The sequence below is a fragment of the Clytia hemisphaerica genome, unplaced genomic scaffold (assembly GCF_902728285.1).
Source record: "Clytia hemisphaerica strain Z4C2 unplaced genomic scaffold, Clytia hemisphaerica genome assembly, whole genome shotgun sequence".
NCBI classification, from domain to species: Eukaryota; Metazoa; Cnidaria; class Hydrozoa; order Leptothecata; family Clytiidae; genus Clytia; species Clytia hemisphaerica.
In genome coordinates this window covers 3,628-147,806 of record NW_027103794.1, presented here as the reverse complement: position 1 = coordinate 147,806, position 144,179 = coordinate 3,628, and the positions used below count along the sequence as shown (strand labels likewise).

Below are 144,179 nucleotides of genomic sequence, written 5' to 3'. Positions count from 1 at the left end.
CGCTAGACCACCTACGGTAAAGAATAACCGAAAAAATACTTCAAAAACTTCCAGGAATCTTTACAAAAAATATTAATGCTATCAGCATAAAATTCATCAATATTCTCCTTGATTCGAACTCCTATTATTCGAATCTTTCAGTAATTCAAACTTGTTTTCAGTCCTCATTAAGGTTAAACCCTCTTAAAAACACTTTCTATAGTTAGGGCGATCTCTCTGTAATTCGAGCAAATTAGACTCATCGTTTGAGCTCGAATTAGAGAGGGTCAACAGTATATTCGTCAGCTCAAAAACACGTTTTTTACTCTTTCCCAAAGCTTTTGAAGTGAAAACAGCTACCTTCTAGAGACAGTAACTTTTAATAACTTAACATAAGCATCAAATCAGAATATCTTTTTAGTGTCAGTGACTTTCTAGTTTTTAAACAATGATTTTCGTTCGTGAAATTAAATTTACCAGTAACACGTGTCTACGTAGAAAAGACAATACATTATCACCATTCTTACCATATTTGGTCATATTCTTTTGATCAACAAACATGTTTTCACTTGACCCAGCCGGCGCTTCTTCTCGATAATCGTAAACTTTCATAATTTTCTTCTGGGCGTCATGAATCACCATGAATCCCCCGCCCCCGATGCCAAGGCTCATCAAATTGACCACACCCAAACAAAACACAGTAGCAACGGCGCTGTCCACTGCATTGCCACCCTGATCTTTGAGAATACGTTTTCCTATAAAGAAAAAGTTTCTATAAAACACAGTACACCCAAACTGATAAGCGAATGTGGGAAAAAACAACTGATGCATAATCTATTAAAAATAAACAAATAATAGCTCCGTGTAGAATTTGAATAATAAAAAAATGAAAGTCCCGTGCAGAAATTGAAGCCAGGGGACGGTAAAACCTTTAATCTTTTTAGGAGCTACGTCAGGAACTTTTAGAAGCTCAGTCTAAATCATATTGAACTATAAATTTGATACTATCAAACCCAAGAATACGAAATCTCATCACTTAAAAGGCTACCCCGGTTATTTTTGAATCAATGTAACAATGTTATTTTTACTGTTTCGGTCATTTTTAGGCCTCTGCTCATCCTCTAGCAAAAAAAGTTTTTCATAGGGAGTACATCTATAGAGGTCTGCGATTCAGACTAAGTCATTTTTGGCCGTTTTAGGCAATGACGTATGAACCCGAAGCGCTAGAAGCGAATCTCCTAGGTAGGATTTGAAGCCGGTAAACATTTTCCAACGGTGTATAACTTTTTAAGATAGCATGAATGGGTGCTGATAAAATGTTCAAAAACTAAAGTGTCCACATACTTTTGAGATAGACTTTAAATCGTATCAAATTAATTTCATTTTATTTAAGGTTTTGTTTTTAAATAAGAGTGATATCGTTTGCTTACTCATCGCAGTTTTGATTCAAAAGCTTTTTTATATTGGATTGACACATATGTGGAGCAAGATTGGTCAGAAAGCGGAAAAGAAAAACACTCTTTTGCTTATATCAACATAATGTAATAATAGGCAGACACTGCCCTGATATGAAATATGTGTCTGATAAGAAACGGGAACACTTATGTAAGAATAAAACTTTAGCCCATAAAAATGGTAGACGAATGTGGAAAGAATGACTTACCAACATGGTTGCACAGCGTTGAATCAGAGGCTACAGCACCAGCTTTGAAATCACCCTTATTTGCATCATTTGATTTATCTTCATCCTTATCCAACACGACCACCAAAGCTGTTATAATACCAACAAGAACCAATGCTGCCAACACACAAATAATAATAAACTTTGTACGACTCACCATGGTTTTTCTAAAAAAAATTCGTACATGGGTGTCTGGAAAAAAAGTATCGAGTCGTACCACTTCTACAGGGTGTCCGGAAAAAAAGTATCGAGTCGTATCAACTCTACAGTGTGTCCGGAAAAAAAGTATCGAGTCGTGCCACTTTTTCAGGGTGTCCGTAAAAAAAGTATCGAGTCGTACCACTTCTACAAGGTGTCCGGAAAAAAAGTATCGAGTCGGACCACTTCTTCAGGGTGTCCGTAAAAAAAGTATCGAGTCGTACCAATTCTACAGGGTGTCCGGAAAAAAAGTATCGAGTCGTACCACTTCTTCAGGGTGTCCGTAAAAAAAGTATCGAGTCGTACCAATTCTACAGGGTGTCCGGAAAAAAAGTATCGAGTCGTACCACTTCTTCGGGTTTCTTCCGGGTGTGTCCGTAAAAAAAAGTATCGAGTCGTCGTACCAATTCTACAGGGTGTCCGGAAAAAAAGTATCGAGTCGTACCACTTCTTCAGGGTGTCCGTAAAAAAAGTATCGAGTCGTACCACTTCTACAGGGTGTCCGGAAAAAAAGTAACGAGTCGTACCACTTCTAGAGGGTGTCCGTAAAAAAAAGTATCGAGTCATACCACTTCTTCAGGGTGTCCGTAAAAAAAGTATCGAGTCGTACCACTTCTTCAGGGTGTCCGTAAAAAAAATAACGAGTCGTACCACTTCTACAGGGTGTCCGTAAAAAAAGTAACGAGTCGTACCACTTCTTCAGGGTGTCCGTAAAAAAAGTATCGAGTTGTACCACTTCTTCAGGGTGTCCGTAAAAAAAGTAACGAGTCGTACCACTTCTACAGGGTGTCCGTAAAAAAAGTAACGAGTCGTACCACTTCTTCAGGGTGTCCGTAAAAAAAGTAACGAGTCGTACCACTTCTTCAGGGTGTCCGTAAAAAAAGTAACGAGTCGTACCAATTCTTCAGGGTTTCCGTAAAAAAGTATCGAGTCGTACCACTTCTATAAAAATCTGAAAAAAAGGGAATTTTCTACGCAAAATTTTAATAAAAGCCGCAAATGATTGTAAATGCTTTTATTCATTTCTGGGACGTACAGCTTTACTCTGATTACTCTGATGAGTTTTGAAATCAGACTTAAGACTAGAAAACATACCACTTACGAAAAAGGAATGTTTGCAAGACCTGGAGAAAAAAGTTGAATCTGCCGTCACAAACGAATTTCAGATTGACAGAAACGAATTCAAAGCAGACTTTGATAAAACACATCGGATAGGACCCGTGAGGAACAACGAACAACGCGTGATCGTCCGTTTCAAGCGCCATTTGATGGTCGTCTTAAAAAATCTTCGTCATAAAAAGATATCCGCAATTCCAAAAAACCGTACGCCCCCACTAATCCTACCTAAATTGCGCGGCGTGTTGAGCGTCGCGGATTGAAAGTAAAATCTTCCACTAGATTCCAAAAAATACACCACTCGAAAACAAGGAAACCGCTAAATTCAAGCCGTCGTCACAAATATGGCGTTCATTATAGAATGAGACTTCACCTTTTCTTACCTTAGAAAGGTTAAAGATTCGCCTCTAGCCCTTCGGGCTTTTGCTTGGAAGCCACTAAACCCTCCAAGTAAAAATATCCATTAAAAACTTAAAATAGAGTGGAAGTGCTGAAAATCGCGATTTTCACCCTAAATTTTGAAAAATATTCAACTACGTAAAATTATCAATATATTTTGATGTTGATGGCAGACTAGATAATATTGTATCTTCCACGTCTATCAAACTTGATTTCCACTATGAAACACTAACAGCAAATCAAATCTAACTTGTCAATATCTTCATAACGACTGCAGGAATTAACGGTATATCAAACTCTGAACACCTCTGTCTCCTATTTTATTGCAAATAATCTATTTTCGGTGTATCTTTGGTTTAATTGGTCACTAAGCCAAGAGAGCTCTACCGAGGGATAGAACAAAAGGTTTAATGACCAATTTTCGACGTTAAATCTGGAAAGTTAATATGAAGCGATCAAAATCTGATGTTCGGCACGAATCTTCATCGTATATTTTTTACAGCCCTTAGAAATTTATGAAAAGGACCGTTGACGAGAACCACTTATCTATCTAGCGTAGTGAAAAAGCACCCATTGACTCTTTTTAAAAAGCATTGATGACATTTTCGAGTTGTGTTTTCAACAACGGGAATGAAAATATCAAATTTGAACTTCATCCAATATCTTGGATTGTCGTCATGGTTACTTTTCTCTGCGTTGATTGCGCGCTGAATAGAATCTCGATTGGTCGGCACAGGTCGATATATGATATCGGCCTGTGATTTTCACGGTATTAAACTTGAACTTACCCATATTTACAAAAAGGGGCCATATAGTACGTACGCAAAGATTTTCCAAAAATTTGATACTCCCTACCCTTGACCTTGTACGCAGAGAACAATAGAAATGATGTCATTTAAACAATAGATGTACGCTTTTGCTAAACCCCCTCTCCCCCCTTCACTGCGTACATACTATATAGATGGCCCCAAACCTAAATAAAAAGATAATAAAATATCGCTGAAACGACATTCAATGTGTCAAAAAGAAAATATTTACAGAAGCTATACTGATTCTGAAACTACATACTAAGTTGATCCTATCTTAGTAGCTCAGTAAATAAGGAACTCGATAAGGAACTCTAGGCTTGGAGAAAAGTCAAGGTTCGTTATAAAAAAAATCCATGTGGTTTTTCCTCTAACATTAACATACAATAACCTGATCTTATTATTCACTCTTTATTGTATGAATTGTGCAATAATCGCTGATCAAAAGAAGTGTCAAAGTACTACACGTTTTTTTTTTATAAGGAACACGTTTATAAGGAACTTGAGGCTGAAAATAGTCTGAGAAATAAGGAATTGTTAAGGAACTGCTCAGGCTGAGAATAAAAAATCAAGTTAAGAAACAGCGAGAGTTCAATTTGAAGTTGCACACATTTACAACAAACTAAATAAAAAGACGGAAAATATTGCTGAAACACCTTTCAATATGTCAAAAAGACAATAAATGCTGATAAAGAAGCTACACACTTAGCAAATCCAAACTTAACAGTTAAGTAACTAAGGAACTCGATAAGGAACTTTGAAGCTGAAACTCTCTGGCAAAATAAGGAACTCCAGGCTCGGAGCCAAGTTAAGGTTCCTTATAAAAAAAAAAAGCGTGTATGGAGTGTCAATAATTCGAACACACACGGGGTACACAAAACTGTTCGAGTTAAGGAAATTTCGAGTTATAGAGTAAGGTTTATAAAGCATTGTTTAACTGAAGGGACTAAGTTTCGAGATCCTTAGGTCTTTCTGAACATCTCCTGAAAATTTCAGAGCGATATCTTTATCATTTATTTATATAAAACTTTTTCGAATTAAGGAGGCATTCGAGTTGCTGAGGTTCGAGTTAAAGAGACTCTCCTTTATTAATACCGGATAGTTTAGAAATTTCATTAGACAGAAGAAAAGAAGCAAAATTTTATACTATCGAAGTGCGAAATAAAAATTAGAAAATATATGGTTGATAGAACAAAGAGAGAATGGTCCGACCCGGAGAAAGCGTCAATTTTGAAATTATTTAAAAAAAATAGTTACATTCATACTTATTGTATCTTCCCAGAGAAAAATGCAAGCGACCTGCGGTTTTTTGATTTCGTTAAAAATAGTAAGGTAAACGAGGAAAAAAAACACAGAATAATTAAAAAATTATTAGTGAACAAACCAAAATATACTGATTACTTTTACAATTTCGAAAGAAATTTGAAAACTTCAAAATATCGAAGAGAAAAAAATAATTTAACACCACTGTCTTCAACTGTATCACAACCTCTCTCAATCATGAGTCAGTTAATACCGGTAAACATTTCAAATGCCTGTATCAATAACGCGAATTTGATATGGTTTAGACATTATTTACCGAGAAAATATTAACCCTATTGACTAGTTATTATTTGAGGCTGAAACAGTTAGGTACACGTTTTTATAAGAAAATTATAAGAACATAAGGCTTCGATGGTCAAAATTGTTAAGAACAACTTTAAGAATATTTTAAGGCTTTGCGGACTCTAGAACATAGAATTTCATAGGAAAATGGACAAAAATACTCAAAAAATGGCGAAAAACATTGATCATAAAGCATTGTGAGCCAGGGATAACCAGATAAAAAATGAAATTCAGCCAAAAGATTCTTTGTGTAGTCCTTAGCAGAGCCTCCAAATTTTATTGGATACTTGCTTTCAAAGTATCAAGATATTAAGGTTTTGTAATATCTAGTTTGACGCGATAGAGACTTTTTTGCAGCGTGATTTACATGATTTGGAAATTTTTTCTTCGTGATTGCGTTATGAGAAGTCAAAACGTGATCGTGATTTGAAAGATTTTTGAGCCGTGATACGTGTTTTGGACTTTTTGAGCCGGGATGCGTCATTGTCCAATTTCTTTGCTGAATTTGCGTGATCGTGATTGAAGACAAAAAATGCGTGATATTGATCAGACATACTGCTGGGGGAGGGGGGCTCTTTTAAAATTTAAGCGTAATATAAGAAAAAGGGTTGGTATTTAAAATGTTTTCTCATTTTTATTCAGTAAATCAATATATAACAATTTTCTATAAAAAACAAGGAATCTAAATCTAAATAATTTGACTGTGCAGTAAAGAGGGTTAAACGTGCATGGATGTGGCGTGTGCAATATTTAAAATTAAATACAGTACTGGTCAATAGGTGGGATTTTTTTTACTTTTTTTACGAGTGAATGAATGAATTTCCTAACCCATAATCAACACTTTTATGGTCAATATGGAATGTTGGAGATATTCTTAATTCACATCAAAGAAGACTCGAGTAAGGATGATAATAGTCCAAGATTTTACAATAAAATTTCACATTATATATTATCGATTGAAATCAAAATTTTAGTTCTTTAGAGTCAAACAGTGAAAGATGGAGGCGGACATAAATCGTTGTAAAGATTTCTTTTTTAATAAGGTAACAATTTGGCGATCGTGTTGAGTTGAATGTTGCTTGTGCCCTCGTAAATACAACCTGAAGTAAAAAAAAAAGGAAAGAAGAATAATGATTAAACGCTTATAATCTTTAAATACACGGGTTACAAAATTATATCAATCCAATCAAAATATGTGATTACTCGAAAAAGTTCACGTGATTTTATTCCCATGTTACTTGGTTTAAAACTCAAATTTAATTACTTTATTAGCATCGATAAATTCAAACCCATCAGAAATAAAGGTCATGTAATAAGCAAATAAAAAATTCGAGTAAAAGCATAATTTTACTTCAAAACTTTATTTTTGCAACCTTTGTCTTTTGTCAACCTATATCCCTGTATCATGTTAGTCGAGTGGCTTGTCATTCCGCAAATTCCGTATAATGTCAACACTACCGTAGTACGAAGGTAGAGCATACAGCTACGGTGCGCAAGGTCGTGGGTTCGATCCCAGCAGGGCTATACCAAGGCCTTCGGTGCTCAGTATGAAATGATACTTACTTGTCTACTTGATGCTCAGCAAGTAAGGGGAGGATCACGTTTAAGTGGAGTAATCCACGGAGACAGAGTGGCACCCTTCCCTACCATTAGGTAGACAGCTATCCAAAGAGGAGCCGGGTTGCCTCCGTCTGCGGTCATTGACTTTCTTATTCCCGATGATATTTAGACTAGAGTCTAACTTTAGCTGAACTTTGCTTTCTAATAATATTTGATGACGCTGAGTCCAGTGAAGCAGACTAGGAGCATTTGACGAGGATACCATTTAAAAAAAAAAGCAATGCTTCATTCTTTCTTACCTGGCAAAAACAACAGAAATATGAAGAAAAAGCAAATAACCATAATACTATTGGGTCACTTAATCACTCCATCCAACCTATAAAGTGGACCCCGGGCTAGGTTATGTTTCATAGTATTTTTCACTTACCGATTTTGACATCACGGTAGAACTTTTCGACTGGATAATCTTTGGTGAATCCAACTCCACCCATCCATTCCATGCATTTACTTGTCGCCAATGTCGCAATCTGAAGAAAAATAAATGTAAGCTATTAACTCAAGAAAAAAGATAACTCAGCCCTGTGAATTTAGGTCGGTATTCGGCAGTGCCGACCTTATAAAGTCGAAGACAACCTATACAACATTTATTGAAGCTCTGAATTTATTTGGATTTACAGTACACTAGAGTCAACTTCTGAGTCAACTTCTAAATAAACTTTGCTTTCTGATGATTTTGATGTCCAGTGAAGTAGACTAGTAGATTTTGCCAAATTTTTTCGGTTTCGTTATCAAAAGTCATCAACACCAAAAACGAAATATATTCTAAAGCCCCATCAAAGTTTACGAAACTATAATAAAAGCACAAAAATATCTCTAAAATTGGAAAAAAAATTGATCTATTGTTTTCTTTTTCTTTTTATCCAAAAAGGGAATGGATCTAGTGGTCTGGATTTCTACTACCTCGAGCAAAGCCAAAAAATCGAGTCAGCCAAATTACACCGGGCAACTTATCAGCGCCATCCAGTCTATTAAAAAGCGGCTCCCGGGCTAGATGTAAAGGAGCAAAACATCATAAACTGTATCAAGTGGACGTCTGTTGTAATCCCAGAACTCTTGTCAGGACCCTTCATCTAGCCCGAAAACTGAAAGCGGTATGCTGAATGAATGTTATTTTTATTACAAATCTATTAGATTGATCACCAGGCCCAAGATAGCGTCAGATTACCGTTGGTTTAGAAATCTCGAAAAAGTAATACTTTAAACAAAAAACAAATTTTGTGAATTCTTATTTCAAAAGTGTCAAAGACAAAGAAAAATTTACAGGTTGAATGTGACGAGGCTCTACCACTGACCTTTATATATCCCTGGACCAACCTATATCCGCCATCTTTGATTGAAGTTTTTTTTGAATTGGTACTCGTAAAGAAGCCATTGCAGTGTTGAAAATTAACGTCTTACAGCGCTTCATCATCAAAAGTTTTCGAGGGAAAGTAGAGCTAGCGCTCTCGATGCATTTACACCACTATATTGAGTAGTGCCACCATTAGGGTACCACTTTCAAAAAACTCCGATCAAAGATTTTGCTTGGTCGGGATTGAGAAACTTGGTCCAGGGTATATAAAGGTCAGTGGTCTCCACTCGCGCTCTATTAGATGATGAAAAAGTAAGTAAGTCAGGTCCTTGTTAACCAGTGATCATCCAGTGTTACCAGGCAAAGCCTTAAAAAGACAAATACCTCGGAAGAATAGTATTTAGCCATAGCTGCTTCCATGACCATCGGTTTGCCTGCTTCTTTCAATCTTGCAGCATTGTACACCAACAATCTGGCAGCTTCTAATTTTGTGGAAACGTCGGCAATTTGATGTTGCATACCCTAATACAGATGAAAAATGTAATTACATGAACAGTGCAGAACAGTTGTTTGATAATCCTTCGTAACTTGAAAAGTCATACACACCTTTTGAAAATCTCGAGACGTGCCTGTAGTCAGAGCGTATCTCGTGTTGTCTTGCACTGTCTATTTGATAAAAAGATTCCCGTACGGACACCTCTGCGATGAAGCATGATTTATAAATAGCATTTCTCTCATCGTCTTCCCTCTCTCACAAACACTCCATCACAGTGGTCGGTTTGAAAATTTTCAAACGAGAAAAGACAATGACAACTGACTCTCAGCAATGAATTTTAAAATTAGCAGTAGATAATGGGTCTGTGACTGAGGGCTCCTAGGGAGGAATGAGGGGGGATATAGGACAGAATTTGGACACATTGATTCTAGTCTTAATCGTTTCATTTCTCATTTCAGGGCAATGGGTCATTCCATTTAATCTCCATACAAGGTTGTTGACGAACATTTCAAGGGGCTAATCTGAGAAGAATTTTCCAGGGGGTCTAAAGGAGTGTTTTTTCATTCCTCTAGGGGATACAAAGTTATTCAAAAAACTTCAGGAGGTGAAAGACTGATATTAGTTCGTCCACCCTCACTTTAAGGTATGAAAATAATTTTTCAAAGGGTCTTTTTGCAATTTTTACCAGGAAGTGTCCACACAATTCCAAGAATATTTTTCTGACTTGAAACGGTTCGGTTTCAAATCTTCAAAAATATAACTGAATTTTGAAAGATCAGATTCATTCATGAAAGACGGAGATCAATCAACCGGTTTAAACGTTGTTTACCAGCTTGGTTGGGCTCGTTAGTCTACACCCCATTCTCACAGTCCCGGTGGAACCTTTTTCCTCAGTGGGGATAAAAATTCCTATTAAAATCCTAATGGGGACAGAAATTCTATTGTTTCAAGGTTAAAAAATCCATTGGGGATGGCTTTGGAGTGCAATTTCTAGACATCGAATTTTCGAGTGGGGATGAAATCAAAGTCAATTTCCCAGTGAGGCTGAAATTCCAGGGCATTTTCCCACCGGGGACGAAATTTTTGTCAAATTTTCCAGTGGGAAACTAAGCCAAGGTTCCAATGGGTCTATGACACAGGGGTGTAAGTCTATATCTCAATCTTCGTTGACACTGGCTGCTCACTTTCCCAAATTTTTGGAAGATTTTCCTTATTTCCTTATCATCGTCTGCAAATTAAACAACACCTGGAAGTCGTAGACGGCTGTTCCGAACTGCTTTCGTTCTTTTGTGTATGGTATAGTAACGTCCATCACGCCTTGTGCAAGACCTACCATCTAAATAAAGAAAACACATAACAATATGGTTATTGTTAGAAGCATTACTTCGATTTTTTTCATAATTGCTTTATGGGAATAACTAGCAGAGAAAGTGAAAATTAACGTAAACAGTTTACTGGACAGTAGGTTCGTCTTACAATTCATGCATTAATAACACGCGTGTGAAATTTGTCGTTCTTTTTGTCTATTTTTAGTAATGCAGGATTTGTTAAATGGACCCCCTCGAAAGTGTGCAACAAGAACTCGGGATTAAAAAATATACCTGTTGTTGTGATACAAAAAGTTTCAGAAACTATTAAAAGTACTTCAAAGTTTGTTTTTTTCAATTAGTCGCAAACTTAGATTTCATACCTGTGCACCGATACCGATACGTCCTTCGTTCAAACATTCGATAGCGTATTTATATCCTTTACCAAATTCTCCTAAAATGCTACTTGCTGGTACCTAAGGAAATGATGAAAACATTGTAATTTCTCAAAACTCTCAAAAGTACACAAACAAAAAATCTAAAATAAGCCGTTTTCAGCCGTGAAAACACAAAATTAAACATACAGAAACATAACTGAGGACAATTTTCGTATTACTAAATGTGAAACACGGAAAAAGTTGAATTTTAAGCTGTCATTTTGAACTAAGTTAGAAGATATATACAGACTTTTTCGTTCTTCATCTGCAATTTGAGCTTTACTAAGCTCATTAGACGTGAATCGAGACTTCGATTATCAGCCGGATTGAAAGATAATGACATGAGTGAAATTAGAGAGTTTATCACCATATTTCCCTAACAACCTGCCTGGCAGTGCTTGGGATTCAAACACAGTCCATTGCGGTGCAAGTCTGTGATCGAAACTTTCACATTACCAATCGGCAGAATGTTAGTGAGACACAGTGATAGCCTTATCCAGATGGTGAGTGAATGTATATCGAGTTTATAGTTCTACATTTGCGATTTGAGCTTTACTAAGCAACATACAAAATACTCTCAAACTATCTATGAGAAACCTTATGAAATTGATTATAGTTCTGAAAAGAATTGACCGGCAATCGACAGGATTTAGTGCATCTCCCGTATTTTACAATCGAAGGAATAGACAGATTTAAAAGTATTTTGAACATGCAACGGCAAGAAAATGTGTTTAGTCATCAAAACTTCAAAACAGTTTTCTCCTTATAAAAATAGGCCTTAGCAATTCTTCTAACTTAGTTCAAAACCCCTTGAATTGATATCATCTATCGAACGAAAACTAATTAAAGTGCAAATCAACAACAGAGGAAAGACCTTTAATTTGAACGCAATTGTTACGTAATGTTTCTTACTCTGACGTCATCTAAGTTGACTGGACACGTCGATGAAGCACGGATACCAATCTGTCAACAGAAGAAACTGAATCTTTAAAATATGTTGTCTAGGATTTGTATGTATGTAGTTTGTAATCACGATTTTCAAAATGTAAGGAAAGAAGGAGTGTGCCAGCATTCTTTGGGATAGCAGGCTTGACACTAACATGATTAACTATAGATCCACAAGAGGGATTGCTCATTAGGGTGGGATGTGTGTATATTGTCTGATATGTGAAAGAGTCAATTCTTAAGACACTTTTTGACTCCGGTCAACTCTAGTCACATCACTCTAAGTTAATAACTGTCGGCTGCTTGTGGGTATAAGATCATCGGATCAAGATGAAAAATTGTAAGTAAGTCGAGTTTTCACCTTATCTTCGGCTTTTCCGAGACTTAGTCCAGGTGTATCTTTGGGTACAACAAACAAGGTAATTCCTTTGTATGCCTGTAAAAGAAATATTGAAAGTAAATTGAAACGTGAATCGAGAAAGGATTGTGGATTGATATGCAGCTGGACCTTCGAACTCTGGGGCTCTCTATTTTATATATTTTAGTAACAAGTGAACCTTTAGATTTGAGTAAAATATACATTTATTTACAAAAACAAACTTCCTTTTCTTCACTAACTTTTCATAGTGCCCTGATAGGTTGGTCACCCCTTGAAAATTGGAAAGGAAAAAGTCTCTGCCCACATATTACACCCCTAAGAGTTAAAAAGAAATCCTCCTCCCCTGAAAAAGAAATTGCTTCAACAGGAAATAAATTATCCGTACATCTTTATCACCCATTTTTTCTGGAATAGCATTTGCGAAAACTAAGAACACGCCAGCATGTTCTGAATTTGTGATCCACAGTTTGTTCCCATTGATGACGTAATCATCACCATCTTTACGAGCAACTGTTTTCATACCAAAAGCATCACTGCCCGAGGAGGACTCGGATAGACAGAAAGATCCAACCTGTCAAAGATGAAAAGATCGGCAAATTATTAATCAGTCTGTTCCTGTAAAGAATCCTGCATTGCGTAGTTAATTCCCGTGATAAACGAAGAAATTTTTCATTCTTTGTGTCTATTTTTAGTAATGCAGGATTCTTTAAATTTAAACCCCCTCAATATTTCCTTTTATGCAATTCGTTTCTCATGCAGCTGACACAACATAAGGGTGACAAAAAATTAGGATTGTTAAATTTAGGATTTTGCTCTGAGAGAAAAGCCGCTGGAATGTCCCCTCTGGAAAATTGCTTCCATGTCAAAATTCATGTAGAATGTTGTAGAAGCAAATTCGCAGTTAAATACACTCTTTTTTATAAACATAACGTTTATAAGCATACTTAGGCTTAAATTCTCAAAAGGATAACCATAATGCTATAAGAATACCTCCAACCTGAAATGCAAATGTTTTTTTCTAAAACGTTAAGCTTTTTAAAGTTACTTTTAAAGCTGTTTCAGCAGCTTTCTCAGACCACATATTTTAGCCTGCAGCGCCAAATAACAAGGAAACTTTTTATTCGTTGAGTGGAATCAATGTTTTGACTTCACAATTTTCATGCAATCAAAGAAAATCAGCAGGTCAAGTTTAAACATAAATAAGCATACATTTAAGCTGAAAATGAAATTTTGCTAAGCCTATTGAGCCACGACCCGATTTTCCTGTATGCTTATAAAAAAGAGAGTGTATATTATTTAATCAGCGGAACTATTGTGCATGTAATCACTGTCTTTTGCCATTAAAAAATTACAAGTTTACACTATAGAATAAAGTTTTGCCAAGTTTTTACGGAATTTCATTTTAATCAAAATGTAATGATACAAATGTAACATACACAAAATGACTTTGGTAGTCCAGCTAAAAAAACAGAGACACAGATGATTTATCATCGAAATCGAAGACCTTACCATGTTAGTAGCCAACTGTGGTAGATAATGGTTTTTCTGTTCCTCTGTTCCCAGTTTCATGAACAATGTGTTGACCAGTGTGTTTTGGACATCACAGAACGTACTGACAGATGTATCGATTCTTGCCAACTCTTCAATAACACTGATCATTGAGGTGAATGATGCTTCGGCACCACCATATTCCTCTGGAATCTCGATTGCCATGAACTAGAAAAATCAATCAGAAGCTTCAGAAGAGTGTTGATGAAATGATATCATCTGATCTTCCCTTCTCAAAACTTTCCAGCCTTGCTTTCTTCGAAAATAAAATAGAATAATTTTCCAGCTGACTGACCAGATTCAAGAATCAAATTTAACTGGAAAATATTTTCCAATAGTAAATTTTAAATGAAATCTACCTTGAAAATAGTGAAGACAGCACTACAGGAGAAGTGATGAAATGATGTTTGTTTATGGTTTTTGGAGAAACTGATTTTGATATTTTAAATTCAGCCCCTTGTTTCTCATCAGCTAAGGGTGCAGTCATAAAGTATCTACTAGAGGGTGGTGGAGGATTTTAGGAGGGAGGGGGGCGCGAAATTTGTTCCCAATTTTTGGAAAAATTTTCCACCCCCCTCTAGTAGATACTTTATGACCACTCCCTAAGCTCCCCTAATGATTTGAGGCCCCAAGACAAATGGAAAGGGGGTTCAAACAATGTGATAAGTAGGATGACAATCAGAAAGTAAATCCTTACCCCTTGTTCAAAAAGGCCTTCTCTGATTGATGGGTCCAACAATGAAGCATCGTCCATTTGTTTGACCAAAGGTGCAACTCTTTCCACAGCAAATTTCCTAGCTATAAAAAAATATGAGTATAAGAGGTTGTAGATTTTAGCTGACGATTGTCGTCCAAACGAACGGCATGAAACTTAAAGTTCCAAATAATAAATCAACAAAGTCTCTTTCTTTTAATTTGGAAAATCTCTGATGTCATTGACCACTCTCGGCAGATAGCAGAAATAGACTTGTAAGAGGTTATAGTGTGTATTCCGTGTTCCTAGTATGATACAGTTAAACCTTACTGAATTATAATAAATAAGAGGTTGTACTCCATGCTCCTAGTAAGCTACAGTTAAACCCCAACTGAGTTATAATAAGATGTATTATAAGAGGTTGCAGTATAATGTGTGCTCCTAGTAGCTAGTATGCTACAATTAAACCTGACTGTGGGGTGTGTATATACCGTTTGAAATAAAAACAATATTTGTAAATTCTCAGAGCGATGGTATTTAAAGGGTTGAAAGTAGAAGAAACCTTAAGATTGTCTGCAAGGTTTCAAAGTCAAATAAACCTATCAAAAACTAGAAATCTTTCAGTCAATTAACAAATGATATTCTATGTGCCTCTTGTGTATTGTCAAATCTAAATTGCAAGCATGTGAAATGTGTGACATAGGGAAACCAATATGGGGCCAATACAATTACTTGATCACATCAAATAACACTTCCCTTGGGAACGACGTTTTTTATATGATGTAGCGAAATGAAAAGCTTGAAATATGATAAAGGATATGATAAAGTAAAAATAAAATTTACTTGACTCTTGAAACATTCGTTCTTCATCTGAAAGCAAGGTGAGTGGCGCATGATGATTGCTTCTTTTCACAACTGATGCATGGCGCATACATTTAGGAAGATTGCAAAGCTGTGAAAAAGATGTATGTTTTCAAAGAAAGTTATCATCTTAAACCAATATGCAAGTAAGTTTTGGCCTGGATATAAGGTTTAGATTTATTTCAACATAGATGCCAATTTTTACAATTCTTATTACTATTATGTGTACTTTCCTATTTAAATACTTTGACTCTGTTAAACTTCAGACTACCTGCTTATGTATAGAGCTATTAACAATCATCCACATAGCAGTATTGAAATCCTAATTTTTTTTGTATGGAATCCAAAACTAAGTTCAGTTGCCACTTTAGGATCTTTTGTCACAGTATGTAAAAAGGATAAAATTCTTGGTTGTGGAGGTTTATTCGTGGCAAAGAAATTTCTGTCTTTAATACAGTCAACTGCTCTAACTTGGGACTATCTGACAAAACATGGGACGGCAATTTGGCCACCATTTCACCGAACCTCCAAAATCATTTGATTTGAGTTAATGAACGGCATTATAAAAAATACAGAATTTCTCTTTTGCATCGAGTAGGCTTTTAAATCGAAATATGAAAAAAATCCGTAGTGGAACACGTGTCAAGGTGTCTACGGATTTTTTTCCGAGTTTTTCAAGGTTTTTTTGGTCATTTTACAGTGGTTTTTCAAGGTTTTTTGGCAAAAATTTTGGCATTTTTCAAGGTTTTTTGATACCCAGTTGACAGATAATCAGAAAAGTTTTGTATCTTACTACTAGCAGACATCGTGAACAACAAATATTCCAAGGCAAATAGATATAAGAAATAATTTTTAAATCTTTTAGACATTTGAGATATACAGGGTAGGCAGAAAAACTGGTCAGGCAAAAAATTAGTGCAAAATTAGTGCTTTAGAAATTCCATCTGTCTTTGGTTAGTTGTGCTGGAAATCTTGTAATACATTGAGAACACCCCTACTCTTAGGTGCCAAATAAACGGGGGGGGGGGGGGGGGTTCGAATAAACAGGGGGGAGAGTTGAAAAATTTTCGAAATTTTAATAAACGAGGGGGATCTAATTGCCGGGGGGGGGGTCGGAAATTGTACTTCTGAAAACCCAAAAAAAAGGTAAATATAGGCTAAAATAAGGCTTTTTGGAGCAAAATAAGGGGAATTCTAATCTTTTTGCTAACTGAAAATGATCTTAAAAATTAATAAACGGGGGGGGGGTCCTAATAAGGTCCGGGGGGTTGGAAAATTTTTGAAAAATTAACAAGCGGGGGGCGTTTATTTGGCACCTTAGAGTACGTCGTAACCCCCTTAATACATTTGAAAATTCAGATCCCCCCTTAGGAAATCCTATAGAAATTTCAGTCTGGCCTCCTTTATGCAATGGCTTCGACCCATCAATCACAAATGGCAATTTTATATAGACGCAGGATACTTTTGCTAAAAAGAAACAATTTTAAAATTTGTACAGCTTATTACTTAGCGAGTCAAAAAAAAGTGATCTTAACAAAAACCTTGAAAGTTATTAAGTAAACAAGTCAAAGAAAGTGAGTTGATAAAAGTTAACTTAGACATATTCTCGAAAGTTATGAAGAAAGTGAGTTAATAAAAGTTAGCTTATCAACATCCGTTAATAAAATTACCAAGAACGCAGTCAGCAATTAAAGTAGACTATAGAAACACTCTTGAAAGGAAAGGGAGTGAGCATTAAAATAATTGGCTAATAAGAGGCAGGGGTACGTAAGAGATTTATTTTCAACTCTCAAGTTAATGCCGTGAGTGGTCCTAAATAGACCTTTCCGTCTTTCCATCTGCCATCTTGAATTGTATGCAAAAAATACAGGAACAAAAAAGCTGTTGTTGGATTTAGTTGGAAAATGCAAAACATATATGCAAGTTTACATAAAGATTAAAAAGACAACAAAGCATTTTATAAAGAAATATTATAATCATTAGAACAATAAAAGATGGAATTTCTTGATCCAAAAAAAAATATTTACAGAACAACAAAAGCCTTTTGGAAATTTGTTGTTAAAGACAAGGCATATTCTGTTTTCATGCCTTAAAAAAATTCCACTAAGACGGAGTACACACATCAACTTCCAAAACACGCAAACTGAAAGCAGTAAATTATGACGTCACACATTCTTTTCTTTATTAAAACCCCCGTTTTGATATTATAAGGTCCAGCCCAATATGTCAGTAAAAGCCGCTGTAAATCAGGGGGTTCAGTGAATCGATCATTTGGCGGTTCTATTCCCAGGAGAATAAATTTACCGTCAGCCGAATAAGAATTATTTTTTAGCTTCGCTGGTGATTTTTCAGCTTGAGTGTCTAATTTTATGGTTTTTTGAAGTGTTTGTTCTAAGAGATGAGCAAATTTAATTATCTTTAGTTTTCAAGCGAAGCAAATTTAATATTTCATCTACAAGATTTCACTTTAATATATTGCCAATTATGCATGTAAGTTTTATATTAATACTTTCTTTTTGCATAGGTTTTGCATATTTTGTGGTGAAATCTCACCACGGCAATTCTGCCACCATAATTTTTGCATACAATTCAATATGGCGAATGGAAAGGCAAAAAGGTCTATCCAATGGGTCTTTCAAAGATACAATGATAGTCATATAAAAACCTTTATTACATGTTGAACTATAAAACAATCCTCTTTTCATTTGGACATCATGACCAACACAAAAGATTTTAGGACCCTCCCACGTCACTGGAGTTGAAAACATCGTTGATTACATTATATTCGAAAGCATCACTGGTCGAAATATCGAAAAATTAAAAAACGTGAGGTTTTGCCTTTCACTACCCATGAATCGGCTGATTTTTTAAAATACACGCATGCACAGTTAGTTTTCACATGATTAGCACAGCGAGCGCTATCGTAATTATATCGCAGATATCTTGCAGGACCCTCCCGGCGCTCTGGAAACTTCCGGAGTTTTCCAGAGCAGCTAAAAATCACTTTGTTTCTCTCCGGAAAGTTCCAGATCTCTTCCGGTTATCACGTGTGTCACTTGATTTGAAAACACTGTTGATTACATTATACCGTAAGTTGGTCTAATATCGACATCCCTCATCTAATTCAGACACCCTTCTTTAGAGACAGGAATCATATGAAAGCTTAAATCACTGATTGAAAAAGAATTATCCCTCTCTGACCACTAAGCAAAGAAAAATAGTTTCAACCTTTCTATCAATTTCAGCTGATAAGGGTGTCGGAATTAGAGGAGGGGTGTCGACATTAGACCAAGTTACGGTATTGATCACATTATATTCAAAAGCATCACTGGTCGAAATATCTAAATAAAAAAAATAAAAAAAACGTGAAGTTTCACTACCATGAGTTGGCTGATTTTTTTTAAATACGCCCATGCACAGTCAGTTTTCTATATTGTGGATATCTTGTTCCGGAACACCAATAGGCTCCGGAATCTTCTGGTGTTCCGGAGCACAAAAAAACAGCACTAGAGTCCCCTGCCCAGTTGGCAACCGAACGTCTTTGAGCCCAGAAAAGTCATACAATAACAAACCTCTGGAGAATTTCTTTTGGTAGTTATCTGCCTTGACCTATTTCCCGTACTGCGTATAAAAAAAATTCTAGAAAAGAACGAGTAGAATCCGAAAGATCTAACTTTGCACGGAAACACACAAAAAAAACGGAAAATTTTGGTCGCCAACTGGGCAGGGGACTCTATAGTCCGGAGTGCCGGGAGGGTCCTTATATTATCTTGCTCTGGAACACCGGAAGTGCTTGGGAATCTTCTGGTGTTCCTGAGCACGTGCGTTTGGTTTGGGAGCGCGAAACACGAACGCGAACTACCCATGTCTAAACTTTTCAATATATCTCCATAACTAACAGATTTTTTGAAATTCTGTAAAAAGGTCTAAGTTCCTGAATAGTTTTACTATGTTCTGTAAAAAAACCATAACCTTCAGTCAAATACTCGTTCATCTATTTAAGATTGAAGACAAAAATTTGCGAAGAAAAATAAACCTTAAGCACAAAAAATGCTTTTTTAAACACTTTTTTCCACCGAAAAACAAATAACTTTTACAGACTTACCTTCCCCAAACATTGAAGAAGCCTCTACTAATTAAAGTCAATGAGATAAGATAAGATAAAACCTTAAAATCAACCAGAATTTACAACCTTTCGTCCAAAGCAAAAGACGTGCTTTTCTCGCCGCCATCTTGTTTTAGAATGAGAATTCTAGAGAATTCCATTCGGTTCCAGCTCCCGCGGTCTTTTTTTCATCCAATCAGATTTCACTTTCACTTTCTCTAGTCCAATAAGACTGCGGGATTTGAGTCATGTGACATCTCTATTAAAAAACCCGCGTGAATTAAAATAAAAATACAGGGGGTCACACTAATGGCTACAGGAACTGAAAGCAAGCAATTAAGGCCAATATTTTTGGTTTTTCTGAAGGACAAAAGGTATATAGGAAGCTTTACTGAAAGAGGGATAAGGCTGGGACAATCTATTTAAAAGATATAATAGTGGGCACCCCCCCAGGATTCTGGGGGGGGGGTTGACGATTTTCAAATTTTTTGAATCAGGTGGGGGTTGAGTTCATGAAAAAATTCAGGTGGGGGTAACCCTATACAGGTGGGGGTGGAAATTTTCAGGTGGGGGTTGTGTAGTTTTGAGTGTACCTTTCAGTTGAACAAAAAAAGAAAAACTTTGAAAAAACTATATATACAGGCTTGCAAGAAAAAAAAAGTTTATTTCTTATCCTCCAATCTCCTCCTCACTTTTTTTAGCACAGCTGCCTCACACTTACTAATAGGATCATGAAATGGCTAAATGATCAGGCAAACAAAAAAGAGTCCAAACCTAAAAGAAAAACATCCCAATTTGTAGTATAATGTATACAAATTTAATATAACACTGGTGAGGGTGTTTCAATCAAATCTATTAATGAAAACTTTTAAAATTTGAGAAACAGATGAAATTGGATTTTTCAGGTGGGGGTTGGAAGATTTTTTAAAATCAGGTGGGGGTTGCCCAAGAAGGTGGGGGTTAAGAGTAGTCTTCAATTTTCGGGTGGGGGTAAGCCTATGCAGGTGGGGGTGACTTTTTTTAGGTGGGGGTTGGAGGGGTGTTGCCTACTATGGATATGGACAAGAAAAGGCACTTTTTTGGGTGATAATTAAGATTTTACTTAGAAACTTTAAATTCTCTTACCCCCGTCTTGGCCCCCCTGATATGAGCAAGGGAACCATGTTGGCCACCCCTACTGAAAATTTCAGATCAAAACATACAAGGAATTTTAAATTCCTTTAACTCTAAGAACAATGGAAAAAGCTGGTTTTTGACTGTTTCTGATCCTAAAGTGCTATTTTTGGTAAAAGCTATGCATTTTATGTTTGGATTTCTAGAAAGCTTACCCATTCATTGTCAATACATTTTTTATTTGAAAGTAATCTCTTCATGGAATAAAAAGATACAGTCGAATCTTGGGCAATTTGCACTAAATCTGTACCGTCCCGTCCGAAATCATTTTTTGCATATATCTCATTAAGGTTAAGTGTTAATGATTTTTTTCTTTTTTCATCAGATACAGCTTGGTAATGGTACACTTTCTGCAAAATTTTATGTTTTAACTGTCTATCTTTAGTCTGCAAACATAAATTTTGTGTCAATTTTTCCTCGTTTTGGCAATTTTTAGCAAAAAAGTGCTTCAGTTTTATGGTAGCACTTTCTTTCCAGGAAGGTATTTGACCTGGAATTTTGATTTTTCATATAGGCAATTTATTCATGTGTTTTTCTACAAAAAAAGTGTTTTGAAACCTTTTTTCCATCTTGCTCTAGCAGTGATTTTCTGTTTACGTCCAAGAAATCATTGCACATTGCCCCTATTTTGAGTGTTTATTGAAGGTTTTTTAAGTTTGAGAGTAAGCTCAATCTGTATGTGTTTGAAAACCTGTCAAAAAGTATGATTTTACCATTAGGTCCATTATAGGTCCCAGTGCATNAGCGCCATCCAATTTATCAAAAACGAATTGAGTGGCCCCCCGGGCTGGTTGAGGCTCGACTGTTCTCATTTTTTCCGCATTTTACGTGTAATGTTTTGTACTATTCTTTATATCAAGGCAAATTTTATGGTTGCTTTGTTTTTATACCAAACAAACACCTTTACAAACCCTGGACTAAGCAATGTCCACCATCTTTGATCGTAGTTTTTTTGAAAAAGGTGCCCGCAAAGAGGCCATTGCATTATGAAAAAATAACGCCAAACGGTGCTACTACTGAGCTTTATACATGCTACCAGTAGAACTATTTTCAAAAAAGACTCCGATCAAAGATGTGTCTATATAATTCAAGTTCGACGTTTTTGGCGCTTTTGAGCCTTATTGTTCTTCATTTTGAAGACACTGGCATGAGGATTTTTCATCATAAAAATTTGTTTCCGTTTTTTTTCCGGACAAATATACAATTGGAGAACACACGAGTTCAAGTAATAAAGTTTGCCATTTGGCGTACAGAAATTCGAGTTTAACTTCAAATCTGAAAGTGAGTGGTATTATGTCTGGTATTATGTGTTATAATTCGGTCAACTTTCTTTCCGTGATAAGGAAAAAGTGAAGAAAGGAAAAGCGAAATTATTAATTGAGAATACAATGGACTTTCGTTAATTTGAACTTCTATTGTTCGAATCTTTCTATAGTTCGAACATATTCCTAGTCCCCGTCAAGGAGAAACCCACTTGAAATAATTCTTATAATTAGAATCACTCTGTAATTCGAACAAAAAAGATTCCCCGTTCGAGTTCGAATTAGCGAGAGTCAACTGTAGACATAGTTCTTCAGAGAGCTAGGGAAAAAAAAAGAATGATATCGAATAATGACGAAATAAGACGAGATTGGCCGGTATTAGACTAATAGAGAAAGGTTCGAGTTATGGAAAGTAAAAGAATTGAGTCTTCTCACATTTTCGTATTCATCTTCTTCTTCATCATGCTCGTGTTTTTCATCATTCGATTGACGGATTATACTCGCTGTTGTTGTACTCGACGCCTATCAGAATGAGAGGAAAAGTAAAGTGAACAGAAAAAACATTAAAAACGACGTCAGTGAAAGCACAGGAGGAGGTAGACTAGAGTCGTCTATAGTCCGTGTAATACAGTAATATGGGTGTTATATGAAAATATAATAATTGTAGCGGGATAACATCAGTTTGCCGCTTCCATTATTTTTTACTTAAATGTCTGAATTAGTCGTCTAGACTGGGGAAGTCAAAATTGATGACGAAAGTGGAGGATGCTACCATCCCTTAAAGGATGGTAAGCATTTGCGCCGGCAATAGTCGAGTGCCGACGCGAATTATTTAGGTTTTTCATGTAACTTCGATCATTATGAAATCAAATAATAATAACAATAACAAGCAACATGCTGAATGGACCTACCTGATGATGAAAGTTAGTTAGCAATGCGAAAAGAAAAATGAAAATATAGAAAATATAGCGTTTAGCGAAAATACACAACACAATAAATTCATCATTGATTGTTGATGGGGGGAGAGAAGGGTTGTATGGAAAAAATAAATAGAGTTCTGGTCGCAAAAAATCAGTTTATTGACAATGAATCATGCTTGATGGTGAGCATTTTATCAATAATGTTTTTGTGTGAAAAACATAGAAATAAGGAAAAAATCCAATGAAAATCTGCAAAACCGGCCATTTCCGCACCGGAAAATTTTTTCCAAAATCAAACGGCCATTTTTGAGCTTGCTACGCATCTTTTCCAGATTTCCGGCATTTTCGCCGGAAATGATTTTTTCGAAAAGCGGGCTCCCTCACATTTAGTATTGACATTTGCATCAGTGGCAAAATTCATGAAAATATAAAGTACAGCTCAAAATTCAAGAAATACCGTTTTCCGGCGAAAATCGGCTGTTCCGCGATTTTAGAACGTCCGGCTTCAAAAATCAATTTTATGAAATTGAAACATGCGGATGGTGGGCATTGCTATTGATAATGTTTTGAATGAAAAACAACCAATTATGGAAAAGTCCAATGAAATCCAGAAAAACGGCGATTTCCGGCATATTCCGGTATTTCCGCCGGAAAAAATTTTTTCAAAAATAAGACTAGGCCATTTTTGGGCATTGTTATACGCCACTTTTGACAAAAATCAGAAAAATATGATAAATCTCGAGAAAATGTAGCTCGCCAGCTAGACAAAACTGAATCTCACCGTGCAAATTCTTGAAATTAATTTATCTTTTTAAATTTGTTACGAAATTTTCGAATTTTTGACAAAAAAACATTCGATTTTATTTCTAATGACGTCATTCCCTTTCAAATGTTGGATGTAAGCTGAGTAAACGAATCCAACATGATCCAACACAAAAAAAGGAGTAAATGTTGGGAAAACTCCCATTCGACACTTTTTTTCTTCTTCCAACATAATTTTTTTTTTTCTTTCCGATTTTTACATTCGAGTAAACGATTCCAACATTCCGTCCAACAGAGATAAAATGGCATGTTGGAATCGTTTACGTCGGCCTTAATGAAAATAAGACGAACAAATGACGTCATCGAAAAATAAAAAATCGTCCAAATTTAAAATTTTTTTCAGGCGGCCGCCTATCTTTTCGGGCGGCCGCCTAACTTAGCGATGGATTAACTCGGGCGGCCGCCTATCTTAACTTAGGCGGCCGCCTAATTAGTCAATCTTGCTGATCTATTCTGGTCTGTATTTTTATCATCTCAATTCAGGCGGCGGCCAGTTTTATCATTTCAAATTTCAAAACAAACAACAAACATGGTAGTCATTTTCCTTTTGCTTGCTTTTGAAATTCCTCTGCAACTTGATACACCATTTTGGTATTTTTGTTTACTTTATTAACACGTGCAACAGAAGATAAGCGGCCAACTCAGGCGGCCGCCTAAGATTTAACAAGTTAGGCGGCCACCAGAATTAGAATAGGCGGCCGCCTATCCCAACTCAGGCGGCCGCCTAAGATTTAACAAGTTAGGCGGCCGTCTGAGTTAGAGTAGGCGGCCGCCTAAGATTCAAATATAAAATGCAGACCAGAAAGCTAATTTGATGACCATCCATCGATAAGTTAGGCGGCCGCCCGAAAAGATAGGCGGCCGCCTGAAAAGTTAGGCGGCCGCCTAAGATGACAGGCGGCCGCCTGACTTAAACCGCCGCGGCAAGATAGGCGCAGGGATGCCCATATCAGCCACGGTAAACAACACATGCCAAGCGAAATTAACAACAGGAGTCTTCAATCTTGACCCGCAAAACAATGCTGTCATTGTTATAAGGAACCAGACTCCACACAACCACATGCCCAATCAATACATAGTAGATAGACAAGTATTTATCAATGACATAAGACAAGCCATCGTAGCAGATCCAACAATCCCGATAAGAAGAGTGTACGATCAGCAGCTGGTACAGCAGGGAAATGCCCAAGTCATGCCCACTTATGCGGAAGTACGTTCAACATTAAGCCGTGAAAGACATGCACAGCTACCACCTATTCCTCACAACATTAACAATGTCAATATTCAAGGTGATTGGGCACGAACGTTCAATAATGATTTGTTTTTGCTGCATCATGATGCAGTCATTGAAATAACAGTTTTCGCCACAGATTCTGATCTGAGAGTCCTAGGCCCATAACTTTTGATTGATTCGCGTTTTGACTTCGTACGAAGTGGGCGTAAGAAATTGAACTTTTACAAACTTGAATTTGAACTTTTACAAAATGGAGAATCATGACAACTCACTGAGGGATGCTGAAGCATATATTGATGATATGGCTGAGTATATCAAATCTAAAGAAGCCAAGGAGAACTTTAAAGAAAGCATCATTGACGAAATTGCATCAACTATCAAAAAGGACATTCATGAATTTGTTATGGAAAGTATTGCACCACTTAAAAAATCATCTTTTGGAAGGGAGTCCTTTTCTTTAGAAAGTTATGATCACAAAGACCTGATCCATCACATGGCAAAAGAAATAGATTTTCTTAGAGAAGAGTTGATCTCAAAAAATAAACTAATCGAAATGCTGTTATCTCGTAATGAGGGAAACACTAATGGTAATAAAAAATCAGAAAGTCAGAACACTGTTACAGAGGAAAGTAATAAAAAAGACAATACAATGACAGAAAAGATAAAAAAGAGAAAGCCCTTTCTAAAAAACGCAAAAACGAGAAACCAGATGAAAGAAGAGAGAATACAGAAGAGAACACAGAAGAGAATTTGAGAGAAAGGAAAAAGGTATATATTATTGGAGACTCTATGCTGAACGGACAGAAAGAAGTTGGATTTAGAAAACTTCGACATGATGTAAAGATCAGACCACACCCCGGTGCTAACACGGAGGATTTGATCGACCACATAAAGCCCATTTTGAGAAGGAAAAAGGCTGATGTCATGATCATCCATGGTGGAACAAATGACCTTACGAGTGATGGTGAAACAACAAAAAACTTGGAAGCTATAAATCGCATTGCGAAGAAGATCTCACCAAGAACGAAATTGGTAATTTCAAACTGTGTTGTTCGTACTGATACTCCAGATGGTCCTGATAAAGTTACAAATTTGAATACAGGTTTGAAGAAAATGTGTGAAAATATGAAATTTGATCTTATAGACAACGGTAACATTACAGAAAACCAGCTTTCAAGAGGTAAACTTCATCTTCAATCATGGGAATTCTCGCCTTGCCCAAAATTTTATCAAATATATTAGGGACTTGGAATGACGCACGAAAGACACAACTTAGACAAATTAATTTCTCTAAGAAAGAAGTCAAAAAACCCGACTATTGGATATCTAAACATAAATTCTTTTCGTAACAAATCTGATAACCTGTTTGCCCTTACTGGCCATCTTCTTGATATCTTAGTTATTGCAGAAACAAAATTAGATGCTGCCTCAACCAACGCCTCCTTGAAAAAACCCAATTTTAAGCTTCCTTATCGAGTTGATGTAAATAAAAATCAGAGGGAATGTTGGGGTATATAAGAGAGGGTCTTGCATCTCGAAAACTGAAGATATACAGTAGCAAAGGCATACAGATTATTATATTTGAATTACGGCTTAAGAAAAACAGTTGGCTCATTCTAGCCATATACAAAAATCCAAAAATTAAGATTAAGCAATTCATTGAAAAAACTGTCGGACCTCATGAATGAATTCTTAGGAAGATTTGATCGTTTATTAGTATTAGGTGATTTCAACACTGAACCGTCTCAAACTGACTTAAAACAATTCATGGATAGATATAACTTATCAAATTTGATCCAACAAAAAACTTGCTTCAAAAAACCAGAGGGAACTTGCATTGACCTTATTTTAACAAACTGCAAGTCTAGCCTTCAACATTCCCATGCTGTTGAGACTGATTTAAGTGATTTTCATCTAATGCCAATAACTATGTTTAGAGAAGGCTACGAAAGTCTACCTCCACAAACCATTCAATATCGAGATTTTTCTAAATTTAAAGGCTTTGATTTTAATTTAGAACTTTCTCATACCTTAAGAATATTCCAACCGATAGATTATAGTCAATTTGAGCTAATATTTACTAATATTTTGGATAAATATGCCCCATTAAAGAAAAAGACTATCAGAGGCAATGACAAATCTCACATGACAAAGGAACTTAGGAAGCAAATCATGAAGCGCTCTCGCTTAAAAATATTTCAAGAAAAACAAAACTTCCTGAGGATATCCAAGCCTATCATAAACAGAGGAATTTGGTAGTAAAATTAAATAAAAAACAAAAAAAATCTTATTTTGAGAGTATAGATACTACCAAAGAAAAATCCCTCTGGAATATGTGCAAGCCTTATTTTACCAACAAAGGCTGTTACCAAGGCAAAATTGTCCTAGCTGAGAAAAATGACATTGTTTCTGACGATCAAAAGATTGTTAACATATTTAATAAATACTTTAGAGACATTACAAGAACTCTGCCCATTAAACATACTGGAAAAAATTTTGATAAATTCTCTGAGCCAGTTCTCGAAGCCCTTAATCACTTTTCAGATCACCCCAGTATCATTAAGATTAAAGCAGAGACTTGTAATGATAATCTCCAAGATATATTTCAATTTCGATGTGTAGATAATAATGAGGTTCGTAAAATCATCCTCTCGCTAAATCCAAGAAAATCTGTCAGTGGTGATTTACCGATTAATATCTTAAAATTATCAGTCGATATTTATTTAGATTTTATAACAAATTTTATTAATTCATCAATCCAAAGCAACGTTTTTCCAAACGAACTAAAATTTGCTGACATCAGTCCCGTCTTTAAGAAAGAAGACGAGATGGATAAAGTGAATTACAGACCCATAAGCATACTGCCAGCAATCTCAAAAGTTTTTGAACGTGTGCTTTTCAATCAACTTAACACATTTATCGAACCTAAATTTAGCAAACTTCTCTGTGGATTTCGGAGAGGTCACAGCACACAACATGCTATGTTACGCCTTCTCAAAAGATGGCAAGCATGTTTAGATAAAAATGAGATTGTAGGCACTGTCCTTATGGATCTGTCAAAAGCTTATGATTGTCTGAACCATGAGTTACTTATTGCAAAGTTACAAGCCTATGGAATCGGGGGTCCAGCTTTGCTTCTTATCTATAATTACCTAAAAAAACGAAAGCAAAGGGTTAAAATTGGATCAATTTTCAGCGAATGGCTTGAGATACTTTCAGGAGTACCACAGGGTTCAATCTTAGGTCCTTTACTATTCAATATTTTTATCAATGATATAATTAAATTTGTAGAGCAATGCGACATTTGCAATTTTGCTGATGACAACACTATCGATAGTTGTGGAACCACTGAAAATATCGTCTTGAAAAAATTGCAAAACGATTTAACTATTTTAATATCTTGGTTCGAATCCAACTATCTTGTTGCAAACCCAGGAAAATTCCAAATGATGCTATTAGGAAAAAATATTGATAACTCTAATATTTCAATCAAGTATAAGAATGTTACTATAAAAGCAAAAAATTCAGTTTTGCTACTAGGAATTATTTTTGATGAGAAACTGAATTTTAACCAACATGTAGACAAAATATGTTCTACTGTAAGTAGGAATACTACAGCTCTTCAGAGGATACGGAAATATTTGAATCCCGAAAAAGCCCTCACACTCTGTAACTCATACATCCTTTGTCACCTTAAATATTGTCCCCTCATTTGGATGTTTTCCTCAAGAGCATCCAACGATGAAATAAACAGAGTGCATAAACGGGCTTTACGTGTGGTACATTCAAACTTTTCTTTAGACTATGGAGTTTTATTAAACCGTACAAATACTGTAAAAATCCACATTCAAAATTTACAATATTTGATGGTGGAAATTTTCAAATCAATCAAAGGTTTGAGTCCAAGCTTCATGGCAGAAATTTTTCAAATAAAAACAGTGGTATACAAACTAAGATCCACAAAACTCTTAACTCTCCCTGAAGCTACTCGCTATACCTTCGGTATTTACGGTTTATCCTTTAGAGCATCTTTATTGTGGAACCAATTACCTAAGAAGTTGAAATTACATGACATTCAAACTCTAGCCAAATTTAAAACAGAGATAAAACGTTGGAAAGGCTCTAAATGCTCATGTAACATCTGTAGGTAATTGGCCCTAAGGATCTCGTCGTTTTTACTTATTATTTTGATATTGTTGGATTTTATTAGTTATAAATTTACTTGATTTGTAATTACGGTACCCCAACATTAAAGAAAGATATTATTATTATTATTATTATGAGAATGTTGGGAAGATGCAATTGGGTCTACATGGATGGAACTTTCAAGACAGCACCACATCCGTATGTGCAGTACTTTACGATTCATGGTATGGTGAACAACCATGTGATCAAATTTGCAGCCGTCTTCATTGCAAACAAAATCCTGAATTCCTATCAAAGAATGCTTTAGGTGTTGAAAATCAAAATCTTTAACCTTACTGGACAAAATTTCGATCCACAGGCAATCGTTATTGATTTTGAGGGTGCATTGGTTGGAGCCATCGAAATAGAATTCCCAAATTCTGAACTTTTTGGCTGTTATTTCCACCTCAATAAAGCATTATGGAAGCATGTCACTCAACTTGGGTTATCTCGTGGTTTTCTGGTTGATAATGATCTGAAAAGGTTAATTAAAAAACTTATGTCAATTGGTTTTCTCCCTATAAATCAAGTATTACCATCATGCACTCGTTTAAGGGCTAGAAGAGGCATAATACGACTCATTGGCAGATTCCCTAACTTACAAAATTTTCTAACTGACTTTGAGAACACATGGGTCAATGACAATGCCCTATTTCCGCGAAGAATGTGGAATGTCAACCTGCGACCGATGGAATTTTGCACAAATAACCATGTTGAGTCATTCCACAGTCGGTGGAACACTGATGTTGGCGTGGTTCATCCAAATCTTTGGGTTTTCATCCGTCACGGAATACACAATTGCGGCTGTGCAGCTTGGGAGGCAAGCACTACCAAGGGCAAGAAAATGGCGAGTCTTGGAAGCCCGGATCGATGTATTGAAGATCAGGCTGAGAAATCATAACGTAATACTTGATGAGTACTGGAGATCGATTCGCCATGTGATTGCACAATTTTCTGTTCTATTTCTTTTTATTTTTTTACACTTTTGATATTTTGTCACATTTTTAGCAAGTTACTCTTTAGATATTTTGTCATGTTTTCACCATAAGTAGGTTGATATACTTACAGGCACGCAATTTGATATGTTTGCTGAATTTTTAACAACAATTTATTTTATTGAGACACATCTTTAAAGGGATAACCAACCAGATGAAAATTTAAATCCAGCCTTAAGATTCCTTCCATGGTCTATAGCAAAACCTCGGTTTTTCAGTAAAATATTTTGAGGTCTTACTAAGGACAATGGAAGGAATCTTTTAGCCAAGTTTCACTTTTTTATCTGGTTATTATCCCTTAAATGTCCAGGAGATGACTAATCACTGACATCAAACTAATAAAATGCTGGTTTTCAAAACCTAAAAAATAACTCAGTTTCCAGATGAAATAAAAATCAATCACAACACTGCCATTAAATAAAAGAAATTTTCTTAAGAGCTTTTGGACGTCCAGCATTCGTTTGAACATCATTTGGTTTAAATCGATATGCACGGCTACGCTACCATTTTTGAATTCAGTGCCCTGAGAAAGACCTCTGAGATATCAGCCTCTAGGCTCTCGGTCCAGTCGTAAACCACCCTCTTATTCGCCCGTGAACGCCCGCGAACGCCCGCGGGTGAAGAAATTCTTCTTCCGAATTAGCTTCCGTCTCAGAACGCGGTCAGGAAATTTTGCGGATTCACAGCGAAAATGCATCCAGTGAAATGTGAGTAATGTATCATGATCCAAGTCGACAGACATAATTATACACATAATGCATGTTACAAGTTCTGCCTACGGATTCTCAAGCTCGGCTATAATAAAACTATTACATGTTAGTAGCAGACCCGACTGACCAATGTTATGTAGCAGGTTGAAACATGAGTTTCTGCTGGAAAGATGCAGTTTGTTTTCAAGTTAAATCTTCAAAATAAAACAAACTGTGTGGGTTTCTTTACTTCCAAACAACCTACCAATAGTTTTGGAACAATCCATAATCAATTGTAAAAGGGGTTACGCACGATACGAAAATCTCGTGTTCGCAAGCGAAAGGTTTTTTACACTACATACCGTAGGATCGCTAAACTTACTTATTCCCAGCGAAACTTTCCGATTGCTAGTGTACAACGGAAAAGGACCAAACGCCACAAAAGTAGATTTAAGACCGATTTTTGCCGGAGACGCCTAGAAGCGAAAAGATCCCGGAGATGGGACAGGTATGTTTTCCCGGGAATGAGAAAGTTAGCCATTTTAGGATACAATTTTAAAAACTTATACCCAGCCGTTTGCGTGATGCGTGATCGGGAAATAATTCGAGGCATGATTTGGGCTATTTTCGCGATACTTGCATGGTGAACAATCCATGTTATTTTCATGATCGTCACGAGAGCAAGGAAAATTTCTATCAATGCATTTAAAACATGTACAAACTCTGGTGAACCAAAAGAAAGTTGATATTCTATTTTCAAAACAAACTGCTTTTTCGAAGTTTTTTAAACTCAAATATCTTAAAATTTCGACCTAAAATAAGAACATAATAAGGATTTTTTGGTATATAAAATGTCTTATGATACTTTGCACAAAGTAACGGAATTTCGTTCCGTCTATTTCTCTTTTATCGTTTTGTTGAATCAGGGGGTAAATTGATCTTGTTCATCAAAAATTGAGAATATTTTACAATAAGAAAACCAAAGGAAAATTTATATTTTCAAAATAGATGAAATATTTTGCATACAGTATACTTTCATATATAAAATATTGGAAAAAAGGTTTAATATATAAAATATTGGAGAAAAGGTAAAATATATAAAATATTGAAAAGAAGGTAAAAAATTATAGCATCCATAAGTTATATTTTTTGAAATGCATGTCAAATCAAAACAGGGAAACAATTTCATAATTTCAAACATGCACTTTTTTTAATATAAGAACAATTTTATAAGAACAACGAGGCTCAAAATCGCCAAAAAATAGGAACAATGTAAGAACAATGCTGAGCCTGAAACTACTCAATTTCAAGCAATTTAGGGGTCAAAGTATTAAAATTGGGTATAATACCTAAAATACCTCACTTACATCCTATTAATAAGAACATGATAGAAGCTCAAAGTGCAAAAAAAAAAAAAAAAAAGAACAGTCGAGGCTCAGAAAAATTTTACTGGTTGTTATATAAAAAAAAGTGTAATGCTAAAAAAGAAGAACAAAAAATTTCATATATACTGGGAAGCATTTTCATAATCTGAAAGAACGTCGAAAGGAAAAAATTCCCCTAGCAGAAGGCATTTTATAATTTTCAAAAGTATGCTGCAAAAGCAAAAAATGTCACATATTTGGCAATCAGAATTTCCAAAATTTCCAAAAAGAAAAAAAGTCTTCATGCCTGGATATTGCTTGAAAAAATTTTCAATTGAGGTGAAAATAAAAAAATGTAGCGTTTCTGGAAACCAACCGGGTGAAAAATAATAATTTTCTGATCTGGACTATGGGTTCATCTTTATATATATCAAGTTGGAGCATTTAAGCTATCAAAGTTTGGTTAGATATAGACCTTTTTTTAAAGAGGCAGCCATGTTGAATAGTGTTGTACTCCAGCATAAAAACAATGATACTTACTTACTTTTTTATACTTTTTGAAGGCTTCTTTGTTCGTCTCAACAATCATCCAATTTGAGAAATCCGATGATGGACCATGACTTTGATACAGCCATGCATAATTACTGTATCATGCTTATTTAAAAAATTATGCATGGCTGTATCATTGTTTTTATGCTGGAGTACATAATTATTCAACATGGCTGCCTCTTTAAAAAATGGTCTATTCCCACTTGTAAATCAAGATTTGTTTGTTAGTTAGTAGTTGATACATTAAGTATATTCAGGGCTTACTTCATACTGTTTGTACATAAAAGTTATCTTTAAAGTTCTATTTCAATGATCTTATTATATACTTAAGTCATCAAAAAAATCAAATAAAAATCAAATTAAAAAACCACATTAAAAAAAACACCAATCACTCCTGATTTTGACTACAAGGCCTTGGAGAGCTGAGGCCATTGTTCTTTCAGAAAAATAAAAAAAGAACAAGAAGAAAAACAATAACAAAACTACAAAACAAATTCACTATCGTTGATTGTCACTTGGAACTTGATGTCAACTGTAAATGCAAATCAATGGTGAAAATTTGTGGAAACCAAGCTAAAGAAAGGAAAACACTGAGGATATTACACCTGGCTGCACTCGTCCCAATGTGCAGCCCTGCAGATAAGTGAAATTACATTAATGTTCACAATGTTCCTGAAATACTTGCTTCCCTTTTTCTTATCGTTGACATTGTTCTCTTCTAAAGCCCGAGCATCACCATCCCAGCCAAAAAATATCATCCTATTCAACAGAGAGATCACAACTAACGAATACGTCATTTTCTCATTGAGTCACTATACAAAACATCACACTTACCCTCACTATAAGAACTCAGCTAACATGATTCAGATTCTGCTTATTCTTAGCGGATCAGTTGAAGTGAATCCAGGGCCGAGAAGAACCAGAGTAAAATTCCCATGTGGTGAATGCAAAAAGGCCATAACAACCAACAATGCGATTGCCTGTGACGAATGCAACAAATGGTACCATGTCAATTGTCTCTCCATGAATGCTAGTGTCTTCAATGCGTATACAAAAGACGAACTACTCGAATGGATCTGTCCTAACTGTGCCTTGGCCAACATAAGCAACTCATTATTTGATAGTTTCTCTGCTTCTAGCACTGCAGAAAGTGATAATGATGATGATGAAAATCAAAATAACCCTCCGAAAACAAAAAGACAATCGCTCAGGATCATGATCGTCAACTTCCAAAGTATCTGGGGAAAGAAAGAAAACCTTCAAAAACTCCTTTACGATCACAATATTGATGTGGTTCTTGGTTCAGAAACCCATATTGATTTGATCCTTCAATTGGAGATAGCGATATTCTTCCCAATGGCTACCGCGCTTTTCGAAATGACCGTCTACATAAATCTGGTGGTGGTGTTATTATCATTGTGAAAAATTCACTCTTTGCTGTCGAAGCTTCAAAATCGAAAGACAGTGAAAGTATATCTGTCAAGATTGAAACTTTTCAGAAACCCATCATTTTAACATCAGTATACCGCCCGACTGACAAAAACCAGAAATATCTAGACTCTTTAATTAAAGACATAAAGAGCACTCTGTCCAAATTCAAATCAAATCCTCATTGGATAGGTGGAGATCTGAACTTAACAGACATTGATTGGTCTACTAATAGTATCACAAGCTCTCAATACCCTAAATCGCTAAATGAATCGTTCTTGGATATGCTAGGAGACAACAACTTAGAGCAACTTGTCGACTTTCCGACCCGTAGAAATAACACCCTTGAACTTCTACTAACGAACAATCCATCTTTCATTCAAACTATCAGTGACATACCTGGAATCAGCGATCACGACCGGATTGTAATTGCTGATATTATATGCCACCCTCGTCGTAGTAGACCTGTCAAAAGAACAATCCATCAATGGCATCGCGCAAACATCCCAGAAATCAAAGATTCCATTAAACAAGACTTTACCAACTTCTGTCGGTCACATAATCACAATACACCAATTAACATATTATGGGATGAGTTCATAAAAATCTCAGAGTCAGCCATGTCTAAGGTACCAACCAAGGAGTCCTCGCAACGCTACCATGTACCGTGGATTAATAGAGAGTGTAAGCGTACATCCCAAAGACAAAGGCGTGCTTATAAAAAAGCAAAGAGAACAAATGTAGACTCCGATTGGGAAAGATTCCGTTCACTTCGCAAGAAAAATAAGACGTCACGCCAAAAGGCATATGACTCTTATATCAATGACTCAATAATGAATGACAACCCCAAAAAGTTTTACAAATTCATTAAAAGTAAACGCCAAGACAGTGTTGGTGTACCAACTTTGAAAGTAAACAATAAAGTGATTATTGACGACCAAATGAAGGCTGAAGTATTAAACAGCCAGTATTGTAGTGTTTTCTCCAACCCAGATGGTAAAACTCCACCCATACCTAACAGAGTTGTCAATCAAATGAGTGACTTTACAGTATCATCTGATGGGATTAAGAAACTCATCAAATCCCTCAGGCCACATAAAGCAACCGGCCCAGATACCATTAAAGCCAGATTCCTCATCGAGTTTGCAGATGAAATATCTCCTGCCCTGAAACTTATCTTTGAAGCTTCTCTAAAACAATCTGAACTCCCCACAGCTTGGAAACATGCCATCATTGTCCCAGCATACAAAGGGAATGGGAAATGTCGAAGTAATCCTGAAAGCTACAGACCAATATCACTTACTTCCATCGTTTGTAAATTGCTAGAACACATACTTTACAGTAAAGTAATGTCGCACCTAACCGAAAACAAAGTATTGTCAGAGTTGCAACATGGTTTCAGAGAAAAAAGATCCTGTGAATCTCAACTTTTGTTAACAGTAAATGACTTTGCGAAAGCTTTGAACAATGGTGATCAAGTTGATTCCATCCTACTCGATTTCAGCAAAGCTTTTGACAAGGTTGACCATTCAAAGCTTTGCCACAAACTTGAGCACTATGGAGTCAGAGGTAGTCACCTATCTTGGATAAAATCATTCCTTAGGAATCGAACGCAACAAGTTGTGGTCAATGGTAAAACATCAAAGTATGCTGAAGTCAAGTCAGGAGTCCCGCAAGGAACAGTATTGGGTCCTTTATTATTCCTCGTATACATCAATGACCTTCCGTTATGTGTTGATTCCAAGATACGTTTATTTGCGGATGATGCCTATCTGTACCGAACGATATCTTCTCTTGAAGACAAAAATAACGTTACAAAATGACCTAAATAACCTCCAAATATGGGAAGACTTATGGAGCATGGAGTTTCACCCGGGTAAATGTAAACTATTGCGCATAACTAATAAAACAAAACCGTTTCTCGCTAACTACACCATTCACAATGAGATTCTTGAATGTGTTGACAATGCCAAATATCTTGGTGTCATTATAAACAAACGCTTGAAATGGAATACACGCATTGATATGGTTTCCAAAAAAGGTACACAAACACGAAATTTTCTACAGCGAAATCTGAGAGGATGCACCAAAGCCACCAAAGCAAAAGCCTACAAGACGTACATAAACCCAATCCTCAACTACGCATCTACTGTCTGGAACCCTACCGGGGAGAGCAATCAAGGACTGCGAGACCGAATTGAAATGATACAAAGGAAATCTGCTCGCTTTGTTTATGCTGACTGGAACCGTCACTCCAGTCTAACGAGAATGATGAACGATCTTGAATGGAAAACCTTAGAAACTCAAAGGAAAATTCGCAACCTTACAATGATGCACAACATCATTCACGGAGCAGTTGCAATTCCTGAGACTATATTTTCAAACAGGGCTAGGTTTTCTACATGTATTCGATTCAAGCAAATGCATGGGCGAGTGCTTGCCTACAAAAACTCATTTGCTCCATCAACAGCTAAACTCTGGAATGATCTCCCTGGTGGTCTTACGACAATTAAAGAACATTCATTCTTCTTTTAAAAACAAACTTGAAGACCACTTTGGATAGGTCATTATTATTTTATATTTAATTTTCATCCCATTTTAATTGTATATCTTAATCGTAAAAATAATTATTTAATTTTATATTATTTATTTAAATATTTGTAATATTTAGTAGTCTACTACCACATTATGCCTGCTCCTATGCTAACCCAGCGCTGAGGCTACTTCAAGTTACATTCTGTCTGCTAGCTTTAATACATCTTAGTACTTCTCTATATTGAATCTAGTCTCAAGCACGATCTATCACAGCACACAGGGCTGCATGCTTGGTTTTCCAATTATACTATTCATTCTTTTCTCGTTATCTCAAGCATTAATTAAAATTCTAAAATATTTTATTGCTCTTTAACATTTCATTTATTTATTTATTCATTTTTCATTTTTTTAACAAACAAATGTACGGATAATGGGTCCTAGGACCTTTTAGTATGAAATATATAGATAGATAGATAGATAGAAATAAAAATGTTTTTTCTGGCCGGCCGCATGAAAGCTTTTTTCTTTCAACCGCATTCCGGAAACACTACATTTTTTCATTTTTGCCTGACAGCAAAACTTTTCTACATTTTTTTAAATGCATGTGGAAGAAAATGTCCAAATTCACAGCAAAAAATTTCAACGTTTTAAAAGCATGTGGAAAAAAATATCCAAATTCACAGCAAAAATTTCGACGTTTTAGACGCATGTGGAAGAAAATATCCAAATTCACAGCAAAAATTTCGACGTTTTAGACGCATGGTGAAGAAAATGTCCAAATTCACAGCAAAAATTTCAACGTTTTAAAAGCCTGTGGAAAAAAATATCCAAATTCACAGCAAAAATTTCGACGTTTTAGACGCATGTGGAAGAAAATATCCGAATTCACAACCAAAGGTATTCCACGTTTAAAATGCACGTGAAAGAAAATTTCTAAATTCACAACCAAAAGTTTTCCATGTTTTAAACGCACGTTGAAGAAAATGTCCAAATTCACAGCAAAAATTTCCACGTTTTAAACGCACGTGTGCAAGAAAATGTCCAATTATTCACAACCAAGGGAAATTCAATCACCAATCAGTAAATTTTGGTCCGGGTTTAAATTTTTACATTAAAGCTAACCAGTTCATATCCAACCATCCATCCATATCATAAAAAAGTGAGTTCAAACTTTTTTCATGTTGCAAGTATTTAATTTTTCAAATATAGCATGGTCAGATTTATCCACAAATTCAGTCACCTGCCTTGTTAAAATTTGTGTAAATATACGGGCAAAATTGAAGTTAGTTTGTTGTGAAAGTTGATAAAATGTCCTGTTTTTCAAGAGATTGCATCAATCTCTCATGCCATACCAAACGAAACATCAAATCCAGGGAGGAATGATAAGAAAACTTCATCATCAACCTTTTCTTGTAACAATCACACAAAAATTAAGATCCAATTCAACTCATTAAAGCATAAAAACCAAAGAAAAATAGCGAAAAGAGCAGTAGCAACCAGTTGTTTATTTTTGCCGCCATCTTTGTTTTGACTGTTAGAAAGCAGTATGGTCCGATCAACAATACGGTTCCGAACCGGGCGACGTTTCCCGATCGAGAAGGATACTTATATTTTCCCGCGACGTTTCTCGAAGAAATGACGTCTTTATTGTCGTATAAAAAACACCCTACTGTTTTTCACACCGGAGCTCGATTTAAAAAGAGATTTGGAAAAAATCCATTACGTAATGCTTCTAACAGACAGTCGGGTGTAACTGACAATTCTCCATGTTCGGAGTTAAGACAGTTGCACACGACGACGAAAGTCTGAATGGAAACGAGGCTAAAAAAGCTGAAAAATCGATTTTATCACCCCGCATATCAGCTTTTTTCCCGCGCTTTTGCCAAAAGAATCGCACTCGCTCGCTGCGCTCGCTCGTGCGTAATAAATGAAAGTGAAGAGACATGATTTGTTGGGTTTTGTTTGATTTGTTGACTCATAAATCTCATGACAAATGGGATAGCAAATAACTTTTCATGTATTGATATGATACCTCTAACTTTGAACACCTCCTCGCATTTTACGAGATAAGTTTCAATTATAATTTTCATGGAAATTTTTAATCGACAGATTTGTTTGGTTGATGTTTGGTATCCTGATCATTAAAGGCAATGAAATGCCACACAGTCACTCTACACATGATGCCTCCAGCCATGATTGGTATCAGATTGTTGGAAAAAAACATTTTACGAGAAATTGTTGATAGAAATTATATTGACTTATTTTTACAATTATGGCGGGGTGGGTTTAGTTGGTAGATAATGTTTACACTGTGGGATGGTTTTCAAAAAACTGTTATATTGATTGTTGTTTGTTGGAATTGATTACCAAAAAAAAAGAGAACCTTTTTTTGATAAATACTTTATTTTTTTCATGAATCGAAAAAACCGTGTGGATAGTATGTCTTGGTAGTAACCATACCAATGCAGTGTCTGTTTTCAAATTTTGAAAGCTCTATACCTACTGAATTGAAGCTCTGGCTAGCTCTGTTTTTAAAACTTTGAGCCATGTTTTTTTCTTTGTTGCTATTAAAGATGGATTTCTAAATTGTCGTAATGTAAATTTATGGTATAGTTTTAGTTTTTGAGTTTAGTTCATCAGTAGTGCATATATTTTTTCAGTAATCCTTTCTTGTAAATATAGTAACATTTAACCAGACTCATTGCCCTCATTATATTCGAATTTGTATTTTTTTAGGACTGATAAGTACATATTTTTAAACACCAAAACAAAGCAAACAACATGCCAGTTCTTTCTGGACAAATATATATTTGAGTTCTATTTTAATCAACCCTCTCAACTGCTGATCTTTCAACTATTATTTAGGAGTATAGAATGGGCTTCCATAGTACTATTTTCTCTAAGTATTTTGTGCAAATTTTCAACAAAGTAGACTTCTTAACTGTCCTTGTCCCTTATGTTAAAGTTGTTCTAATGGAGGACATTTTTGGTGGGGTAGCCTTCACATATGACATATCAATAAGGAGCTTTGGTGTAAATGTTTTTTCTGAGTTCAGATATTTTTTGATATTTTTATGAAGTTGTATTTGTACTCACAGGCATGTAATTTGACTTATGTGCTGAATTAACAAAGATTATTGTAAGGACTTGGAAGTATTTATACTTTTTTAGCAAAAGATTTTTTGTACAGTAGTGGCTGAGGTAAAAGATTTTGAGAATTTTTTCTAATTTTTCTGCCCATACATCCAGTTGGGCCAGTTTTTAGCATCTAGAACTTGCATTTTTGTCTCAGCTGTTACCGTTTTTTCATATTTTAACATGAGAGGATGAGTGAGGCATAATCTGGAAATGAAAATTGTTTTCCAATAGATTTTATAAGTAATAAAAGGATATTGAGTTAGCTGCGATGAATTTTATGGAAAAAACAGTTGCATTTTCATTGTTTTCTTACTGTACTGTCTTACTTTTCATCATTGTACGTAGATAATAGTAACACCTACTTAATATCTTTAAATTTTATCAATGAGTGGAAATTCTCCTAGCTAATATTCTATTTTTCTCTGACATGAATATTGTTCATGCAGGACCAATCTGCATAACAGAACAATTATGTTGTTTTTAGCCATTATACAATTTCAAACCCCTAGATATTTTTGACCACCGGAAAAAAAAAACTATAAACCTAGCAGAGTGCCGGCAGGGATCATTCCACTAGTTTTCCCGGGCATACTGGCATAAAAATTGAATTAATCGAAGCTTGCAAATCATAAAACGCAAAAAAGAATTAATGTTTTGATCATTATAATAATCAGCCAACTTGGTTACTTCCGATATTTTGAAATACGAACCAGGCTGGCACTGTGTGATAAAAAAATGAGAATAACATTGTTTTTTTTGCAGGGTGAAAAAGCGCAGAAAGTTTCGCGAGATCAAAAAGTCGCGAAATTTCGCGAATTCTTCTTTTAGAAGATATTTTATTGATAAAACACTTTAGCGAATTCTCCAAGAATATTCATTTTTGGGAACAAAATCTTGATTAAAATGAACAAAATGTAGAAGAGCGAGTAATAAGGAACAAAATGTTTATTTTTCGCGAATTTCTTGTTTAATTCCTTACCTGGCAGAAACTTTCGTATATTTGCGAGTCAGGAAAATCTTGATTTTTTTTGGATTTATTTTAGCGAATCATGATTTCAAAAGATTTCACGTGGATTAAATTTTAGCGAAAACTCGTATTATATTATTGACTGAATTCGTTTTCCAGCATTTCTTTGCTCTGAAACCCTTCCTGTTCTGTTGATAAAAATGTATCAAGGCAATATAACCAGAAATTTCGCGTGGATAAATTTTAGCGATCTGTCGATTCGGGGTGTTTTAGCGAAAATGGGGAAAACTCGCTAAAACGCTAAAATTTCTACGATTAAAGTACCCGCGAAAGTTTCTGCCCTTAAAGTAGCAAACAAAAAAAATAGATACTCGTTTTGAGTAGCAATGCGCTATTATCTTATTTCAAAATGTCGTGAATTTTGAAAAGTTTTGTCCTGAGGGTTTTTTTTTACAACGACCTACCTTATTGGAACTAATTTTCGCGGGTTTTAATTTTAATGTGTTTCACGTTCTTTTTTATCATTTTTTTCAAAGTACTACTTTTCTAAAAAAATATATGTGTTTTAAAGAAAACTTTACAAAAACGCTGAACTTTGAATGATATTTCACTTATTAGTAAAAAGACTTACCCCCGTCTTTTGTTGAATCTGAATCAATCGAAATTTTAGCTTTCAATCGAACTTATACAATACAATGAAAATAAGCTTATAATTTCCTTTGCTACCGAAACGCTAATTAACTTACATGTGGACCTTAATAAAAAATTAAAAAGCTAGCGAACAAAACAACAGCAAAATAATGACAAAAGATAACAATAAAAAAGTAAGTTCATTTAATTTTCCAAATCTTTTGGGCGGGTTGGAACAAGAATATATCAGAGCATAGTTTAGTTTTTAAATTCTTCTTGGTTGGAATTATTCTAAACTATGGATTGGATTATGTTCTACACGTTTTTTATTTTTATAAGAACATCAAAATTCGAAGAAGCCTTCTATGTCCTTATAGCTTTTTTTATTTCAAGCCTCAAAATGTTCTTAATATGTTCTTAATTGTTTGATCTCTCGAAGCCTTATATGATTATATACTTTGTTCTTATAAAAAAACGTGTATAAGGCGTGAGACTGGGGTAGCCTGGGTTCTGTAAAATTTCGCTTTTAGAGCATCCAGGGCGGATCTGATCGGGTTAGTTATTCATGGGTGATCTCAAGAAAATTACTCGGTTTGAAAAAATCTTTATCAGACGCGTCAGAGAATATTTTAACGATGGATAAAGTCACAGACAAAGGTGAAAATTTAGTGTTAGCAAAAATAATAATATTATACATCTGATGTTTTTGGCAACAATCTTTCGCGAAGTGTATTTTTATGTTCGTTTCTGATTTATTTTTTTTCGTTTTAGGTGTTTCAGCTTGAATTCAAAGAGGTGGATAGAGAGAGAAGTGTTGCATTGTTAGAAAAAGAAAAAATTAGATGTGAAGAAGTCAATCAAATTGAGGTGGTGATTAAAGAGGTATAAAATAAAGTTCTAGTTCAAATTAAATCTATAGTTTATATAGAGATATAAGCCTGTAAAGCTGGTTACTGCGCACCTTGTAGATATATAGATATTCGCAAAGTGTCAAAGATATTCACAAAAGTCAAAAGTTTAGCAAATTATCACTTACTCCTAGATTGATGACAAATCGTCAGATTCGGATTCTGATGATGCTGGTGATCAAATAAAGAATGCTTTGAACGAGGAAATATTAAAGAGCTCCAAACAAAATTAAAGATGTGGATGGCAAAACATCCCCAGGTGACCAGAGGTCAATTTGGATCTGTGATCGAGCGTTCGGCTGGAACAGTGTCCGACCTCCTCAACAAGAAGCAAACGCCTTCGACAAAACAGGGCATCACAGTGTGGCACGTGATAGAAAAGTTTCTAGAGGACGAGTCGCAGCAAGATGCTTTGATATCATCGGCAGCATCCTCAAGTTAGTTGTTTTATTTTTCTCTCGCTCACTCAATTTGATTTTAAGGGCTCATTTTAAATTTGTTTTTGGTGTCTGTCTACTTTGGAACTAAAAATAGATTTGTGGAAACATTTTGTAACACTGTCTTAGAATCTTGAAAATAGTGTTTTTTCACTTATACTTTTCAAATAAAACCAATCATAGTCATAGTCTAAGTAACACAACTACCGTATTTCCTCAAATAAGCGGCGGCGGCGCTTATTTGATTTTTGTGATTTTAGATGCCGCGCTTTTTGGAGGGCAGCACTTATTTCTAAGTTGAGATTTTACATTTCTAGAGTTTCTTTTATTACAGTGCAAAACACTTACTAGATCGTTTTTATAAGGTACTTCCCACGTAATCAACGTTTAAAGTAAATCATTTTGTGTTATGCAATAAACAGGAAATTTTACCAAAGTTGACAATATACCTTCTTATTTTTTAAGCTTGTCCCTAATTTATGAGCACTCTAGATTGAAAAAAACCGACGGAAAAAGCTCACTTCCCCATCGAGATTAATATTGATATTACACGATTATTGATCCGAACTCGTTACTTCAGTTTAAAATTATCTTGATTTTGAAAGAAAATAAAACTCAATCAAAAAGGCCTTCACCCAGAAAGAAAATCGGAAAATGTTTTCGTCGGCCCAATTAACCGCCCTCCGGAAACTGTACGAGAGCAACGAAGGGTGCATAGATTCGCTGGATCTCCAAGCAACATCGGTCGTCCTGAAGGAGCCAGACGTTGAGAGGGTTAGTCTTTTACTTTTATAATTAAAACCAATAATTCCATTCCGAAATTTCTATAGCTTATAAATATGTTTTGCAAGCTTTCCCGAGAATTGATTTGTTATTTTACATAGCAGTAGTATGATAATGCTTGGGTAATTTTAACACATTTTTTTCTAGATAAAGCTGTGGTTTCAAAACGAGAGAGGGAGCCTAAAAACGGCAACAAAATAAGATGTAAATCATTATTTATCTTCCTGGTAGAAAATAAAACTAAAATTAAAAAAAAGTCTTGTTTTCTTTAATTCATCTGTGTCACAAAGGTTCTTTATCTATGAAATGAGGTAAGAATGTAAATGGTTACGGTCACAGCTCAAATTAGCAGACACCATCTGAAATTCGACTTGGAGTCCGTTATTTCGAGCAGTCCGCCTTTTAGAACGTTGTGAAGACACTAACACTAGAATAGGAAGGGTGGAATCTGAACGTATTTCGGGTGTAAATAATCGGAGCTTAGACTGTAATAGTGTTTGATGAGAAAATAAACAGAACAGAACACTATTTGTTTTCTTGCCGTGTTCTCCATGATTCCCATGAGATAAGTTAAGTTAGAACCTAGCGTCTTTTAATAAAATTAGTTCACAATGAACACTCATGCAATCATCTTAACTCGAAAAATGGTCGAATCGAGGCCCCTCTCGCACCATTACATAAATCGCCGGGGAAGAGCCTCGTGTAACTACTTTACCTTTTTTCCCTTCACTGTTTTAGTTCTTCTTGCTGGAGACAACAATCTCGGAATCAGATATGAAATGCTCTTATCTAAATTGGAGAAAAACAATATACACATACTTTAATAGGAGAAATTTTAAGGAAAGACATTTTAGCGCTAATTAAAAATGAATTATAATTGTGAAATTTAATTTATGAAAGAAAAAAGAAAAAATATAGATATTTTTTGGATTAATTTTAGCGAATCGCCATTTCAGAAAATTTAGCGTGGATTAATTTTAGAGGATTTTCAATTTGCCATCTTTTAGCGAGACTGATTTTTGCGAAAATGGCTTCACCTCGCTAAAGCGCTAAAATTTTGTTCGAACATACTATTCCTTTTAGTGTTACATAGAAGCCCCTCTGTCCGTCACATTTTGTCTGATAATAGAGTATTTTTCCCCGTCACAATTCAATTTCTTAGTTTTTCAAGACAAGTATGGTGACGAAGAGAGGCGCGTTGATCGAGTCCGCCGCCGCGTCCCTTGTCCCGCAAAATCTAGTAGGACACTCAATAAGCTGCTTGAATTGAGTGTTCTCGTTTACATTTCACTGCCGTTCCTCGACCCCCCTTAACGTATAGTAACATCGCAACAGCCGAAACTATAATTAGCGAACACCATCGGGAAATCGACTTGGTTTACAATACTAAATTCGAGCAATCCGCCTTGATTGTCACTGGCACTGGAACAAGGAAAATATGTGTTAAGTGATCACATCTGCAAGCCTTTATCAGCCGAATTTTATTAGCGAGGTTAAGTTAATAAGCAAGATTAATAGGGAGAACGACGGTGATATCGAAATAGCGAACCGGCCAAACAGCCATCGCAGAGAGATCAAGAGAAAGAGCAATTATTTATCAGAACAAAAGGCTACATGGAAAGTTAAAGGATCAATATCGCGAAAGAAAGAATGCTGCAAACAGAAAGGCAGCTTAAGACAGATAATCTAACGAGAATGAAGTTGTTTAGGGTTGTTAGGGTTAGGGTTAGGGTTGGCAAAGAAAAACTATAGAGCAAAACAAAAAGAGTTGAAAAGGTTGCAAACCAGAACTGATAACACTTTTTCCACTCCACAAAAATCTATTGTAAAGAATAAGATGAGACGCTTGAGAAGATCTTATGAAAAAATAATACAAGCACCGGTGAACAGTCATCTTCATCAAATAATGAACACTCCTCTTCTTCAACAAGCTCCAGTACCCAAAATGAAGCTGTGGAGCCCAAGTCCATCTCAGAAGAAGAAAGTAAAATCTAAACTGGTGCATGATGGTCTCCCAGTTGGGCTTTAACACCAAAATGAGGCAAGAGCTTGGGGTAAATCTTTTGAACGTTTCATTTAACTCAGAAAAGGAAGCTTTAACTGAGTTACAAGAACTAGTAAGAAAGTTTTTTCTACGAGATGATGTCTCACGTACGTGTACGGATACAAAAAAATGAAGAAAAACCCTGCAGATCCCGACGAGATCCTGTCCCTCAGACATCGTTTGTGTTCAATTTCTTCATTATTTGAGAAATTCAAGGCTGAAAACTCCAACGAGTGCAGTTTATCATATTTTTCACAAAATTGCCCTTTCAATGTGGTGAAGCCTAACCCAAACGATTGGGGAACCTGTCTTTGTGTAATGTGCTTGAATCCCGAAATAAAACTTGAGGCACTAAGCAAATTCACAAACGCACTGACATAAGATGGACACTATGGATTATCGCAATATTGATGAGCTTGTCAGAAAAGTTAAGGATCTTAACTTCAGTGTGCCTATTAAATTTTTTAGAATGGCAGAAAATAGAAACCACGAAGAAAAAAAAAAAAGAAGGTTAAAGAAAGTTAGCCGTAAAGTTCTAGTAACTTTAAGTTTCACCAAATTCAAAAAAAGACTTCTCAACGAATTGAAAATAATGCATGACCACAAGTCTCGTGTTCACTCGCAATACAAAGCATTTAAACTTGCAAGAGAAGAGGCCCAATCTAAGTCTGACGTTATCACCATTCAGCTCGATTGGTCAGAAAATGCCAAAATGCGACAAAGCCGTGAAGAAAAGTCAGCGTATAATCATGAAGATACAGTTTGCCTTCACCCAATGTACATATGATTCGAAATAAGCAGATATTCTCGTTGCGCCATCAGTGATTGCACTGACCATAAAGCTCCTGCAGTCATGACAAGCATTCAACCAATTCTTGATGAACTAGTGAAGACTGGTGCTAAGAAAATAAACTTTATTTCTGATTCGCCAACATCTCAGTACAGATTCAGAACCATGTGCTGGTTATTACATTCATATTCTGAATAATAAAATTGATATTAAATGGATTTGGCTTGAAAGTGGACATGGTAAAGGTATCCCAGATGGCATTGGGGCAACAGTAAAGAAAGCTCTTAAGGACATCTTATCATTCAATCCAGACCAACCAGTCTACATCGTTCACGATCTTTTTATTCTGTGTAACCTTCAAGAGTCTGTTCCCTCTAATTTTTGTCCTTTCCGCAACATTATTTTGAGAACTAATTTATTTTATTTAGGAATACATAAAAAGTCATACTTATGATTTTTAAGCAATTTAAAAGTGTAAAATTGAATACTAAATACTTTAAACCATGAATAATTGCTTTCTTGACAGTTTTTGAAAACAGTTGCATACTTAGATTTCAGATTATGTCCTTTCCGCAACAGTTTGGTAAATTTTGATAGTGATAAGTAGTTTTAAGAGCAGAAAACAGTTGTTCTAAGTTGGTAACCAAGCTGGTCTTTATTTTGACCCAGTCTTGATGTTCCCCATTCAACAGGAAATTTTAAATGGCTAAACTTGGTTTCAATAATTTCTTAACAAAAATTGATGACTCTACGAGAATGGTAAGGAAAGACTTAAAATTATCAGAAATCTTTGGGGCAGACTTCAGATTCAAGAAAGACAATACTATAACTAACTTTTTAGGGCAAAATATTAGTTCCTAAACCAATTTGAAATTTGGCATTTTGGTACCCTGTTGCGGAAAGGACATGTACAACTTTGAGTAGAATCGCCCATTAGATAGTTCTGAACAAGTCGGCCAAACACGTGTAGGTAATGCCCCAAGTCCAAGCCCATTTTTCATTAGCAATTTTGAAAAAGCCCTAGGAAAATGAAAGAAATGTATCCTAAATAGGGCAAAACCGAGAAAATTAACTCCCTCGAAATGTGATTTTTTCGGGGTTTTTTCGGCCATTCTTAAGAAGCAAAAAAACTTTTCTGAGAACGACAAAATATAACAAAATGACCTACTAAAATTTTTCGCACAACATATGACCAATGAATTTTAACAACCCAAAATGCCAAAAGACAAAAGACAAAACAAACCAAAATTCACTAGAGACACATTACTAGAACAATCAAAACACATTTAGCAAATAGGAACCCAATATTTAAAATGAAAAGAGATCTAAATAGAAAGAACTAGCCGGTACCCGGCGTCGCACACCCGTTTAGCTGTTTGCTGAACGCATTTAAAGTCCTTTAAGATTTTGGGAAGGTGGCTTAAACACGATGAAATCAAAATTAAAGGGAAGAATTCTCTTCAAAGTTTGACTCTATCTCTCCCGGGTGACGTATCTTTTAACCATATTTTGGAAAAGATTTTTGTGGCGAAAATGATCAGAAAACAGAAAGGGCGTCATTCCCAAATTACTCCATACCAGCGACCAGCGACGTCCGAGACAGCTCTGCAATAAGATTTTTTTTCTCGCTTCGCCTGCGTTATTTGTCGTAGTTCTTGATGTTTAGGAAAATTGATGTCAAGATAAGCGGAGTGAAATAATAGACATAACACGCGATTCGTCGAAAAAAGGCAGCCTGGGGGTACTTAGGCAAGAGAAGGGTATGGGTATGGGTATGTGCCGGCCTTAAGGGTGCCTTTTTTGAAACATGGCAGCTTTGAAAAATCGGAAAATCAAACTTCAGTCCCACTAAGAATTGGAAAAATAGGAAAATTTCAACTTTTTGCCCCCAGAAAGATAGAAATTTGGTCAAATTAGTTCCAAAAAGTGAATTAAAATTCACACAATTTCCCTTGTTTCTTCTCCTCTTTATTCTGCTAAGGGTCCGAGGGGCAGGGCTGAAAGTCAGCTCGCAACCATAGTCCCCCCCCCCCGGAAGGCAGCTAGGACACGCAGACAAAAAAGCGTGATAGACAGCACAATTTTATGTTGCTTTTTATAAAATAACTTCGTGATAACTTCAATAATTTTTCAAATTCAAGCGCGTTCCGCATCCTTTGGCAAGATCTACGTACGCAGGACGTAAATTTGTATATGTTTGAGAAATGCTACCGATTTGGTTTACGAAAAAACCCCGAGCAAAGTAGACTTTTCTTTATTTTATAAAATAAAAGTGTTTTTAAAATTATATAGAATTTGACTATCCAATCAAGTGCGAGATGTTTGTTTTTATGTCGTTGCTGCTACTTTCACTTTTGCAGACTTGCAAAACAAAGATGGCGATTTTTGTCAAGGCAGGATCCTGCTGATTTTTTAAGCTGGAAGGCATCTTTTGCTTGTAAAATAACGTTACTGGTGTTCACACTTATTGGAAATTTTACTCGAGTATCATTCTTGAGGTTTTTTACCACTCCCTCTGGGAGAGGAGAGCTGTCCTACCATCCACTTGCTAATGTGACAATGTGTGTGGCTGTTTTTTTTTTGTCAACTTGAAATCTTTGATAATTGCAATGGTTTGACAGATGGTTGTTTACCTTACTGCATGGCACATTTTTGTGACAATTGATTGGAGTAACCATTCCTACTACATCAATTGATCTCATCGAAAACTATTTTTATGGCTTGAGATCAAACCAAATATCTGCAACTGTCAAGTCAGATTTAAAGCAACATTTGGATTTCGAAATATTTTAACATTTAGACTTTATAATTTTATTGGAAATGTCATGTCATGGTTAAACTTTACATTCAGCCGAACAATGATTTTTTTGTCATGTTGTCTATACCTAAAAGGTTCAGCATATTTGAGTAAACACTTTTATGACAAAGATCATACATACGCCATCGAACATTGGGTTGTGGTCAGTAACATTTGTTGAGGAGGTATGCTGCGAAGAACAGACACATTATTTATTAATGGACCTTATCAGAGTTTTTGACTTTTCTAAAAAAGCGATGCATTGTGGGATTGTTTTGAGTGTATTACAAATAATATCTATTTTTGTAAAAATGGATTTTATTCTTTACCACTTTTAGTTATGACATCCTAAACTATCAAAAAGTCCATATTACAATGTCACATTTACTGTAATATTTTAAAACTACAGAATCAAAACAATGACGAAAAAGACTACATTATTACTAAAACTACACATCAATGTGTTATTGTTTTAATGACTTCATGATTGAAATAGGGTCTTTTTTTCACAGGATACGTTTGTTGAAAAATTCTAGAAGGATCTTTTAAAACTCATCAAATTATTTTCAGTTTAAAAGCTCTGTATGAAATACTCTGTGTTACCCTTTTAAATACCACTGTAAGCCCCTATGTTATTAAGTCCATGCTACGTCCATGTTACTCTTTACAGTTTTATTTTTTTTATTTTACCTTGTGAAAAGTTGTATTGAGCAGATATCTTTATACTTTTTCCAGGAAGATTTTTTGAAACTACTACAAAAGTATTACAAAATCTAGTACACATGACTATTTTATCTGTCTTTTAATATTTTCAACATCCTCTTCTTTGAAATTATTGTTATGACTCACTGGCAATAAATTCTTGGTTAAATGTAAAGGTCTTATTAGTTTGTTTTTTAAATGCTGTATTAATAATGGAGTCGTCGATTTCTTAAACATTTTGAAATTTCTTCGCATTGCGAAAACAGAACGCTTTTCAACGTGAAAAAAGACTCAAGCACGAGGTCATAAAAACAATAACACACTGATGTGTAGTTTAGGAAAAGTGTAGTCTTCCTCGTCATTGTTTAAATTCTGTAGCTTTTAAAGTATATATTAAATATGACATGACATTGTATTATAGACTTTTTGATAGTTAGGATGTCCTAACTATGAATTCCATTTTCACAAAAATGTCACTAATTTACAATTCACTACATTCTCTAGTTTTCACACATTCATGCAATCAAAAAAGCTAAATATGCAATGACTTCGAACCCCTTGAATAAATACTTCATACCTTGTGGATTAATTTTGGCGAGGATTAAATTTTGCGAATTTGGCAAATTTTAACAAAATTTCAAAAGCTCACAATTTGCCAAACTAAATTCCCGCCAAATTTAACAAAAAGAATATTATGTAAAAAATAACAACTTTTCAGTATATTTTATAGTAATTTTTACCAATTTAAGTGTCTAAAATTTGCATTTCACCAAATTGAATCCCTGTCAAATTTTATTAAATTGATCTATCGTCAAATTAGCTAAATCCCCGTCAAAAATTGTATTTTGGCCGATTGCCAAATTAAATCCACGCCAAAATTTATCCACTTAAGGTATATTTTAAGGCGGCGATCACAAACATCTTCATTTAACTTCGCCAAAAACACGCTCAAGAGTTTTGAGGAAAAAGCTTCAAAAATGCTTATTTTATTTGGGAATTATTTACAGCAGTGAATTTGAAATTTTCTACTACTTACTGAAAAAGATTAAATGAAAGTACATTAGTGATTGCTGCCTTCGCATGTAAAAGTTATAAATGTCATTGAACATCACATGTCACAAAACATGATCACAATTTGACCCCCTTCTTGTGTTGCATTAATACGTACATAATAAGCGTTTGCTTGATCTCAAACCACAACAAAGTCTTTCTAATATCATGAATAATTAAGAACTCCTGGAAATATTTTGTCTGTTTTTCACAGCAGCGTACCTCCTCAATCAGCCTCAACAAATGTTATACTGACCACAATATGTATGATATCTTAAAAGTGTTACTCAAATAGTCTAACAGTATTGGCTGACAACGTGACAAAAAAAATCATTGTTTGGCAACAATATCCGCTGAATGTTAAGTTTAACCATGACAAAATTCCAATAAAATCATAGGGTCTAAAAAGTTAAAATATTTCGAAATCCGAATGTTGTTATTTATAAATCTGACTTGGCTGTTCATGCAGATATTTGGTTTGATCAAGCCACAAAAATAGTTTTCCATGAGATTAATTGATGTAATAGTAATGGTTACTCCAATCAATTATCACAAATATGTGCCATGAAGTTTGAATGCCACAAAGTAAACAACCATCACACCATTTATGGAAAATTTCAGCAGTTGACTACAGCAAGTGGAGGATAGGACAGCTCTCACCTCTCCCAGAGGTTACTCGTTTAAAATTTCCAATAAGTGTGAACAGTAGCAACGTCATTTAACAAGCAAAAGATAGCTTCTAGCTTAAAAAATCAGCAGGATCCTGCCTTGACAAAAATCGCCATCTTTGTCTATGTTTCGCAAGTGTGCAAAAGTCACGACACAAAAACAGACATCTCGCACTTGATTGGATATTCAAACTCGATATAATTTCAGATACACTTTTTACTTTTTTTAAAAACAAAAAACGACAAAATCAGAACCAAAGTTTTACTAAATTTAATTTTCAATAAAATTTACGAGGTAAATGCTTCTTTTTGCTGGCTAAACAGGTGCCATTCTTCAATACAGAGCAAAGTCGACATTTTTCGTTTTGGAGGTAGCAGTTTTGGGGACATTTTTTTGAACATATACAAATTTACGCCCCGCGTACGCAGATCTTGCCAAAGGATGCGGAACGCGCATTGCATAATGCATAATGCATAATAATTGAAAAATGTCAATTTTAGAGGCTATAATAAAGAGAATTTGAAAGATAATACTTTCAACAAAACAAATATACCATTTTCTACCAGAAAATAAAGGGTAGAAAGCTGTAAATTTGAATTTTGGATGATGAAGAAAATCTATGATCCACTGAAAATGCTTGTCGCCATTTTGATTTTCATAGTTGTATTTTACAGAACGTAGTGTAGTGTAGAAAAAAACACGAAAATATCTCCTCCGTATATTACTTTTCTAAGTTCAAAGAGATCTTTTCGAACAATTGCTAATAAATTTTAACGGGGGCTTTCCCTCTTACAAAGCATTAACCATGTGAATGCTTTTTGTTAGATAAGGCAATATCCAGCCAATATAAATGAAAGAGTTTCATGCAAAAGCTAGATCAAAGAAAATAGACTGGGTGTCTGGTCTTTTTACATTCGAATGTTTATGGTTTTTTTGAGAAAGAAGAAGGGGGGAAACCTTTCAGATCTGTTGCATCTTCTCATTATTTATGCTGACGGAAAACCCTTTGTTGTTATGATTCGAATGATTTCTCTTTCGTTTGGATTCGAAAAGTAAATATTATATGTCGGGGGAAATCCCTCTGCTGATTGGAATGTTTACAAGAAACTCTTCTAAAGAGCGTTTTCGCGGTTTTAGCCTCTACAAAGGAGAGTCTTAGAAAATAAAAAATCGTTCTGTAAATTACACAATACTATTATGCATTATGCAATATGCATTATGTTTTATGCATTTTGTACCTGCCGGTACAACAATAGAAATAAAACAGACAATTCACAAAATCACGAAAATACAGAAAGAAATTAAACAACCAACCATAATGAACTGCTTAAACTAGAATAATTGTGTGAGTTGCAAATTCACACTACCTGCATTCAAGTGGAGCGCCACCAACCACTCAACTTTCTAAGTTCACTCAAGACATACACAATGTGAAATTGAAAGTAAAACAAAAAAGGACAAATCCATAAAATATTGATGATAGTTAAATGAGACTAAAAGGCTATGTACGAAAAGTTTTGCATTATCTGACAATGATTGAAAAACTTGCTGGCGTCCATAGATCTTTTTCATATGTCTTCTTCAATCGAGGTATTCTAGTCCCCTGCTTCAGTGCTCTTTCTAAAAAAGCTTTACCAGCGAGATATGTAGCGAGAATGGGCATTCCTGCCTGATGTTAATTAAACATATCGATAGATTCTTCATGTGTATTCCAACATCGCAGCATTTTGTTGCTGTATCAATAACATCTGATTTCGCTGTGCTTGCATTTGTTGTTGTTGAAGTTTCATATTCATATCTAGCTCTTTAAATTTCAAATCAAGTTTTTGTTGCCTCAATTGGTAGTCATTTTTGTTTATTTCCATCTTAAACACCAGCAGTGGTCCCTAGGGGAACCAAATGGGGCTTGAGCAGAGACATGGCATATCAGTGATCATATCAGTTCTTCGAAAAATAGTGCACATATAAAATAGGGATAGACTACGAAAATAAAAGGAAAACACTGTGAAAAGACTAACATAAAGGACAATTAAAAACACAAACATATAACAATGAATATACCTAATCAAATAAATTTCATGACAATAAACGTATAAAAGCATCGGCTAGTTCGAAACGCAGGTTTCAGTTTCAGGTTACAGGTTCAGGTTTCATGTTACAGGTTAAAACGGAATAATTGCCAGACCAGATATATCATTTCGACTTGAAGTTTGCAGACCCGATAAAAAAAGATTCTTATTTATTTTTCTCTTTTCTGCGTATGTTAAAAGTTTTTCTTTCTAACATGCATATAGTTTTCTTCTGTTTATATTTCTGATATACCTCTTGTGGGTGATAAAAGAGAAAGATTATTATAAAGACTCATTCTAAACAAATATTTGCCTTAATTGCTTATTTTTGACCGTCCAAGCGATATCAAAGATAAGAAATTGTTACCGGCAACGAGCCGGTAACATTTTGCCGGCAAATTGGCGTATAATTCACCGATGTTGCCGATCTGGTTTAAATCATCACCGGCAAATTACCGGCAAATTACCGCTCAATGGTAGACCGGCGATCTACCGACTGAATTGCCGATCTTCAGCGCGACTTCAGATTTTTGACAGCGGCAAAATATCGGCACGACCTGATTGCGTCACTTGTTTTGGCTACCATAAAAATAGTTTGCCTAGTTCTCACCAAAAGTAGCCATTTTGGACTTTTCACAAAAAAACAACCATAGTTGCGCGACGATTGGAGATGTTTTTTTTTTTGTGGCTTGAATGAAACATGTCTATGTTTTTACAGTTTATTTTAGCATCCTTAATGTCTCTTACAGTATTATAAGTAATTTTGGAAGATTCCCTCGCAAGCTATCATAAGGTAACCTGAGATCAGATTGTGAATGTTTTCTGCACACCACGCTGAAGCTCTAAAGGGATGTGTGAAAACAAACAATCTGACGAATATGCAATCTAGAAATCGTATGGACCGCGCTCGTGTAAAAAAACTAGGAATGACAACAAAGTTGCGTGATTGTATTTGAGAATAGGGCGCCGTATAAGTTTTTGACTTTCCGGCGCACAACAAGATTCTTGTTGTAGAATTTTCTACAGGATGACTATTTCCCTCAGATGTATAATTTTCAAGCGCCTTTAGAGTTTACCGCGCGCGTAAGAAAATTACGAACAGCTGTTATCAGGCTATCATAAGGTCTACGAGATGTATTTTGATTTGAGTTTTTCATGCTTGTGGATGCAATCAAGCGAAATGAAAGGAAAGCTCTAAAATATTATATACTTTTTTTGCTTGTTTTTTAATTTTTGTGGTGGTACTTTAATTCTTGTACTAGAATATTTTTGAAAAAATTGCCAATTCAAGGCAAATTTCTTCAAAATGGTTACTCAAAATTGGTTTTAAAGTCAACTTGGTCTTACTGCGAGAAGTGCATATGTGTGAGTTAAAATATGCCTTGGATTGTTTTGAAATCAATGTACTTATTATTTGTTCTTTTCAGGTGCGTCAACCTCAAGATTCTTAAAGATGAGCAAGATATTTTAACTGTTCTCTTCCGTTCAAATATACACTAACAATACAGTTGACGGTCTCAAATTCAACGTTAATAGTGTTCGATAAGTTCTCTTCATGAATCAAATTCAAATCAGTTTCAAACTTCAATAATTCGCAAAATTTAATGCTCGTAAAAATTAGCCTACTTGCACAGTTTTTATATATCGTATATATAAGGGTCCCCTTATTTTTACAGCTGGGACATAGCTGAACCAATGTTTTATATATAAACTTTTACTAGACAAAATAGAAACATTATAAAACCTCTAACTTAAAATCAAATATATACAAGACGGTTTACGGTACTTTTTTCCCTCATAAGCTTCAACCCAAGCCAAGAAGTATTTGTTCCTCTAAGTAATTTTTTGTGTGTGAAAATAAAAAGATTTTTTCTTCGCACTAATGAAAACAGATGCACGCGCATTATTTTGGTCTTCGGAGGTAAAAAAACCGTAGGGGAAGTTGTTTTTCTAAGCTTTTCTTTTGAAGTTCTGTTGGTCAAAACCCCCTCAAATTTTAGTATGTTCTGCTTGAGAAAGTTTGGACGCCTAAAGTGGTCCAAACACATGATACATGTTTTCTTTTTTCAGATACCAATATTTATCTACTATCAAAATTCAAAATATAACACAACATCCCATTATGAAGTTCCATTGACTGAAAAGAAAACGACTTGGAAAAATCAGAATGCTACGTCAATGAAATCAATAACAAATAGACCCATTCATGAATTAAAATAGAATAAATGTAGTAAAAGATGCTTGAAAATTAAAGGAACATAAAATTCGTCACAATGACCAATACGATTTCGGTGCTACCAAATCCTCTGTTCCAGGCGTGCAAAATTGACGAATCTCCTTACGGAGATAATTTTCTCTTTGTTTCGTGAAACCTTTGGGCGTTACAATTGTTGGGAGCTCAGATGTCACTTTCAGAGGATTACGTTTATGGAAAATCGATACTTTAACTGGTTCATCATCAAGCGATTGCAAGCAGATTACAATACCAGGTTCCTCCTTAGTCATACGAAAATGGTAATATTGTAAAATGTCCTTGATAGCTTGAAATTTCAAGTCTTTCTCAAAATATGTTGTCCAATCGTATGTGACAACATTGATTTCCTTGTTGTGGTTGCCAACAAGAACGGAAAAATTGCACTTTGACTTGCTGCACAGGTCAGCGATTTCGTATAGCGATGAAACACGTGTTTTTCGCAGTTGCTTTTTGAAGCTGCCGAAGCATCTAAAAATAAAATTTGACTGTTATTAAATATTGTTGTAACAAAAAACTGGAAATGTTATTTATGGAAGCCCACTTGTATTCATTTGTTAAGCTAAGATTTGAAAACTTAAGAATTATCAAATGAAGATTATTTGCAGAAAAGGTTATGTGTATAATTTTTATTGTTAACCTAAGGAAACTTTAGCATTATTAGGATGATTCGATAATGACAATTTTAAAGTGATTTTGATCGGCTCCTCTGTTAGTTTTTAGTACTTTAAAGGTTTTGTTTTTAAACAAGGGTGATATAGTTTGCTTATTCATCAATTTAATTTGCAAGCTTTTTCACATTGGATTAACACAGATGTGGAGCAAGATTGGTCAGAAAGAGGACAAGAACAATATTTTTTGTTTAAATCACATCAATAAAATAATATGTAAAAATAAAACCTTTAAATAAACTACTGTACCTGTCGCAACTAAACTTGGTATGTCCAGCAACCATAAACGAGTATTCGATAGATTCGTGATAACCATTGATAATCCTCCACATAAGGTACCATACAAAAGCATTTTTTTTTGCTTTGTCCTAAAAAAATGGAGAAAAAAATTGAAATCAGAGTTGGTCTTGTCATTGTAATAATCTTAAAAGAACAAAGAGGTTCAAAAATACTGAAAAATATTGCAATGTTGAGTTTGGTATGACAGAACTTTAGTCAATTTGTAAAAATAGAGTACAAACCTTACATTGACTCAAAATTTCACTAACTTGACTCTCTCGATCTTCCAGGGCTGAGAATTTTCTTCGAATTAGAGGAAGACTCGAATTACAGAGAGTACTTTATACCAATTTCTTTCTGAGAATCCCCCCCCTCCAACTAGGCACAGAAGAGTAAAATTTGAAAACAAATTAATAACTGACAGTTGTATTTGCCCCTTTCCCAGTGGTGCAAATTTTGTCTATAAGGTAGTGTATTGGAGGTTTATGCCGTCGTTGCAAATACCAAAAATTGCACATTTCCGTGGCGTTTTAAAATAAATTGGTCCAGTTTGAAGAGGATTTGCCGGATAGTGTGTTTGCTGGACATAATCCCAAGAATAATGAGAAAATACGTCCGTTAAACCTACAGCGTGTTCTTTAGCGCGTTCAACTTGGGCTTTGTAATACCGTGACTCTCGAACAGACTCCTCAATATGCCGCATGTGGGCTTCATCTATTTCGTCAGCTTCGTCGTCGTTACTGTCAAATTGTGACCTCAATAGACGTTCATTCCCTTGCTGGCATACCCAACAAAGGTCTCCCATGGGCTTGGTAATAATTACGTTTGGTAGTTGGGATTTCCATAACTCGTGCACGCTCTCTTTCGTTTCAAACGAGGGTATCAGCAAAATTTTCATTTTCTCGTGAAAATGTTTAGACATTGTCGTCAAAAGAGTTTTGGAAATGTCATAGCAAAACATTTCGATTGGGACAGGCTACGTCTATCCTAAACGTAAAATACACTCTTTTTCATATAAGAACAACGCCTTGCGGCTTCAGCTTCATCTCCGGTAGTATTTTGCTCTCGATTTACGTTCGACCTGGAAAAAAATTGAATATTATTATCTTCGTAATGACCAATGGTATCAGAAAGGGATGATTTGGTGGGAAAAGAAATACACTTTTTTATAAGAACTTTTTTGCCTCTCTGTACCACCATCCAGACGATCTGTACCACCATCCAGACGATACAAATTTTTGAACATTTTTTTGCCTGTCTGAAATTTTTTTGAAAAGAGATTTATCCCTTTTCTTTTCTTTTTTGCAGAAATCCAAAACACCAAAGACGAAAACACCAAAGAAGGCAAAGATTGTCAAAACAAAGGCTAAAAATAAAAAATGAGCAAAAGAAGCCAGGAAAAGAAAAGAAGGTATTTAAACTTACCTTAGAGATTTATGTCAACTTCTGGGATTTGATATGGATCTAAAAGCAGATAACATACTTCTTAAGTTGATTTTTTCTAGGCTGTCACAAAAATGATTTTTTTTTCAATTTTGACCAGTCCTTATATACAAAATTAGTTTCCTTAAAGACAATCGATCGACGTTTATAGCAATCTCTTTCAAAGATTAAAGTTTTTTCAAAGAGCTCAAATTATATACATTTCTTGATCCTCTTACTAGTATTGGGCTATTCCATTTTCAGTCTCTACAGGGGTATTGACGAACTTTTCAGGGGTCTTTCAACCCTTTTTTCGAAGGGGTTTTTGGTATTTTCAAAAAAATTCCAAGGGGCTTTATGAAGATTTCTAGGGGTCAATAAAACTTTACAGGTTTTTTCCAACCTCTTGTTTCAGAAAATCAACAAAAAAAAGAATTTTCCAGGGGGTGAAAACTCAATATCTAAGGGGTAAGCTGATGTTGAAAATTTCCAGGGGGTTTTGTAAAAAAAGTTTGTCAATAACTCTGTATGGTTTTAATATAGATTACTCTAATCGTAGAAATTTTAGCAAGACTAATTTTAGCGTATATTAGCGAGTCAGGAAAATCTTGATTTGTTTTTGGATTTATTTTAGCGAATCACAATTTCAAAAAATTTCGCGTGGATAAATTTTAGCGAATCGCCATTTCCAAAAAACTTTTTGAGATGTATTTTGGTGAAAGTTCGAGATATAACAGAGGTTCGAGATAAGCGTGTGTTTTTAAGCCTACATTTTCTTTCAGAACTCTGGGGACCGACATAAATAAATATCTTTATTAGTTTTCGCAAAAATCATTAAAAAAAGAAGACTTGGACTGGATTTATTTAAACTAATTGCGTTTTGAAAAATTTAGCGCGGACAAATTTTGGCGAAAACAGGGAAAACTCGCTAAAACGCTAAAATTTATACGATTAAAGTAGCCCATTATTGACTTTTTTTAAAAGCAACGTTTTTCACAACGTTTGGAAAACGTTTTTTTCAGGTTGTATTTGTCGCACTTTAAAACGTTTTTTCACAACGTCAAAAAAACGTTTTTCAAACGTTTATAGATTACGTTAAATTTTTGATTTCATTGCGTTTAATTTATACTGATTGTAGATTATCATACCCAGAAAATTATATAGAAAAGAGCATTCAAAGAAAATTCAAATGTGTGTACGGTCTTTCTCATAATAGTGCAATGAATAGGAATTATTTTGGCAAAGAACGTCTTAGAGACGTTAAAACTAATCTAAAATAACTTTTAAAGACGTTTTTAAGTTGTCTCAGAAACGTACCATACCGAAATTAATAAAATTAGAACGTCTCGGAAACGTCCTAGAGACGTCCATAATTAGTTCCAAAAAGACGTCTTTCAAGTGGCTAGAAGAAAACGTAGAAACAACGTTTTTTAAACGGCTGTCCAAGCCTCCATTGTGCCAACTGTCTCGACTGTCCAGTCCTCCATTGTGCCAACTGTCTCGACTGTCAAGTCCTCGTCAGCTAGCTCCACCTTTCATTCTTTGTCAGCTAGCTCCACCGTTCATTCCTCATCAGCAGCTAGCTCCACCGTTCATTCCTCATCAGCAGCTAGCTCCACCGTTCATTCCTCGTCAGCAGCTAGCACCACCGTTCATTCCTCGTCAGCAGCTAGCTCCACCGTTCATTCTGTGTTAGCAAGTTCGTTCATTCAAATCAATTCCTCATCCTTAATGTCAACTGTCCATTCTACGTCTAGCCTACGTCAGCCCATCCGACCAACGTTGGATTTCAAGTCGTCTGCTTCTCCTTTGTTGACATCAACTCCAGGCTCATCAATCAATTACGGTGAAGTGGTTGATAATTGGTCAACTTCTTTTGAAATTCCGAATGCGTTGAGAGACCACACCATGGAACCATTGACCACAAAACCATTTGATGTATCTTGACAAATTTTGTTAGAGCTGAGACAGCTATGTCAAGAAGTTTTCAAGTGGCAGGAGGCAACAATAAACTTGACCGATATGATGGTTTCGTTATTGCAGCAGCAGCATGTTCGGGAGGGTCAACAACCAACCACCACCAGAACAACCACAGTCATCTCAGGAAGTAGATTTGAATTTGGATTTGGTGGATGAACTGTTAGGAAATACAAAAGGAAATCTTTCAGTTTATGAAATAAAACTTGTTGCGAATGATGGGTTTGATTACATGAAAACGGTTTTTTCATCAAATCAGATGCTCCATTATACAATTGCTGGGTTGAGAGGCTATTTAAAATTCACGGAGGATGACATGGACAAAGTTTACCGTTATTTAACTAACAAATATAATTTAACAAAACCATATGTAAGCAATGCAATCATGCCAATTGTCTCTGATAAACTAAGAAAATATCGCAATAGTTATTTAAAGAAGCTCAACTAATTTTTTTCAGATATTTCTTGAACGGTTTTAAGTGTTGTCATTGTTTGTTTTTTTTGCAGAACTTAAGTTTCTTGATTAACTTGACATTGTAAAAAAAATAGTCCAGCCTTTTTAAAGTATTGTGATATTTCCTAGCTATACGTCAATCAGAGGACAATCAGCATGATTGCTTGCCTGTTTATAGTCGGCAGTATTTTGAAAAATTGACTTGACGCAATAATTTCTTTGGTCTTTTTTTAATTAAAATTTTGTCCTTTTGCAGCCTTTTATTTTCTCAAATACTCTTGATGCTAGAAAAAGTCTTATCATGTAAGAGTTATGATTTTTTTGTCAATGGTAACCTTTTCGCAATTTTAGTTTTTCATCGCATTTTAACTATGTGATCAACTACTACATTTAGGTATTTACTTAACAAATTCGGGATTTAGTTTTTAGATTATAATCCATATTTTCATTGTAATACTAAAATAATTTCTCATTTCAAAGAGCTTTTTTTGAAAGATTTCAAACTTAAAGTTTCATTCTTCCTTTCCTGTGTTTCAAATTAGATTAAAAACTCAACATACAAAAAACCTTACTTATTGTTAGATATACAATGTACTTACCACAAATCTGGTTTCATGTTTCATAAGAGCAATAACATTTAAAAAGATTTTCGAGATTTTTCGAGCGGAGCACTGCTTCATTCAGTCACATGTGTGGAAAGGGAAATTTCAGTCTGTCAGCAGCGTTTTGGATCAAATTTACACACGTGAAAAGTGTAAAATGCAGAACAATTTAGAAAAAAGAAATCTTATCTTTATAGAATTATAGAATGTAAAAAATACAATTGTGATCACATAATTAGAAAAACTACATTGATTTGTCAAATATGATTAATAATATCTCCTAGAAGATAGTTTAAAACGTAGATAACAAGGTAAATTTACGTTCTGTATTTTAACTCGATCGGCCATTTTTGTTTATTTTTCTCGTATGCCGTAAAACAAAAGGTTGGTCTTGAACGGTCCAGAACTAAAAAAGGAAAGGTCCGGTACTTTTGACGGTGCACAAATATCTTCTTTTGAAGTGTGCAAAAATTTAAAGCGCAAAAAAACTAAAGGGCTAGAAAAAAAGGACATATTAAGGTATATAAGTCGTCAACAAATATGGTGATTTCTTTCTTTTATACAGGTTTCAAACAATGATTCTGTAAGACGTTCGGCTGTGCTGGAAAACTGGTTTCAACAAAAACGGTTCGACGCCACATGAAGAAAGAATACGCCACTTTGAAATCGGATAGGCTTGATACTTTGCGAAACCATGAATATCGACGAACCGTTCATTTCAACGAAGATCTATACACAGAATCAGACGTTGCCAAAACAAAGCTTTACCCTGGCTCCGAGTAAACGGTTTTGGAAGCGATCATTTGTGGGCCATACGTCGTCAAAAGCTGAGCTGTCGGAAATATTTCGGAATGATCACAAACACGTCCTTCCGAAGCCAAATAACATGACGAGTTCTTACGAGGAAGCGTACAAATTTCTCGAGCCGTTTTTACTCCCTCTCGAAACGTACAATGTATGTGTGGATGATTGCGTGTTCTTCCGTGGAGAGCATTCAGAGAAAGACCAAAGCGAATTTTTAATTTTTCTACTTGGGCCACAGATTGCAAGGTTTTATGGCTCCGAATCTCTAAAAAAATATCTAGAAGTTCCAGAACGATCAAGCGAAATCGTAGCTGATATCCAGGATACAGCGGCCTGGAATGTTGAATGGTTTAGCGAAGATGGTGCGTTTCGTGGACGCATCGGTAAGAAATTCATTTTTACTTTTTCATCATATTGGTTTGGGGCTCTCAATAGCATCACCTGTAGAAAAGAGGAATTTTAAAAATTGGATGAAATTGCTTAGGGAAAACCCTCTTGACCCTTTAAGTGGGTAAATTTTCGCGCGGATTAATTTTCGCCGTTTTCGCGAAATTTAGTCCATGCGAACATTTTGAAGGCATTTTATTCGTGAAAATAAAAGTTCGTGAAATCATATCATTTACTGTATTTAGGTAGACTTTCTAGAAAACATGTTACAATCAAAACATATTACGAGTTCAACTCTTCATTTCACTTATAAACTCTAGTAATCTCCTAAAAGTACTTTCTTTGAAGTTTTTTGAAAGCTTTTGAGTGAATTTTTCTGCCTTTGTTCCATTGAAAAACACTAAAAAATGTCTTTTCTAGTTACAATTTATATAGTGCGAAAATTTTAAAGTCCCTAGATTCGCGAAATTTAATCCACGCGAAATCTTTAAATTCTCTTCTCGCGAAAATTAGTACACGCGAAAGTTTATCCACTTAAAGTATTTTTGGGACATGTTTTAATTTTCTGTCCCTTAGAATTAATGAAAATCGCAATTGAATAACCATTCATGAATTCACGAATCTTTAGGTGAACTTAAAATTCAGGTTGGCAAAACTAATTTGTGCCTAGGACCTAAACCCAGGCTAACGCTATAAAAACTGAAGCAGGGTGATAAATAACGATATTAAGAAGTGAAATTTGAACCTGTTTTGTTAGGTGTTGGTTTATCATTTTGTGCTGATGGTGTGAACCCTCTTTGGCAAGAGAATAGACAGTACTCGATGTGTCCACTCCTCCAGATCCTGAATTTTCCACCGTCGTTCAGGAAATCGTTTGCTGGTATCCAATTTCCTGGGAATGGATCCAAAGAGGAATTCAATCTTAGCCTTATTTTGACGTCTTTGTTGAAGAGCTTCAGGAACTCATGCATTGCACCATATACTTGAAAAAAAAGAATGAAGACGTCAAAGTCCGTCTTTGTCAGTATATTTTTGATACACCAGCTATGGCAAAAGTCATGCACATTTGTGGTGAAGGTAAATATTAGCCTGGATATCCAAGCTCAAAATTTTAGAAAAAACAATATTTACCTCATCATACAAAGTTCTAAAATTATAGAGCTTGGTCTCCCTAGAGAATGAAAGTGCAAACCCATGTTTCCTAGCCAACTCAGGGCAGCAAAACAGAAATTAATAAATAGCAGCCTTACAAGATCTAAAACCATTCAAAACATCCAGAGATTACACCAGAGTCCATGAATAACCATCAGACCATGTTTTCTTGGAAAATGAACATACCTCTTTCCAATAGGTTTTAACGTTGAAAATAAACAAAAACAAAGTCTCCGTAATAAGAGTTCATTCAACAAGATATCGATCGGACAAAAAATATATGTCAACAAAAGAAATTTGAAATAAGCTTTCCCACGATCTTTACACAGGCGCACTGAGGGCATGCATGTGGTACAAAAATGGAGGGAAGAGACTATCCGAGCTAAACAAAGTGGTTTATCATGGTAGCCACAAATTTCTCCCTGAAGATCACGTGTTGAGAGAATTTAATCAAAAGGCTATCCTGGCGGTAAACCAGAGAACTCTGAACCAGGTGTTGCTTATTCCAAGGAAGAGCCGATTAGCCTACGGCAGCAATGGGAGGACAAACCTAACAAATCTCAACAAAGTAACTTTGCAAAAGAAAATGGAGTCAAAGGTAATCTGACCAGATGATCTACTTTAGCGTCTCCGTGACTCAATCCTCTATAACTTGAATCCCAAAAAGATTTGTTAGCATCGGGAAAGTAACTTAATAAATTTTTACACAGTTGAGTCTCCATAATTCAAGTTAAGGAGACTTCGCCGTAATTTTTGCTCCTTGATGTTTGACCTACAAAATCTTGATTTTAAAAAGCTGATACTCCTGTTTTCAACAGGTAATTACTCCTTCATGAAGAGACGTACAACCTGACGGGATGCACACCATCCGTCGAGCAGTGATGAACGTAATCCAGTATATCTCTCGACAAATTCAGGCATCTTCCATCGAGCAAGTCAAAGCCGCAGAAAGGGAGCTTTGTGGTAAAAAGTTGAAAAAAGACCATACACGCATGCTTTCTTTTAACGCTTTATGACCTGTAATAATTATAAGGCATGAAGGAAAATGATGTCTTTTTATTTATAGCAGAGATTAGTTAATTGGTCAAAAATCTAAGATAATAATGAGTACCTTGATACTTTTCCATAGGCGAAGAAAAGACTCTTGGAAACACTCGTGCTGACTTGGTTAATTTTCCACCAGAATACACTGGCAACAAGGGTAAACAAAGTTTTGAAAAATCACCATGGCTGGCAAGGTAAAGTTTTTGTCAAATAATTTGATTCTTTATAAAAGAATTGATTAAAGTTTCTTTAAACCGTTCTTGTATTGAAAAAACCGTTCTTGTATTAACCGGTTATGTTTCCCGCTGTTAAGATTTATACTGATTCTTCTCTCTTATTTCAGTGCCATAGCAACTGGTGAATGTAAAGTTTTTAGTGCTTTTCAAGCAATCTAGAGCTCAAATTTTCCAGATTTCTCCCTTGTAGTTTTCTCCCACTAACTTAGGCATCGAATTACTTTGATCTAAGTAAAAGATTGTAAAGAAGTTGTATTTCTGTATTTTTTCACTGTTTTAGTATACTGTTAACAACGTATGGATATTTACTCTACGGAATTCCCTATCACAAAGACAGAGACACACATTGTTTTATTTCTTTGCATCTTTGTCAAATGAAAAGTCAAATGAAAAGTCATGAAGAAATTCAACGAAGAAATGCTGAAGTCAGTTGAGGCAGACTTTCATCAGTCCGTTGCTTTGACGGAAAGGGACTTTCCAGCTGTGATCTTGAACTTCACGACACACGTTCTCGATCACTTCACCAACTCCATGCGACAATTTGAACCTTTGTACTCCTCTTGGATGTACGCTTTCGAAAGATTTAACACGAAGGTGCAAGAACAAAGCGCACACGGAAAATAGCGTGATGGATACCTATCAGTATATTCTAGAGAAATTATTCCAATTGTTACAATAAAGACTTTCAAATTTTTCAGACTTTGCACATGAAACTTTCAAAAAAGATAAGGGTATAGGGTAAGGGATACTATACACTTTCTCGAAAATACCGAAAATCCCAGAAAGATCCAAACAATCTCAAAAATCCAAAAAAAATATCTTTCGATCTCGCTTTTAAGCTTTAAGAATTCGAATAATTGTTTACTTTTATTCTTCTTTTAGCTCTTTGATTGGGTCGGATTTTGCGAGCTGACCAAAAAATTTCCAGGTTTAGAGGATCCGGGAAATTCCAAAAGGAGAACCCCTCAGACGCTTGAAACAAAAGCGCCGCGTTCCAATAAATTTGTCTCAAGAAAAATGACCTTGGTGGAGACAAAAATAGAAAAAAACTTTAAAGAATGTCATGTTCATCAACAAACTCGGGCAGTTGAGAGAAAAGAGTTTGGAGAAAACTATGTTGTGACGAAAGGAAGCTGTTGCCCAATTAAAAGAAAAAATTTTGACGGGAACTAGATTCTCGTCAAATTCTAATTATTGTATTCACCCTCCAAATGTATCATTTTTCATGCCATGGGTTTTTCTTATTTAGCAATTTTATTTTTTTCAAGCCATCAAATTAGAATCCAGCCAAATTAAAATTTTTCCGCCATCCACCAAATTAAATTCCCGCCGTAAAAACTTTTTTGACTTTTTTGATTCGAAATTTATTGTGTGAAAAAGATTGTTCGAGTATTTGGCTTTTTTTTTATTTAATTTTTTTTTCTTCCTTTAAGACCCCTTTATACATTTACTCTCTTAACATTTTTTGAAAAGAATGTACTTGATTTTTTTATTTGTCCATGATTTTCTTGATTTCTTATATCTTATGAGGATAACACCATGATTGGGAAAGTCCTGAAAACAATCCTAGAAATCCTGATGAGCCACAGAAAATTCCACTAAATCACTTCATTCGAAGTCATTTAAATTAAGATTTCCATTTGAATTATGCTATTTCAATTCGATTCTAAAGGTATCCAATCTATCGAAGTAACAAATATTAGCAGTCAAAGTACGTTGGACTCCCCTGATAAAGTTGGTGAATCTGTCGTATACGCTATTGACGACAACAAACTGTGGCTTTTGTCCGAAAAAGCCAATCTTGATTTCCCTTGGTTAGAGCACCACATGAAACATTGAATCCGAACCTTTTACTTTAAGCAAAATTAAAACTTACCCATTCTGAGAGATATGACACAAAAAGAACATCGGCTTCGATAAAGGTAATCTGAAAAGTATAACGTAATACAAAATACTAGACGTCCGGTTTTGACTTTAGTGACAACTATTACTTTCTAATTGCCCGCGGAGAAAACCTTATTTGTCCCCGAAATAATGAGTACTCACATTTTATGACTTTCTCCCCAAAAGTGTCAAAAACCCAAATTTTCCAAGGCAAACTCACTAAAATTATTTCAAGGGGTCTCTATTTTAAGTCTCGTTTTATAATATTTTTCACAAAAGAGCACTTTAGAGAGCACTCTTTTGAAAGCAAAAGAATTTGCTTAACAAGCAGGTCTCAATTTTGGATATTTCCAATTTCTACTATTTGAATTAATTTTTGAATTAGGACTAATTCCTAATTATTGTGTACAAACTGATTGTATTTCTTCTTCTTTTTTCATTGTGTTTATAACCAATTGCATATTGTCACATTTCTTTGTTATTTCTGGCTTCGACCAAGAAGAACATTTCTAAAATTCGTTATCTCTTATAATTAAATGTCTCCTATAGAAATCCCCGCCGAAATAAAAATATTTCGCACGATTGTTTCAAAATTTGCAAACCTCCTTTTAAATCTTTAGACAATATTCCTGTTTAAGCCTTCGGATGTTCTAAACTTTTCAGATTTTCAGCCTGATAATAATATTTTAAGATATCCTTATTTCTAGTATTTTATGATTATGTATTTTACATGTTTTGGAGTCTCATATTAACAAAAATAAATAGACAATATTCTTAACATGCTATTAACTTTTTCCACTCTAAGCCTAGAATGTTCTTATATAAAAAAGAGTGTAAAAGTGTATCATTTACTTTAAATGCATGGAAGTCAACACGAATAGAGAACAGGATAATGAAGTGAGAGTTGACAGTATAAATATATACCTTTTCTCCAAAAATTTTTTCATAGTTTTCTTCGAACCTCGTGTTTTTGACTTGTCAGAGTAACTTGCCCGAGTGATTCTAGTCCAGGATCTGGAGCTCAACTATTTTTTGCCTTTGATAATCTGATGGTGGAAAAAATAGAGAGTCCAGTGGAACCCACAAATTATGTAACTGAAACTATTAACTGTCACACCAAATTTGAATTTAAAACCAATCAGAATTCCCTCTTTTTTTAATTTATAACTAAGGTCTTCGCATAATTAGAGGGGCTGACACCATAATTATTCATTCTAAAATGGCAGAAGAAAAAAACATAAAAGTTTAACATAAACTTTTATTTTTAAAAAGAGAAGAGAAATCACTATTTTATAAGTGTTTTTTCTTTTCCTGTTGTATATAAAACATAATGAACAACAATGTCTTCCTCACTTGTGTTTTCAGATGTAAAAACCAAAAGATTTTGTTCAAAAAGTGTAAAATTAATCACCCAATTTGATAATAAAGAAGCATCTTTTACCACTGATCCTACTGTTAACTGTAGTGACTAAGATCTTCGTTCATTTCTACCGTATCTTATCTACCATTTTGCCTTCGACTTCTCGAAGGTTTATTTACATCCCCTTGGTTGTATCTACTAAAGATCTATATCTCAAACAAAATCAAGATATTGAGAGGATATTTTAAAAAAGTCGTGCGACCACGAAACTCTCACTATTTTGTTTTTAACACAGGAAATGAGAGAGCATTCTATTGAATATACTTTTTGCCGTATAAGCGTAGAAATTGCACTCCAACGTAGATAAAAGTAGATAATTATAGGAGGACAGTCATATGAAAAAGAGAAAGCGAGTATACATATTACAACATCATCGAATATTACTTTTTCTTAATGGCAAAAGGAAAGACTTCCATTATTTTCTCAATGTGATTAAAGATTGGTTTTCTTCTTTAAGATCTTCACTGTAGAATTGCTTCATAAACTTTCAGATTCTCGGAATTAGATTTTGTTTTGAACGGCAGTTAGTCAAAATCAATAATTAAGCTGTGGTTTTCCTCACTAAGATAAAAACATTATTTAAAGACAAACAATACGGCCATTTTGTTTTTAATTAAACAACCACGGATATTGCGTAATTTTGAATTATTTTCAAAAGTTGACGCATGCGTCGACAGAAAACTGTCGAGGGGTTCCCTCTGACGTCCTATCGCAGCGCCATCATTCAAATCAGAAAGCGAAGATAGTATACGGCAGATTTTCTGACTAGAGTGATTCACATCCACGAGCGAAAAGAGAGCAAAATTCCTCGATTTCTTTATAAGGACATTCGCCAACAAGTAATTTCTGAGTGCAGAGACGGCAGGAAGAAAAAAATGCAATATTTGAGGCGCCTTAAAAGGAAAATAAAGAGCCTGGGTCAGAGGATATGTTGTAATGAACATTTGATGCGTTACCATGAAAGGAAAACGGAAGGGCTTGGGACGAACTCTCTCTAAATCAAACTTAGAGTTGAAAAAATCTGCGATTCGAAATTTAATCATTCGAATGAGTTTAAAAACCCTATCTGTTTCATTGTTATTTTGTGAACATTCGAAAATTGAAATCACTACATAATTAGAGCAAAATTACGGGCTCAATATTTTGGGAGTTTTTCTCAAGTGACCCCATCCCCTATATTCAAATTTTTTCTGGACAAGCCCATTTCAGATCTTATTTCTATTTCCTAATCCTAATCTCAGCTTCTCAAACGGAAATCTCTGTCTCTCGGATCGCTGGATCTTTAATTATGATTCTCTTATCTCTTTAACAATGCACATCTCCTTCACAGAGCTAAAATTGTAAGTTCTTAGATATGTATTCAACGCCAGATAATGTCAAACTTTATATGCATCTACTATAATCACAAAGAAAAATATCCTCAAAATCTCTGAAAACAAAGATTACTATCGAAATTCAAAACAGAGAAAAACATCTACGAAGGAGAGAAGCAGAGAAGAGAAGTTGATTTGGCCGCAAATTCACATTCATTGATATCAGGGGGGGGTCAGGGTCAGAATTCGCCGGAAATTCGGACGGCGGAATAGTTGTCCAGCCGGCGGAACATTGGCCGTCGGAATAGTCATTCGGCCGTCGGAATAGTTTATCCAACGATTCGCGAAAGTTTATGCTTGCGAAAAACATTTTTTCCTAAAATTCGCGAAAGTAAATGTCATGAATTTCGCGATTTTGCTGCCTCGCGAAAGTTTCTGCTCGCGAAAGTTTTTGCTCGCGAAAGTTTGTACGCCTAAAGTATTCTGTCTGAGTTTGCTGATACATATGCATACCCAAGCCTAACTAGGGGGTAGTCATTTGCTTATAAAAAACATCTATGGATCCAAAAGTTAAAAAACATCTATGGATCCAAAAGTTAAATATACTTTTCTTGCACTTAATTTTCAAACTAGTACAACAAATGGTTTTTGAGACCACCCCTTTTCATTTTTACTCAAAAACATGTTGTTAACAATGTATATTTTTTTAGTTACAAAGCTGCCAACAGACTAAGAAAGACACGAAAAGACAAAAAGGACACAACCACAAGACAGTGTACAAAATATATCTGTCCGCTTTGTAACATCGTGCAACAAAGAATCCATGACCATTTGAGGGTTGGAACAGGTCCTCACTTCATCAAAACTGATGAACAATACCGCGAAGTGTTGAGTAGAAAGGTTCTCCATCAAAAAGAATTGCACATCAAGATCGCTCCAAAAAGAAAGAAGAAGACAATGCAACCCCCTATCGCACTTTGTTCGCCTGACAACGTATCGGATCGATCTGAGCCTAGCGTCGGGATAAAACCTCAAATCTTACCTCATTCGCATGAGAACGTATCCGACCGATCTGAGCCCAGCGTCGGGATAGAACCTGAAATCTCACCTCATTCGCATGAAAACGTATCGAGCGCCGACCTGGTACCACCAATCTCGAATCCCTCAAAGGAAGAAGACTTTGACAATATTCTGGTGATATTCTCAAAATATCTTAAAAGTCGTTCTGCTGGCAAAAAGAGTGACAAAAACGCCGAAGACGAAAAAGGTCAAATACGACGACTGGCTGAGTGGTGTGCAGAAAATCACGGGGTGTCATATTGAAATTTACTAAATCTTGAAAAAATTCAAGAACATTACCTTGATAAAAAATCAAAAGAAAAAAACACCAACCGGGTACAGTAAAGTCATACCTTTTGTCTTTAACCCAATTCATAGACTTTCTTTCCCGGTCTATTGTTCACCCTAGATCTCCAAACGTCGTGAGTGTTGCGCCTGAGTTCACCATCGAGTACTTACACATCCTCAACACAGAGGTTTCAAAATGGAGGGAATCTCTAAAGGGAGAGATCAGACAGAGAGAATTGGAAGTTATGTGCGAGGATGGTGAAAAGATAATTACGAAGGAAGAGTTTCAAAATGCTCTTAAATCAGAGTACTGTATCGCGATCCGAAAACGTATCACAAAAATTGGAGAGAATTTCAAAAAACCCTTTCAAAGAGAATCCAAAAGAATACAAGACAAAACGAGACACATTTACCAACTGCCGCGATATCTTATTCTTGATTTTATGTGTCCCAAACATTGCCAGGTCAGGAGCTGTAGCTAATATGACACTTGATGAGAGTTTACAAAAGGGAAATGGACGGCGAGCGGAAAATGGAGAGTGATGGTGAAAGATCACAAAACAAAAATTGAGTACGGCCCCGCAGAAGTTCTCATCAGACCTGAGAACAAGGCACTTTGTGAAACTTACATTAACATAATTAGGGAAAATATTCCAGGCAAAAAAGCTGCCAGAGTTTTTATTCATTGGAGTGGAACGAAAATGGCCTCTGGGGGGTTAGTACTTAAATATACAGTGCGCTTAAGAAATGCACGCCGTCATCGTTTCCGGAAGATCAACGAGCCAGTACAACTCTTATTCGCAAGAGTATGGTTACTTATTTCTACCAAAACCATCCTGAGATGAAGGAAAACTTAGCGAAGCTCATGAAACATAAACCTGAAACCGCCCAGAAATTCTACGACACAAACAGACCAAGGTTTGATTCGGAAGAGACCTTTGAGATGGTAGAAAAATATATTTTTGGTGATTCGTTAAACGATTACATGTGGAAAGGTGAAGCGTCAGGCCCAACAAAGAGAACTGCTGCGGCAGACACGTCACGGGGGGGGATTGTCCAAAAACCTTTTTAGGGGTTAGAAATACCGTTTTCCCGTCAAAATTTTTGCTGAATCCCGGAATCCCGAAAATTGAAAAAAAATAATAACACAGTCACTCCAGTTTGTACAGGTTCAAACACATATATTGACAAAAAATAAGGCCAAATACCGTCACCGTCTGATTATAAAATACCGTTTTCCAGTCTTTTTTTTCCGTCAAATCCTGTAATACCATACTAAAAAAGCGCCAATCCCGTCACACCGTAAAAGTACAAACCCCCCTTTTACAGTCATTTCTCAGAAATTCATAATAGCGGGGTTAAGCAAGGGCTAAATTCGATCGTAAAGTGTGATACCGTTGCCCTATACATAACTTTCCCGGGCAAAACATGTAGAAAATCTTATGTACAGACCCACAGCATTGCACTTTACGATCTAAATAAGCACTTGCTTAACCCCGCTAATACGAAAGTAAGCTTCTCAAACAGGCTTTCTATTTTTACATTTTAGCTACTGTAAGAGTATTAATTTCACTCTTTTCTCCTTCTATGTAGATTATATTTTTAATATAAATTTGCTTGTTTATATTAAAAATATTTATATTTGATCAAAAGAAAAAGGTACTTTATATTTACAGAGATGGTATAATAAATCTGGTTGTATTTTTTATGGGATTTTTATAGTTTAAAAGAAAATGTTCTTTATTGAAAGTATACTTTCTTTTTTTCTTTTTCTTTTTCTTTTTCTGTTAAGTGCTTGTTCAGGTTTGCTACTCAGAAAGTACTTTTAAAATATTTTTCTAAAACGATGAATTGATATTACGATAATGTTTTTATGATTTCTTCTTTTTGAAAAAGGTGCTGTGTGAGCAACAGGTCGAATCTGTGCGTGGCTGGGCGTACCAAAGCTTCGGGTTACAGCCAGATTTATAGATATATACTTCTTTGTATCAATTCAGACTCTCGAGTTACTCCAAAAAAAAGAAAAAAGAACAAATATATTTTCTTTAAATGAAGAAAAGGAAAAAGGAGCTTTTAATAATTAAAAAACTAAATTCCCACTAAAATTGAACTTAATCGGCAAAATTGATTTTTATCTGAGAAATTTTGCACTGGCAGTCAATTAAAGTCAGTTTCTTTCAGAAAATAATATTGACAAGGACAAATAATTTTATTTTACTGGCTATAACAATATAAAAATCATAAAAGCTGGCGCAACATAATCTGAATTTTTAATGGTGTGCTAAAAAGTATGAGCTCAAATAACTAAAGCTATATTATGCGAGAGAAATTTAAGTTACGCTAGAGTGTAGACCAGAGTATTTTAATTATCCAAAAGGCAGTCATAAAGTTCTGATAGTCTTAAAAATCTAACACGCATACGGTATTATCAATTGAACATTAAGAGTTCAGTTGTTACCATAGTTGTTTAGGCGATCGTGAGTGACAAGTAACAACGAGCCATATCCAGAATTTCAACTTTCCGCCCGCTTCTTTATCTACCATTTACAGCTGTACGAAAAGAATTGCTTATGTCAGCTAATTTTAAGTGATATTGCGAGACCGTGCGGGAATTCGATTAGGCAATTGGGTATCTCTAAATAAAATTAGTCCTGGGTACAATGATACACTTTACATTTTAGCTTTACTGGCTTGCGCAGTGGTCCTTTTACCTATTCTTTTATTATATGATAAAAATTTGATGTTAAAAAAATGCCGTATTCATTGAACACGGTAATTGTAGCTGGTTAAACACTCAAATTCTAGATCCCACGCCTATGGTGGGAAGACGTCGAAAATAAGAATGGGTTCTTTGAAGAGGGTGTTATGATGGTTTATGATAGGGTGAGTGTCTCCAATTCTGAACAATATTTTGAAAAGCCTATTAATAAAACAGTCAACCGTCGAGGTGGTTTAGCTCTTGAAGTAAGGAACTCATTCAAATGTACAACTGGGATTCAAAGAGTTAAAAACATTATTTATTTATAGAGCACAGAGAAAAGGAGTAAATGCAGTCTGAAAGCACGTACCGTTCCAATTTGTACAACAAATGGCTTTTTCTTGAAAGATTTCGAAGGAGAGAAACTCCAAAGGTAAATGTTAGTTTAAGAATACTCAGCACCATTGCTATGTAAGGTGTTTTTATAACAATTGTGACACTTTTCTCACGTGATTTGAACTCAATAAACGTGAAAGCTGAAAGATGAAAACAAGGGAATCAAATGCTTGTTCTCCAATTTATTTAAGGACTTGTTTTTTTGACTGTATCAAAATCGTTATTTTTCACCTCCATCGCTAATTGTAAGATAGCTACGAAACTTTTAAAGCTAGAAAGACGTCATTTGGAGAGTAGTTTAAGATAAGATTGGCCCTTCCATTTTTGAAGTTTAGAGATGTTTAGCAGTGCTGCAAATAACGGCCGGTGACCGGTAAATACGGGTCTCATTTTGTAGTTTCTACCGGTCATTCTGAAGCTCAGTTTTTCATTTTGTCCAGTTAAAATTTTAGATTAGAGGCTTCTTAATAGCGCTTCTAATTAAAAGAGGAGCAGTTTTTAAATCAAAATAGGTGTTTAGCTAATCTAAAGGTCATTACAGACTAATATGGTTCCGCCAGACCCCCTGCTCGTTACACTCGAAAATTTACCGGCCAACTGAAATTTCCTTATTTGCAGCACTGTTTAGCATTAATGAGCTTACAGCAATATTCTATAATATATTATATCCCTCCAAGCAAAGATACAAAAAGTCATCTCAAAAGTTCAAATATACTTAAAACTTTTGATATTGGTGCTTTTAGGCCTTAAGATTGGGTTTAGCCAAAAAAAAATTGGAAATTCAAGAGTATTAGATAATTTGAGGGGTCATCTTCGATTTCTTAGAAAATGACATTTCTCCATTAGGTGCTTGCGGTTTGGCTTTTGAATACACTATAAAACATTTTTACGGCAAAAAAATTCTTTTGAAGAGTGCCAGAGGATTAATTATAGTCCTAACTAATTTATCATATTCTACTCCGAAGTCCTTTATGACAAGACTTAGTTTTTCCGTGACTACTCCCTTAATCTCATCCAAAACTCTTTAGCAATTATGAAGATAGTTAACTATAATCGACATTTTAAGAGCACAGTAGCATATCACGGAGATTTTGGGAGTAATCCTTGATTTTCTTGTCCTCCCTTCGTATCACTGAAAATAAGCAAATAACGGCAAACCTTGTGAAAAGATAAGGAATACGCATGAATATTTTCGTTGAAATTCAAAATTTACCCCCATTAAAATCTTGTGATTACAACAATGTGTTATTTAAATATAATAATGTAAGCTTCTTCAATGGGAGGTCGTCAGTAGTCCGACACTTTCTGGTCCGACGTTGGATTTGATGAATGCGTCGGTATTCCGACAACAATTTTGTCCGACGAGTAAAAAAAAACATAAAACAGTAATATAAAAAACGAAATATGAATCGCGGAAGAGGAGGCACATCTTTTATAAAAATCCAAAGTTCCGATTTTGAGGTTAGGCCCCTAAACCCGACTTTTCTTAAATTTTGGGAAGTTTGTTAGGATTAGGCTTTCAAGAGTCAAGAAATTAGATTTAGCTGTTTTTACAACCCTTCTTTAGTGATTTACAACCCTGATTGGTCCTATGCCGCCAAAATGATTTTTTATTAAAATATTATATCAGTGAAAAACCCTTACTCAACATTCGACACTATAAAATCATTCGTTTTAGGACAAAAGTGACGTCGGAAAAAGGACTTCCAAATTGTAAATTTATTTCATAGATTCGGACTATTTTACTGTCGGACTAGTGACATGCACCCTCTTCAATATCTTATGAGGGAAAAATGATTTCACATGGTCTCTTAACTCAACCACCACTAAAATAATCTCTGACCAACAAAATGTTTCACATTCCTTTCCCACCACCTTTGTTTACTTTTTTGTTTACAAATTCGAACGTTTTTGCATTTCGAACGTTCTACGTGTTTTGGTTTTGCTATGCCGACACAAAGATGCCGCCTCCACTCTCTTCGCAAACAAAACGTAGTATGCACACGTTATGGCGCCAGTTAATAAAGGGAAATTTTATTTCTGTCGCGATGAAAGTTGCAAAATAAAATTCAATGGTGCCAGCAATAGGTTAAAACATGAAAAACGATTTGGACATCGATTAAAAGCAACACGGAAAAAAAGAGTTATACATCCTTTATATACAACGAAAATACGAAGTTATATTCCTGCCAAACGATTACTTGTTCAGCCAAGTCTAAATTTCAACCCAATATTTACCGTCACATCAAGAATTGCACGGAACAAATTATACATAGAAACAAGAAAGATCAAAACAAAGTAAATTTTTTTAAAGTTTAATTTGTATTACGGTTTAAAATTGTATCATATTGTATTCAGTTGTAGTATAAGATTTTCGAAAAATTCATATTACCTTGATTAAGGTATGAACATCACCCTCTTTTCTCCTTTTCTAGGTCTGTCATCACTGTGGAAAGATATTTTCACAGAAGTTCAATAGAGATCGACATATTTGGACACAACATAAAGACGAACTTCATGAAAATGAATCGATGTTGCCAACTTTTTTAACACCGACATCGGATATCCCTTTTACGATTGAAAAACAAATGGAAGAGTATTCCGATCATTCAATCTACGGACTAACCGATATACCGACAAACGAACCCATCGAACCGACCATATCGACCAATCAACCCACCAGCGAATCCACTGCCGAACCAACCGAACCGACTATACCCACCAGCGTACCCACTGATGAACCGATCGAACCGACCATATCGACCAGCGAACCAACTGAAATTTTCGAACCAATAACCGATGAGCATACCGAACATACTAATGACCCTACTGAATCCATGGAGTTAACTGAACCTTCCATTCATAACGCCACAACAAACGAAATCTTCGAGCCACTGTCATTGAGTATCCCTCTATCGCCCATTCAAAATGATGATTGTTCAAATATGAATGAGACTATCGGTATATCAATTGGCTCAGAACTTGCAAGAATGGCGGAAAAGCGAGACAGTTTTTTTTGAGAATAAATTCGAGGAGTCGGTGTTCTTGAAATTGAAATGTGACTTGAAGAGTAGATTTTTTAAACATACCACTGCAAAGTTTTTGGACGATACATTTGGTGAGGCCTTAACTGATGAATAAAACTTTCTAAGATGGTTGGCTAAAAAAACTTGATTATGCAACTGTTAGACTTAAATTTATCATACTATTTAATTACAAAACAAGTGATACTTTTATGGACCTACCTGGTTGTGCATTTAACATATTTATAATTGATATCTACGTGACGTAACCATGAAACAATCATTCAGAACACAAATATTGACGATTTATTAAAATTAGTCGTTTGTTTCATATAAAAAAAATTTAGAAACTAAAATTTCATGCTCTTGAAATATTCTTTTATATTCATGACTTCGTGAGCAAAAAAAAACATCCATCTCGTCAAAAAATTCAGTAATTTGGCTAAGAACATTAATGTATGCTTATTAATAGTGATTCTTATAGATAAAGATGCGTTTTTTGAGCTGAAAAATTCTTTTTTTACAAAAATCTGCTTGAGCCATCTTTTACCTACTTTCATGCAAAAAATCGATCCAATATTTCACAAAAACAGGGCCGGCGAATCAATTTTGAAAGTGGAGGGGCCAAATAGTAAGTGTCTAAGGAGGCGCCACCATGGTTGGTTGGTTTTTTTTTTCTTAGCAAAAAAGTGGGGGGGCCATGGCCCCCCCCGGCCCCCCCAGTTTCGCCGGCCCTGAAAAAACTATTTTTTTGATCGTTTTTTAGCTGAAATTTACCCCCAATTTTTTTTTTCAAAAATCGAGCTCCGTCACATTCGAGGGTTTATAGTTATGCATCTTTGTGCAAAAAATCATAAACAATGAAAGAGCCAACCTCGAGAAAAGCTAATACCTAAGTAATTCATAATGTGCTTATAAAAAAATATCGAATTTTGCCAGTTTTTCTATAAAAACACACCAAGCAACCAAAATTTCATGTCTAAACACACATATTCTTCAAAAATAAGCCCTCGTGAGCAAAAAAAACATCTATCTCGTAAAAAAATTGATTAATTTGACTAAGAACATTGATGTATGCTTATTAATAGTGATTCTTATAGATAAACATGCGTTTTTTGAGCCAACAAAATTTTTTTACGAGAATCTGCTTGAGCCATCTTTTACCTATGATGGTACCCTATTTTCATGCAAAAAATCAGAAAAAATTAATGATCCAATTTTTCACAAAGCCCAAAAACCCACTTTTTAGCCGTTTTTTGGCCCAAATTTGCCCAATTTTTTTTTCGAAAATCGGGCTCCGTCACATTCGAGGGTTTACAGTTACACATCTTTGTGCAAAAAATCAGAAAATGAGCCAATCTCGAGAAAAATTGGTAACGAACGAATGGACGGACGAACAGAGGTTAATTTATAGGACCTCCAACGGGGTAGGTCCAAAAAACTATACAGCCCGAAATTCACTTCCTACTGAGCATCTACAGACCGTTTACAGTTATTGGCTTGAGGAGGAGGTCTCAATTCCTACCACTGATTCTCGATCTGGGCGAAATGAACACAGAATCAGTAAACTGCGTTATTTGACAGACTTTAAACATTTAGCTTCATTAAAGGATGAAGGCGTAACAGAAAAGAATGTCACGTTTAAAAAGACCGGTAACACGAAAATGTATGTCTGCGCCCATCAACGAATTTATACCAAACCTATCCGTCAGACCTATCTCTTTAGCGATTTTAATGCTAGACACTCAAACGTCAAATGCTCATTTTCTACATTTTACAAATAGCGTCCATTTTACATAGGCCCTCCAACCGAAAGCGAAAAAGAATCTTGCTTGTGTATCTAATGTCAAAATGCTATCTAAATCTTTCGCTAAAGGGGATTAACAATTTTCGTAAGAGGGAAAATTTAATACCTTTAAATTCAGTTACCAATTTTATTAAAGTTAAATTAACGTTATCAGTTGAGGATCTAGCCAAACTTCACGCTGAATTCAACTCTTCGAAGAAGACATCGGACTACATCTTTGGTAAGAAACCTGAAACCTATGTTAAAAACGGGATTGAGAAAAGTTATGACAGAACTACACGTCTGAACAAGAAGGACAGTGCAATGGAGATAGTCAACCAACTGATCTGTATGGGTCCAGCATATTTGAAACATCGACATCATGTTGAGAATATTAACACAGTCATACCAAAGATCAAAGCGAGACACTAAGGGAAATACATTGAACTGGACTTTTCCGAAAACATTGCCCTCAAAACCAAATCTGAGGTACAAGAGGCGCACTTTTCAGGAAAACAATATTCTTTGCACTTCACAATAGTTGAGCCTGGAGAGAACAAATTTGTGTACGATCTCAGCGATGATACTACCCATGACCCTTCTTTTGTGTATGAAGTCCTTGAAAATATCTTTTACCGCTGGTCCATCAAGGATGAAACAGTTATCATAAAAAGTGATAACGCCCCTACCCAATATAAAAATTTGTAGGCTTTTGAATCGTATCAAGCACTAGCTGATAAATATAACGTACGTATTATACGGCTTTACGGTGCAGCAGGTCATGGGAAAGGCCTTATTGATGCCATGTCTGCGTTTGGAGTAAAGTCTATTCTAAGAAGGATCTGTTGGTCTGGATGTTTGGTTCTCAAATAGCAAGACGATAGCCAGCTTGTTGAAACTCAAGAAAATGAATATAAAGAAGATTACGACGACTGTCACCTTGACCAAAGTCAACATGTCAGTTCCCTCTTTTGTTGCTGTTATTTCGTATAACTCTTGTGAGCCTGTTTATTCCATCGAAGCTAACGAAAAGGGAGTGGCTCAAGAAGAAATGAGAGACCGTTACGGACACTCGATCAGTCCTGGCGAGTTCTACTTCAATGGAAATTACCTAAAACTGGCTCGTTCCAAAAACATCTCGCTTAAAAAGTTCATTATAATTTCTGGAAATGTCATTTGTGACCCTGCCGAAGTATTTGAAGCCTTTGTCGATATTGACATTGAAAGTTTTTCCATCTCAAGGACATTTATTTTGAACTTATCTCCAAAGCATCCTAGTTTTCAAGAATTTAAAATTGAATGACTTATTTAAATCATTACCTACTCGTTTAAGCTATTGCAACTGTTCATTTCATCTTTTATCATTATAAATTTGTAATATATGCTCCTATGCTTCATTAAATAATGATAAGACAGTTTCTGCTTTATTGTTACAGCTGCAATATAAGAAGGTTATCATTCTTGACATACCATGAATGCAACCATGGATCACAAAGCCCTAATTTACCAAACTATGGTGGCCATCTAAATGCCACAGATTGTTTGGGCCAGGCACTGAATATTTCCTTTGTCTTATTATAATGCACCAGGGCATGTTGGCACCTGCAGGATCAATTCGCACTAAAGAATCCATAACTCTTCGATGTTGAATTCGTAGTCCTATAGATCTCAGGTGTCCTATAATCATGGGTCTACCTAAACAAATACCATGTTGTTTTTTTAAGTTCTAATATTACAGAGTCAAGTTGGTCGTCAGATATTTTGGAATATCCAGTTATTTCACGGATGCCATATTCATCAATTCTGTGATACACCGTCCACGTCGATATAATTAGAAGAGAGGCTATATCATTCCAGGAAAAACCTAGCCCCCTGTAAAAGATCAAAGTATCCTCTGAAATCTTGTATTTTGGTCTACCAGGTTTTAGAGTAGTATCATATTCCAGACTATCCAACACTGCCAATTTGATATTCTCTTTATTGAATTTTCGTCTAACTTCAGTCAAAATACATTGAATATTATTCATTAATGCTTCCACATCATTATGCCTTGACAATACTGGGCAAATCCATGTGAATACATCTCTGGGCATTTTGATAATCCTTTAAAAGGTTAACCAATATATCAGCCTGGTCTTCTTCGGTACAAGTACTTGCCCTCTCGACCAATGTTGACAGACTGCTAAAAAACTCTAGATCTGCCATCTTGCTTTCCTGCTCTGATTTGTTTATGTTATTTTGCTGGCGTCAGCATAAATAGTCATGGCCTCACATACTAAACTGGATTATCTAGGAATAAAGGTTAGTCAAAACGACAACGGAAAATACAGGGGTGCTGTTACGGGATCAGAGAAGGTTTAATCAGCAGACCAGAATGGACCGACAAGCTGCAAAATTCACTGAATAAAATAGAAAACTAACAGTAGCTACGTACCCCGACTGATCAAATATCTTATAAATATTTCATGATTGGCCACTCACTCACCACTTACTCACCACACACAACAAGTGGTTTTGCTGATTATCAAAAATTATGACAGGTCATAGTAGTCCATAGGCAGATAAGTAGAGAAAGAGGGGAAAAGGAAGCAGTTTTTCCTGCACTTATCAGATTATAATTGATAACATGCAGGCATGAAAAATAATAGAACAAAATACCACATACCTTACAGATTTGACTTTCCTCGTATCAATGGATTTCAGAAGATAAACATTAGAAGAAAAACAAACATTGAGATGACCTTGATGGCAGCCCTCAGATGACGAATTTGGAGAAGATCGAAAATCTGCAGGCTTCAAATTCTACAGAATTTGCGACAAAATAGATAAAATCAGGACTGTCTATTCTGGTTTTTTTTCTCCAAGCATCTAAAGCCATTTGACGAGTCTTGACTTTTAACGTTTTGACACTAACAGCCATCAAATCCCGGGCAAACCCTGCATTTTGACCTTATCCAGGTCTTTCTGCAAAACTTTTTTGTACACAAAATCTAAAATACAGACTCGAATTCACGCTTCTTGTAACGCGACTTGTGAACAGTTTTCTTATATTTACCGCGGACTTTAAGTCAGTAAAATAAATCTAATGACACTAACGAACGATCCGGAAAAACAACTCCGGGTAGACTAAAAACAAGCTGCGACAAAGAAGACTCCGGAGCAAACCCTGCGAGTGCATGTTTTGCAGGGGTGTCGCACCGCCCCTGAAAAGTTAGCCATTCTTGCAGTTAAAATGTTCGCATGATCATTACAGCACATAACAAAAAGTTATTATCGAAGGATACCATATCTGAGCTTTGTTATTGTCGCGGCAAGAAATCATGTCCGTTAGACAACAAGTGCAAAACAACGTCCGTGATCTACAACTGTTAAGTCACGGTCCCAAACCACGAGAAAAAAGTCTACATTGGTCTCACAGAACAAGAATTTAAGCAACGATATTACGGTCATAACCTATCAATTAACAACGCAAAATACAAAAATAAAACAACTCTTTCTACCTATGTCTGGGATTTCAAAGAGAAGAATGTCACTCCAACTTTGAAATGGTCGATTATAAAGCGGGTAAAATCCTACTCAAATACGTCAAAACCTTGCCGCTTGTGTTTACAAGAGAAATTGGAAATTCTAAGGTGCGAAAACAAGTCTGAATTACTGAATAAACGCTCAGAAAATGCCGACACATGAATAAGTTCATGTTAAAAAATTACAAGTCAAAAGACTAACGGACCCTCGAGAATAGCATTATCTTGCTTCTTTTGTTTAATTTTTTTATCATAATTTTACGACATTTTACGCCCTACGACTTGTAAAAGTTTGAATTTTTTCCAACAAGTTAGATCGTTTTGTATGTAGCTGATGATTGTGCGCAAGAAACTTAAAGTACTACAAAAGATGAAGTTTTGAATTTTTGTTTTGTAAGTTCATTCAAGACATACACAATGTGAAATTAAAAGTAAACGAAAAATGACAAATCCATAGAATATTGATGATAGTTAAATCAGACTAAATAGCTATGTACAAAGAGTGTTGCATTATCTGACAATGATTGGAAAACTTGCTGGCGTCCATAGATCTTTTTCAATGTCTTCTTCAATCGAGGCATTCTAGCCTCCCTGCTTCAGTGCTCTTTCTAACTAAGCTTTACCAGCAGAATAAAAGTTTTCTAAAGTTGAACTAACCCGTGCAATCCTTATAAGTTCAGCATCAAAACAAGAATAAAACATTGTCGATGGCATATTACTAGAACAAAATTGGAGAAAAACTTGTCTCTCTTGTCAAAAAGCTTAACATCCAACCTAACTCCAACGTTTTTCAAGTCAATGTCGAAAAATGGCGATTCCCAGAGCTCTCAAGATTTAATTCCAACTTTGGTTTGGTTTTATATTTACGGATTTTAAGTTTGCCTTGGAATACTGGCTTAGGGAAGCACGCGTTCATTAAATGAACGCAGGATTCGGTGGGCTTCTGATTGGTCAGAACGGATCACGTGGTAAAAAGTCGGAAATTGTCGTAAACTTTTGCATAATACATTGAAACGAGGCAATCGTATGATGGTATGTTTCAAACATAAACAAACACAAGCAAATCTGAAATCGCTGACTGGATTTGTAGACTTCGAAATTATATTGAAATTGAACACTGTTTTTCAATCATCAAATCAACACAACTCTTTAACAAACAACGTCTGTTCGCTGCTGGCTTCTACAACACAATCTCAAAACTGTTATTTTTATAACAACATCTTTCTTCAAACTGCTAGCTTCTACGGTTTAACACTCAAAACTGTTATCTACTTTACAACATTCAATTTTCTACTGATCCTAATGGCATCATCGTTACAGTCTTGCCTGGGTGAAATTTTCGTTGGAACTGACATTGTTCTCAAAGGAAAACAGATTGAGGCAATCAAAAATGTATTTAATGGTAAAGATACCCTATGTATTCTTCCAACAGCATTTGGAAAGTCAATGATTTACCAGTGCCTTCCAAAATTGTTCGCTAAAATGGAGTCATCTCAGACTCACCCAGTGGTTGTGGTGATCTCTCCACCTGTTGCTCTCATGGAGAATCAGGTGGAAGAAGCATACAATTGTCAATTCAAATATTGATTCAAAGAGATACAAGGAAATAAAATCTGGACAATTTAACCTCTTGTTTGGTACGCCAGAGTCGTGGATTTCAGAAAAATGGAAAGAGGTTCTCGGATCAACATTTATGCTGGATAATTTAATATGTATTGTTGTGGATGAAGTTCACAAAGTAACCTGGTAAGATTTATATATATTTATGTTTTAGAACGCATAACTTTGCTGCCATTTGGAAAGCTACTATCTGGAATTTTGTAAACAAATATGGTAGCCATGCTGCGAGTAGCAGTTATGTACAGTTTCATAAAGAAAAATTATCATTGGTGGTTTTATTTTAATGTACTTTAAGCTAAGCCATTTGAGGGAAGAATATTTTTTGCAGGAAGAAAATTTTGCGGAATTTAATTTTGCAATTGAGAGAACTTTTTGTTTACAATATATAGCCTATTTTGCCCTAAAATAACCAATGTTAGAGGTGTTTTTTTAATCCTGAGAATATTTGTGTTTCGCAGTATTAAATTTTGTACAGATTTTAGTAAAAAAAACAAAAATTTCTTCCCTCAATGCAAGGTGAACAAAGTTCTGGCAAAGTGCATAAAAAACAACAGGCTTTCTTCATTTCAAATTACACAATTTTTATTACAATATGTAGGTTTTTGATATGGTTTATTTAAATGTATAAATCTTTCTTTTCTTTTCTACTTTAGGGGTGAATCGTCCAAGAATTCGAAACCGTTTCGCGAAACCTTCAGCAGAATTGATGAATTGAGATCATCATGTCGCCAAAATGTCCCAGTGCTAGCCCTCAGCGCAACAATTGATATAGATCTTCAGAGTTTGGTTAAAAGCAGCTGTAACTTACCTAAATATGTAAAGATTATTTCGACTTGTAGCAACAGGGACAATATTTTTCTGGAGGTGCAGAAAGTTCCAAAACAAGAAAATATTGAATGTCTTCAATGGGTTGTCAGCACTTTATCTCGTGAAGTTTACGAGACTCCTAAAATTGTTAATTTTTGTCGCTCGGTTGATACAGCTGGTTTGGTGTATGATCAATTTTGTAGATTTTTATCTAAGAAAAATCGAACCGTTAACTCTAAAGAGCTGATTGGTATTTACCATTCAAACACTAAAGCAAAGAAGAAGCAAGTCGTTATGAATGCACTAACAACACCTACATCTCCAATGCGTGTTGTTGTTGCTACAAGTAGCTTGGGTTGTGGTGTTAACATGAAAAATATAAAATACAATGTTCATTTTGGACTCCCATACTATCTTGTTGACTATTGCCAGCAAATTGGGAGAGCTGGTCGAGGAGAAGAAACCTCTCTCTCACATGCCATTCTTTATAATCTCCCCCAAGGGGGTAAAAGTTAGCCGATCCATGTGGAATTATGCTTCCAAAGCAAATGATAAATATTTAAGACAGTCTTTGTTCACCCCATTTAATGAAAACAACGAAACTATTCATCCAAAGAAACCTGGTCATTTATGGGGTGGAGACAAAACGCAGAACGGCGGAATGCCGGAATGCCGGAACCGGAATAGCTGTTCCGTGCGGAATAGCTATCCCGGCGTTATTTTTTTAAATTGGGAACCGGAATAGCTATTCCGGCGATATCGTAGTGAGAAGGATTTCTACATACATGTTTTTTATAAGCATAGCATATGCATTACCTACATGACTACTTATATCTTCGTAGATAGCCTCCAAAAATTTTATTTTATAAACGGTCCTTCAAGCTCTCGACCTGAGCTGATCTCTTAAAATTGATCAATAGACTTAATTTGATAAGAAAGAATGTACTGTAGAATGTAGTCTATTTTGCAACAAAAATACCTGAGTTGTAGAACTCAAGTTGAGACTTGGTATAGACAGAAAAAATATATATCGCCGCCCACTGGCAGTTTTGCTTTGCTTGCTGTTATGCAAAAAACAGCTTTGAACTACATGTGAGCGCTCCCCAATTTTAAAAAATTAGTAGATTGGAAGAACTGTCAAAAACGTGCAAAAAGTCACAATCTGATTTCCATCATTTTCCAAGGAGAGAAACTTTTTATTTCGGTTCAAACGCAAACAAAAGCAAAGAGACTTTTGTATCAAATGAAACGGCTACACATTTTCGAAAAAACTATTGATTCGACTAAATTTTAAGTCTAGAGATAAACCACACGTATTATTGGGATAAACGTCTGTTTTTTTTCTCTGAAAGTACTTCCTCGTGGGTGATAAAATATAATCTCTTAAAAATAAACATCTTTAAATTTTACTACATATGAATGAGTTACAAAAGACTGGTAGTTCAAAGTCAAACAAGAAGTAATTTACAAAAAATGTTTCATCCTCAAAGACTCAAAAATAAAGGAATTAATTAATTAATTTCTTTACTGATTTTAACTTTCTCAGCACCCCATATGTGACTACCCAAGCGATTTGAAGTACATAAAAGTCCGATCGGTAAAAAGACCGATCTTCTTTGGCCTCTACTCGACCGGTCTTTTTACCTTTTGGGCCGCTTGGATATTGAAGAAGGCCGATGCGAGGCCACAGTGAAGCGGCCACATAGTAAGTTTTAAGCCGCTAACAGCGGCCTTTAGCGGACATAAGCGGCCACTAGCGGCCCTTAGCGGCCATGAGCGGCCCTTAGCTTTGATTTTTAATTTACTTACATTTTCAAGTACATTTGGAACAAAGAAAGATTTTTTCAGAAATCAAAAAGGGCAAAACAAAAGAAAAGATAAAAGGGAGGGCGCTCAAAATAAAGAAGGACCTAAGAAGCCATCAAATGTTGCTTTCTTATAAGCTCCTGATTTGTCACATGCTCCTGATCTGTGACGTTTCGAATGCTTGATGCAACTTTTAGAATGCGAGAGAGAGAAAAAGTGAAAATCACGTGAAAAGAAAGAGACACACTCAGAAGGAGTGTATTTCATCACTATTTTTGGTAAAAGTTCACGTGATAATAGGAAGGAAAGCACGCAGAGGGAGCTCAATGTAAACAAACATTTAGTAAAAGTCTGCACTCTGCTTCGTTCGTTGTTATGATTTGAAAAGAAATGTAAGAGAGCAAAGTATTTCGCTATTCAAAAATACTAGATAAACAAATTCTGAATCTGTAAGTAGTTAAAAGAAAAATTTTCAAGACAACCCTGTCTCACCACGAACGATCCTTTTGTTAATATCCCCGTCTCAGTCAGTGGAATTCTCTATTATTATTTTAGACAGTGTAAAATTCTTTATAGCCGAAATTCGGTAAAACTTTAACCGAATTCCACAAGCTTAAGCCGAATTCAATAATTACTTTTACCGAATTAGTTAAACTTTTTACCGAAGCGATTCGGTTAAACAGCCGAATTTAACCGAAACCATTTTACCGAAATTCAGTTATATTTTTGAGAAGATCCCTAAGATATTAGCGAAAAAGGATTAATTAATCGAATACAAGGATTAAATAATCGAATATGGGAGATTAAAAATAATCAAATATAGGAGAATAAATAGTCGAATCATTAATCGTTAGACGAAAATCGATTATATCTTTGAGAAGATCCCTAAAGAAAGCCGCTAAATAGGACGCTGGCCGCTAAATAGGCCGCTGGCCGCTTGGCCGCTCTCTCGATCAAGAAAAAGCCTCTAATAGAGGCCTTGAGGCCGTTCTTGGAAAAATTCCATTGGCCGCTTCATGGCCGATCTTCTAAAATGTTATGCCGCTTGAAATTTCACTTCGCCCGCTATGAGACCGGTCTTTTACCCGCTTTAGCCGATCGGACTTTCGTGTACTTCAAATCGCTTGGGGAGTCACATATATGCTATATAAAAAAGTTATACACCGTTGGAAAGATAATTTTTAGCACAATATTTTAATTGGCTAAGTTTTTTTTGAGAGAGAAAAACATGTTCTACCAGGCCAAAAATATCGAAAGTTGAAACGAAATGGCTAAATGTGAGGGTATAAAAATGTAGATCTTAAAATCCTATTCAGAAAAAAATAAAAACATAAGAAATCAAATCAATTTTCGTGGTGAATATTCAAGTCTTAATGCTCAGACGAGAAACGTGTTAGAGATTATTTTTAACAAATTCTTTAGGCTCAGCAGGGGCATTGTCCGTTTTTAAAAAAGAGACGTGAAAGTCGTTAGGTAGGCAACTCTTTTTTCATGTGATAATGGGCATCACCAGGACTTGCTAAGCGTTTTTTCCCAGTCAAAACATCTGAGAAGGTCCTTCTTTCTATGCGGGCAATGCAGTAGTCGTATGGCGGGGCAGGTATTTCATTGTCAACTAAAAGTGAATCCAGGCAACTTTGACAGCTTGTGATTCGTCAAGTCATCTTTTTGACAAAGAACGGACTTATGTTAGTGATGTGTTGGTACTTCCTGCGAGCTCTTGCCACGAGCGGGACTGTTGGTCGTTTTCGACTGCTACCTTGACCTAATGATAATAAAAATAATAGCAATAGCAACAAAAATAAAGTATACTTTTAGTGACTCGCTGAAGAATAATATTATGAAACGTGGGCAGTTGAAAATTTTCTTACCACTTTGGCGAAGGTGACTAGAACGGTAAAAAAATAGAAAAGTGTGACAAAGAGATTAAATAGATTAGAAAGGAGAAAATGTAACGAAGCAGTGCTTTTTGATTTAATTTCTAATTTGAAAAATGGACTTGATAGTTTAAGATTTCATCTCACCTCTCTTCTTGCCTTGATTCCCAGGCATATTTGTCAAGACTGCTTTTGTCAGATTGGCTTCTTTAGCTGAATTAAACTTGGGCAAAGAAAGATTTCAGCTCTTTCTTCAAATCAGCAACAGCAATGACATGGGAGCACATCTAAAAGTTTTTAGAACCTTGAAAAGGTGATTCGAATAGATTCTAAAAGACTTGTGATTTAAAAAAAACTATTGGCTGTTCCAACTAATTCAGGTATAAATATAGCCTGGATATCCAAGCTCAAAATTTTAGAAAACATAAGTTTTACCTCAGCCAGACAAAGTTCTAAAAATTATAGAGCTTGGTTCACCTAGAAATCAGGTGAACCCCTGTTGACAGATTTTCCTGCATGAATCCCATGGCTGCAAATAAATACATGCACATAATGACATGCATAATTTCAAGATGGTACCCCAGCAATGATAAATCAATTTAGAAAGGCAGCCTTGACCATTAAAATATAGACAGTGTGGTGGAAAGTCTGTTAGACAGTGTGGTGGAAAGTCTGTTAGACAGTGTGGTGGAAAGTCTGTTAGACAGAAAGTGCAAATTGATTTTTGGAGAAATTTTCTTTTCAAAATCCAACCCAAAACAGCAATACAAAATTGGCAAACAAAAAAGAAGAATTGAAGCAAAAAAAAAGATATACCTTTAGTTTTTTAAACGATGCAACCAAGTCATTAAGAAGATTAAAACAAGAATATCTAAGCAAGTAATTGAAAAGAAAACAACCAGAACATCTAAAAATTCCCATGTTTTGATCTTCCCACTTCTTTCCTACCATTATTGTTATTTTTATTTGGATTCGTGGTCATACACCCAAGGGAGATAATTAGGTATTCTATTGTTATTTGCTTCGAAAAAGAAAAATCAGGGAGATTTGCAAAGCAGCGTACGCGCCTTGCTGATCACCCGCGCGGTCCATCCAAATACTTAGGCGAAAACTTCAAGTTGGCTCGCATAATTTCTTATACAGGCGCCACCATTCAGATCTCTGATTCGCTTGGACCAACCAATCAGAATATCCGCATAATCATCCTCAGATGAGAATGCAGACGATCTAGGTAAACCAGACCGTAAACATAAGAAATATCAAAATCAAGAAAAAAGTTTACGGGCTGGATATCCAGGGTAGTATAAATAATAATGTAACGTAAGTTACCAGTTAATTTCACATTAGCTCACTTCCAACACAGTCATGAAAAAGTAATAATTTCTTGTACTGACAATCATGATTTTCCAACTCTTTGATGTCTAGAGCAACCCTAAATAGATTTGTTTCATTGAAATAAAAACATTTTATATTGGACGATTTTCAATTTTTCGATAACCTAAATGTCGCACTTTTTTGAGAATGGCTTATAAAATGGATCCACACCACGATTTGGAAGTACAACCTTCGATAAGGCTCGATAGTTGAAGATGCACAAAATGGATCCACACCACTCAATAACAAAAAAGTCTGTTAAGCGTTTATAATTTGGATCATTTCTATGCCAAGGAAGGACAGGATCATTAATGAAATTGAATTTTGATGCCTTCTTTTTTACATTCTCAAAAAAAAATCTAGTTGTCTGTTATCGAGTAAATGGTTTGTCCCAGATTCAGACCATAATAAACCCAGAACTTTGTCATCCGACCTCGATATCCGATTATCCTTTTGCGGGTGTCGCTATCCTAGCTCTATTCAAAACTTTTTTCCCAAAGATCAGCTAGCAGCTGATAGTTTTGCAAGATTCGTTTGAATGCAATTCCTCTTAATGTCCATTGTGCAACTCAAAGTCCTTCGTAGCCGTTCTCAAATTCAATACTTTCTTTTATTTCTCGCAGCAATTTTTTTTGCTTTGGGGAATATTTTACCAGGGTAACAATTTTACCTGCATACGCCAATACATCACTTAGGAGTCGCGACTCTCTTGTAGTATCCTTTACTGACAAAGTTGTTGCTAAGTCAATGTTCATGGCAATGTGTTTCAATAGCTTTGGTTGCAAGGATTTAATTTGCTACGCGACACCACTTTTTTCCCCATCATGTTGCTTGCACCATTGTATGTTTACCCGCGAAGATAATCGATGGGTAGGTTGAACCTAATTATAGCATCTTTGATGCATGAAACCAACGTATCGCTTTGGATATTTGGAACTTCGTAAAATCCGAGGAAGTCTTTGCATGCATTCAGCTTCAAATTGAAAGCTGCAGCTTATTTGCAACATCGGTATATTCATCAGCCATAACATTTTACTGTTATTAATGTCATATAATTGTCGCCTCAGTAGTACCTTAGCCTGGATATCCAGCCCGTAAACTTTTTTTTGATTTTGACATTTCTTATGTTTACGGTCTGGTTTACCTAGATCGTCTGCATTCTGATCTAAAGATGATTATGCAGATATTCTGATTGGTTGGTTTCAAGCGAATCAGAGATCTGAATGGTGGAGCGCGTATAAGAAATTATGCGAGCCGACTTGAAGTATTTGGATGGATTGCGCAGGCAATCAGCAAGCCGCGTATGCTGCTTTTTAAATCTCCCTGATTTATCTTCTTCGAAGCAAATAACAATAGGATGCCTAATTATTTCCCTTGGGTGTTTGACCACGCATCCAAATAAAATTAACAATAATGGTAGAGGGAAGAAGTGGGAAGATCAAAACATGGGAATTTTTAGATGTTCTGGTTGTTTTCTTTTCATACTTGCTTAGATATTCTTGTTGTTTTAATCTTCTTAATGACTTGGTTGCATCGTGTAAAGAACTAAAGGTATATCTTTATTTTGCTCCCATTCTTCTTTTCTGTTTGCCAATTTTGTAGTGCTGTTTTGGGTTGGAAGTTTTGTTTTGATAATTTTTTTTCTCCAAAATTCACTTTGCACTTTTTCTGTCTAATAGACTTTCCACCACACTGTCTATATTTTATGGTCAAGGCTGCCATTCTAAATTGATTGATCACTGCATGGGTACCATCTTGAAATTAGGCATGTCATTATGTGCATATATTTATTTGCAGCCATTTGAAAGAGAAAAATACTTAATTTGGAAGTCAAGAAAGATATTTAAGTTAGTTTCTACAAGAGAACCCCCTACATTAGTTAAATCTCCCCATGTCTTTTTTATCTTCAACAAACGTTAAGTAGATCAGAATAAGTCTACTCTTACATGAAGGCTTAGCAAATGAACAATGAAACCGTGAATAATGTTATCCTTTAGCTTTCTGGTTGCCAAGGCTTTCAAATCATTGTCTTTAATTGCTATGCTCTTCGTCTTGACCATGATGCAGTTCTTGACAGTTTCGATAGAAATTCGTTTGAAAGCTACACTAGAACAAAATAATTGATGATTAATAATCAATAGAATAATAATAGGTAGGTGTTCCCATTTCACCTTCAGATTAAAAGAGATTTAATGGGCACGTTGGAACACTCTGTAATGGTTAATTTTCAAGGGCCTTCAGAGATTGGAAACTTCAGAGGCTGCTCATAAGGGACTCAATTTTAATGTGTGAAAAATTTCATTTTATAAAGTCAGAGTCTAATTTCGCCTACTTATAATGTAGAGTACATGTTTTTTTTTATAAGCATGTGTATGCCCCTTGGTCAGGCTCGTGTATGCTTAAGTTCTCAAAGCATCCAGACATAGTTTATGCTTATTATATGCTTAAGATTCACCCCGAGCCAAGTGTTTAATGAAATTTCAGAAATTTTGTAAAAATTTGTTCGGATTTTGGGAGCTGTGGAATGTTAGCTAGCCGTGGAATGTCTTATTTTTTACTTGACCTCTACCAAGCCTTTTTAAACAGATAAAAATGACCACTTGAAATATATTTTAGGCTGACATATATGCTCATGTTATGCTTAGGAATTTTGCAAATCTGAGCCTTCATATGCTTTTAAGCGTTATGCTTATAAAAAAAACATGTAACGGATTAAATGTAATAGATTACTCGAGATTCATTATGGAGGAATGTAGAGGAAAGATATTCTGCACTCTATTGTCAAATTTCGCATTAGTCCTTGGCACTAATCAAATACAAAATATATATCAAATTATCTTTCCAACGATATATAACTTTCTGATAGCATAAATGGATGCAGAGAAAATGTTGGAAAAGTAAAGTGTACACATACTTTTGAGATACACTTTAAGTTAAGTGGGAAAACGTCGAGTTGATCTGCAAATATACCCGACATAACTGAATCATAGCACCCGCACGCAGACCATGGCAATTGTAACTCTTACAATGTATGGAAAAGACTTTTAAAAAGTCACACATGATAGGTTTAGAAATGCCGGCATTTGCCATCAGCATTAGCTGTTGATTAATACTTTGCCCATCTTATAATCGAAACTTAGTCACTTTCCAAATTATAGTAGACGAACTACTTAACGAGCTACATTTGTCTGCATCCCATGAAACTTAATGCAGATCTCATGAAAGCATTGGTCCATAATACGAGAATCGATTTTTTTTCCTTACTTTCTTCAGGTGATAGGAAGCATTGTCTTGAGAGATTTGCTAAAATTCGAAAACAATAACTTTGCTGTAGAATATACTTGTCTGGTTTTAAAGTGATGTGTATATAGCTAGGTAAGAAAAAAAGTCCTCCTCACGGTTAGTGCCCAATGTATTCCCATGTATTTTATTTCTCTTTTGTTAGTTGCGAATAATTTCTATCCAAAATCAGTCAACATTGAAAGAATTTTGAATGCGCGAACCTTATTGGTGGTCTTATTTTATTGTTCAGTCTGGTTCAGTAACCCGGGGGGGGGTACTACCCTTGTCGACCGACGGGGGTGCTCCGCTGACGTTCGAAAAATGGACCCTACGTGGGACTCGAAATTTGCAAAAAAAGTGACCCTGAATGGGACTGAAATTCCAAAATTTTCTCAAATTTTCTACTTTTTCCCCAAATTTTCCAAAAATAGGCACCCTACGGGGGACTGATTTTTCTATTTTGGTGTTTTTGCGACCCTACCTGGGACTCGTGGAGGTCAAAAAAGGTACCCTGACCAGCGGAGCATCCCCGTAACCCATCTTGCCCAAGTACCCCCCCCCCCGGGTTCAGTAAGCAATTACTTCCATTTCTCTCATTTCGCTACGTATCTCGCTTTAATTAAACTAAAAAGTAACATTTTTGTTGAGTAACATTAATTTTCTCAGATTTCGAATTGTCAATATCATTGTCTTCTTCGCAGCTTGACACATTTCTCCTGTAAAAGATACGAGAAAAAATCCTGAAGCACTTTGATGTCAGACCCAGTAGTGTGGTGGTGATCACTCTTATCCTCTCTGTCTATCTCCCAAGGTTAAAATATCGCTAATATATTTCAATTTGAGTTTCCTGCGGGATATTAATCCTTTCAGTCCAAAGATATCACGCTCCAGATCCTAGCTTTGGTGCAGGCTATATCTCCTGGACCAAAATGTTTCCCAAACTTCCGGAAAAAATTTGGGTTTAACGCATATTATTTAATTAACAAACTTACAAATCAATAATGTCAGGATCGATAGCAGAATTCTGAAAAATACACCAAAAAGATTATATGTTTATTAGATAATAAAATAAATACACGCTTTTCTTTTTTAAAAACCAGCAAAGTTATGCTCAGACTAAGCTGTTCCTATTTTCTTTTGAAACTTACCAACTTGTTTTTTTAAGATTACCACCATGTGCCCCCTCTATAAACACTGATTGGATAATAAAATTGACTTGAAAGTTGGTACATAAAATAAAATCTGTGCTATGTTGTGAAGACATTCGAAATGCCATAAAGATTAAATTAAAAGACATTAAGTACTGTTAAAGAATTTTCACAAAATTTCTATTTCTCAGCCAAAACGGCTATTGGTTCGGTTAAAAATAAATTTTGCAGTGACTTTTACCAACACGAAATTATATTTTTTTACCTCAAATCCAGCCACGATTTCATCAAGTTCTATGAGGTTTAAAATGAAACGAGCATTATGAATCTAAAAGCGTCAGATAGAATACATAGATCATTGTATTTACTTCATATTTTTGGACAGTACTGCAGTAAGAAAATCTTCCCATTACCTTAAGGGAACTAATTTACGGTAGAACTAATCTTTGCGGAACTACTTTTCGCGGGAACTATAGTTCCGATAAATTTGATTTTTTAATGAAATCGGCAAAACCCCTAGAGTAGAAAAATGATTTCGCCAAAAAAAATTAGTTCCGTTAAATACGCAAATCACATCTCCTCACACTGCGAAAATTACTTCGCGCAAAAATTAATTCCCTTCTTCTTCGAAAATGCTGCTCATTTACAAATATCACATTTACTTTCAGCATGTTGCAGTAATGATTTGTCATCTATGCTGTGCATCAAGGTTTCGAAATGATCCAGCTCGGCATTCTAAATGAAATGCAACGACGTTTATTTAATTGATTGATTAATCAAAAATTCAATTCAACTAAATATTTTTTTTACTTAAACTTTTTGATTCAAATCTGCTATTTCAGAGAAAGAAAAGGAATAAGGTTTTCACTCGGACATAGAACCAGTTTAGGGAGTCCGGAAAATTATTTGGGATTTCTTTGACAACCAACTTTGTGTTTTTCTGAATCCAAGCCAAAAGTTCTAATAAATTAGAAAGAATAGGTCTTTATTCACATTCAAAGTTTCTTCCCTGCAGAAATTCTAGCTATTTCTTTAGGGAGAGCTATTTAAGGAATTCGAGGTTCAATCTGCTATATCCCTAGAACCGCCTGAAATATGTAGCTGTAATTTTCAGCGTTGTCTCATCTTACTGAAAGGATCATCCTGTCAAGATTTCAGCAAAATCTGAGACATCAAAGTATCACACTTTTTGAAGAAATTGATTATTCAAGCATCCGTTTAACTTTTCCACGATGCTATAATTTATTAAAATAAAAATACCATTTCAAGTTGTTGACTCTTCTGATTTGAAGATTTACTATGATAGGAATCTGAATAGATGAAATAGAAAGGATAAGTAGATGAAAATGAATACATATAGTCAAAGAAGTATTGAAGCTTCAACTATTCAAGAAATGTAATAAACAAAAAGAGACACAACAATTCATGCTCAGGATGAATATTCATAAAATGGAAACCAGGTATGTGATATCAAATGATGACAAAGATCTAAACTATTTGTACATAATTCTGATGGAACAGAAAAACAGAAATGGGACAATGGTGTATTCTTCGGAAGTATCTCAAAAGCAAAAATGCACATCGTGATCTAAGTCGACCAAAAGGAAAGAAGCAACTCAATGTGAGAATAAGTAAAAATAAACACAAATACAAGTAACTCAATATGAATCAATTAAATATATTCAAAGAAAACACAAACTCTGTTCTTCAGTTTTCAACCTACATAGGATTTCGGCCAATTTCGAAAATATCCTCCCAAATGATATAAACAGGGTAATGTAGGTAGGCCTAGCAATGTTGATCAGATATATATATGGTGAAGATCAGAGATCTGACCTCAAGGAGAGAAAGTGTTGAAAATACTAAATAAAATAAAGATGAAACATAAAAAGGCACTAATATTTTTATAACTATACGTTTTTTCAATTTTTTTAATTTTTCTAAATATATAAATCAAACCAATCAAACATATTGTCAAGAAATGAGAATTTTATGCGAAAAAGAACCAACAAACCAATAGACATAATTTTAAAAAGCCAAGCAGAAAAACACAAACACCGAAAACCACTCAAAAACCCAACCAATGCAATCTGGAGTCCCTGACTTGCGACAGGCGCAGCTGCTTTAAACACTCAGCCTCCCCCAGATTCCATAACCCTAAACCGACCCGCAGTCCAAACAAACTAACAAACATAGAAAAATAAACAAAAACTCCCACACAAATACAAAGAAACAAGAACAAGCAAGACAAACGACAAAATACAAGTATCAAAAAACACAAATTTTCAGAAAGTAGGCCCAGAACCCGGTTCGACACCTAAAGTCCGTCCAGCCATTTATATATAAATAGAACTAATATCTTTCAGACAGTCAAGGACACCTTCAAATTAGCCTATCATAGGCTGATTAGCCTATCATAGGCTATTTAGACTATTTTATATAGGCTATTTAGCCGAAAATCGATAAAAACCTCGATTTCTGATGAAATATAAATAGTCGCGTCTTCTCTAAGGAATACATGGTTTCTCATTGTCAGAGAAATGTTCATGACAAATTTTGACTTTGGATCAATTTTGGTTTAGGAAATATTCCACTTTTTGGTACTGCGCATGCGTGCACATGCGCAGGGTAAGAAAATCGGGCTTTTTGAAAAAAAAAATTTTTTTAAACAAATATGTGTTTTCGTACACGGCACTTCATTATCAGAAAATTAGCTTCCCGGGGGGAGGGGGTACTTAGGCAAAAATAGGTCCTGGGTATGTGCGGACGGTAAGGGTTGCGGAACGAACGTTCTGTTTTCGCAAAGCGAAGAAATCTCAAAATGTACAAGAAATCGACTCCATTATTAATGCAGAATTAAAAAAACAAAACTATTAAGACCTTACATTTCACCTAGAATTTATTAGTGAGTCATAACAATAATGCCAGAGAAGAGGGTGTTGGAAAATTAGAAGACAAAAAGTCGTTTGTGCTCAATTTTGTAATACTTGTAGCTTTAAATAAATAAATGTCCCCGATTAAAAGGACAAAGATATCTGTTCTACTCATGAAATACAAAATTTCACATATTATTATGTTTTGGTTTGGTTGAAAAATATTTTGTTGTTATTTAAAATTCAAAAATATATATTATATTGTGTTTTTCAGTGTATTTCGGTATCTAAAAGGGTAACACAGAGAGTATTTCATACGGGGCTTTTGAGCTAAAAATAATTTAATGAGTCTGAATGAGTTTTAAAAGATCCTTCTAGAATTTTTCAACACAAGTTTCAACATACGTACCGGCTGTGAAATCATAAAAACAATAACACACTGATGTGTAGTTTAGGAAAATTGTAGTCTTTCTCGTCATTATGACATTTTAACAAATATCGCCAAATTAAATCCCCGCCAAAATTTCAAAAACTGACCATTTGCCAAACTAAATCCCCTCCAAATTTAACAAAAAGAATATATATTAATGTAAAAAATAACAAGTTTTATGTATATTTTATAGTAATTTTTATCCATTTTTAAAAGTGTCTCAAAATTTGCCAAATTAAATCCCCGCCAAATTTTATGAAATTGATCTATCATCAAATTAGCTACCGTCAACTGCTCTTGGGACTTGGGACAATTGGTCAAAACATGGGTCTGTATTTTCACTTACTGTAAAATCGAAAGAGAAATCGTTTATTTTTAAATACGCCGTTCCTTAGCTCAAATCAAATGACTTTGGAGGTTCGGTGAAATGGTGGTCGAATTGCTGTCCCATGTCTTGTCAGATAGTCCCAAGTTAGAGCACTTAACGGCAAATCCCTGTCAAAAATTGTATTTTGGTCAATTGCCAAATTACAGTAAATCTACGCTAAAATTTATCCACTTAAGGTATATTCTAATGCAGCGATCACAAACATCTCCATTTCACTTTGCCAGTAACATGCTCAAGAGTTTTGAGAAAAATGCTTCTAAAGTGCTTATTTTATTTGAGAAGTATTTAAAGTGTTTGAACTGAATAATGACCACCAGCACCAGTGAATTTGAAATTTTCTACTACTGTCTGAAGAAGATTCAAAATAAAATGGAGGTGTATTAGTGATTGCTGCCTTAAAGTTAATGTCATTGAACATCATATGTCACAAAACATTCACAATTTGACCCCCTTCTTGTGTTGCATTAATACGTACATAATAAGCGTTTTCTTGATCTCAAACCACAAGTCTTTCTAATGTCATGTTGAATAATCAACATAAAAGGGGTTGCGGAACGAGCGTTCTGTTTTCGCAAAGCGAAGAAATCTCAAAATGTACAAGTAATCGACTCCATTATTAATTAATGCAGAATTTAAAAAACAAACTAATAAGACCTTACATTTCACCTAGAATTTATTAGCGAGTCATAACAATAATGCCAAAAAAGAGGATGTTGGAAAATTAGAAGACAAAAAGTCATTTGTGCTCGATTTTGTAATACTTGTAGCTTTAAATAAATTTCCCTGATTAAAAGTACAAGAATATCTGTTCAATACAAATTTCCACAAAAGTAAATAACAAAAATAAAAAATTAAAACTCTAAAGATTATAGCATTGTAGCATGGACGTAAACATTGGGGTATCAACATAATAATCAACATCATAGGGGTATGTTGATTATAAGTGTAGTCTTTCTCGTCATTGTTTAGATTCTGTAGCTTTTAAACATGACATTGTATTATAGACTTTTTGATAGTTAGGATGTCCTAACTAAAAATGGTAAAAATGAATACCATTTTCACAAAAATGTCACTAATTTATAATTCACTACATTCTCTAGTTTCCATACATTCATGCAATCAGAAAAGCTAAACATGCAATGACTTCGAACCCCTTGAATAAATACTTCATACCTTGTGAATTAATTTTGGTGAGGGTTAAATTTGGCGAATTCGGCAAATTTTAACAAATATTGGCAAATTAAATCCCCACCAAATTTCAAAAACTGACCATTTGCCAAACTAAATTCCCGCCAAATTTAACAAAAAGAATATTATGTAAAAAATAACAACTTTTCAGTATATTTTATAGTAAATTTTACCAATTTAAGTGTCTCAAAATTTGCATTTCGCCAAATTAAATTCCCGCCAAATTTTATGAAATTGATCTATCGTCAAATTAGCTAAATCCTCGTCAAAAAATTGTATTTTGGCCAATTGCCAAATTAATTCCACGCCAAAATTTATCTACTTAAAGTATATTCTAAGGCGGCGATCACATACATCTTCATTTCACTTCACCAAAAACACGCTCAAGAGTTTTGAGTAAAATGCTTCAAAAGTGCTTATTTTATTTGGGAATTATTTAAAGTGTTTGAGCTGAATAATGACCACCAGCACCAGTGAATTTGAAATTTTCTACTACTGACTGAAAAAGATTCAAATAAAATGGAAGTGTATTAGTGATTGCTGCCTTAGTATATGTAAAAGTTAAAATGTCATTGAACATCACATGTCACAAAATATGATCACAATTTGACCCCCTTCTTGTGTGTTGCATTAATACGTACATATTAAGCATTTGCTTGATCTCAAACCACAACAAAGTCTTTCTAATGCCATGATGAATAATTAAGAAACTCCTGCAAATATTTTGTCTGTTCTTCACTGCAGCGTACCTCCTCAATCAGCCTCAAGGAATGTTACTGACCACAATCACTCAATATTCGATATGGCATATGATCTTTTTCGTAAAAGTGTTACTCGAATAGTCAAACAGTATTGGCTGACAATGTGACAAAAAAAATCATTGTTTGGCAACAATACCTGCTGAATGTTAAGTTTAACGACGAGATAATTCCAGTAAAATCATAGGGTCGAAAAAGTTAAAATATTTCGAAATTTCGAATGTTGTTTTATAAATCTGATTTGGCTGTTGCAGATACTGTATTTGGTTTGATCAAGCAATAAAAATAGTTTTCCATGAGATTAATTGATGTAATAGTAATGGTTACTCCAATCAATTATCACAAAAATGTGCCATGAAGTTTGAATGCCACAAAGTAAACAACCATCACACCGTTTATGGAAAATTTCAGCAGTTGACGACAGCCACCACCATCAGCAAGTGGAGGATAGGACAGCCCTCACCTCTCCCAGAGGAAGTGGTAAAAAAACCTCAAAAATGATACTCGTTTAAAATTTCCAATAAGTGTGAACAGCAGCAACGTCATTTTACAAGCAAAATATGCCTTCCAGCTTAAAAAATCAGCAAGATCCTGCCTTGACAAAAATCGCCATCTTTGTTTATGTTTCGCAAGTGTGCAAAAGCGAAAGTAGCAGCAACGAAAACAGACATCTCGCACTTGATTGGATTGTCAAACTCGATATAATCTTAGTACCACTTTGTACCACTTTTACTTTTTTTCAAAAGTATGTATATTAAAAACAAAAAACAACAAAATCAGTACCAAAATTTTACTAAATTTAATTTTCAATAAAATTTAGCTTCTTTTCGCTGGCTAAACAGGTCCCATTCTTCAATTCAGAGCAAAGTCGATATTTTTCGTTTTGGTTCCGCAATTAAGAAACTTCTGCAAATATTTTGTCCGTTCTTCACCACAGCAGCGTACCTCCTTATACCTCAACCAGCCTAAAAGCGTTTTTGTTTACTATATAGAATACGTTGAACTGTGTATTGACAACATGACAAAAAAATCATTGTTCAGCTGAATGTAAAATTTAACCATGACATGACATTTCCAATAAAACTATAAAGTCTAAATGTTAGAATATTTCGAAATCCAGATGTTGTTTTAAATCTGACTTGACCGTTGACTGTTGGTTTGATCTCAAGCTAGCCATTAATAAAAATAGTTTTCAATGAGATCAACTGATGTAATAGGAATGGTTACTCCAATCAATTGTCACAAAAATTTGCCATGAAGTATGGATGCCACAAGAATAAACAACCATCTGTCAGACCATTTATCGAAAATTTCAGTTGACAACATAAAAAACAGCCACACATTGTCACACGTCAGCAAGTTGAGTGGATGGTAGGACAGCTCTCCTCTCCCAGAGAAAATGGCAAAAAAACTTCAAGAATGATACTCGAGTAAAATTTCCAATAAGTGTGAACAGCAGCAACGTCATTTTACAAGTAAAATCCAGCTTAAAAAATCAGCGCGCTCAAACGCACGTTCCGCAAAAATCACGATTTTTAGAAAAACAATTTGATTTTGAGAGAAAAAATTACAAAAAAGTCTCACTAAGGGTAGGAAATTTTTGAAAATCAGAGAACATTTTTCGAAAAAGTCTCTCTAAGGGTCACTTTTTCACTAAAATTTGGTCTCTCTAAGGGTCGGTTTTCGGAGGTCCCGTCCGCACATACCCCTCATTCACCAACCCTAGTACCCCCCCCCCCGGATTAGCTATAATGGCCAATGGATAATAAATTTATTCATATTTCTGTTTCCAAAATTGAATGTTATATCAGTTTAAGTGAAAAAGATTCTTTTGGCTTTGGGCAATGAAGTAATGGTGAAAAATAGACGCGATTATTTATATTTCGTCAGAAATCGAGGTTTTTATCGATTTTCGGCTAAATAGCCTATATAAAATAGTCTAAATAGCCTATGATAGGCTAATCAGCCTATGATAGGCTAATTTGAAGGTGTCCTTGACTGTCAGAGGAGATGATTCTAAGAATTAAATTTCCAAATTCAAGCTTCCGTTAATTGACATTTATAAAACGAGCACAAAATCGCTACCTAATTCAAATTCTATGAAAAGTTACAAACATTTTAAAAATCCATTATTATTTTAGTTAGTTGTTCCTGGTCCTTATCTAATGATGATGGGTGATGATTTGAAAGAAAAATTAGGTTTGTAAAGTCAGAAAATTTATTTGGAATAATCTAGCAAAAAAGAAACTTACGAGGAATTTCCGATATGATTTCGATCTGCTCATCATGTAATTTCCGTAAATCAAGAGATGATTCTAAATAACAAAGACCATGAATTGAATTCATATAAGTTATTCATTGTGTGGATCTCATCAAAAAATCAGGGAGAGTATATAAATAAGTGACCAATCAGACGCGAGGGGGTGGGGTCAAAGAAAGAATGTTTTTATGACATTTATTGCTTTAAAAAATTGGACAAAATGTTTTAATTGTGTTTACCCTTGGTCGCATGTTTTGATTCTTCTTCTTCCGAGGAACCTAAGAAATCAAGAAAAATATAAAACTATCAAATGATGAGAGGTAATTTTTAGCCTTTTTCTTAACAGAATAAATTTTGATATTTCCTTGTCTGATTTTCTGTTCCAAAAGTATATGTAACATTTTTTTAAATTTTCTCAGCAACCACTCACATTATATTCACAAGTCACATATCGTTGATATGACTGCCAGTTGATGAATTTTTAGAACATTTTAACCTTGCTGGTTTCAAATCTGTATATTTAGATTTTTTTCATAGTGTGCTTGGAACTAAAGTTGCAGCCCTTTACTTAAAGTAGCTTTAGTATGAAACTTACAAAGAAGTGACAAGGCCTGTGTTTCCTGCATAGATAATCCATGAGTTCTGGACAGTGCCTTTGAAGTCTCTATATAATAAAAATTGTTTGTTATTTTTCAAATGAATTCTGTACTTTAAAGCAGATAAATTTTAAGGTCGACAAGAAAAATCGGATATTGAAAATTATTCAGTCGAGCTTGATATTATCAAGCAAGGGGGTGTTTAAAAATGGGGGGGGGGTTAATAATAAGCAGGAGCGGTGGGTGCTCGGCACGAAAAATCATAAAATGGGGTGTGGGTGTTTTATTTCAAAAATGACACCCTAGTATTAAGCAAACAAGAGTAAAACTACAGCCCACCTTCGAACCTTTTGTCGACAATAGGCTCGTAATGTTCTCCAATTTTGTGGATGTGGATCGGGCAATTTGAAGGCAAATCAGTTTTTGAAGGCTTCCGATGCCCAATCAAAATGAAAGACCCGTCTATTTCACGACGCCATAAAAAGGCATTGGCCATTGTTACATTGATTAAAGAATTGAAAAGAATTTCATCTCCGGCTTGTCGCGCGTAGCTTTTGTTTTCGATGTATTGCTTTATCTCTTCCTGAATAACCACGTTCCTCTAAGATTAATATTTTCCAAATAAGTTAAGCCAGGAAGAGAAATATTTTATCATGGACCTAGTTATTGACCTACACCAAATAAATCTTCTCTCATTTTAGAGATGCATGTCGTTAAAAATCCAAGTTAAAAATGAGGTGAAACGTTAAAGAAATATCAAAATACCTCATTGTCACAAAAGAAATCACGCTATTTGTCCCCGTACGATGCAAAATCTTTCAGCACCATCGTTTTCAGCGTATCATAGGTTGGTTTCATGCAAGACACTTCGGATACATGAAGAGCTATCTCAAAAGCATGCAGAAGGCAGTGACCATCACCGGGAACTTCGATCACAGCATACTTACTTGGGTCACGTATATAGCTAACAAAAAAAAACAATCATATCGAAAGCGAACAAGACAAAAAAACGATCTAAGGTCCGACTGATCCTGTTTTATTAAAATCCTTATGTTTTGACTCATGTAGACAGGAGACCCGTCGTGTGTTTTTTTATAATTTGATGTACACAAGACGGGTTCGAGCTGTGAGTCCAATATTGGACTCACACTTTTTACAGTGGGAAATTCGAATTTAGCGCTGTCCTCGCTTACTAAAATTAAAACCAAATTTCAAAAGTTGCGCTTTCTCTAAGAAAGTGTGACAAGTAAAAGAATAACAAAATTTGATTGGCTATGTTTTCAACCGTTATTAGGATCTGAGAAATTCAAACTCTCAGCCCATACCATGCTATACATTTCGCCATCAGTTTATCAAAGAAGAAATCATAGCATGGATTCCCAGGCTATGACTCACGCTATTTAAATGACCCCGGTTTAAAGCCGTTATCTGCCTTCAAAAATGTAATTGGTATACAAGGTCAAGATGCGACAATAAGAAACAAAACAAGGAAGAAACATGAAGATATGAAAGATATTTAAAGAAATTTCAAAGGAAGAATTTTTTAGCCTCTCACATATGCGTTTGATGTCACCCGTTCAAGGAGTAGAAAGTCCATTGACCCAAAGAGGATTTGAAGTATTTTGTAGAAAAGGTTGCATTGGATTTATTTTAAAGAGTACGAAATGCTAAATGATTTTTAATATCGCTTATCGTAATAATATAAATGAACGAATCGAAACCCCTTACTTAATATTCTTTACATGAAACTAAGAGTACCCCGGGGAGTACCCATTTTCCTGGGTTAAAGAGAAATTTATGACGCAAGTTTCTGGCTTAGATTCTCTATACAGGGTTTTGTGGAGTTTAGAAGTAAGTGTATGGAGCTATCAATTAAAGAAGATATTTACCCATTCACTCCGAAGCAATCGATGTTGCTTTCAAAATGATCAGGAAGCTGAAAGGAAAAAACAAGAATGATAAAAGTTCGTCAAAGCTTACATTGTATGTATTGATAAATCATTATAATAAAAATTTGGTCTTTAGACAGTTGGAGAATGACCCACGCAATAAAATACATTTAACATACATGGATCGGTTGTAATAGCCAAAACAAAAGTTACCGTAAGTTCAGGCTGAATGTTTAAGACATTTTGCATTATATTAACAGGTTGCAATGCAAGCAAAAATCTTAATCAATTACAAGTGTAATTGAAAATGCGAAGTTTTTGCTGCGTTTATACTTTAATTCTTAAAATAGCTACATTTAAAGTTTTGAACGAAGATCTGTATATTTCATACCTAACGAAAAAACAAAAAGAAATAGGGCAAACTACTTCTGTTCTGCAACTGCTGCCTGTCTTTACTTTCAAATGATATGCATTACCTCAAACTCAGATTTAATCTTTGGTACTTTTTGTGGCTTTTCGTTGATATTCGATTTGGATTCTATAGAAATATCAACAGTTGCAAAAGAGTAGACTAAAATTCAGTTTCTTGGATATTTAAAAACGATTGTTATAAAAGGAATGCATCAGGTCAGGAATCACTGCCTTTATCCAACCAACTCTAACGTAACTTTATTCGTATTTTGATGCTCTAAATTGCGTAAAAACTAGACTAGCAAGCGTCTGCCTTTCCTTGGACACAGCAACGCGGGAATAGTGCTTATAATAAAAAGTTCTTAAAAAAAATAGAAATTGCCGCGAGAGAGTGGATTGGAAAGACAGACTAGTTCCAAACGGTGCAATACGGGATTTTGCTTCAATCTAATCTCAGGCAACGTTCCCTCAAAAAAGAGGGAAGATAAAATGAATGGACACGGCTTATTTTTTCTTCTATTCTCATCGCAATATTTGAGTTTCTCGGAGTTATGGATGAGAAAAAAATATAAACACAAACAGAAAAACGTGGCGAGGACTTCTCCAACTTCTTTGCTAAACTGAGAAGAGAAGATTTTTAATGCTTTTAAATTTTTATAAACACAGATTTAAACTGTCTTGGCATTCTATATCTCAGATACTTTATTCATACATTGTTTTTGGCTTGGTTGGGACGTTGATATATTCAAAAAACAAACAAACTTTTATATGGATTATACTTTCACTTTTTCATGTGATTGTTGTGATTGAAAGATTTTTTGATTATGTATGGTTATAAACATTCATGACATGTTTTAACAGCTGGCATCTTTGAAATTTTGTTGGCTTGGTATACGTTGGTAAATCTATAGTGGAAGTGCAGTATTTATGACAATATGACACATCTGAACACAGATTCCATGACTGCATGCAGGATACTTTTTGCAGGGAATGTTCAATATGTTTATGCTCACATTCATTGGGTAACAGATCACTGCTTTTTCTATAGTACAAGTTAAACTTGATAACTTTATCCCAGAGAATGTAACTCTGAAATGGCTACAGAAATCCTCAAAAATTAAGATGGAAAGTATGGTGGTGCGATACATGGTGTGGAAATGATGAAAAGTGAAAGTGGTAATTTGGAATTTAAAAATTGAATGATTTTTATACGAAAACAAAATTCTGACAAGCTGACCAGTGAGACACATCTTGGTTCTATTTGTGAATGAAAATAACAACATTTTACATTGAGATGACTGGTTTTCTGGGTTTTCGGATGCCCGGCCGTTGTTTAGCTGGATTTCACTACCTTGAAATTGTTAGATGTACGAGGATGTTTTGGGTTTTCACTAATGGCAGACTTCCAGGGGGCACTTAGGCAAAATTAAGTATGGGGACATGCCGCTGATCAGGGTCCCTTTTTCAGACTCTAGAGATATATAATAGGGTGCCAAATTTGTACTAATTTTCAAGATAGTAACCCTGACTGGGTCGATTTTTGGTCATTTTAGACAATTTTTACAGTGAGAATATTAGAAATATTAGAAAATATTTGAATTTTTCGTCTACTTTAAGTCATTTTTGCCACTTCACAGATTTTTTTCGATTGAATCATTTATCGTTCTGAAATGGTACTAAATTTACCAAACATTCATATCTCACAGGGTCCACTTTTCAAACTCCAAAGCAGGGCACATCCCCGTCGGTCGTCAAGGTTGGTGCCACCCTCCCTCGGAGCTTACTTCTACCTTGTAATTTTTTGTTGTCCCCTGGTGTTGTTGAACACGTTCAGACTGAAATTTATACCTACTGTGAAAGTCTTTCAAAACTTATACTGCTTATATACTTATAAAATTTATGAAAATTTTGATTGGACTTTTGCCAATTTAAAAACAATCTACTTGGATTTGGAAGTAATTTTATGTAGCTATACTATATATAATTTTTATAGCAAAATTGGAGCTCAATATGAACAAATACATATAATTTTATGTTTTGTAAAAGCTGTTGCTTTTTTGGAAATATTTTTCTTTTTGGCTTCTATAAAAAAAAAAGTTGATCCCTGATCCCCTGATCTTTAATATTTTTGATGTCGTTTTTCTAAAAAAATGTTCATCTTTTTCTTTTGAAAGAGATTTTTCCCCTTATATGAATATTTTTGTTTTGGAGTACCTAGCTGGTAGGTACAGCTCAGTTTATATTCTTTTCATTCAGACAAACAAATCATACTTTTTGTGAATAGTTTTATTTAACTCTTTGTCTTGTTGTTGGTATCTTGTCTCAAGTACTTTCAATTTTTTCAAAATAAAAAAGCTTCTAAATTGACTGATATTCCATTGTACTCACCTTCTTTTATAATAAATTAAAATCAAAAAATAATCAGGATGTGAGTTTGTTTTGATTTGAGTGAATTGAATTGTATATCCAAATGTTGCACTATAAGATGATAAAACACCTCTCATTTAACAAAATAAAAAACAAGTTTTCAAAAACGCTGTTAATTTAGTTTAGCAATTAGTTTTTCAAGAGTCTCATTAAAAAAAACATAATAATAAAGTGTAAAAAGTACCGAGTTTTGTTTACTTTTTTATTCTAATCCGTGAGAGTGAGTGAGCACTCCGCCGCGGTAGAAAAAGCACTCCACCGTTTATTTAGTAAATAGCGCCTTTTGGAACTAGTCGTTGTATTCAGTGAACATATATAGAAATAGCAATTGCAAGTTTAATCTGCAGCGAAATACAACGATGTGGTTTACTAGTCTACGTAAAAACACACTCAAAAAACTAAAATAATTCGAATAAAGGCAAAATTTAAAGATAAAATACTCCTAAAAAATTATTGACGGGGGGGGGGGGCTAAGCACCGAAATCGAAAATCCTGAATATCTTAAAAACCTTTAAAGATGTAGAGTTCTTTAAAAGAAGAAGTTATATAAAAAATCAAATAGGTAAAACTAGATGGTTCCAGTCGTCGCAAACGCAGGTTAACAGTTTTGCTTGCACATCAAAAGCCTTTAAAATACTATAATGTGGGTTAATTCCTGACATCGTTTTGGCTTAAAATGCCGAATACAATAATAAAAATTATACTTCTAAACTTTCTACATTAGTCAAAATTTTGTGTCTGTAAGCCTCGATGATATGCCTTTTTAAGATAACGGAAGTTTGTGTTCAATGAAATGCCATAGTGACTCTGTCAAAATTATCGAGGGTACCCGTCGTTGCAGACACCCAAAGGTGTCTGAGGTGGTGAGAGGGTTGCTCCTAGGAAAGAAAAAGCCTTAGTTGTGAAGGAGAGGTTCGCGCTTTGCGATTGAGCACTGACGGTTTTCCCGTTTGTTGGCTTCACATGCGGACAGCTTAAGACCGTGGCGCATATGCAATGCAACCAACATTGAAACCTTTTTAAATAATTTTAGACGAAGTTTAATCATCAAACAACAATGTTGGATTTTGTTGCGTGTGTTGATATGAAATAATTCGAAATCGTGCAACAAAAATGCAACACCTTTTTATTTGAAACTTTGTGACGTCGCAGTACTTTTTCGTGAAATTGACGTCAGAACTTTTTTCGTTTACAAATAGCAGTGTAGAGTCTTCTCTAATCCGAGTTTTCTACGCTTGTCAAACTTAGCGCGAGACTTTTTGTATCGAAGGAGGATAGGTTTTCCAGCCGCGGCGTTCAAATTTTAGAAACCTTAATATGTTACTGGGCTAGCGTTACAGAAGATTTTCATAAACTCAGTATAGAAGATACCATTTAACTTCTTTTTTCTTGTTAACCCTATCACTGTCTTTCCTGATCCTTTCGGTCTTTTTAACCTTAATCTTTGGAGGCAGCTTTAGTTTTGATACTTGCGATTCTTCTCCATTGCAAACATTCGTATTGCTTACTAAAAAATAAAAGAAGCGTTCAAAATAAGAAAGTTTCAAATTCTTCTCTAACAAAATAAGATATACTAAGAACAAATTAAAAATTCGAAAAAGAACAGCCCAACCTGAGCCAAAATTTACTGGACCTTATTTAAAAAAAAAGCTTGTAGATAGAGTAAATATGGTTTTTAAAAGAATTTTTACATTTAGTTTGAAAACTTGTCCGCTATTGTTATAAAAGTTAAATAGATTAATCGCACAAATTATGAACAAATAATGTTTCGATAAAATCGATAAAAATAGGCCTTTTCATAAATTACGTCACCAACAACACTTGCCTCGCTTTGAAACGATTACCAAGGTGATCATCACCCTTGAGACCTCATACTTTTATGAAAAGAGTGCACCTCTAAAAAAATCTGTTGGGAATTTGTAGCATTATTTCGAAAACGAGACAAGTGTTGTTCCTGACGTAATTTATGAAAAGGCCTATTCACCTATTGGTTTTGGATCAGACTTGACTACATTGGTTTGGCTGGATTTCGTTAGTGTGAGAATTCGAAATTCTTCTCCATTCAGCCATATCTCTTCTAAAGCTTTGAGTTGGCTTATACGTTCGTTGAAGATAGTGCCCCCAGTCTCCGAAGCCAAACTTGCAAGGCTGGTTAAGAGATTTAAGCGGACGGCTTGGGGAAGTGATCGAAGTAACAGTACCAGAAGATGCAACTTGTTTTGTAAACAACCGTTGGTGCTCAACAAAGTACTTTTTAGACCAACGGTTTTCACAAAGGCTTTCGTCGAACAGAAGGTCACACTTTGGAAGGTTCACGCAATGGAGCGAGATAAAAAATATGCCTACATGGCAAACGCATTGAATTATAAAAATGACAGCGGCAGGAATCAATAGTACTGTTGCGAACATCTGTTTTGCCAATGGCAGAAAGCTCTTCACAAACAAAGTCAGCTGAATATGACGTCAAGTGGCTCCTGATAGCTTGAATATTAGGATCACTTGGAGCTTCAATTCTTGCTTCCAGGAATTCGTTAGCGACTTTCAGGTATCAGCGCGCAGTGAGGAGAGAACCGTGAAAAAGTCACGCACAAACTCTTCTAAAGAGCTTCGATGACCGATGACTGACTTCAATTTAGAGTTTATACTCTCAAGCCGATTGTTAGTTGAATTCAAAAAGTTTCCATATTCGGCTTTAAAACATTTCACCCACTCATTTGAAATCGGCTTCCAATTTTAAACATAAAACTGCCTCAATTTTGGACAGTCGATAGCCATAAACTCGTCGTCGTCGAAAGCTTCCTTTGTGTGAACATAGCAAAGGTTTTGGAAAATGATTTTTGCATTCTCGTTAGTGACAGAGTTCAAAGAAAGATTACTTAATTCACGCTTGAAAGTTTTCAATGCAGGAAACAGACAAATGAGTGTGGGGACATTTAGGATCTCAATGATTCGATTACGCTCGATTAATGTCCTTATCTGCCATTACTACTCTCAGTCCATCAGCAGGATTTTCTTTTTTGAATGTTTCGATCAGCCAAGTTAAATTTTCTTTGGTCTCGTTGACCATAAGTGCAACCCCAACAACTTCACTTTGGCCCATCGAATCTTCCACAAGAAAAATGTATGCTGGCAATCGAAGTTCATTTAGCTTAAAGGTGGCATCGAGAAAAAGAATTTCAGGGAAATTTGCAAAGTCTAATTTCATTGATTTGTCCTGAAAAAACATGCCCAAAAATTCATCATTTTCGTTTGTCCTGAAAAAACATGCCCAAAAATTCATCATTTTCATTGTGGTTGACAGTCACCGAGCGACCTTAAAGAAAGAGAAAACTGTGGTTTTACTTTTTAAAAGGGTTAAGTTGGAATAATGAATATACCTAAATAGAAAAATCCATATTAAAAAAAAATACTTCATAGAACACAGTTATTTTCAAATTGCAGAGAATCTGGTAAACGGCCGTTACAGGAAAACGTCAACCACGATTCGAGTTAGTCTATGCCCGGTTGAACCGCCTCTATGGGTGCTATCAAATGGTCCATGGGTTGCGGCGCTCCTAGTTCCCTACTAGCCGTACACAGTCCAAAAAGAGCGTGATTTAACGTACCATTTCCTCTGGAATTGACCTAATGAATATATCCTCGGCTTCTCCACTAAAAAAGTAAAAATCTTATCAACAGAAAAACAAACTGGATGCTGATAGAACCTACCTGTAACAAAGTAATAAGTAAAAATAGTTCAAAGCGTAAATGAAAAACCCTGAAAAAAATAAACAAAAGAACGAACAAAAATTCATGAGCAAAACTTGATCGCAACTGCAGAAACTCAAGGAAACCCGTTTTTCCCAGACATAATCAGCAGTTTTAGAAAGTATTGGGAATTGCTACAAACAAATATTTTGAGTGAAAATACAAAAAAAATTAAGAAAAAGTCCAAATAAAATTTGAAATCTAAAAAAGATTTGACAATATCGGAAATATTTCCGACTGAAAATTATTTTTGCGAAAATCTGGCTCTACTGTCACATTTTTGACAATTTTGCATATTTGTGCCAAAAATCGGAAAAAAACTAAGGAACTAATCTTGAAAAAAGCTTTTCATGCAATATAATATCGATGAAAAAAACACTATGCTGAGAAAATAACAAAGTAAACAAAACATATACTAACATCATGCACTAAAAGGTAGGAATGTTTTAAACTGTAAAGATTAAATCTGAAAACTTTAAAATAGGCGCTGAGCCCCTGGTGGTTTCTTTATGAGTGAGGACTACTAGTCAAATCATTAAACGATTGTTCTAGAAGTAATCATTCACATAAATCATTAATCCCTCAGCTGATAAAATATTTAGAAATCAATTGTACTTTATAGGTGCTAAGCCCCTGGTGGTTTCTTTATGAGCGACGACTACTAGTCAAATCATTAAACGATTGTTCTAGAAGTAATCATTAATATAAATCATTAACCCCTCAGCTGATAAAATAATATTTAGAAATCAATTGTACTTTAAAGGTGCTGAGCCCCAGGTGGTTTCTTTATGAGTGACGACTACTAGTCAAATCATGTCTTTCTCTGCTGAGTTAACAGATCAAACTTTGTGACTGACATTATTTCAATTCCAAATTTTAAGCGCAAAAATTTTGCTTTGAGATCCAGGGTGACTGCTGTTTTCATTACAACCATTCAAAAGCCAAAACTAATAAACTATTGCAATATAATTTGAAATCTACACAAATCTTCCAAAGCCACCAAACAAAGTTATACTTTTAATGACAAGAGAAAAAATAGTGCCACAATGTTAAAAACACTAAAGTAGTGGAAAATCTTACAAAATATTTCATGAGAAGGCTTAATTAAATCTAACTGGCATTTAATTTTGCAAAGCCGGTTAAAGAAATATTTCCAGGATTTTGATTTCGTAAAATCTACCAAAACTTCCTTACGCCAGGGAACTTGGAAAAAACATTATGAACCGCCTCTCTGGGTCTGTCACTCTTATTAATTTGATGAGTCATATTGTTTAGGCTTTATATACTACAAGGTGTATACAATTTATGTCCAAATCTTTATAACTTCTTCCAGATAATTTCTGCTATTCTGGTGTTCTTTCTTTGTCTGGTAGGCCAAGTTGTGAACATCTCGCATTGTCACAACTTTTCCAGATTCCCTAGACATCTGAAGCCTCACGATCTTTTTGCTTGCTTTGGCTTTATGCCAGTCAGCAACATTCTTTGTGATATCCTTAGGCACTTTTCGCTGGCTGGTATAATGTCGGAACAGGTTCTTGATTAAACAGATTAAGAATGAATAAATCTATTTAAAAATGTTTCATTTCCAGTTAAAATATATACATAGGTGAAGCCAAATTAATTTGTTGTTTCACGGGCCAAGGTTCTCAAAAGAGTGGGGCCGGTCAGACAGCAAAAAAAATAAAAATAGAAAGGTAGAATTCAACCATTAAAGTTCGTAGATCAAAAATACAAACAAAAAAATGGAAGACATAAAATTAAGGAATCGGTGAAAAAAAATTGAGAAGTTAACCCAAGTATAAATAGTCATCGACAACAATCAAAATAAAAAAACTGCTTGAAATCAATTTTATTTTTTCCATTTTTTTACCAATTTCTATTTTTCAAATTTTATACTTCTTGTATCATGTTCACAAGCAGATCGTTAGCTTACTAGTTCAAAACGTGTTGAAAAATCTAAATTTTGTAAAAATCTTACTTTATCAAGCTGATAATTGTGCTCAACTTTAATTGATTTCACAACCAGTGCCTGAGCATCTTCATCAGCACCAAACTTTATGATAAACGGGCATTCCTTCTTGAATGTTCTTTCATGAAATTTGAAATAAGACAAGCGATATTATTTCTTGTTAGTATTTTTACCCAAACCTAGTCCAATACTTACCCCAAATCAAACGTGTGTCAAGCATTAATGTACAGTAAAGTTTTCTTGGTTTCATCATGCAATTTTTACTTTAACCCTATCCAGACTCTCCAACTCGATGGTCAGGGGTTCGTTTTAATGAACGCGTCAACAATCGATAACTTTTTCCAATTGATGACCAATCAATAATCGAGGAGTTTGTTACTGATACATGATTCAAGATTCCATACCTAACTTGTATTCATATTGATCCTCACCCAGTCACCCATAGAGAATCAGTTGCAGGTTAAAAATATGAAGAAAGAAAAAATATTTATTTAGCTGTTCTTGTGTGCGTGTCTTGTGTACACTTTCGCACTTTGAACACTTTGCGCATGCTCTACTCTTCTTTTTCATTCGAAAGTCTCATTGACTTGACTTTATTTTGTGTGATCGTGTAGAAAAGTTGAATCGAGATTGTGTGAATGGTAAAAGAAGAATAGAGAATTATTAAAAAACGTCGAGCTTAAGTATGAGTGGAAAGAAGCAAACAACACTTTTTGGATATGTAGCAAAACAGAAAACTTTTTATTGTTTTAAAAAATTTTCAAACGATTACGAGTGTTTTGTTGAGAGATATTGCTTGCGGAATAAAGGTTCTGGAATGGACAAGAAAAATTTGATAGATGAGGCAACTTCTGTGTGGCAAAAAAACTTTAAGACCATCAAGAACAAAGAAGATAGGAAAAACAAAGTTGAAAAATTCTTAGAATTAAAGCGAGGGGAAAAACCATTTGTAAGGTAATTCTTTTTAGTTTGTTTACATTCTTTTTTACTTCTTTTGGGCCCGTGAAGCGTTTTATAATAATCAATTGGCTATATGTGTCCTGCCAAGCGATTTCCATAACACCCGATTTGAACCGGTTATCGAAAAACCGATCTTTGCACCGTTTCACACCGGTTCGAACCGGTGCCGATCGTTTGTGCAACCGGTTCAAACCGATCTAAACCGGTTTCCAAAAAATCTGAAATCTCAGTCAATCAGAACCGGTTGCTACCGGTTTGGAAGAGAAGAAGACCGGTTTTGCAATAGATTTCGGCTGCCGGCAGTTCCAAAGTAATATACTGCGCATGCGTTTGATAAAAAAAAAGTAAACAAAGCCCCTCCATACAAATCTATCTTCAGAGAAGTCGGAAGGAATTGAATTTTTAAAGATATGATAGGTAAGGTTATGTTTAATTTTCATTCCATCGTTGTTTCTTTCAAATCTTTCTTTTTTTTGTTTATGAAGAGTGATGAATTTTTTTATCAAACGCTCATAGATTAGCGTTCCATTTTTTCTCAATGGAGTTTTCTTTGTGATTTGAAGAGAGAGAATTGTTTCGTAAATTCTAAATAATTTGAATAATGGTATAGTGAGAGCTACAGATCGAATCTGTGTTTGGCTGGACGTACCAACACAGCGTGAAAAGGTCGAATATCCGTGTACTTCAAAGCTTCGGATACGCAAGGATATTGGGAAATATCCTTGCGTATCCTTGAGTAACGCATATTAATATCCTATGCCGAGGATACTGGATTTTGGGAAAAATACAGGTTAGGATACTACAGAATACGAATACATACGTATACAGACAGATGCATACCCGTATGCACGTTTTGTATTCGTATGCATACGATATCAATATCCGTGTAGTAAATCCCGAGGATTCCTATATGAAGGGTCGGATTCTTACGAATATTGAGAAAAAATATCCGTCAATATTCACAACTACACACCAATATAACGAGTATTTGACAGTACATATTGGAGGATATTTAGGGGAAATTCTGAAAGGAAAAATAGAAAATATCCGAACTTGTCTACTCGAGAATCCAAATATCTTTTAATTTGACACTAGTTGTTTTTTCTCATAATTGTGGAAAGACTGGTCGAAAGAAATGCTTCTAAAATTTCTTAGGCTTTTTGTCGTTTGAAAGTAAAAAGAGAACAAAATGCATATTCATAGTTATGTTATTTTTAAGAATAAATGTGTACTACAAAAATTTCAACTTATGCTTGGGAAAAAAATAAAAACAAAAATTTAGAAAAATAACATGGGAAAAATTGAAACAATAAATATGATAAAAAATCCGATGTTTTTTACAAAAATATTTCCAAAAATAAAAGTGGACAAAACTCTTTACAAAAAAATACTCTTTATAATTCTTTACAGACTTTCAAGATAAAAATTAGAAAAGTTATTTAAAGGTTTAAAATTCTGCTCAAACATTTAAAAACAATATAAATCGCTTGATTCTCGGTTGGAATCTGGTAATACTTGTACGGCAAATAAAATCCAAACTCATCTCTATCTTGATCAAAAGCGGTAGTCCTTGTGACTTCATTACAGACTTTAAGATATTCCATGAAAAAAGTTCCTTTCCTCTAACTGGTATACTTTTTGTCTGATGCCGTTGACATAACTAGTTTTGTTGATCATATAAATCTGATTGTATGTTCGGGCAAACGTTTCATTTCATTGACCAGATTCTCTTGGCACTTATGTTCCATCCTTCTGTTGGTCATTACAATGCTAAAAAATACAGAAAATCAATTGACTTGCAATCTTGGAACTAGTTCCTTTTAAATCTTTAAGAGTGACATAATGGAAAAACTTGGAACTGCTGGAGAAGTAGGCCAAGCATAAATATTCATATGAAAAGGCCATTGGAAAAGTAGGAAGTATCCTCTGGAAGGAAAAGAAGGACACACCAGATTCTTGACAACCTCTATGCCCGAAAACTGAATGTTTGAAAGATAACATAGTCTGACAGGTTCACCAGGATCAATGCAACAATGTTTAAATGAAAACATAAGAATAAAACAAATATAACATACAAAACCTATGTCATGTTGCATGTATGGAATTTCATTTGATGGTGAAGTTTTTCTAGACGATTCGGTTAACTTTGTTTGTGATGTCTACTCTGTCCTCGGTCCTGCTGCACCTGAAAATGTGCGAAGTTTGTTATAATTTTCTGATTATGTACCATCAGAACTGGTAACTTACAGTGGAGGGAAACTCTGAAGTGCCTGGCCTGACTAAAGCAGCAAAATTTCAAAACCAATGTAAGAATATGTTTGACGTGCCAGGACGTGCGATCGTTTTTGGCAAGTTACTTGTCAACCGGTGAATTGCCGATAAGTGTCATTGGATAGTAAAAACTCTTGCAAAATCATGATATTTCAAGAAAACCAAATGTAAGGATACTTTTCACATGCGATCATTTTTGGCAAGTTACTTGTCAAACGGTGAATCGCCAGTAAATAAATAGTGTCATTGGATAGTAAAAAATCTTGCAAAATCATGATATTTCAAGAAAACCAAATGTAAGATTTAAGAATACTTTCACATGCGATCATTTTTGGCAAGTTACTTGTCAAACGGTGAATCGCCAGTAAATAAATAGTGTCATTGGATAGTAAAAAATCTTGCAAAATCATGATTTCAAGAAAACCAAAGGTAAGAATATGTTTCACATGCGATCATTTTTTGGAAGTTACTTGTCAAACGGTGAATCGCCGGTAAATACATGGTGTCATTGGATAGTAAAAAATCATGCAAAATCAAAATTTCAAGATGGTGGAAGTTTAGATCTTTGTCAAACTTAGACTTTTTAAAAGCTGTAATCAAAACTTTATTGGAAAATTCAACGTACCATGTGTGTCCAGGTGGGTGTCTTGGTGTCTTTGGCTTTATTGCTTCTTCTCCAATCTTGAAATCAATTACAATACTTGTGATCTCCTAAAAAGAAGGTAGATTTAAGATTGAAAGGCACCCAATCTCTTAAATAAAAAATACATCCAATGGCAATATTATAATTTTACAGTCACACTGAAACCAAGTCAGAAGATGAAAATGAGAATTGTATCTATCGCCGATCACAGCCTGCTTCACAAAATAAAAATGTACAATCCACTTCACACTATGTCAGGAGACACTAATGTCAATTTTGCAGACAGAGTATTATAAATCTGAAAATACAAAGATTTCTACAAAATAAGCCTAAAAAATATCTCAACTTTGAGATTGCCATCAACTGATCGAGTGGATTTCGTCTAAAAGTATATAAAAGCTAACGAGCATACGTCTGTAGCCCTTCAAGTTCAACTCACCTATTTAGTTTGAGTGAAAGTGTAACACAAATTCCACACCAACATCCGAAAATATCTTTGTGATCAACACAGTAAATTTCTTGAAATCACTTCTAATGATAATTGAAGTCATTAGGATTCATCTCAAATAATTATTCATCACTAATTGTGCGAAAATTATATGAATTTCTTCGAAAGTCGAGCACTGATGTTGTAAAGTTTCAGCCGACAGTGTTTTGAAGTCTGACATATTGATTTCAACTTTTTACCTCGATAACCCAATCATACAAAGAAATTGCCTCCAAACGCCAAGCAACTTCGTTTGAATTATCAAGACGCCAACCGGTTGCGGTCCTTGACGCTCAGTGGCCTTTGACGCCAGAAAGACTAGGGCCCCCACCGCCGCGAAGAATTATAAAAAGCAAAGTAAGGGGCTGTGTGCGAGTTTGAACTTTCTTCCTCTGAAGCAATTTTTCGTACAATTACAAAATGGAAAATGCTATATTTTTTGAAAACTAGGCCTCTGATACTCAGGATGAAAGTCACTGGGATCTTGGATGATATACGGGGTTATGTCTCAAAAACCGAAGGGGTTTAATACATTAAAAACCTAAAAGGCTGTACTGGAAGCTTATTTAATGGGTTTACTTGCATTAGTCCTATACCTCGTAGATCACTCCAAGGTCCTCCAATGCAAAAGGCTCGACTGGTTTAAGTCGGTTGAAGAGGGGCAGGAACATTGAGTTTCAAGCCCGAAGGGCTAGAGGTCAATCTCTAACCTTTCTCAGGCAAGAAAAATTGAAGCCTTAAAATATGCGCCGTATTTTTGATGACGGATTGAATCTAGCAATTCCTTTGTTTTCGAGTGATATATTTTTCGAAATTAAGCGGTAAATTTTAGTTTCAATCTGTCATTTGTGTAAAAACCAGGCGGGTCGCTCAAGGCCGCGCAACTTTGGTAGGATTTGTTGGCTTCAAATCCTACCAAAGAGATTGACCTCTAGCCCTTCGGGCTTGAAACTCAATGGGCAGGAAGCGAGAAATTTTCAAGGTTTTTAGCTGACAATGCTTTTTCATATGATATTGATATACATCACTCAAATGCAACCACTATATAGTTGTTGAGTGTTGGGTCTTTGCAAAATTATATGCAGTGATCATGCATACAATGAAAATTTAAGCCGAATTAGGCGTTTTTAGAATAGCTAAAGCGTGAATCTACGTTGCTGGCCAAAACTAGCGTTTAAATTTTCGCCGTGAATTTTGAATTTCCCCCGTACCATTTACTAATTTGATCTTGAAAAGTACGGGCGTATTTTGAAAATCACTGGCAACATATTGCAGCGTTTCACGGTGTAGAATAGCAAGAAAGTTGAGAATAGGTGATCTCACCCGGTAACGTCACTGCAACATTTTTCAAATTTAATTTTACCTGGTAAGAACTATCCGCATTATTTCAAATATTGAACCGTAAAAGCTACCAGTGCATTATTTCGATTTCTCCGTGAAGTACGTCATAAAATTTTCCATGAAAACTATCAGTGCAGTTTCCCCTTTTATGAAATGATCCGTGAAAACAATCCGTGAATTTCCACGCTCTACAAAAAAGGGTGTAAAAATGCCATTTTCACCGCGAATTCACCCAAAAAGTCTTTTCCTTTCCATCGGAGGATGTGCGCGAACATGGTTTTGCACCGACGAGAGAAAATTTCGATTTTGACTTTTTAACAAATGGCTAAAAACGCTTGTTTTGTTCTACATAGATTCTGTATGTGCGCTATTTTTAGCAAGGAAATTTCGATCCACGAAATTCTTTTTAAAAAGTAAGGACTTGCCTTATAATATTAGACACTGTTGATACTGTCGATCATGCTGTCAATCAGTGATTATAAACAACGTCGATATAAAGACTCAATTTGAGATTAACAAAAATCAGGCAGATGGGGCTAAAATATCGGGTTTTGGGCAAAATATTTTAAGACAGAGGATTAAAAAGTCGGATGAAATTTCTACAGGGGCGTTGAAAGTCGGCTGACAATTTTTCGGAAAGTTTTAGTCACTAGACCAAATTATTTGCTACTTACACCCTTTTTCCTATGATGCATTTTCAACAAAATAAGATGTGCTGCAATACGGGAAAGTTTGTCGAATCTTCAAACATTACAAGCGGTTTTAAAAGTTCCGTTTGATATTAATTATCGGAATTAATATATGCGATAAATTATAGAATTTTTTCTCTAGTAACATCCTTTAGAAGCACTTTATCCAGAAACAACAGTCTCGATTTTAGAAACAAAATACTCCCGAGTCAACGTCCTCGCGATGCAACATTCTCCCAAGGCAAAATTCTTTATCCAGAAGCAGTATTCTCAATACACGTTTTTTTTTTTATAAGGAACCTTAACTTTGCTCTGAGCCTGGAGTTCCTAATTTTTCCAGAGAATTTCAGCCTCAAAGTTCCTTATCGAGTTCCTTATTACATAGGAAATTTTGAACTTTTTGCCCCTTGAAAGATCAAAATTTGGTCAAATTAGTCCCAATAAGGTACATTATTTTCAAATCCACTTATTCTCAGCCTGAGCAGTTCCTTAACAATTCCTTATTTTTTGAACCATTCTCAGCCTCGAGTTCCTTATAAACGTGTTCCTTATAAAAAAAAAAACGTGTAAACAACAACATTCTTTCGAGCCAACCTCAAGGGCTCTTCCGAAAAAACTTTTTACATGGGGTATTGACGAACTTTTTTCACTAACCCCCTGGAAATTATGAATAACAAATTATCCCTGGAAATCAGGGGCAGACCCCTCTGGAAAGTGAAAGTTCTTGAAAAGGGGGCTAGTAAATAATTATTGATGTCAGCTAATGAAGCTAATCTGAAAAAGAAATGAAATTCCCTTGGAAAATCAAGGTTTAAAAATGGAATAGCGCAATTTTCTCAAGACAAAATATCCTCCAGAAACAAAGACCTCCCAATGCAACTTTCTCCATTAACAATAACATTCTCCACCGAAGTATTTTTCCAAAAGCAATATTCTCCAGAAAAAATGTTCTCTCGAGGCAACTTTCTCCAGAAGCAACATTCTCCCGAAGCAAGGTTCTCCCGAGCCAAGTTTCTCCAGAAGCAACATTCTCCCGAAGCAAGGTTCTCCCGAAGCAAGGTTCTCCCGAGGCAACTTTCTCCAGAAGCAACATTCTCCCGAAGCAAGGTTTTATCGCGAATATGCATGTAAATGTGAATTGGATATTCTTCTTAAACTGTATCCAAGGTATTCTGACGGATATTCATAAAGTATACATAAGTATCCTCGATGTAAAACAATATACATTCTAAAGATTCTAATACATACTAGTATCCGTGCGTATACTCAGGTAAATATATTAATTGGTTAAGTATCCGTACGTATCTACTGTAACGGATACTTATTAATGGATATTTTTACGGATATTCATGCATACGCAAAAATATCCATATTTAAATACTACAGGATATTCGACCTTTTCACGCTGTGCAATCTTTATTTTACTAAATAAAGACACAGCCTGTCTATATGCAACATCTCTTATTGAATTCAATAGAAAACACTAAGTGTACTAAAAAGGGTTTTTGGTTTTAACACACATTTTTGAATAATTAACAAACACGAAGCATGTTAAAAGTTGTCTCTAGCCGTTAGTCGAAAAGGATTTTCAAAAAAGTAAAAAGTAAGTGAGAAATTTTAATTAAAAAAATTTGGTCGCCAACTGGGCAGGGTACTCTATTATACATACGATATAATATTATTTGAAAGCAAAGAAAAAGATTGTTGTTTATAGGTGATATTATGACGACGAGCTATTGAACTAATGACTACAGCCAAAATTCTTTTGATGGTAACATTCTTTTTAACAGATAATGAGTCCTAGTCCAGCTATTACATATTTATAAAAATCCGAAAACAGGCTCAGAGAGAGATGATGCTTAGGTCAAAAGCTTGATAAGGCCGAAAAATGCTTGAGGAATGCTTACACGCTTTTTTTTTTATAAGAATAGTGTACTTTGACTGAGGGTCAAGTATTCTTAAGAAATTGCCAAAATTGAGGGTGAAATATTCTTAACGTATTCTTATTATTTCAGAGAAAAATTTCTTTCCTGGACAGCTTATGTGAGTAATTCTAAAAAAAATATCAGCTGCATATTTAACTGAATCCTCATTTGCAGCACTGCCAAAACAAATATAACGGGTGGTTTTATTATCAAAGTCCTTCGTGTTTTAAAAGTCACAGTGAAAAATCTCAACTCTCTCGTTCTGGCATGTGTTTGTTTCAGTGCTGTATATAAACGGGGGGGTTCGAATAAACGGGGGGGTTGGAAAATTTTCTAGATTTTAATAAACGGGGGGGGCCTAATTGCCGGGGGGGGTTGGAAATTGTACTTCTGAAAGCCAAAAATAAGGTAAAAATAGGCTAAAATCAGGCTATTTAGAGCAAAATAAGGGGCCTTCTCTTTGACAGCTGAAAATATTCTTAGAGATTAATAAACGGGGGGGTCCTAATAAGGTCCGGGGGGGTTGGAAAATTTTCGAAAAATTAACAAGCGGGGGGGGCCCGTTTATTTGGAACCTAAGAGTATGTTATAAAAATCCATTTTCTGAAAAATGACAGTCTTATTCTTATCAATTGACTAAAACTCACTCTGGAGGGTATTCTTAGGGTATTCTTACGATTTGGCCAATTTTCACCCTGATATTCTTATAAAAGGTATTCTTATAAAAAAAAAAGCGTGTATATCCTACCGTCAACTGCTCTAATTTGGGACTTCCTAACAAAACATGGGACGGCAATTCAGCCACCAACCATTTCACTGAACCTCCAAAGTCATTTGATTTGAGTTAAGGAACGGCGTATTAAAAATACACGATTTCTCTTTCGATTTTACAGTAAGTGAAAGTACAGACCAGATATGCAACAGTCCCATGTTTTGAACAATTGTCCCAAGCTAGAGCAGTTGGCGGTAATACTTAATACTGCTTATATACTGCTTTATCGGCGATCCAAAAAATATCTGCAATCGGATTGGTTAAAAAGAGTACAATATATCTTGTATTTTACATGTAAAATTATAAATTGACGAAAAGATGTTGTTGCATTGAAGCGGTAGAAGCAATCTAACGTCACATTGCTACAAAAGTGTCCTCCAACACAAAAAGTGCAATTTTTGGGTCAGTTTACGGATTTTCCGTAAATATTGTACGGAAAAATCTCAGAACTCGTAAAATATTTCTCATATTGCACTTGCAACTAATACAATAATGACCGGTTAGTGAGGGCTGTACTGAGAAATATTGCCCGAGGTCAAGTAACGACCGAGCTTGCGAGGTTGTTGCGTTGACCCAGGGCAATATTTTCAGTACAGCCCGAAAAAAAAATGATATCATAGCCTATTACATACTACGCTAATACTGCTTATATCCATACTACAAAGTAGCTTATATTTTTTTCATAGGCTTGAGGTAATGCTTTAGTATATGCTTAATTTTTCCACATAGCCTATATGCTTACAAGTGCAATGCTTATAAAAAAAACATGTAATGCAAAAATATAGATATATAGATAGATAATAAATTAATGTTCTTTCTACTACAAAATTATAATATGGAATTTGAAACTCCATACATAATCATGTAAGTAGAAATTTTATTTTTTTGAAAAATTTATAAATAGAAATAAATAATAAGGTTAATAAAATACAATGTTAAATTCATTACCATTAAAAGAAACACATTTCAGGTTTTCAACACTTTTTTGGTGCTAAAAGAAATCATCAAAATTTGTACGGATTATCAAAATTCACACTTTAACATCTTTTAATGGTAATGAATTGTCGGTTTAGAACCTTTTTTAAATATAAAATTTGTTTTTTTTATTGATGTAGTCATCTTTTTTTCTTTTTCTTTGTTCTGCTTTTTTTTTGGTTTTGGGGATAAACACATATCCATCTTTGTCCTTCCCACCTTCCTTCTTCCATATCAAAAATGCTTCCGGGCTAACGCCTCCCGGATTCTTCTTTCGGTATTGACGGAATGCCTGCACCGTCAATTCCATTTTTTAAATTTTTTAATATTCACTATCAAAAAAAGAAAAGTAAAAACTGAACTTAACGTAAAAAGAAGAGAATATTTGTTTTGCCAAGAAAATAATTATGTCTGATTTGTTCTTATTATCAGAGCTCTACCCTTTGTTCTACCTTTGGCTTTTAGTTTGCACTTTCAACACATTGAAACAGAGTCAGTATATACAAGTAAAGGTATTAATGGACACAACTTTGTAAGATTTTATTGTTGAAAGTACGTAACAGAGTACACCACGTGAAGGTAAGCCAATAGGATTTAGTACTCCGCCCTAAAAAAAAGATAAATTAATTATTAGGGCTGACTGTAATTTATAGTCAATAACAAAAACCGAGCATATCAAAAAGTGATACCGATCGCAATGATCTACTAGTATTTTTTTCTCTTAATTTGCAATAAAGAAAGAGTATCTAACATCTTAGATGTTAGACTTATGCAATTCACATTGAATGCAACTAACATCAATTCGCAATGAATTGATGAAACACTTTTCTTGCTCGGAACTAAGAAATAAATAACATATTTCCTTTATTTCCTATCATAGGAATACTAATATGTTCTTGGATCAGGCGCTGTGAGATCCTTTGTTTCCTCTGTGCAGAATTCACGAATATCTGTATAAAGGTATTCTTTCCTTTTCGTACTGAAACCTTTTGGATTGACAATTTTTGGCAAATCACTAGTAATTTTTTCAATTGGAACATCTCCAAGGATAGATACTTTTACCGGTGTATCACCTAGTTTCTTCGAACAATATACTATGCCTTTCTCTTCCGAGGACATAGTAAAATGGTGATATTCTAACATGTTGTCAATCGGTTTAAATTTGTACCCTGTATGGAAATGCTCTGTCCACTCATAGGTTGGAACATTGACTTGCTTATCATGAGTTCCCACTAAAACAGCTACATTACCTGTAGTATTGTCACAAACATCTCTTAGATCATACAATGATGACACCTGAGTTCGTCGTAATTTCTTTTTGAATGCACCAAAAGCCCTGGAAAATCCAAATTGGCAAAAGATTTTTATAACTCAAAGCCTAGTAGAAAAAGCTAGTAGCAAGCAAAAGAGCAGAACGTCAGTAGAATTGAACGAGTGGGACAGCAATAGAGAAGACACCATCGACAGCAGTAGTAGTAGTTCTGACGAAGAGGAAAAGAAAAAAAACACGAGAAAGGTAATTTTTTTCCAAATTTATTCAATGTTGACACTCAAATTCAGCACAGCTTTTGGTGCAAAGAATCCAAGTTTCAGTGAAAGACTTTCATTTTCTCTTTAATGAATCTAGACACCGCTCCGAGAATACTTTGTGAATAACTTCATATCATGATCCTATAAAAGAAGGGAAGTAGAAATTTCAATCAGTTAGTGCGTGGGGATATGTTATTAGAATTTTTTGTCCTTTTTTTAAAGATTGGCAAGAGAGGAAAAAAGCCTGTGAAGAGACCCGCAAAGAAAGCGAAACCACCAAAGACTAAGGAAGAGGTAACTATAGTCAGTCATTTTTTATTATGATTTCTTGAAGTCAATCATAGATAAACTTTGGACTGTATATTTCGATGGAATGAATTTTTTTGAATTTTTTATCACGTGATGTTCTTTACAGTCATTATGATTAAAAGGAATAAACTTTTAAAGTTATTGAAAATAGTTTTTTAAAGTTCTGAAAGAAAAAAAAATATGACAATATGACACAGAAAGAAATTTTGATAAACATTGCAAATTTTATTGAAATACACACAAGAGCTTTCTTCCTATAGAAGTGGTACAACTCGACACTTTTTTCCGGACACCCTGTATAGCACAATCATCTTTTTCATAATTTTTCAAGAGAAAATTTCTCATGCTCAATCTTTGCATATGAAGATGTAAAGTTTCCAGTTATATTTTGGGGATGCTTACTTTCAAATATTTTTGTTAAATTTTCAGAAATTGGCTGAAAAGAAGAGCAGAAAAAGCAGAGTGGAGAAGGTCAGGGAAGCAGAGGGAAACAGAGAACACGTGAAGACTCAAGAAGTAAAATTTTCTATTCTTTAAGTCACCTTTCAAAGTTAAGATTCGTTTGTCCCGTATGGACAAAATGCTGTAATAACAATTTAGATCAAAGCATCATTCTACAAGAAGTTAATTTTCTTCTTCGTTTTTTTTTGCTTGATAATATTCCACTCACAAATATCTTTTCAATGGGCACAAAATTGTAATTTTGAGACAGACTTTAGTTTGTAAAAAAATGGAAAAACGAAGAAGAAGAAAATTAACTTCCTGTAGAATGATGCTTTGATCTTAACTGTTATTACAGGATTTTGTTATGCTCAAAATATCTTTTCATCTTAACGTTTCTGTCAAAAGTTACAGCCATTTTTTCTCAGCTGAAAATTATTTTGAGACAGACTTTAATTAAAATTCAATCAAAAGTTAACAAGGTTTGAAAAACACTGTCAGCTAATTTGAATTAGTCTTTAAGGTGAGGATTCTGTCCTATTTGGAACCCTATTAACCCTATTAATTAAAAAAGGTGCAAGCATTGTTCAGTAGGAAAACTTAGATTAGTGATTTTTACAGTTTTCTGACAAAAGCACTAATTTCTCATTTAAAGAACCACAGCGCTTTACCAATCAGAAGCTTCTTGGGTTTTTGAAAACAATAGTAGCAATATTTTTAACAATATTCACTTTTTTGCTTGGAAGAGCTTTAAGCACGACATCTAGCCTTTTGGGCTTTTTAAGCCTGTGCTTAAATGTCACCCGGACAGAAAACTGTAAAAATCACTAATCTAAGTTTTCCTACTAAACAATGCTTGCGCCATCTTGTCTATGTTACCCACTCACTTAGCGGGTACAAATTTTAAACAGAATCGTTTATTTCTACAGCCTGAACGAACTGTTGTAAATGGTACCAAAATGAAGTTGGTGAATTCCTTCTTATTCGAGGAAGTGAATCTGAAGAAAAACTCACCTAAGCCGGACAAAGAAGTAGCTGCCGTGTCAAAAGCTTGCCAGAAGCAACCTCCACCATCTTCAGGTGCTTCTACTTCATCAAATCCTGCTCCGGTTACAGCCACGAATCCTGCTCCGGTTACAGCCACGAATCCTGCTCCGCTTGTAGCCACGAATCCTGCTCCGATTACGTCATTGAATCCTCCTTTGGTTGCGGCAACGTGTCCTCCTCTGGTTGCGACAACGAGTCCTCCTCTGGTTGCGACAACGAGTCCTCCTCTGGTTGCGACAACGAGTCCTCCTCTGGTTGCGACAACGAGTCCTCCTCTGGTTGCGACAACGAGTCCTCCTCTGGTTGCGACAATGAGTCCTCCTCTGGTTGCGGTTACATCATTGAATCCACCTCTGGTTGCGGCAACGAATTCTCCTCCGGTTGCGGTTACGTCAACGAATCCTTCTCTGGTTACGTCAACGAATCCTTCTCTGGTTACGTCAACAAATCCTTCTCCGATTACGTCAACAAATCCTTCGCCGGTTACGTCAACGAATCCTTCTCCGGTTACGTACACGAGCCCACTGGTTACGTCGACAAGTTCTCTGGTTACGTCGACAAGTTCTCTGGTTACGTCGACAAGTTCTCTGGTTACGTCGACAAGTTCTCTGGTTACGTCGACAAGTTCTCTGGTTACGCATTGTTACGTTATTGCATTTGTTCTTCAATCTGATCAAAAAGTCCATCTTGCAAAAAATTGATCTAATTAAAGTACACACTTTTTACAAGAACAATTTTATATTACTGGGTTTTCTAGAAATAGGTGTAAAGTTTTAAAAAGAAGTAATAATATAGCCCTTTTGAAGAATTAAGATGTTATAAGCCTATTGCCTTTGACTTGTCAACTGCTTAAAATCCACTTTATTTTTGAAAAGTTAATGCAAATCGTACCAGTGACGAGGTTTATGAAATTTCAAGTATAGTTTGAATCTAATTGACTTTCTTTAATCAGGTTTGGTATCCGTGATATTTTATAGATTAAGATGCATCGTAATGTTCGTTCTTAAATTTTGTGAATCTCAAAGAAAAACTTACCTCTATAAGTTCCCAAAGAACTGCATCCTCGTTTGCATTGTTTGTGTCATGTTATGTAGCTGTTTGTGTATGTTATATAGCTGTTTGTGTATGTTGTGTAGCTATTTGTGTATGATGTGTAGCTGTTCCAATGTCTAAAAATAGTAAGAAAGGTTATTTAATTTAATTTAAGCCAGAAACTTTGACTTTTGAATCCATATTTGAAATTCTCAGATTTTTAAATCAATATTTGCCACCATTTTCAAAGTTTTATTTTCTAAGATTCAACTCAAACTAGAAGTTTTGTTTGTTTAAGTTTCATTACAGATTATAATTGTAAATTTTTCATGCAAGTTGAGCAGGATTATTCTTGGTTAACATATTTTTTTTTGCTTAATAGCTGGTAAAATAAGTTTTCTAATTTTTTAAATCGTTTTAAGTCTAGATCTACTTGACCTGAACCATTTTCAAAGTTTTATTTTCTAAGATTCAACTCAAACTAGAAGTTTTGTTTGTTTAAGTTTCATTACAGATTATAATTGTAAATTTTTCATGCAAGTTGAGCAGGATGGGAGTGTTTATTTTTGACACCATTCATGTATTAGTCCATTTCAATTAGTTATAATTTTTATTATGTCAGATTATGTTACTTGTGAATAATTTTGTTGGAAAATCTTTGGGAATAACTAACAGAGTCCAATTAGTACCGTCAATTCAATTCAATTCAACTGCTCTAAACTCGTAGGCAAAAAAGAGTGGAATTTCCGATGCATTTTGGAAAAGTAAATGGATTTTTATCGTAATTTCCGACCACCACTGGAAAAGAAAAATTATTTCCGAGGCTAGAAAAAATTTAAAAATGCACGTCGTCCGACGGGGGGTAACAAAAATTTTCTGGAATTCGCCCATTCGCCAATATAAGTTTTTACCAAAATTAGAAAATCTTTGATTCGGCGAAGTTTAAAAAAATTCCTGTTTGACCAAAATTAGTTCTCGCCAAAATTAAAAAATCTTAGATTAGTTCGTTCGTCAAATTAGTGCTCATCAAAAAAGGTTCCCTTAAGCTTGGTACTCACTATTTGAAAAAGTGGCGTTTAACACTAAACGCCGGTGTGTAACTTTATACGCGCACGTCTAAAACCATAAGATCTCTAGTGAGTACACTCAATAAACGCCAACGTTTAATTTCTACGCCTGCGTTTAATGTTAAACACCGGCGTTTATCGAACTTAGAAAAAAAAATATTTAAACGCGCATATCAAAAAACTTTGATATGTGCGTTTAAAGTTCAAAGATACCGCCAATGTAAACAAGATTAATTCTTTTCAATTCTTTTGTAATTTTTGGCTTTTACTTTCGATTTCGTTTCACTTTTTCCCTCTTTCTCTATCCCTCTTTGCTAAAAAGCTCCCAGTGAGTACCATGTGAGTACATAGATGATCTGAAAAGTTAAATGCGTGCGCCTAGTGTTAAACGCCACTTTTTTCAACAAGTGAGTACCAAGCTTTAAAGGTATTATTTTGGGAGGAACTACTTTTGAAGAAGCTTTTTCATCTTAAATTTAACGATTGTAAATTGTAAAGATTATTGTTCAAAATGTTATAATCTTCAAGATAGACCATCAGACCCACCTCCCTAAATTCAGGATTGGGTGACAGCAACCAACCACCTTCCAAACACAGGATTTAAGTCAGTAATTTGAAACAATTTACAGTTTTTGCTACTGATTAAATCTTAAATTTATCATATCAATAACAATATGTTGACCTCCAATCCTGCCTCTTTTCGTATTTTTTTTGCTTGGACCCTGCTAGAAACTCATTTCAAAGACAGAATGAATTAGAACTAACTAAATCTAAAAACACACTTACTGTACTTCAGATTAATGGTATTTCAACAAACAGAAACCAAGCAACAAATTGATTTGCTCAATCATCGAAACACCCCCAAGACAACAACACACTGTAATAATTTATTTAAATTTTGTTTCTACCTCTCAAGGTGAAGGTCAAAGAAAAAAGGTTTCATCGAAAGAGACGGTCAGAGCTCAAACTGCTCATGCTTTCAGGCTAAAATGCGGAACGTAATGTCGCAATAGGATCTTCCCTTTTCATTCCATTCTGCAATTTATCAACATTTGTTTTGATTTTGTCGGCTCCGTAAACCGGGTTGACCCGGTTCCAAAACCGGTAGAGATCACTTTTCAAACCGTTTTGCACCGGTTTGTATGTAAAAATCAACAAGCTCGAGATACTCAATTTTAGAAACTTTGACACCGATTTCTCAACCGTTTTAAACCGGTTTAAGTCGGGAAAAACCGATCTCAACCGGTGTGTTGCGAGTCAAAACCGAGTCAAAACCGGTGTGTGTTTTTGCTGTATGGAAATCGCTTGGCAGGACACAATTAAGCATATGGCAAGCATTACTCGAGCCTACGAAAAATGTTTTTTTTCCTGATTTTGGATGGAATTTTACGGATTATCAGTATTTCCCTAAATTTATGCTTTAGATTTAAGCACCCCCACAAGCATTTGTAATTTGCAGGTTCTTCCCATGATTTAAAAGACAATTTTTTCAGTGACATTAATTTTCATTTAATAGAGAACAATTACACAAAAATCAGTGTTGGAACAGGTAAGAAGCAATAATTTTGTTACTGATTATATCTAAGATACAATTTCTACTGCATCTTTGAAAGGATCTAGGTGTCTAGGATCTAGGTGTCTACTCTCGGGTACCTAATAGCAGTCCCCCCCCGGCTAATTAATTTTTCGAAAATTTTCCACCCAGGACATTCTTATTCCAACCCCCCCGCTTATTAATTTTTGGGAAAATATTTTTGAAAGTTCCCTCTTTTGTCCTAATTCTGCTGTATTAGCCTCCTTTTCAAAAATTTTCCACCCAGGACATTTTTATTCCAACCCCCCCTGCTTATTAAGTTTTGAGATTTTTTCCAACCCCCCGGCTATTAGGTACCCGAGAGTACTTGAAGATGAGTTGCATGTTAATAATGGGCAAGCAATCATAGGGGGCCTTTGAGCACTTTTAATTATTTGCATATTTTAGGCAATCCACCAGATCTTGAACTTGCAAAAATAGGGAAGAGCATTTCAGAAAAAGGTACAGTAAACAAATAGTTTTAGAAATTTCTTGGAAACATGATACCTTTGATCTTATATGACTACTTTTTTTGTTGTATTGTTATTTTCTCAAAATAAGCATTTGCAAGCAAAGCCTTGCTCAATCTTCAAACTGTGCACCTTATTAAATTTCACGTGAATTAATATTTATAAAATTTAAAATCTAAATTTCTGCCAAAAACACTAGGAAAATTAAAAAATTAGGTGAAAAGTGGTTGATTTGTGAACTTAATCCACGCAAAAAAATTTGGATTCTCAATTCGCAAAAAAAAAGTTTACTTAAAAATTAATCCACATAAGGTAGTAACTGTAAATGTAATTTATTTTCAAGGTACATCACTGCAACATGGATTTATCAAGCCGCCCAAGAAAGGTACATAATTTTAATTTTAGCGTATCAATGAAAAGTAACCACGTGTACAAATTTCTGATTTATTTTCTTGTGTACAACAAATATATATTTATGTTCGTTCTTACTTTCAGATTCCTTGCAATCAAGTTTGAAGAGGCCTAATATGGAAGGTACACTTTAATACAGTATTAAAAATCCATGTTACAATAGAAAACTACCAATCTTAAATAAAAACTGAAAATATTTAAAGATTAAAATCTAACAAAGTCACAATGTTTACAAAATATCATTATAATTGGGAAGGGTTGTTGAACTGGTTGTTCCACCGAATTAACAAACTTTGGCTCTGATAAAATTGTTGGTTTGCCAAATCTATTTTTGAATATTTTTTTTAAATTTCTTTCTTAGGTGCCTCAACCATTGTCAAGCCCCCAACTGAAGGTGAGAACAACTGAAGTTTTTGAGAAGCTGTATAAATATTTTGGTTTGCAAGAAAACAGTTCTACAAGCGAATTTGGATGTTTAGCAACAGTTTATAACCAATGGAATCTAAATTTGTTCTTCTTTTTTTACTTAGAAAAGTCATTTACAAACTTGAAAAAGCACTGCCATGAATGTGACCTGAAGGAAGAGCTATTGGTCAAAAAAGAGAAAGAACTTTCACAATGCAGTAAGTTAGCGCAAATAAATTAGAAAAATGAAATACTTTTTGTTAAAAATTGAAGACAAATTATGGCTAAATTGACTTCAATGTTGTTTTGTCCACTCTGGATGCTGTATCTTATGTACTTTCATGTGAAACAAGCAATAATAATTTTTTTCACTAGAGCTAACTTTGGAGAAAACTGGGTGTTTGCTTCCCGATCTGGCAGCAGTCATTGGCCAGGCTACACTAGCGTTCAAAGTAGGTCCACTTACGCAACTTCAATATCTTTTAAGTTTTTAATATGAGTCTACACTCTCCAATGAGTTTGATGAAAAGAGGGGAGCTTAACAAAGGAACTATCATGTGAAAATTGCTAAATTAAGATTTCTATTTAATATGTCCTGAAAAGGCAAATTGAGAAATGCAGTTTAAAATTCTTTATTATGCAGGAGGGTGGTCATGAATTTGCTGGCGATCCTGCTCACGGTCAAGGAAATATAATCCCAGAGACCCTAATAACCAAAAACCAACCCGAGGAAATACTTCCATTTAGCTGTGGGGTAAGTGCCTCAAAAATTGAAGCTGTGTGCAAAGCCTTGTAAACGTGTTCAAATTATATGAGACCACATTGATTGGTTTCCTTTTTCTATTCAAGCTGGTACAATACTCAAGAGCTTATAATTTAAAATTAAGAAGCAAATAAAATCTAAAATTGACCTAGCTCTTAACTCTTTTACAGCTAAAAGTCCCAGATGCATCCCCTTTTCAATTGGAAAGAAAGGTATGAATTTGTGAAATCAAATCAATCAAATCCAGTATGACTACAGATTACAAACATACACATTGTGCATCTCCATTGTGAAGAGTTACCATGAGTAAATTCCAGTAAATTGAAACTTTAAGAAGCATTTTTTTTTATCATTTAGGGCGGTGTACTTGGTAGAGAGTTATTCAGCACACCTAAATTTCAAAAACCAAACAAAGTATGATAACTTGTTATTTTGATTTTATTCATAAGGACTTCTGTTTTACAATGAATCTGATTGAATTTTGAATTACATTGAATAGTAACAGAAAAACTTGACAATTTCTATAAAAAGAGTACTTTCTGTAAAAATAAACAACCTTATCTTGTGACCACGTAATGTGAATTTACTTTTCTTTTAGAAACAAAATGTAAGATGTGAAGTAAAGAAGTCCCTAACATTACATAGCTACAGTGAGAAAAGAACGCCAGTAAGTGTTAAATACTCAAAAATATTTTGTTATTGTAAACCTCAAAGTGATGTAATAACCCAAAGTAAGATTTGACTCAAGGTTCTCATGGAATCTGCAAGATTTGAAATGAGCTTTTTCAACAACAGTTGAGCAAAACATCCCCATAAAAAGTCTTGGACAAATTTTTACGTCTATTTTTAGGAGCAACATACAACAGATGAAGCTGGGTCATCACTTTCATTGCCAGGATGCAGTCAGCTTAAGAAAGTTGTTTCTGTAAGTGTTTAATACCCCACCTGCTAGTATATTTCCTTTTATTGATCTGAAGCGCTCTAAACTTCCTAGAGGCTTAGTTGTATAAACCAATCACATACTGATATCCAAAAAAGCAATTTGATTGGTCAAAAGTTCGAAATTTCACGAGGTCAAAGAAGAAAATTAAAAATTTTAATTTGTTTCTTTCAGATAAAACAATCAAATCACCAGCCTTTAGACAAAGATCAAACCAGACAGTTACCTTCCTTTAAAATGTGGAAAGAATTCCAGCTTTTGAAAAAAGGTTTCTCAAATGGTGAAGACCCAGTAAGTAAAGATTTAAAAAGTTATGTTGATGATGTTAATCTAAATTCAGCACTAAAGCCACTATTAACTCATTTTTTTCAAGGCAAGTCCATCCAAAGTACACTAGGAACATGTTGTTTCTTTTGATAAATGACAATTACTTTAATCGTATAAATTTTAGCGAGACTAATTTTAGCGTTTTAGTGAGTTTTCCCTATTTTCGCTAAAATAAATCTCGTTAAACCATGTTCAATCGCCAGATTGCTAAAATTTATCCACGCGAAATTTCTGGTTATATTGCCTTGATACATTTTAATCAATAGGAAGGTTTCAGTGCAAAAAAATGCTATGAAACGAATTCAATCAGTACTAGTATTCGCTAAAATTTATCCACGCAAAATTTTTTGAAATCGTGATTCGCTAAAATAAATCCAAAAAATCTATATGCTAAAATTAGCCTCGCTAAAATTTCTACGATTAACGTAGTTTTTTTTTCAAACTAAAAAAGATTTCTTTTAACTTATTTCTATTCAGGTGGTAAAACTTCCCTTCACAAACCATATCACTGCAAAATTCAGTGAACTTGATGAGATCAGGCAGAATTGTGATAACTTTGGCAATTGGAAGAAACTGGTAAATCAGATTATGGTGCTAAAATTTACAAAAGAACAAATGGCAAAGTAATTATTTGTTTAAGATTTTATTCCTATCCAAATGCCAAATTGTATGGTATAAACGTAACAAAGAGAACAATTTTTTAAAATCACGCATCAAAAAAAACTTGTAAAACAGTAATTTTCTATTTTCAACATGTGACATTTTGTTTTGATTTTCTATCCCGCTGCATACTAGCCTGGGAATCCATGCTATGATTTCTTCTTTGATAAACTGATGGCGAAATGTATAGCATGGTATGGGTTGAGAGTTTGAATTTCTCAGATCCTAATAACGGTTGAAAACATAGCCAATCAAATTTTGTTATTCTTTTACTGGTCACACTTTCTTAGAGAAAGCGCAACTTTCGAAATTTGGTTTTTATTTTAGTAAGTGAGGACAGGGCTAAATTCGAATTTCCCACTGTAAAAAATGTGAGTCCAATATTGGACTCACAGCTCGAACCCGTCTTGTGTACATCAAATTATAAAAAAACACACGACGGGTCTCCTGTCTAGCTGCATACGGTTTATTTACAAATTTTGTCACTACTTCATGTCCCTATAAAGAAAATTGCTATTTTTGGCAATATTTGCTGACTTAATGTCCCACTTTCTTGCCTTCTGACATGTTTTTGTATCAATGGAAGATCCCTTTTAATATCATTTTCAATATTTTCAAGTACCTTAAGGAAAGAATTTGATACCGTGCTCAACTGCTCTAACTTGGGACGATTGGTCAAAACATGAAGTAAAAATTAGATTAAGATGTCAGATTCTTAAAATTCTGGTTAAGGAAGTTAAGTGATAAAATAAAATTTTGGACAAATAAAAACTTACATTATTTCTTCTGATGAAGTTCATCAGCTTTAGGCGCAGTTGACAACTTCACTGGTATTCATACCAATCCATTGGATCCTTTGATCATTAAAGATTTGCAAGGTATGTTGGAACATCTGTAAATATTGGAAAAAAATTCCGCTCAATTTTCTATTCGACCCTTGCTTGGAAACTTCACATGATTTGTCAAATTTTGAAAAAAGTATCGGAAATTCCAGATTTTCCACCAAAAATTTGATTTTGTATAGACTATTTTGTATAGCATATTCAGGAATTTCAAAAAAACATTTTGCCTTGGAATTCTGCTGTCGTCCAGCCCCCCTGTAACAGACTTTAACTGGAGCCCAATGGTCATTCATAGTTATTAGTGACCACCAGAAGAAAAATGCAAAGACTGTAATACTAAAATAGAGTGAATTTCATTTCTTACGTAGAGTTATGCAAGAAGAAATATGGGGTCAAGAAAGGAGAGGTCACAAGGCAAATCAATTCAAAGTGTGGCACTGCACGTAGAAGTCGTAAGTCTTAGTGATGTTCTTCACTTATGTAAAGAAAATAGATCTTCTTTGGCTCAATTAATAAGCACAATGTAATCTTAATATAAATTTACCTTAGTAAGTTGTAAGTTTTCTGTAGATATCAGAAAGATTGCAAAGATACTTTCGGATTTTATGGCTTTTCCATTACCAAAAATTCATGAGAAATTGATCCGCCATATTGAATCGAAGGTTTTTCGGCAAAAGAATCATGTGGGGTTTGTTTGTTCTTTTAGAGTATAGCTAATAAAGACCGCCCGTGGGCGGTACGCAGGCGGGCGAAAGAAACAAAAAACGCCAAGGCAACAAAGTAACTAGGCTGCACGCAACCCCTCTGATAAGTTTTTTTTCACTGCCATTTCCAATGGTGAATGACAGAAAGAAAGATAAAGGTATAAAGTAGTTTTGCGTATATTTTTGGTCATTCCCATTTATTTAGAAATATTCTTGCAGTCTTATTTATTAAAAAATATACTTGTATATATATAATTCCAGTTTTTAGCAGCTTGTAGGCTTAGTCTGTTTATAGAATGTAGTATGTAGTATGTTTATAGGATGGTAATATCAATATTCAGGGATAACTTCTCTGTCAATCTTAATATCCATTATATATTTTTATTCCCTTGCTTTCTTTCTAATATTTAAATGTGCATAATAGTTAATAGGAAGTAGGAGGCCTGACAGCTACTGCTTAATTTGGGCCATTCCAGAATTTGTCTGTAACAGGGGGCAGATGACACAGGATTTCCGAGAGTAAAAGTTTCTAATTTCGAAGGTGAGAGAAGAAAATGTATGAATTTCCGAGGCAATTGAATTAAAAAAGGCAAAAAAGAGTGGAATTTCCGATGCATTTTGCAAAAGTACATGAATTTTCATCGAAATTTTCGACTACCACTGGAAAAGAAAAATTATTTCCGAGGCTAGAAAAATTTTCTGGGATGGACCATGGTAAAGCCGCAAAAAGTGTAAAGAAAAACATGATTTGTCGTGTGTACTGATGTGTACTAATGTTTACACCAGTTACAGCTTGTTTACTGGCTCAGCGTAAGCAATGAAATGTACTGCAATGTGTACTACAAGTGTACTGTAAGTGTACTGAAATGGGTCAGTACACAGTTGACTGTCTCATTTACGTACTGTATTGTTTACTCATTTCAGTACACTGTGTACTAGATTTTTTGAAGTACACAGCAAGTAAACAAGTACACAGTTTACTGTCTCATTTACGTACTGTATTGTTTACTCATTTCAGTACACTGTGTACTAGATTTTTTGAAGTACACAGCAAGTAAACAAGTACACAGTTTACTGTCTCATTTACGTACTGTATTGTTTACTCATTTCAGTACACTGTGTATCAACATAAAAGGGGTTGCGGAACGACCGTTCCGTTTTCGCAAAGCGAAGAAATCTCGACACAAACAAATTATTTTTATAAGTCAAACTTTTATTGATATATAATGTTTTCCAACTCAAGTCTTTCTTTTTTATAAGAATTCTATAAGAACAATACGAGGCTCAAAAATTAAATACGCCGGGTTTTGAGCAATTCAAAAACAATTTCAGGCTCAAAGTGCAAAAAAGGACAGCCAAACCTTAAAAAAATTTACTGGTTCTTATAAAAAAGAGTGCAAGTCAAGTGACAAAAAAGAAGACACATGTTTCTTCTGCAATGACTGACAACAAAGATATGACATTAGGCTTTAGGCTGGTAGTTTATCTGAATAAATCTAAAGACTTTTATCCCATTATTTTGTGACTTTTTGAAACAATTACTTAGCTCTCTATAAAACTTTTACAAAGACAAATTTATGAACAATTCAAAAATTATTATATTATTGATTATACATTTCCCTTCAAAATTTAAAAGAAAATAGTGCGTAGTTTGAAAGATGATCTTGAGCTTTTCAGCCATTAGAACCTAGTATAAAATCTCTCAAAATGTGCTACCTCTTTATGATACCATTCACTTCAACATGTAGTAACAATTTTCCGAAAAGGAATCAGCAGCCTAGCAATAATTTCCAGTAACTTATCAAGACTAGTGAGATTTTTTGCGTGAGGAAATTTTGCCTAGATTTGTGAGTCTATTTTTGCGATATTGTGTGTTTGGCAAAAAGATGTTCCCAATGTTTCATTTATAAAATCAATCCAAACCAGCCCAAACTAATTTTTTCAAGAACCTTGCCTTGCAGAATAAAATTCAAAAACTTCTATAATTCATATAAGTATATTAAAGTAATGCCATTACTATTTATTAGGCGGTAATAATAACAAGCGTTATCTACAATCTCACGTCAAAGAGTTTATGAAAATATAAGTTGATTCGCCAGTAAAAAAACACTTTTTTGTGAAAGATATTTTGTTTGAAAATATATTCGAGCTAGCATCAAAAGTAACATATAGGTACTTTTATCATTTAAGTTGTCTTTTGGGCTAAAGTCATCAATCATGCTTTTGTTATCACTTTATCGTACAAATATAAATCGGCATTATTCTAATTGATGATGATCAAGCTCCAATGTTAAACAAAAATCTCTCGAGAGTCAGCAAGCGATAATGGAATCAACAATCAATCAAGCCAAATCAAAATGATTCCATTATCGAATAAATATTGAAGAAATCTTTTGTCTCGTAAACATTGCACGGAATAACATGGAACTGGCACAATTTATATTCAGCAGGACCATTTTATTATTCTCCATCAATCACAATCTGTTCATACAGTCATAATGCTATGTATATTTTGGTTTTATGCTGCTTCTTTGTTGTGCACGTTCACCCACCAAAACTCTGAAACACTGCTGATTCAGCCAGTCGGCTGATCGGTAAAAGTCACCCATCACATCAATCAAGCTCCTTCACACCTGACCTGAACCCTGAAGACAAAAGAGATGGAAATAATTATAGTTAGAGTAAAATGAAATAAGCACACGACCCATATGAATAAAAATAAGCCTGTGGAAAGAAAACATGGCCATATGATATCCATGAAACACATGGCCAGACGGTGTCAATCGAACAACTTCGAACAAAAATCGCAATTGAACCAATCGAACGTAATCGAACGCGTTCGAATAATTGCGATTCGATTGTCGAACGTAATCGAATCTCAATCGAACGGCCGATTCCTGGGTAATATTCAATTGCGTTCGAGTAAGGTTAGATTGGTTCGATTGATTGTTAGCTATGTTCGATTGGTTCGATTGATTGTCAATTACATTGGATTAATCTTCAATATCGTTCGATTACGATTATGTACGATGAGTTTGATTGCGATTAAATTAAATTGGATCACTCTGTTAGAGCTTCTTAGCGTGGGCGGCCGAGCGCTTAAGTAACGTACGAAAGTGAATAAAATCTAATACAATTGAATCAATCGAACGTAATCGAATACAATCGAACGTAATCGAAGCAATTGAACAGCAAATCCTGGGTAATATTCGATTGCCATTCGATTGCGTTCGACAATCGAATTGCAATTATTCGATTGCGTTCAATTGCGTTCGATTGATTCGGCGTTCGATTTGTTCGATTGACACCGTCTGGACATGGCCGAGAAAAAAACATTTTGTTTGTTGTTTTGTGTGAAATGAAATCGAATTTAATACAAAAAAGTCAACACAAAGAAAAAGTACTAATGTAACATTCCAAAGGTAGTTGAAACTATAAAGGTGAAAAAGAATGAAGATTTACCTTTCAATGGGCCATAATCAGTCCAAAAGTTAATGCATGCACCTCAAAAACCGAAGAGATTCGTTGGTTTTCAGGGGCTTTTCAGGGCCATCTTTGTTGTTTTGAAAATGAAACGCAGAAAAAAAGACTGGGCCCAGACATCTGGAAGAAGCGGGAAAAAAGCAAAGGAGATAAAGTTTTTGTACTATTACTATTATTTGTACAAAAGTTGCAGTTTTCATAAAAGATCTTACATTATAATACTCAAAACATAGATTATATTCTATTAAAATAAGTAATTTATTTAATTTATTCGCGCCCTCAAAACGGTCGTTCCGCAACTAGATTTTTTGAAGTACACAGGAGTACGTAAGTAGTACACAATTGAGACAAAAAAATTTACTGATTGTGTACTTAGAAGTTTACTGCTGATTTTTCCTTAAGGGAGTTGTTTAGGCCATTTTGACCGTGTATTGAATAAGTAATAAATTTTTAATAATATTGAATAGACCGTCACATTTGTGTAAAGGTCTATAGACAGACTATGCCTTTATAATCATGTCTTTCATGTATACCACCATTCTTGATTGTAATTTAAAGCTGTAATTGTAAATCGAATAAAAGTTTCAATCAAGGACATCATCATCTTCACAACCCAAATCTCCTGAATCTGAACCCCTTGAACCATACATGGCTCTACCATCTTCACCCAATCTTGAACCTGAAAACCATAGACATGAACTGGTTGAGACAACTATTCTGTCTTGATCATCCATGGAACCTGAAGAACCTTCATTAAACAGTGTATCGGTGGCTGTCTCATCAAAAGTTCAAAAAAGATGTGCTGGGTTTAGACCTGCTTTGAATGAATCAGTCTTTGAAAATTTTCCAATGCAACTGCTAGCAACAGAGGCTATCAAAGATGTCATATTTGAGGCTGGATCATTTCACGACTCAAATTGTGCTGATAAAAGTTATGAGCTCCAGCTGAAATTAAACCATGACATAACAATAAATCCTTCTTGTGCTGCACTTGAAAAGCATGAGAAACTTTTCTTTTACACAACACAAATGCTAATAATGGAGGGGCGTACGGGGGTCGCAGACACCGAAATACCGACGCATATTTATTGGATTACCGTCAACACCGACAGCAAAATTTGGTAAAATCCTTATTTTGTCACCGCATGGCATTTTTGACACCGAAATACCGTCACTTTTTTCTTCAAACACCGACGAAAAAAGGGTTACTACCGTCACACCGTCAAACCCATACGCTCCCCCATAATGGTGAAAAGCACCTGTCAACCACAAAAAACATGTTCCTTACGTACAGCCAGTTGACAAAAAGAATAACACATGTAAATTCAAAATTAAATGAACTACGATTCCAGTCCTTGAAAAAGCAGCGGAAACTAGAAAACATGAACAAAACGTTGGACTTGCAACAACGTTTCATGTTGCTTATAAAGGAAAACGCTATCCCTAATCTCCACGAGCTTGTAAAAGTTGCGATGAGGGTTGCAATACATCATCAATAAAATGGTGGATGCTATTGATGGGGTTTATAACCCGAACAGCTCGAAGAATGATAAGGACCTGGCCTTTTTTATCCTTCAATACGGCGGTCCAGGTTTGTTGGATACGGTTTGTGTGTAATTTACGATGCGCGATCCAACGATTCACGATGCACGATGCACGATCCATGCATATATTATGTTAATTATTCTAACTATGCATTTACAGGTTTTAGTAATCACATAATTTTAATTCCTTCTTTTGTATTCCTGGAAAATCAATTTAAAGTATGCGTGTATATATTTTAACCTCAACAATCAAATCAAATTAAAACATAAACTTTTTTGCCCGTGCTTTGAATTGAATATCTTGTAACCTTTTTGCTTTCTTTATTAAAAAAAAACGTTTCTCCGATTAAACCAACCAAATGCATTGGATTGAGACAGGGTTATAAACAAAAATTTACAATGTTGTGGTAAAGTAGGGAAGACGTTTTTTAATGCGCGTGTATAAACTCACCTTTTTTGAGAAAGATCAAATGAATTAACTTGATCATCAAACAAAGAAAAAGATCAAATAAATAAAACCACCAGTTGCAATTCAGTTGGTGAAAGGCTTTTATAAGAACATGCCAAAAGTAATAATGTAGGCAATAATTCCTTATTTACCTTATTCACTGTTCTTAAAAAAATAATGAACGTACAAAAATGAGCTTACGCCAAAACTTTTCTATGACGTCAAGGCTTTTTCTTTCATTTTAAAAACAGGTGAGGCATGCGGCGAACATTTTCTTTCTCTTGCTATCAATTTTTGTTTTTTGTTCTACACAGAAGATATAAGTTATTTTAATCATTCTGATTATGATAAATTATATCCCCTTCTTTTTAATTTTTTTTTTCCCTTATTGTTATATGATGTTTGTAGCTAGCATTATGAAAACTTATTCGTGCATAATTAGAATAATTAACATAATATATGCATGGATCGTGCAGCGCGCATCGTGAATCGTTGGATCGCGCATCGTAAATTACACAAACCGTCTTGGATATTGTTCATCGTGCTTTGAACTTCCCATTTTCCAGCACGGCTTACCGCCTTTTGCACAGTTCAAGCACTTTCATCAAGTCATCAGTGAGCAACAATCCGCACGATTTCATCCAAAACATCAAGTTAGTGGAAACAAACCCATCCAATACATGGTTACATGCTTAACGAGTAACAAAGGAGAAAATAGTAATTTGCACGAGTCCGAAGGACGAGTGCAAATTACGGTATTTTTTCTTTTGTTACGAGTGATTCATCGTTAATTGCACGACAAAACATACGATTCCGAGGTAATCGTCAGTAAATATTATATTTGGGAAAAGAAAGAAAAGAATAAGGGGACAAAGGTGTCCCCCGCCCCGCCAAAGAGTGGAAAAAGTGGTAATAGTGCAATTAACGATTAATCGCACTCCTCTAAACCAATCAAATTCGAGTAATTTTGCACGGCTGACGATTACATATATTACAAAACCTTTCCAACGATATATCATATTTTGAAAACAAAAAATTTTTTTCTTGTCTGGGAGGCATTCTGGTAGCAGAAAAGGGCCAAAAACGTTGAAAAACGCTGAGTCAGCAAAATTTCAAACTCAAATATCTCATGATCTAGCCTAGGAAACCCTATAAATGACCCCTCTAATCGATAGTACACTTCGAGACGCATCTGTTAAAATTGGTATCTTTCGCTGGCGTCAGCATAAAATATTGCATTTTTGAAGACGTATCAGCCAATTCCGGGGGAATAAGTCCGCCAAATGAGACAAATGACCCCATTCTGGAGATCTACTCTTCAAGCTCTATCTGATGGCACAATCAGTTTTAGCTAAATAAGAACTTCAAAAATCGACTTTCTAAGGACCCCCAGGCTAAAATGACCCTACCCCCTTCAAGCCCCCATAAAAATTTTTCCCCGGCTTTGCCAGCTTGGCAAAAACTGGTTTTGGGGTCCCAAGGGACCATATGATTGGAAAATAAAATAAAAACCCATATTTACTAATTGTAAGGGTGATCCTGGATCGCCGCCGGATCTTTATGTGGCATTCGGACAAAGGAAATGCATCCCGTTTATCAAACAGCTTATAAATAAAAATCCCGTCTTTGATGGTAATATCCAGGTTTAAAAAAGAAGCATGATTACCAGAGTGCTCAATTTTGAGTTCAAGGTCATCTGATACACAGACTGAAACAAGTTACTGTCATTGATAGCGCACAAATCATCAATGAATCTTTTAGTCGAATGAAAATGGCGAGCCTTAACCTTATTTTCCTCAATGACTCTGCTCATATACCTTCTTTGAAAACTAAAATACAGTAAAATACAGTTTTCAAAGAATTCTGTGTAAAAGACACAGAAGATTTGGGTTTTGTTTTTGACCAATATGCTTTATCATTTTTAGAAATAGCGATAAACTTGCAGTTACCTGCATGAAAAACAAAATCAATGACCTCTGATACTTCTTTAATCAGTTTATCATGAGGAATCTTTGTGTAAAATGTACTAAAGTCAAAGGTGGAAATAGATTTGGCATTTTTCTTTTTATTGATTCGGTTGAGTGAATCTAGTACTAGATCACAATTTTGAAGTACCCAAAATTTATTATAATTGCTCAAAAACTTTGCTTTTGTATGGAAATTTTCAACTTGTCTGTAAACAAGCTTAAAAACTAGACTGACAGATCTAGAAATCAGTTTGGTTGAACAATGTTTTGAAGCGACCAACCCGGGGGGGGGGTACTACCCTTGTCGACCGACGGGGGTGCTCCGCTGAGGTTCGAAAAATGGACCCTACGTGGGACTCGAAATTTGCAAAAAAAGTGACCCTGAATGGGACTGAAATTCCAAAATTTTCTACTTTTTCCCCAAATTTTCCAAAAATAGGCACCCTACGAGGGACTAATTTTTCTATTTTGATGTTTTTGCGACCCTACCTGGGACTACCTGGAGGTTGAAAAAGGTACCCTGACCAGCGGAGCATCCCCGTAACCCATTTTGCCCTAGTACCCCCCCCCCCGGAGCGACAATGAAACGTTTACCAGTAGGAGTCTTGTGTTTCTTTGGAGTCCAAGAGATGGGAGATCAGAGTCCTTCTCAGAAACAGCAAGACCACAACGTTTGGAAAAATGAACATTTTCATTCACCGTTCCTGCTTTATTCTGATTAACGCTAATGTATGTACCCAAAATCCCAATCTCTTTCAAAATTACTTCAACATAGAAACGTTTACAAATAAATGCAACGTTATTTAGAATCTGATGTTTACTCTAGATTGAGGAGGGTTCTCTCGTCTCCGACGGGTTATAGTTCGTCATTTTTCAGAATTTTCAAGTTTTTAACTCTCAAGATTCACTCGTTCACCAGCTCTTGCGGTGAGCGGTCACGGGTGTACGGGGCTTCGAACCGGGTTCTAGTCCGACTTTTTTTCTTAAATCTTTCCATCTTATTCTTTGAACTGTAAAATGTGTGTG

General features: G+C 35.0%; 5 protein-coding genes and 2 long non-coding RNA genes across 7 annotated transcripts in view; 2 read left to right on the top strand and 5 right to left on the bottom strand.

Annotated features, from left to right (window-relative positions):
* LOC136806272 (glutathione hydrolase 1 proenzyme-like) overlaps nt 1-3,432 on the bottom strand; it is a gene marked incomplete at its 3' end in the record, with an annotated part of 12,398 nt that extends 8,966 nt beyond the window's left edge. The window contains 4 exon segments of the mRNA XM_067062827.1: nt 1-11; nt 507-734; nt 1,643-1,827; nt 3,358-3,432. The exon segment at nt 1-11 is cut by the window's left edge and continues 182 nt beyond it. Coding sequence (XP_066918928.1) covers nt 1-11; nt 507-734; nt 1,643-1,820 — 417 coding nt within the window. The 5' untranslated portion in view covers nt 1,821-1,827; nt 3,358-3,432.
* Nucleotides 3,433-6,398: 2,966 nt separating this feature from the next.
* LOC136806271 (short/branched chain specific acyl-CoA dehydrogenase, mitochondrial-like) lies at nt 6,399-15,481 on the bottom strand. Its single transcript, XM_067062826.1, has 11 exons — nt 15,345-15,481; nt 14,505-14,605; nt 13,769-13,975; nt 12,645-12,830; nt 12,242-12,316; nt 11,848-11,898; nt 10,882-10,974; nt 10,438-10,527; nt 9,080-9,217; nt 7,772-7,871; nt 6,399-6,884 (listed from the first exon to the last, which is right to left on the bottom strand). The coding sequence occupies exons 1-11, from the start codon at nt 15,430-15,432 to the stop codon at nt 6,820-6,822; spliced, it is 1,194 nt and encodes a 397-aa protein (XP_066918927.1). The 5' UTR covers nt 15,433-15,481; the 3' UTR covers nt 6,399-6,819.
* A 78,133-nt stretch (nt 15,482-93,614) lies between these two features.
* On the bottom strand, nt 93,615-103,214 carry LOC136806311 (uncharacterized). Its single transcript, XM_067062865.1, has 9 exons — nt 103,024-103,214; nt 102,684-102,752; nt 102,328-102,366; nt 102,081-102,143; nt 95,452-95,501; nt 94,854-94,926; nt 94,457-94,485; nt 94,036-94,067; nt 93,615-93,759 (listed from the first exon to the last, which is right to left on the bottom strand). The coding sequence occupies exons 1-9, from the start codon at nt 103,178-103,180 to the stop codon at nt 93,663-93,665; spliced, it is 609 nt and encodes a 202-aa protein (XP_066918966.1). The 5' UTR covers nt 103,181-103,214; the 3' UTR covers nt 93,615-93,662.
* Nucleotides 103,215-105,049: 1,835 nt separating this feature from the next.
* Nucleotides 105,050-109,500, bottom strand: LOC136806304 (uncharacterized). The gene is made up of 3 exons (XR_010846552.1): nt 109,396-109,500; nt 108,783-108,918; nt 105,050-105,111 (listed from the first exon to the last, which is right to left on the bottom strand). It is a non-coding gene; the product is annotated as an uncharacterized lncRNA (long non-coding RNA).
* A 6,063-nt stretch (nt 109,501-115,563) lies between these two features.
* On the bottom strand, nt 115,564-117,055 carry LOC136806303 (uncharacterized). Its single transcript, XR_010846551.1, has 3 exons — nt 116,984-117,055; nt 116,168-116,272; nt 115,564-115,857 (listed from the first exon to the last, which is right to left on the bottom strand). It is a non-coding gene; the product is annotated as an uncharacterized lncRNA (long non-coding RNA).
* Nucleotides 117,056-124,080: 7,025 nt separating this feature from the next.
* On the top strand, nt 124,081-127,190 carry LOC136806310 (uncharacterized). Its single transcript, XM_067062864.1, has 6 exons — nt 124,081-124,100; nt 124,568-124,706; nt 124,943-125,014; nt 125,459-125,545; nt 126,400-126,579; nt 126,714-127,190. Exons 1-6 carry the CDS (start codon nt 124,081-124,083, stop codon nt 127,188-127,190), a joined length of 975 nt encoding a protein of 324 aa, XP_066918965.1.
* A 3,411-nt stretch (nt 127,191-130,601) lies between these two features.
* On the top strand, nt 130,602-134,132 carry LOC136806302 (uncharacterized). Its single transcript, XM_067062858.1, has 13 exons — nt 130,602-130,651; nt 131,003-131,044; nt 131,155-131,193; nt 131,432-131,464; nt 131,601-131,693; nt 131,851-131,927; nt 132,119-132,229; nt 132,409-132,450; nt 132,596-132,652; nt 132,837-132,905; nt 133,089-133,163; nt 133,353-133,469; nt 133,983-134,132. Exons 3-13 carry the CDS (start codon nt 131,187-131,189, stop codon nt 134,130-134,132), a joined length of 831 nt encoding a protein of 276 aa, XP_066918959.1. The 5' UTR covers nt 130,602-130,651; nt 131,003-131,044; nt 131,155-131,186.
* The last annotated feature ends 10,047 nt before the right edge of the window (nt 134,133-144,179 follow it).

What these genes read in the sequence shown, in the direction of transcription:
- LOC136806271 (XM_067062826.1), bottom strand. Translation starts at nt 15,432, where the DNA reads ATGCGCCATGCATCAGTTGTGAAAAGAAGCAATCATCATGCGCCACTC. An exon ending in CACAGTTGGCTACTAACATG is followed by an intron (nt 12,831 to 13,768) that starts GTAAGGTCTTCG and finishes CATCTTTGACAG; the next exon opens with GTTGGATCTTTCTGTCTATC. An exon ending in CTAAATACTATTCTTCCGAG is followed by an intron (nt 7,872 to 9,079) that starts GTATTTGTCTTT and finishes ATTTTTCTTCAG; the next exon opens with ATTGCGACATTGGCGACAAG.
- LOC136806311 (XM_067062865.1), bottom strand. Translation starts at nt 103,180, where the DNA reads ATGGCCAATGCCTTTTTATGGCGTCGTGAAATAGACGGGTCTTTCATT. An exon ending in ATTACTGCAACATGCTGAAA is followed by an intron (nt 94,486 to 94,853) that starts GTAAATGTGATA and finishes TAAACCTCATAG; the next exon opens with AACTTGATGAAATCGTGGCT. An exon ending in AAATCGTGGCTGGATTTGAG is followed by an intron (nt 94,068 to 94,456) that starts GTAAAAAAATAT and finishes TGTATTTTTCAG; the next exon opens with AATTCTGCTATCGATCCTGA.
- LOC136806310 (XM_067062864.1), top strand. Translation starts at nt 124,081, where the DNA reads ATGTTCTTGGATCAGGCGCT. An exon ending in AGAAAAAAAACACGAGAAAG is followed by an intron (nt 124,707 to 124,942) that starts GTAATTTTTTTC and finishes CTTTTTTTAAAG; the next exon opens with ATTGGCAAGAGAGGAAAAAA. An exon ending in AACACGTGAAGACTCAAGAA is followed by an intron (nt 125,546 to 126,399) that starts GTAAAATTTTCT and finishes TTATTTCTACAG; the next exon opens with CCTGAACGAACTGTTGTAAA.
- LOC136806302 (XM_067062858.1), top strand. An exon ending in AGGCTACACTAGCGTTCAAA is followed by an intron (nt 131,928 to 132,118) that starts GTAGGTCCACTT and finishes TTTATTATGCAG; the next exon opens with GAGGGTGGTCATGAATTTGC. An exon ending in AATTTCAAAAACCAAACAAA is followed by an intron (nt 132,653 to 132,836) that starts GTATGATAACTT and finishes CTTTTCTTTTAG; the next exon opens with AAACAAAATGTAAGATGTGA.